Source organism: Chaetodon auriga, chromosome 23 (assembly GCF_051107435.1).
Source record: "Chaetodon auriga isolate fChaAug3 chromosome 23, fChaAug3.hap1, whole genome shotgun sequence".
NCBI lineage: Eukaryota > Metazoa > Chordata > Actinopteri > Chaetodontiformes > Chaetodontidae > Chaetodon > Chaetodon auriga.
The window spans coordinates 11737456-11867895 of NC_135096.1; the positions used below are offsets into that span (position 1 = coordinate 11737456).

General features: G+C 43.2%; 3 protein-coding genes and 1 long non-coding RNA gene across 8 annotated transcripts; 2 read left to right on the forward strand and 2 right to left on the reverse strand.

Annotated features, from left to right (window-relative positions):
• Positions 1-17867: 17867 nt before the first annotated feature.
• LOC143315877 (rho GTPase-activating protein 6-like) lies at positions 17868-86191 on the reverse strand. 2 transcript variants are annotated; one of them, XM_076723402.1, is made up of 14 exons: positions 85697-86191; positions 33982-34141; positions 30370-30441; positions 27600-27748; positions 27349-27477; positions 27054-27249; positions 26882-26937; positions 24956-25106; positions 24685-24833; positions 23085-23264; positions 21767-21858; positions 21426-21676; positions 21148-21231; positions 17868-20706 (listed from the first exon to the last, which is right to left on the reverse strand). In XM_076723402.1, exons 1-14 carry the CDS (start codon positions 86189-86191, stop codon positions 20114-20116), a joined length of 2757 nt encoding a protein of 918 aa, XP_076579517.1. In that variant the 3' UTR covers positions 17868-20113. The 2 variants fall into 2 exon arrangements, with proteins under 2 accessions (XP_076579517.1, XP_076579518.1); XM_076723403.1 differs by lacking the exon at positions 85697-86191 and adding an exon at positions 56515-56878.
• A 131-nt stretch (positions 86192-86322) lies between these two features.
• On the forward strand, positions 86323-94075 carry LOC143315878 (protein SSUH2 homolog). Of its 2 annotated transcripts, none has more exons than XM_076723404.1 (10): positions 86323-86423; positions 91271-91400; positions 91586-91646; positions 91749-91870; positions 91959-92021; positions 92107-92189; positions 92307-92399; positions 92517-92622; positions 92923-93030; positions 93417-94075. In XM_076723404.1, the coding sequence occupies exons 1-10, from the start codon at positions 86323-86325 to the stop codon at positions 93555-93557; spliced, it is 1008 nt and encodes a 335-aa protein (XP_076579519.1). In that variant the 3' UTR covers positions 93558-94075. The 2 variants fall into 2 exon arrangements, with proteins under 2 accessions (XP_076579519.1, XP_076579520.1); XM_076723405.1 differs by lacking the exon at positions 86323-86423 and adding an exon at positions 87435-89163.
• On the reverse strand, positions 93704-95497 carry LOC143315879 (uncharacterized). The gene is made up of 2 exons (XR_013076193.1): positions 95109-95497; positions 93704-94716 (listed from the first exon to the last, which is right to left on the reverse strand). It is a non-coding gene; the product is annotated as an uncharacterized LOC143315879 (long non-coding RNA).
• A 1768-nt stretch (positions 95498-97265) lies between these two features.
• On the forward strand, positions 97266-107717 carry LOC143315946 (MSL complex subunit 3-like). Of its 3 annotated transcripts, none has more exons than XM_076723555.1 (14): positions 97266-97489; positions 98879-98961; positions 99122-99217; positions 99555-99649; positions 99725-99822; positions 99926-100054; positions 100290-100447; positions 100643-100801; positions 100933-101168; positions 101333-101422; positions 102116-102225; positions 102744-102843; positions 102995-103079; positions 105735-107717. In XM_076723555.1, the coding sequence occupies exons 1-14, from the start codon at positions 97391-97393 to the stop codon at positions 105832-105834; spliced, it is 1638 nt and encodes a 545-aa protein (XP_076579670.1). In that variant the 5' UTR covers positions 97266-97390; the 3' UTR covers positions 105835-107717. The 3 variants fall into 3 exon arrangements, with proteins under 3 accessions (XP_076579670.1, XP_076579672.1, XP_076579671.1); XM_076723557.1 differs by lacking the exon at positions 97266-97489 and adding an exon at positions 97939-98619; XM_076723556.1 differs by lacking the exon at positions 97266-97489 and adding an exon at positions 97940-98241.
• Positions 107718-130440: the final 22723 nt, after the last annotated feature.

A 130440-nucleotide genomic window follows, 5' to 3' on the forward strand; every position in this document is an offset into this window, starting at 1 on the left:
ATCTGTCATCCCAGAGCATAACACGGTATATCTATATTTGCTTTATCATCTGCCTCTAAATTCCCGATTGAGATCATGTTGAGAGCTTTTCGAATAAAAAATAAAAGCAAACCACAGCATCCACTTCCCTTCATATATATTTCATGCTCTCTGATTCTTGTACTGTATTTCTACATCTGTAGAAGTCTATATTTTCACTTTTTACCAAGCAGGTCCTCTGAACAATGCAGCCTTTGGCTCTTAGGAAGCATTAAGGTCTGTCAGATGAATCGGAAAAATCACGCTTGGAGAGGGAATGAAAAGCTCTCAAAAGCCACATGAAATCTTAAACACTTTCTCAGCGCTTTTTTTTTTTCCTCTTCTTCTTTTCATTTGGCTAGGACTGAACTAACTTAAAGGTCTCACTCAGTGGGTGTACAGCAGCTTGGGTTCTGTTTGTAGCTTGTTTGACTTGTTTTCTGATCGGGTGAGAAATGGTTACTGTCAACAGGGCAAAACTCCAAAGTGTGAACACAGTTTAGAAAGTGTTGAATGGAGTTGTTTTTTGTCACTTGGAAAGGGTGGAACCAGTGACTGTGCACGCTTTGTGAATAAATAGCAGATCATAGTGCACTCAGTCACACTGATGCCTCAGAGAAGTGTAATTTCAAGTCTTTCCTTCAAAAGGCACTTCAAGCATACTGAGGGCCAAGTCTGGTAATGTGCACGTCTTGCACTTACAGAGATAAAATCCCACTTCCCTGTCACATTATCCTCGACCAAATTTTCCACCTATCTTCACTCCAGGTGCTTGAAAAATTAATTTGGGTTGAATAGTGTCTAACCTACTTTGATTCGGTGGACTTCGAGCACATTTATGAGATGCTTAATTTTCTTTGGCCTTACCCTAAAGTTAAGATCTGAACATCGCAATTCGGTATTCGGCCAGTTAAAGTTTGGGCTGCCTAATTTCAAAGGAACCAGAACTTGTAAAAAGAGAGAGATATACAGCAACAATAGCAGCAACAGGAATAATAATAAGAGAAACATGCCCAATGATGATAATAGTATGTGATGGTATATGCATATAACATATGGATAATAGTATACGTGTATGTGCATGTCATATGACTCTGTCTGCTGTTTGGTGCCAGGCAGGAAGCTTTCAGTGTTGCCTGTTTCAGACGGAAACAAGGTTGGCGAGAGCTTCATGGCCTCGATGATGAGGCTTGGAAAACCAAATCATTTAGCTAAAAGAATCTCCGTAGAGCAAAGAGAAACTGCAGCGTCAGTCGGTCACTGTCTGTGAATTTGTGACAAAGAGTCATCTGACTCCTAAATATAAACATTTGATTGGTGCAGCTTTAAAGCAGCTAATTACTGCCACCAATCTGCCAAAGAAGCTAGCCTGAGGAGGTATAGTGAAACTGCTCCAAACACACTCTTGCTTGAACTCACCATCAGCTTTGAGCAGTTGAATACTAAATCCTTTGAAATACCTAAAAATATCTTTAAAACATGCCTGTTGGGTCATTGAAAGGGCAATTTATGCAAACCTGTCCTAAAATTAGTTCCACCACAAAGTTTGCTGAAAATCCTCTTGCAAGTGTTGATTTAATGAGCTTATATTTTGTGCTTTTTGCCCCTGATATGGAAATGTCTTTGGCAGATGATGCACTAAAACACATTGCACTTTCTCAGGGCATGCAGGTCCTATGAGGCCCCCCCGATGAAGAAGACAAGCACATTCAAACAAGGGCACGTTTGCATGTGTACATGCCACAGGACAGAAGGGGCAGATGCGGCCTGTTTGAAGTAAATGCACAACTGAAGTAAATGTGGAATTGATGTTCAGATCTGTTTGAAAAGAGGCAAAACATCTGCTGGTGACACTAACCAGCAAAAAAAAAAAAAACCCACGGTCCTCTGCCGCTCTGAGGCACATGGACCCACAGCGCCGAGGATGTCATGCGAAGCTTTTTCTCTCAAACACTGCGGTGGAAAAGCAGCCTGTGAAAGATGAAGAAAAACAAACAAATTAAACAACAGCTGAAAGGTAGAATCCAATAATGAAGCCTTTTATCAGTTAGCAGGCCAGATTTTTATGCTTTGAGGACATAATCCTTTCTTGGGACTGATCCTAATGTGGGATTGAGATCTTTGTTTGTGTGGACACACACCACGACACAGACACACAACTGTGTTTTTATCACTTATTTCTAACGCTATTTCTTGGAGACTAACCCGAACCCCAGTCTTCACCTTAAAATGTAATGATTTACATTATGCGGACTTGTGTTTTGTCCCCATAAGGACAGCGAGTCTCCACAGTGTAGCAGTGTAAACACATTTATCTCCCCACAACAATACAGGTCCACACACACACACACACACACACACACACACACACACACACACACACACATACACACACACCACAGTAGTCACTTTTTCCACTGTATTTCCAGGAGCCTGTGGCTATCTTCAGCAGCTCTCCAGCAAGTCTAAAGCCAAACAATCTTTATGTGCTCCAACTTTCCAGTAGCCATCTTCGGTCTCTGCATGTAGAGTCTGAAACATGAGGGGAATATCACAGCATTTCAGATGTCAGCCTCTGTATCTCTGTCTCATTAAACTCGTGAATCCAGAACAGATATTTACCTGCAGATCTGGTTGAGGTGCCACAAAAGTTAATAGCATGGCGTGACCAGCATGATAAGTGTGAAAGGATTTTTTTTTACATTTTGCAACGGGACTGCCTTGAGACTGGCGAGAGCAGAGTGTTCCTGTGTGAGAGAGTGATTCACACAGTGAGAGGTGGATACAGTGTGTTTTCAGCCATGCTCGTGGCATGGCTCGAGGGATGCCAATGTTGGATGGATGCCTCTTCCATTCTTGGAGTGTTTGTTGCTCCCTTCTGGTTCCACACTGGTAACACTTTGAGTTTAGTGTAAATGTTAGCATGCTACACCCTGACAAAAGATGGTGAAAATGATTAACATAGTACCTGCTAAACTGAAGCATGTTAGCTTCATCAGTGTCAGCATGTTGCATTCACCTCAGAGCTGGACCTACAGCATAGACTCGTTTCCTCAAGGCTGGAAAAAAAAAAACGTGTTTATTCCATCATAATTCTAATGAATTCAGTAGTGGCACCTAATTATGGTCTGATGTATTGCATCAGAACTCAAAGGAAGCAGCAAAAAATATGTTGTCTGTAAATATGTCTCAGCTTCATGAAGCTGTGGAAAACAGGACTTTCACTGTAATTCTATCCAAGATGGTTTTTCTCAGCATGTATAATTTGGTTGAGTAAAAGCTTGAACTATCACAGAAAAATGCCAATTTGCATGGAATAGCACACTCTGTGGGAGTCCACAAAGACAGAACCTCATTCATTGTTTGTACTTTTAACGATACAGAATGACACGGCAAACTGAGGTCCTGGGAAAATGCATGCTGGACATAGATTGTTGACAGATGTGTCTTAAAATTGGTAGGTCTGGCATCTCCAACTGCGACCAAATGATCACTTTGGATTTCCATCAGCAATTGACAAACTGAATGTTTGACATATTCAAAGCTACAGCATCACATGAGCGCGGTCAGGGTGAAAACAATAAGGCAGTTGCTCTCTGTCAGGGAAACAGAAAGGACTGGATGCTGATGCAGTCATTTCTGACTTGGTGAACGACCACAGATGTGGGCCGACACACCCTGTTCAAACCACACGGTGGATATTTCCCCTCACTGAGGACATGAAGAATTTGAACAGGACTACAGGCAAAATTGAAAAAGTAAGGGAGTATGATTTTATTTAACATTGATCATCCAGCTTTTGCTTTGATGCATGAGGGGAATAAATAATGCAGCAGTGTTCTTGTAATGCTCTTAAGGTATTACAAGCAAGGTTTTTCTAAAAGCAACTTGGTGCAAAGAGAAAAGTATTTCGACTGAATCTGAGTCTTTACAACATACTTTGGTTCTGCTTTTCAGTCATTGATCCTTCAAGGATGAAATGCTGACGAAGAACGCAAAAAATATTTCAAAGGCCTTTGTAATGATAAACATTCAGTGACTCTTCTCCGGCCTTGACTACACCTTTCATTCCTTATAAGCTGCATAATTCATGTACGATTGCTGTCAACACTTTGTCCAGCAGGTTCTTTTGAGACTTACTATCCAAGGCCATGCTGGTCCTTTTTTATAAAGCTGTAAAAGAGAATATAAGAAAATAAAATAACATGTTAGATGAAGCCACAGGCTATACCGATGGTGAGTTTTTACGTCTTTTTACATGAACTTGGAGTAGATTTGTTCTGCTGTTGAGATGCACAAGCTGTCAGCTCCTTCTCACTCCTGCTCCAATCATGTTTCATCGACGCAGAGAGAGCTGGCCACATGAATTGTAACTGTTATGGTGCTGCATGGAATTTTAATGTCAAGACATTAATTCAGAGACATTTGTAAAATTGCTGTAAACAAATAAGGTCCTGGCCTGGAGGATCACCAGCCATTAGTCATCTCGCAGACATCTGCAGAGCTCATTTATTGCTTAAAAGAAGATTGCTATTTTACAATGCAGGTAATAAACAGCTTGATTTCAGTTGCACTTCTCTCACTGCGGAGTTTCAGCTTCACATTAGCTGACCTTGTCTTTGCAATTCTATTGCCAAAGGCTCTTGTCATTAATAGTCCTTGTTCTTGCTCTTTAAACCAAAAGCAGGACATGGTGCTTGCATCTCACTCTTTGTGCACAATAAGCGCATTTATGGGAAATGCAGTCTTATTTTTATGAGAAGCATAAACCAAAACCCTTTCATCTTGTTAGCTTGTTCTTTTTGCAGAGTATTTGGAATCCAGCAGGGTAAGACTTGCTTGCCAGAGCTAACTACACGCAGTTGGTAATGTGCAGTGTGCAAGGCACCGATGAAAATGAAAGGCACAGGTGTATTCTGCACATCATATTTCATATTTTAATCATATTTTAAGACAAGGCCAAAATACTGCTGTCACGCAAGGATCCCCGTGAGGCTGTAATGCTCAACACAACAGAGAATAAGACTGCTGGATGGATGAAAAGTGAGGCAAAACTTCTTGTCTTAGATCTTTACCAAAAAGTGGTCAAGTCTGGTAAGAAGGTGACATCAGAGAATAATACATTTAAACAGCTTGATTTAAATCAGATGGGTTTGTTCTCTGCGCAGTGGCCATTTAGGACGGCTAAGACAACAAATAACCACAAAGCTAACATGGTGATTGTTACAGTAACACTCCGCAGCACGTAGGGTATGTTAGCAACTGTGATGTAGTGGCTGGGCAGAGTTAGCTTGTTTCCGATGCTAAGGCTAGTTACTGGTTGTCATGGCAGCTGGGCAGATGCCACAGGGAGGAGGGGCTTGGAGGCAGGGCATGAGTGCAGCGGAGAGGGAGGGGGAGTGACGTGGAACTTGTGTTGGTTCAAATTTTCAGGCTAAGTCTGCTCTTTTCTCGACCTTACGCGCTGCAGCTTTAAAGAACAGGACCAGAAAAAAGCAAGAATATTGGACAGTTTTGCAAAACCTCAGATTTTGTTTGTTTTTTGATGTCCAAAACCAGGCGCTGGTTGTGTTTCTGGCACATAAAGTATTGTTAAGATGTGATTATGGTGAGGTAATTAAAGCACTTGGCGGGGAGATAAATCATGCCCTGCAGATTCACCCAGTAAGTTCGTTGGTGGCGCTAGCTGCAAAATCAGAGGTTCAAGATGAATGTCTGCAGGAATACATCCGATAGCCTGTAATGTGTTGGACTGACCGACTGGCTCTGCTGTCTCTGTAGCCACAAAACTATCCCGGCTAAAAATAAGGATCATATAAGAGATCATATCCCAGAGGGGAAAACCCCATGTAAAGTTAGATGCGCCATAACCAAAAAGCTCTATTATAGATTACAAGCTTCTGTGGCTTCCATGCCTTCCAGTTAAGTAATTCATGAGGAATCCTGAATCCTTTTCTTCTCTGGAGCGAGAAGGTCGACGAAGACTCCTGCAGAAAAAGGGAAAATTAAAGGAAAAGTGCAGGTCGGAAAAGATGGAGAAAAGAAGCTGGAAAAAGTCGACGGCACACAGCCCGGCAATGAAACATTAATATGCCCGCTGTGTATGGCATGAGCATCTCTGTGCTTTTCTGTCAGACTCATTTCCTGTTGTAAAAAATGGAACCAGGCCTCTAATACGCTGTGCATATGATCAGTTAAATACATTCTCACAGGCCCAAATTTTTTACTGCAGGAATGCACATTTTTGCGCAATTTCCTCAGGCTTCATAAACACATGGGCGGCTGGCTATGGGACAATGAAAATGTCAGTAAGTTTCCCCTCTGAAGAAAAGCAAAACACTTCCCCTGGAAACCGGCGGTGAATTCAGCAGCTTGTGCTGGAATGTTAATTGTGAATGTTTCGTGGCCAACGATTTTTCTGATATGCCAGGCACAGAGAGTGGGAGGATTTGGCAGACATGCAGGAGGATGACACGGAGGAGGAAGGTACTGAGGTGCAGAAATAGAGGCGTACAGCAGCTATAATCGCGAGCCGTACATCAAGCTGGGCTTTGTTCTTCGTTCGCCGGCTCTTTTTGCTTGTCAGAGTTGTGGAATCTGTATTTCTGGACAATTTTACAGTGCCATAATGGCGGAATGTGTTTCCAACGTTGGAGGCTCAGAACATGAAGGGAAAGGAAAAGCAACAGAAAGTGTACAATGTGCAAGACTGTCTTCAGAAAATGACTGTAGGAAGGATAGTGAAAAGCATTTTAAGAGAAAGGAACAGGCTGTAGAGGAGGACAGAGGAGCAGAAGTGACAGCCAGGTTCTCATATCCTATAATTACAGCCCCAGCATCACTTCTCCTCTCTTCACCTCCTGTCCTGTCATTCCTCCTTTTTTAACCCCCCACCTCTCACTTCCTCTCCACAGTCACCGTCGCTCCTCTTCCCTCCACTCTGGCCTTGTCGTCTGTCATTTCCATACCACTCTTCCTTTTGCCTTCCTCCTCTCCTCCTGGAGAGATCTGGGCCACTTGACGTTTGGGCTCACCCATGGGAATGGCTCGGCTTTTAGCTCACCCAGCAGGCCGAGTCCACCTCCAGACTGCAAGAGGGACGCTGTTTTGTCACACACAACTGCTCTAGCAAGGAAAAAATCGAACTGAATTCAGGCTGAAAGGTGCTTCACTCTGGCCGCATAGCTTCTCCACTGGGACATTTTCTTGAACAGTTTTCAAGGTGCTACGTGTCACAGTTTGATGCAGATATATAATATTACATTGGCAGCTTATTATTAATGACAATTAATAAAACTATACATGAACAGACCTCATAAAACATACATTAACATGAATGTAAGACAATACAATAAAAAATGATAGACTTTGATATGCATACGAGCTCAAAACTATGAAATCTAACTGAATAAATCCCACAGTCATTTAGGTTATAATGTTCATTTTTGTTCAAACTGTTTTAGAGAGGTGTTGGTTCTCAACCCAAACTCCACTTTCAAATTTCACATGGACTTTGAGATGGAATTTATTTTCAAGCTCAAGTCTCTGGCCGCTTGTCTCACTCTTGAATTGTGTTGCATTAAACAGTGTCTTTCGTATGTTGTCCACCCAATTTATACACAATATTTGAAATACATATTTGCACATATGATATGCACAATCATCTACTTTTCCATTGACTTGCTCAATGTCATGGAGACGAATATCCTTGCATCTTGCCTCCTTCCGATGCCCATTGATATGCAACTAAGTTCTAAAAACCAGTCTTGGAGTAAAGCACAGCTTGTGACTTGACTGTGTCCTAAAATACCAACATAGTGTTGCAATGAATCACATCTGAATCACCATCTCTCTGGAGTCAAATCAAGTCTGTGCAACTTGAGACAAAAAACTTCTCACTGTAAGATCCATTTAGTAGCTGCTCCGGAGCTTTCAGTCCTATCACATGGTTTTCAAAAGAATATTTTCCTCATTTGTCAGTTGCGATCATTGTTAGCGTCAACAGTGGTTCTGCTAGCATGGTTCTCAATGATTTCCTTTACATGCAGGCTTTTGTGCTAGAAACAGATCCACCAAATCTGATCCAATGTTCCTCCAGCACAGGCTGAACGTGCTGATTACTGTTTCATTTGTAACATTTAACTCTTCCAAAAGTCTCCGTCCAGACTGAGGCGGTCCTTGTGTTGAAGTGTTGAGGAACCTTGGGCCAAATTCAGACGTGAGGTTTTCTTAAACCTGAATTGTGTGTCTTGTGTACTGGGGATTGGAGAGAAGAAAACTCTCCATTCACGTCCTACAAGGCAGGCAGCGTCCACACAACAACTTTTAAGAGGCGAATCAATATTTCACAAAGTCTCCTGTGCTGCGCCCTGGGCTGCAATGGGCCTTCACCAAACAATAGGATCCTGACCTGCATTATTCATCCCTCACTCATTCACTCCTCTCTGACTCAGACACACAGGGGAATTCAACTTTCCCAAACTAAACTTCAGATAAGAAAACCTTTCAAAACATCTGCCCTTCCATCCTCGAATCTCTGTGGTACTTTGAGTCGCCTCGTACCACCCTTAATAATGTTAACCTTGCTGAATAATGCATCGCTGACTCATATCTCACAGTCCGGCCATGCCACAAACCCCTCGGTTCGACCGAATGTCAATGAGTAAAGCCAATAAAATCTGTTGGGATTTTTCACCATCTAAAGTGACTTCACCTCCAGATGGTGAAAAACAACCACATGAGCCCATGTTCCATCACAGATTAGCCAGTTGTCTCAGAAATGTGGAAAAATCATCCATCTAACATCCGTGATCTATATTTAGAAGTACTCCAATTATCATTAAATTTAACTTTGGGGATCCAATATGTGTAACTCCGTTATTACAAAACGGCTCAAATACTGGCAGCGGATTTTTAATGAACTTGACATTTAATGCTTCATGGCTTTTAGAAGGTTTCCCCTAATGTCTTTTCATAATGTGTAATTTGGCACGGACTTTAAATTATGTGTGCGTGCAAAGGTTCCTAACAGAGGAGATGAAGATAACTCAGCCTCAATCAGTGTATTATCTCTGCTCCAGACCATTACTGAAGCTGGCTCCTTAATAGCCTCTGAATTAGATGTGGAGCTGATTGCACATTGATTATAAGTGAATGAGGGCAGGGGACGTCAGTCGCAACATCCAAAGTGACTTTAAGGAGCAGAAAGAGAGACACCAGAGGAGGATGCTGTAAATGCAAATATGTGCCAGGATGTGTTTTACTCCATAAGGTGGTCACTAAACTTAACCCTATCTTACAAAGCGTCTTGTAAAAGTGAGGCCCAGCCGGAATTACAGGAGCTCACATCTCTCCAAAGGTCTCGCTGTCAAATTGGCTCAGACAAAGATAGAAGTGCAGGGACACGCACGGTCCCCCAGCAGTGCCGAAATCTTTCCACTGATCACCTTTTCTAATAACTATAATAGAGCTATTTGCATTTTAGGGGTTCGGGTTAATGTGCTGAGGCTGTTCTTGTTCAAAAAAGAACAGCAAGTCACACACTGAAACCAGAATATTTGTACGTTTACCTGACAAGACGGTTGTTGTGGTTGTGTGAATAATGGCTGTAAGTAATGAGACCTGGGAGCTATAAATCTTTAATGGAAAGCCTCTTTTGCAAAATGTGAGCAATGTTGTCCACTTTGGTCCAGGCTGAAATATCTCAACAGCTACTGGAATAATTACCACAAAACTTTGTACAGACGCTCATGGTCCTCAGAGGACGAATCATGCTGACTTTGGTGAGCATCGTCATGATTTTCTTGTCTAGTGCTGCCAGCAGAGCAAAGATTTCAAGATCATCGGGTGAAACATCTCAACATCTGCTGGATGGGTGGCACAAAATGTAGACATTCATGATCGCTGGACATTAGCGGTACTGGCTAAAATCTCTCAAAATCTGCAGAATGCATTGTTATGACATTTAGTTAAGACACTGATGTCCCACTAAGTGTGAATCATTATGCCTTTGGTAAAAAATGGTAACTTTTCTAATGCTTTGATGGACATATACCTGCAAAACTGACATAGCACAACACCCTGATGGGTTGTTTTGGAAGGTGCTGACAAAGCCAGGCTCCTTTTTTTACTTGCCCTCCGTCTCTGTCTTACTCAAATGAAATTCAAAAAGGAGATTACAGTTTAAGATAGTTCCCAAACCCATTAGAAGAGCAAGACCTGAGAAGTAACCCAGTTGCTGCTGAATGTTCTCTACAGTTTCCAGGGCTATGAACAGGTGTCACCCAGGAGGACTGAAACTCTTCCAGTGCCAAACAGCCAAAGGGAAACCAAGAGGAAGCAGTGAGACTGTTCCATCAACATGGGAGCAGCCCCCGCTTCCTCTTAGGATGACTGCCCCGCTTTAAAAGCCAGCAGGTGAAAGCGAGGTCACCTCAGCGGAGATGTGTTTGGACGGCGTGTATCTTGGGACACGGTGCGAAATCAAAGCCAGATGGTCAGCTGTGATGATGTGCCAGAGTCTAACTACAGACAGGATCTTCTCACTATCACAGCTCTGCACACAGCGCGGCAGAGGATACAACAGAAACCGGCTGGCAACCACGCTCACACGCTCATCCCTTAAAAGCGCGCTTGGATGCTCAGTTCATAGAGATTTTCGAAAGGTCCTTTTGGAGATTGTGTCCTCAAAAAAGCATCTGTCCGGCAACATTTTTGCAACAAAAAAAAAAAAAGGGGATAAAAGAAATGGAGGAGTGGATGTGATCACATGCACACACCTCATTTTGATTTATCTGGTCGTTCTATAAATAGCATCACTGCAAGCAGTGTCGCTTTTGCTAACATCAGCGTGCAGCAGCACAACATTGCATCTTGTCGCCGTCAAGTGCTGAGGGGAAATTGTGACGGCGCACACGAGTGACTCAAGAGAAACTGACTAAATCACGAGCTCACACCTAAATTGCGTTCAGAGGAATGTTGATGCGCTGATCGCACAAAATGCAGCTCTCCCAGACACGCAAACAGCAGCTGAAGCCGGGATTGTAAAGTCAAATTTAAGGCTCATAAACGCTGATATTTCCGCTCGTTTGTGCCACTACACACTTTAAACTGTGCTGACTTAGCCGACTAATTTAACAGCCCCACAAGTCAAGTCTTCATCTGCAATTTATTATTCAAATGTTTTATTCAGCTGCTATGATTTATTCACGTAAATTTATGAATGACTAACAACGATGTCTCACTTCTCTCCCACACACACACCTACGGGATGAATCACCAGGCGCACAGATTCAGAGGATACGCAGGGAAAGTGCTGCGTTCAAGGACAGCGAAGCTTCAGCATGATGGCCTCCACATCTGGCTTGAAGTATTCTCTGTGTTCTGATGTTCTGCGAAGAGGCAGAGCATGTACGTCGGAAGGCCACTCTGCACTGCACACACTTAGATCCGTGCAGTATTTCACCCTTAAAGGAACAGTACACCCCAAAATCTTACCTGTAGTGCTTTTTATTTGTTCTGATTAAATGTTTTTCTAATCTTAATCTCACTATCCGCGCTGCAGTAAGAAGAAACTTTAAAAACATCCGCATCAGACTTTGAAACGCTACGTGTTTTGCAGAATCAGCCAGTATCAGCGTCTGGCTGGCGATTTGATTGATGTTTTTTTTTTTCTGGACACCACGATTCACCAGGCATTCATCACTCACTCTGACATGCCTTAAAACTATCGAGCAATCAAGATATTGTCAGACCCACTGGCAAAGTGCCTTTATCTGATGTTTTTAGAATTAATCTGATAACTATCTGCCAACTACTTCTTATTCTACTGGTGTTCAACATTTAGAGGGTATAAATCACCAAATTCTTGAATTATTTCTGTTTTTTTGTTGCAGGTACATCATTATTTTTAAATAATAACTTGTTAACTCTGATCACGCTGAGCTGTTTCAGTTTGTAGCTGCACGTGTGTTGGAGTCAGTCAGCCATTCTGTGTCCATTTACTTCAGCTATAGATACAAAAACAACTCTCTGAAGACAGATTGTCCTCACAGTTGTCCACACTGTACCATACCGTAAGTAAAATGGCGCAAAGCCATTCACCAATCTGTGTTTTGAGATTAAAAAACTTCCATTGCACATTTTAAAACCCTTAATTGGCCCAAATGCTTTAATTGACCAACACTTAACCAGTTTGACTAATTGCGTAAAATGTGTCCGTCCTAACAGGCTGACAGCCGGTTTGAGCTATGAATCATCTTTCCTCTGCACTTCAGGGAGGGAGTGGAAATGAAAGCAACAATTAAAGCGAGTTCATTAGGCTCTGAGCACATCTCTGCTTTGCATTTCCCTGAAGTGCTCAGATCGCTGTTGGGTAAAATCCTCCTAAAGGCGCGGTCGCACCACCGTTTAAAATGGCAGTAAAATGAATTCTTTCCAGTGGAAGAGCCTGAAGGAGTGGACTCTCTCTCGTGTGGAGTTAAAATTTGGTGAATTTGTGCCATCAATCAGTCGTTAACAGTCTTGACAGGGCTGATTTTTGAGGGAATGACCAGCCAGAAAGTCAGAAAGCTGTCATATCTTATCAGCTGTGTTGCACCATCCACATGTTGACTATTAACTCAAAAGAGCACTGGTTTGCAGACACTTAAGAGAAAGGAGTGTATGGTACAAATACGCCTTTTGAATAAACTGCATTCATGGAAATTAGACTTTCCTAAAGTCTTGACAAACAGTGTTTTTAAATTTCTTCCAACAACAGTGCAATTAAGGAGAAAAGCAAAGGTATTGATGCACTTTTAATGTAACTTTCAAACTTCCCTGTGACCTTGTCCAAATGCCAGCGCTGTCGCATGTGGCAGCTCAGTAACATTCATTTCATCTCCTTTTTTGTTTTTATCCTCTTTTTCTCCTTTGTTCCACTTGCATTCACTTCAATCTGCAGCGCTTCCTCTTTCCACTGACGGCTCGTTGATCTCACCTGTGCCCGGTTTACTTAAATGACGTGGAACCATGAATCTGTAAGCACTGAGGGTCTGAGGGCTGCTTTTCAAGTCTTCTTCTCGTTCGCTCATAGACCGGATGAAACAACTCCTGATATGTTTTTCCGACTCAGATGCAGAATGGTCTAGTTAGACTCTAACACATGCGGTGAAATGAGACCACTGCTTTCCAGCACAGAAAACAATAAAGCGTGACCTTGATGGGAATCAAGTGGAATTAACTGTGACAATTTGTCTATCTGCATTCTGTTATGGAACAGGGCCATGTGGTTGATAGATTGGCCAATTACTTCCTATAAGTCCAAGCTGCTGACAAAGGCTGCGTGTTTCAGTGTTTACGTGTGTGTGTGTGTGTGTGTGTGTGTGTGTGTGTGTGAACATGTGTACAGCATGCCTGTGCGTTTCTGCTCCTGAGGGCAGATTAGAATATGTCACGGTTGAATGGACAGTGTCCTCCTGTCACATGGCTGCAGGAGTCACACTCATGAACGAACACACACTGAGGATAAAGCATCTCCTGGCTCCTTACAGTAGCTTTCTACAGTCACCTTAAGTCCAACAACACACACACACACACACACACACACACACACACACACACACACGCTCACACACACTTTGTGTGAAGTTGAGCCAAAGTGCATTTTGAACAGGCCGTTTTTGTTGATAATTTTTCAAGTTGGGCTGACATTAGTGTCGCATTTGACACTCAGTCATCTTGACTCATCTGCACTTTGGAATAACATTTGAGTGTTATCATCGTTACACACAGACTGTAATCTGTAGGTGACACTTATTACATCCTCCAGTGAAGTCATAGGTCAGGACCCATTTGCTGTTTTTTTTAAGTTTTTAATCTCAAAGCTTCTGTAGAGTACAGATTTTCATGGAATTTGGTTTAAAGTCAGGCTGCCGGCTGAGGACAAGGTGATGAGTATTTGTGCAGATCAAGCACTTTAATTGGTTTAAAGGGATTCTGCAGGATTGGCAACATTCTATGTTTCTTAATACCAAAAATCCCATGAATAGACTAACAAGGATTTTCAGCCTTCAGTGCAGAACTTTTGTCTCAACCTAATTCTACATTTTAGAATATCACCAATCTTGACCTTTAACATCGTGATAGGGCGCTCTTGAATATTTTCATCACGTTCTCATGAAAGACAGTTCAAGTGCATTTTGATGCCGATACAGGTATTCAAGGGAAGCCTTGGTGGGGGTGTGTGATCAAGGATTACATTTAAGGTGAAATATGTGGTTGAACATCATTTGTTGAGCCCCTCTCTGGACAGTCACCTGTCTATGCATGAGAGGATGCGCTGTAGTTATGCGACGGTCTTTGTGTTTCGTTGTTTTCTCAGGCGGTGATGTGATTTATTCAACAATGATTTACAGATGGGTTAATTCAGGTCAGGAACCTTTTCTGCATTCTCCGTCCTCAGGCCAGTTTGTGGACTGCATGGAGCAACACGTGATGAGAATGAACCGACTGCGCCTGCTAATGAGGACCTTGTGGGTACAAATTCCTTTCAGGATGTGTGTGTGTGTGTGTGACCGTGTGCTTTGGCATGTGCAGGCCTCAGAAAAAGCATTGTAGCTGGTTGCGCTCATGAAAAACATGCACCACCCCACACGGCCCTCCAAATTGCGATAAAATAAACTGAAATCCACATTTTTGTTTACTAATGCATGAATCCTTAACTCCCTCCAGGAGCGGGGCTGAACTCTTGTACCAGCAATTACAAGTGTCTCCGTGTGGATGAGTTCATGCATACCTATTTGTGCATGTGTATTTTTCTGGCAAATTGTCTTTTAGCTTGGCCAACTGGATAACGTTACTCCAGGCCAAGTCATTAGCCACTGAAATAAAGCAGCTTTGTTTTGTTGTCATGGTCCACAAAATTCTATTTAAAACCAGGCTCCCTTCCAGAAACCGACAAAAAGGGGACAAAAGAAAATAGAAGAAGCGCACTCAGAGAGCAGTTTCTGAAACAAACTGCCTCTACGCCTTCACTGATCGCAATTAATCAGTACCTCCTTGAGCAGAACATGACACGCTCGTTTCAGACATCACTGGCACACAGCACATGGCAAAAGCTTTAATTGGTCATGAGAAGGACGGACGCCGGAATGAGAGTGCATTTCCTCAGACTAATGGTGGCTGACAGTAAAATCCAAGGAATAAAAAGGTCCTCGGGATGCTCTTGTGGATCGAAAGATGCGAGAAAAAGATTCTAATTGCCTTCCAGAGTTTCCAGAGTTGATCAGAGCTCTGATAAACCGTGAGTCAGAGAATGGTTAAATCGACTTTATTCTCATTATTCCCCAAGTCCATTACCAGGCATAAAAGAAAGAAAGTGTTCATACGCATTATCTCTATTTCAATTATTAGCTCGCTGCCATCTGTCAGTCACACTCTCTCTCAGTCTTAAACACCCAAATGCTCATCCATTACCTTTTCCAATGTGTCTAATGGTCTGCTAGCAGTTAATTTCACTTCTCTGGGGTCCATAAGGTGATTGACTCAGCTATCAGGCAGGGCTGTATTGAAACCAAAAGCCATGATGTCTTTTTAATCTTTTTATCTCCTTTCCCCTTTCCTTTCTCTCGTCATTACAAAACCATAACATGACCACATTTATTCCTTTTTAACTTAGTTTTTTTTTTTTTTTTTTTGGTTTTTCCTTTCATGTAAGTTCATCGTTTCATGTGATTCACTCATTATCAGTTGGGGTTTGGGTGATGAGCAGTGAAGAAAGAGGAAAATTAGCTCATTTGGCCTTGAGAGATAAAGTGTCTCAAACTTTGTACCGGCTTCAAAAAGCCATTCAAGGCTCTTGACTGACCTCTAGTGGTATAATGAGGACATTACACCCTTGAAAATCAAGCAACCTCAGTTTTCTGAGGAATATAATGTTCCAGATGTTTTTTGTTTTTTTTTCCAGCGTTACAGACATGTTTAATTATGGACGGCTGCTCAAGGAATGAAAAACGCTGCTTAGCTGCCAAGAACAATCAAGGAAACACAAACATTAATAGAGTTAATAGTGGATCGTGAACCACAGAGACCACCAAAGCAGCTACATGAGGCCTTTCTGGAGTTCCCCTCCAGGACTTTGACATCATTTTTCCACCAGAAGGTATTATTTGGTGTTTTGATATCCATGGAAAATGCCAGATCAGGAATATCCCATGAACGCTGAGCTGCCTTAAAATCTGCTGACTCATGGTCGTATTTGCATCAGCTCATCAAACCATTCAGCCGTCCGGTGAAGAGCAGCATTTCCATTCTGGGTGATCCCGACAAGTGCGGCACATTTGCACCAGAGCAGCTTCGTGTTTATTAGCATGCGTATTTAGTGTTCAGAGGTTGAACAGAGCAGTCGGACGTCATCTTCTCTGCAGGAAACAAGCTCCCAGACTTGTTGACTGGCTCCGGCCTGAGCCCTGCATTTATTTCTCTGCCTTTCCAAGAGATGACTCATCTGACCGTCTGACATTTCCCCGTTGCTTATGAAACCAATGCCTCTATTCTTTGCACCACTTCCCCCGAACTCATGTATTTTTCAGGCGTAATAAGGGGTTTACGCACCACAGATCTGCACCCCTCTCCATCAAGTTTTCGAAGGTGAGACTTTGAAACCGGCTGCTCGCGCCTCGCTCTGACATTTACAGTCGAGCAACTCGGAGCTGCCTGTTCTTTTCTGTTTGTCCTTGCATCTCAACCCAGAGGCACAGCTGTCAGGGCGAAGGGGTGAGAATGACACCTTTCTCTCAGACTTCCAGGCTCAAGTTGCTTTTGTCACTCTTCTGCTGGCTGGTGGAGGAGCCTCCATGATCCAGTCTCACTTTCTACCTCCTGCCTCCAAACTATCAGTTGCTATATCTCACTTTGATCTCTTGTTGAAGCCAAAAGCTTGAAAAATAATGGAGACAAAAAAATAAATGGAGTGTGCGGTAGAGCCCTGCGAATCCTTGCATGGACCACTTCAGGAAAAGTGTAACTACTACTTTGAGGCTCTTTAGGGATCTTCAAAAGTACCTCACTGGCAACCTTTCGACTTCAAAACCAATGGTGTTGTTTGCCTTATATCTACAATTACAGGACTCAGAGAATTCAACACACTGCTCATTTACAAATTAGAAAGCTCCTCTAGAAACGATGATTGGCATTTCCTCTGCCAGCTGAAGATAACTGACACTGACACTTGCTTTATTAGATAAAAAGCATCATTAACACAGCCAGCTGACACAGCTGTGATGTCTTTTTTTGAGTACGGTGGGGCGGCACGGGACAGTAGACAGTTATTAAATGCACGTCCACATCAACACATACGTCTGTGAGGGAATATATACATAATGCAGTGAGTTTGCTTTGAGGTGTGACAGAGATGTGAGTGCATTTGAACACCGTGTGATCGATGATGGACAGGTTACTGGAAACACATCATGACTACATACAGGACAGTATGACTGATATATTACTTTCCTGCACGTGTGTCATCCTGCAGCATGTGACCGGAATATATCAGGAAAAGCACAGGTGTCATTATTACCATTAACAACTGCTGCATCCCATTGAGTTCAGCCATTTTTAATGCCCTTGCACTCAATCTCCCTGACTGATTAGACCTCTGCAGTGGGACTAAAATGTGTGAGGACTGTAAGCATGAGCTGCAGAGCAAGCATGCTTTAGAGTCCACAAAGCGTGTGAACTCGGGGTGACTGTATCTGCAGTAAACTGGAATTACTGCCTTGAGTTTGTGTGCCTTTGCCAGCCCATCAAGACACCAGTTGAGGTCACATACTATGTTAAATGTGCAATGATGTATTATAAAGACACCAAGTGACAGGTGTAAACTTTATCATATTTAATTCCATTGTAGCATATTGATGATGACACGCAGTACAAAAGAAATTACCAGACATTCCATTACAACTTGGACCCAGTAAACCCCACCAGAAATATCAACAATAAACACCATGACACTAAGTTTCTCGTGAAGTCAAGAAGACAAACATGATGTTGGTTTGGGGAGACAAAGCTATGACCATTAAGATTATTCTGTGTTTTTTTTTTCTTTTTCCCCCTTGAATAAAAATTGTTATATTGTATTTATATATTACAACACTCAACAGAAAAAAGTAAAAAATAAAATAAAATAAAATAATAAAATGTGAACCTTGAGCCGACAGCTTTTAAGAGCGACACCTATGGCACGTTTATTTCCTCACGCAGATTTTCACAAAAGGTGCTTATAATCGCAAGCGAGTTGACTCTAAGCTGAGCGCGGATGGATCTGTGGAAACTGAACCGTGGGAAGCAGCACCATGCTGATGCACGCGGTCTGACAATAGATGGCGCCATCACCCTTATCACCAGCCTCTGCTTCTTGCACTTATGAGACTCTCTTCCCCTGACTTCTCAAAGTCAAGAAAGCAAGAAAAAGAAGATGGAAATTGTACAAAATGTGTCTCAGGTGGCTTCAGATGAGCAAGTATTACACCGTAACTTGAGAAAATGTGAAATATTTGCCAGCAAATACCCACTTGACTGTGACATTTTGGACCGGTTGGCTGTGGCTGGATTTGCAATTGAAGAGAAAAAAAATGTACAAAGCAAACTCTTTTGTTTCCAGCACCTCAGTTTGGAGCACTGCAGACTCGTTAAATTCTTGTGAGTTTTAATGATTCCTAGAAAAATTAATCAAGACAGGCATTGAGTCTGCATGCAGGTGGAATATTCAGCCGAGCGCGAGAGGCGTATTAAAATGGATCAGTCAAAGAGTCACAGGTGAATGTGTTCCTGTTGACACACTGTATTGTTATGCACCGCGGCCAGAGACTGCAGAGCTGGTTATGATCCTCACTCAATGCTTACTTTTAGTGGAAATTCGTACCAGGATTTACACTGAACTTGAACGTTGCACATAACTATTTTCAACAGGTATTACATGGGCTGCTACGGCTTCGCCTTTCTTAATTTCTTCGGTTTGTGCATCATGATTAAGTCACTGTGAGTAGTCGGAAATATGCTCCTCACACCATCCTGACGATGAAATCATGTTTGTGTCTTAAAATGGGCCCCCTCACTCTTCAACTGCCGTGCTGAAATTCCTGTTGGTGTCAGCAAACAAGCGAACAACCGGATGAAACGAACACAACTGCACGATAAATAACTCGAAGTAAAAAGGAGACTTTGGCACATTGTTCCTGCAGGGCAGCAGGTGGCAGGAGCATATATAAGCAAACTGACAGCTGAGTGCTTTATAATAGGTCTAAGCATGTTGCCGTAAGTATATTACATTCAGTATTAGAGACAAAAACAGCAGTCTGAAAAACACCAACATTTAGACTGCCAGTTAAAGGGCTGACTTTTAGTAGACTGGCAAATTATATATTTTACATGTCAATTTACATACATATGGTTTGTCAAAAGTTTGTTTATATACAGCCGAACATGGTTTGCCTCTGAAAAGTGATTCAACGTTTGATCTTTTCAGACAGATGTGGCTGCACTACATTACCAGTACGCACACACAAATTCTACATTTAGCAGCAATTCCTAATACGTACATCTTAGTGTCTGTATGCTGGAAAAGATGAAAAAAACAATAAAGTAAAATGATGAAATGAAAATATAGCAAACGAAAGAAACAAACGTTTTCCTATTATCCATTGAGATATGAGGACTGAACTCATTCTGAATAGAAAATTAGACATGATAACATTCTGAAGAGTTGTGAAATGATCGTTTTTTGAGGTATTTCTTGTGGACATCTTTAAATGGACAAAACATACGGGCCAGAAACAGAAGCAACATCCTTACTAAACAATTCTAGTGGCTCTTGGATGTAAAAGTCTGTATAAGGCAGCAGCTGCGCACGTAAACAACAACGCCGATGGCGCTAAAGATGCAGGAAAAGCACAAAAGGTTCAGAGAAAGGATGAAATCCGTGGATGAAAGGCAAGCTGGGAGAAAACATGAAGGTAGGGATAAGGGTTGATTGTCATTGGAGGGGTCTGATCTTGCCATTGGTTGGCGAGCAGAGCAGAATCTCTACAGAGATTAAGCTGGAGTTCGTGGTCTGAGATCACACCAGCGTTTCAGGCAGTGCGTCAGCGTTGTCCGAGGACAGCAGCTGCCAGATCTGCCACCGGTCTCTCTGCCAGTCCTGCCACTCCGGGCTGTGCGGCGCCATCTGGGCCTCTGTCGTTGAGGCCGAGTTACTCTGTGTCGCACTCAGCCTCCCGTGCTGCAGAGGGGGCCGCTGAGCTGTTGCGAGCTGAGGTGAACTTTGCGAACCAGCCAGTCGATGGTGGGCGTTATAAGGGGGAGGGCAGTGGCCGTCGTTGAGCATAGCAGGGCCACCGTCGCCCGTGTTGGTCCCGCCTTGAGGTCTGGAGGTCGGGTTGAGTCCGTGCCCACCTGCCCGATGTGGACCGTGCGTGCTGTTGAGGTGTGACTTCACAGAGGGGTTGACGCTGAGCTGCAGGCGTGGTTGTCCCGCATCCACGTGGGGGCTGGTACACACCCTGGTGACCGGGGGGTGGGGCCTGCACTCGGCGATGCCAGGCGTCGCCTGAGTCCGTTGTAGCATTGCCGGCTGCCTGCCATCGCCATGAAATCCGTCGAGACCTTCCTGTGAGCTGCGCGAGCTTCCCTCTGACATGTTGCCATGGGAACCTAGAAACAGAGTCAGATTAATTAGAGTTTAATGAATAACGAGGGACACACACAGCACAAGTAGGTGTTTGGCATAAAAAATGTACGAAGAAATGAACAAAAAACTAAATTCTTCTTCTTTTCTGCAAAGTAAATCAAAGTGCAACCTCCTCAGATTTATCTCTGATTTGATTATTAGCTGTTTAACGAGTTGAGTGCTCTCACATGGATAATTTAGTTGCGAAGAAGATGACTAAAAATTAATAAAACCAGCCAGACTGTAGTTTCTGATGACCAGCAACAGAAATCACAGAAACTGCAGTGCAGTTCTTGGTGCTCAGCGCTGGTCCCCCGGGTTTCTGCTCCTCCCTCATAGCTAATGACCAGCACCATGTCGAGCACTTGCGGCTCTGGCTCATTAACCACTCGGAACACGATCTGCAGACATGCTGGATTGTTTACCTGTGTACGGTTGGTCCTTGAGTATTGGTTTCAGAGTCGTGTGCCACGTCCCCCAAATGCTAGCATGCTCCTCTGATATGGCGTCTGGAGGAAGGAAAAGAGAGGTCAAATATCTCTCCACAGTCAGAGTATGAACAGACATCATATTTCTTCTGTGTCCCAAGCAAAAAACCTTTAAATGCACCAAAATAAAAGGCCAAAACTGGAACTGACCAGAACCGAAAAACAGTATAAATCTGATCTTAAAATCAAAGTATCATTGAAAGTCCTAAATCCACCTTTGGTACCCCAAGTGTCAGCTCCAGGCTCTCTGCTCCAGCCGGCCACCTGCCCCACCAGACTGTACTGCTCTGGGACACGGAAGAGCTGCTCGCTGCTGGGGCTCCCTGGTTCTCCTCTCCGCTCGCTCAGGACCGGGGAGTTGTTGTCGTAAGGGGACAGCTCGCCGCTGGAGGCCTTGTTGGAGTCGCTGGAGGACCGGCGCTCGCTCAGGGTGAAGGGCTCCTCTGTCTGCAACAGGTCGGGGCTCCTGTGGTTGATTGCAGGCAAAAACAAGGATGACGGGGAATGGCAGGCAGAGAGTGTGCATGTGAACGCCTCACGTTTATGTGTCACTCACTGTGATGCTTTTCTTCTCAGGAGGTAGTCCACCACATCTGGATCAGTCTCCAATAGACTCATCAAAACCTCATTCTGCAGATCAGGAGGCACCTAAAAAACATTATTCAAAATCATTTGAATGAAATCAATGAAAGCTTTATTTTTTAGATGCCTGTACCAAAGGCATTCACAATTACAACACATTTAATGTCTAAACGGAGCTCAGGCACCTGTTCTTTTTTTTATTAATAGTAAGTGCATCAGCCTGAAAGTGTGCTTGATTTCTAGTCAATAAAGATCCACCTGTTCCATGTGATGAAGCAGGAAAAACAGGTATCCAAACTCATCAAACATAAGCATTTCCTTGCGATTCAGTACGAGTTTATTAAAAGTTTTTAAGCCTATTTTTTTTTCTAAAAAACACAAGAGAGGTAGTTTACTGCTTAAGGGCCCAATGTGAACACAGAGGGAGCGTCTTGTTTGCCTTTTCACCTTCATTTCCAGTGCACTTCGAACTATGATCTTCAGGTATTCATCTGAATTTTATGCTCATCAAAGATGCCCAAACGCTCCCTGTCCACAAAAGATTCTCACCCTCAAACACTTTGAAAGTTGCCAGATGCAGATTTAAGCAGGTTACGAAACAACTTTCAGATGTCATTCACAGAACTTGAGCTCCCTACAAATCTGTTTTTACTCACTAAGACTGAGTGAGTCAGTACCAATTCACTATGTGCGATTAATAGCTCCTCATTGGCTTACTGCTGGAATGTAAGCCTCAGTGGAACGGCAGTGGCAGATTACAAAACATTACGGTTGAAGGTTTTGGACCCAAGATGACCCGAACTGCCTGTCTGCACTGTTTGTGAAGCCCAGAGAACAGAAAGGAACAAAAGTAACTGATGAGGCGGTAATCCGTGCAAAATCCTGACCTCTTCTGACACCACATGAAGGATTTCATGCCTGAGTTTTTTTCTGCTTTTATTTTGGAAAGAACAAGTTGAAGTAGCTCAATGAAAAGTCCTTGATGTTATTGTCAGCTAACTGGCAAGATTTGAGATTCTTGTTATATCTACTCACAAGAATCCAGGTAGAATTTTGACCTAAAACACATTCATCTGTCATCTTGCGCGGTCTGTTTGTTCACACTTTCCTCTGTTTGAAAGGAACTAAGACACAACCATTGTCCGCTAAGCCCGGAGGGATTGTCTTACTTAAAGCCTACGCAAGAATGTGAGAGGGAAAGTGTGCATGAGTGAATGCGAGCCTGGAGGAGCGGAAGAAAGAAAGGCGGAAACGAGGGTGAAACTGAAAAACACACACGCTGAATGACTGACCATGAAGAGGGTTTGGTAGCTGGCGATCATCCTCTGCAGCACGGCGATGACGGCCGTGCTCTCCTCGGCCCTGGCCGAGCTCTGGACGCTGAACTCCTTGTCTGAGCTCTTCTGCTTGTGGAGGAGGTTGGGGCCGAAGATGGTGGCCAAGTTCAAAGACGTCATCTTGTTCCCCGTGATCTGCATTTGGGGGAACAAGCAGAATTAATATGCAGCAGGATTCATCGTGTGGGGACTTTGAGTGTCTGTACAACATTTCATAGCAATATAGTAGCTGTTGAGATAAAGTCCTATAGAGACATCAGTGATTTGCTGCAGCTAAACAGTCCTTACAGTCCTGACTCTTCTCTCCTCCAGCTCCCATTTCCATCTCCATCCGTCCTTTCACGTTGATTTTCTCTCCTCGCCCTCCAACATTCTGTGTCGCTTGTCACGCACTCCCTCTCTGTTTTTGCCACTTTGTCACATGGGGTTTGTTAACACTAAGAGTGTTAGAGCGTAGGACAGCTGAATCTGTTTCTACTACGGTTGGGTGACGGTGGACATCCTGTGACACAATTAGCATCTTAAGTTCCAAGCCCTTCAGAACTTGGACGACTTTTAAGGCATAAATTTTCTGCTTCTTTCCCAGTTTCCTCCCTTCTCACTCCCAAAGGAGAGATGGGAGCCACAAGCGGCCAAAAGTACTGATGTGTTGCTCTCGGCCGAGTGTGAAATGCTCTGACTTCCTGTCATGATGCAGATACTGGAGCCGTGGAGTCGTGAAGGGAAAAAATGTTCTGAGTCCATTCTCATGCATACTCACAGAGACAATAAAACACGCTTCCGTCTGCATGCGAACATGCCAAAACACACTTTCTGCTTCTCTCTCACGCAACAAACCCTGCACAAAGTGATGACATCACACACCTTCAGAGACACGAAAACAATCTTTCTCTCCTGATGCACACACATGCATGAGTCCCTGGTCTGCGAATCAAAGGCTGAAGCGAGTGTGGGACTGGTAAAGAACAGGGGAGAATATCATTTATAACACACAGCGTCCTGATCACCAATCATGATGTCACTTCCTCTATTCCAACCTCCCCATCAGGTCTACTATCATGTGCTATGCTAGTAGCAGCTGCTGTTGCTCACCTCAAGCAGAGATGAAGACCAGCCTATGGCAGCAGCAGGACTCCTTCTTTCAAACTTCACGCCCTTTACGTTGAACCTATTATCAAACTTCTTCAACACTGACTCAAGTGACATCACTTGAGGCAATTTATTGGCTCCCTCTGAAGCCACAATAGATTCCATGCAACTTTTTTTTACATGTGCAGTAGCACTCCCCAAACCGGGCCACTCGTGCCGTTTCATGCCTGACAGGCACAGAAAATGTGTTTACTTACCACCCACACAAACTGATTCCTATCACTTCTTTGGTAATTTCCACCCAATGAGGTGGAAAAACCAAGGGAAACAAAATGCTAGTGTTTGCACGTGACAAAAAGCAACTGCGTCTCGGTGTTTGGGATCTTTCTGGTCGTATTTTTTGCTACATTTTGCTATTTATGGATTTGAGGCAGGACTTTTCCTGTTAATAAAAACTGGCGCTCACCTCCTGCCCGTCTTTGTCCTGCCGGTCATGGGCGTGATCGGTCACAGTGGAAAGAAACTCCAGGAGACGGTGGAGAGTATCACTGTTGCATGCTGGGAGCAGATAGACCAGTAGCTGAGTGACATTCTGCTGCTCATCTGGATCCAGCACTGCAACACAGGTTAAGATGGATTGGGTGAAAAACAAAAAAAGGAGGAAGAAACAGAAGCAGTAAGGATCATCGTCAGGCAGATGGATGGAAGATGGAGAAAAAAGGGAAGATCAAGCCTACATGTGGTGTTGATGAAGGCCGTGTAGAGCTCCTTGGTGAGAAGAGGGTCAGGCATGTCCCTGAGGAACTCCTTCAGCAAAGCAGCCACATCATGAATGCTGTGCTCCTCATCCAGCAGGACGTCAACGCCGCGATCAAACTCCTCACGTAGCTGAAGGAGGGACAAAACCAAGAGAGACAGCAAAGGAGAAAGAGAGGAAGAGGGGGATTCAGAAACATCCTCTGCACATAACAATGGACACTATATTCTACACAGCACACACACACTCACTTCCTGTTGGTCCTCCATGTGATGTGGTAGACTCTGCATCCAAACTAGTTTTACCAGTATGCATCTTAATCTCTACCATCTGACCCTTGAGTGACTTCCAGAGAATCGCACAGTTCATTGTCGGCCATGATAATGGGCACGCAGCGGTCGTCTGAGCAGCATGTTCACTTATACCTCAGTTCTCACATTACAAATAAGGGCAAATGCATAAATGTTGACATTGGATTGTATCAACACAGACCTGCAGAGAATGCAAAATGGATATTTACACTTGTCACATATGATACACAGATGTGTGAATACAAACCATTTGATAGAGCGGGTTTATAATAAAAAGGAGGTGTTCTAAACATTAACCCATTACTGTTTGATAATTATATTTACTGAAGCCAATTTTTACAAGCAATTTGATCTATTTCATTCTCCTCTATTTGCCTCCTTCTCTTTCTTAAATGTTCAAGTTCCAACATAGTGACACAGTCTGGAAGCGTGACTGTGTTTTACAGGAAGAATAGAGTCTATTAACTGTCTTAAACTGACGTGAGTGTGAGTGAGCAGAAGTGTCCAATTTATCTGATGATTCATCAAAACGCTGCCTTTCAGAGCCAGAATAACACTTTGCGAATGCTGTCGCAGAGTTAGTGACAGCTGAGAAGTTCAAATGGGAAAAAAAAGGAAAGAGCAAAACTGTTTAAACTCTATGATGCTTGCTACGAAAGTGTTATTTAATTCATTTCATCATACAAACATTTCTTAACAGTAACACCAGCTTAACTGTCCGAAACGCCCCAAAAACATGCCATCTGTCTAAAAAAAAAACCCTTCTTCTTTCCTGACTTTGCAAAATGCTGCTCTGATTAATTACTAACGTAACGTAAACGTCACCTGAGGAACTGAATCAGTCCTCGTGCAGCTCATCTCATGATCTACTGAGTTCCTACAGTAGATGACGGTCTAAAAATAGGTGGCTGTGTGATACAGCACCTCTGCTCTTTTTACCTCAAGGTCAGTCTTATGTTTCAGTCAAGGGGGATAGTTTCTTATAACCTAAATCAAATAAGTGTGCTTGTGCCTGCTCATGAATGAATAACCTCACTTCCCTCAACAGCTAATAACTGTCTCCCTCTAACTGCTACAAGTGGAACATGCAACAGAAAAGATTACATAAAAACTAAACGCTGCCCACACCAATTGACCCACGAAGCTTAACCCTGATTTCTGTATTCTTTTGCTGTGTATTCACTGGAGTCAAAGGTCATGGATAATGAAAGGTGTAGGAGTGAGCAGAATTACTTAATGCAGGCTGTTGTGTACTGAGCATCAGCATCAGGACCAGCTCTGTTGTCTTTGAACATGTATATGGCTCTTGAGTCTTTGGTGCACTGTGTTGGTTATCACGCTGTCTATTCTTAGCCAGGAGGTTTTGTTTGTTGCTGTCGACGTTCAGGGGATGGAAAAGAACGTGTGAACAGCATTTCACAGGGAAAAGCAATTTCACTCCGCAAAATTAGCTGTTGATTTGTTGTTAGGACACGCGGTATGGGGCTGCGTGTCTTATCTGTGTGCACGAATGAGATGAGATGATGCTTCCATACAGAGCACAGGAGGCGAATGGCGTCACATTAGGCGTCAGTGAAACACTGAAGACCACTCACCTGCCTGACCCTCTTCTTGGAGCTTCCCACCCTAAAGATCCCCACAGTCTGCAAACCTGAGCGGAGCAGGGGAGGAGAAGAGCTGTTTAGCACCTGTCATTGTACTAACAGAGGAGGAATGAAAGAATGGACGAACACTTCTGTTGGCGACACTGAGAAAGGAGCTGCTCACCGTATTTCTCGATGTGCTGGCAGCAGCTGTCGACCACCCGGGGCACCTGTCGGTAGATGGGGTTGAGGCTCAGCCTTTTGTCCCGGTGCTTCTCCTTCTTGCTCGGCGTCTCGGCCGGCAGGGAGAGCTGCAGGGCCTCGAGCAGGCGGGACTGGTTGTCGTCCAGGTCTGTGATGGAGTCCACTGACATGCCTCCCTGGAGGTTAATCATGCACTTCATTCAGACTGAGTGAAACACTAACATCTGGTCCTCGGTCTGCAGCGCAGACTGGGATCAATTATGCCATTTGCTCACCCTCCTGCGCGCTCGCGGTGCCGCCTCGGGCGTGTTGGGTGACGTTGACTCATTGGCGGTCTCCGACGTGGAGCTCAAAGAGGAGTTACTGCTGGATAACTCCTTGTTGGACGGCCTCTTGGTGGCGAACTGCAGGGGAGATGATCCATGAGTTAGATTTGGCTTTTCCTTCATACAATGCAAATGAGATTATTTATATTGTTAAAGATTATAAACCCAGGGAGAGGCGTCCAGTTGAAAAATTGATAAACCTGTAAAATGGACGAGACAAGATCGGAGGAGTCCTTGTGTTCCTCGCGCTGTGGATGATCCTGACGATAGCTGTCCTGACGCTGCCTGTGCGTCCTGTCATTAGCGATGACCTGGGAGAGCGGTATACTGAAGGCCTGGGGTACGCATTCTGGAAAAAAAACAAGAGATCAAGGCAGGAAATTCTGGATGAAAAATGAGCAAAACCACAAAGTTAACTGCGAAAGGAAGAAAAAAATAAAACCTTTATTAGCAACTTCCAAAAACAGACTCTTTCATCAGGAACATCAAACACGTCTCCAATGAAACTCTTGATTACTTCTGTTGGAGCTCGCCTTTTTACATGCCATAAAAGCCTCACAACACGTTTACTATGTCAGTTGAAACTCTCCACTACAGCGCTCCATCTGTTTTCCAAAATAAGACATCACAGGGAGAAAGTTGGCAGAGATCTGGCTCTGACAGACCACTAATTCCAGTGCCTCTGACCATAATAACACAACTTTGATGACTCTCACCCACAAGCAATGTCATGTAGGTCATTTTTAGATGCCGCTCAGCACTGACACATGTGTTTATAACAGCTAGCACGTTGTCTTGCTAGCTCTAAATCCTTTGTTCCATTTTCAGTCATGTGTCCTAAAGAAGTATGACGAAAGGCAGAATGGAGTTTGCTTTGGCAAGAAGTTGCAAGAGGCTGAGCAAAAAAGTTTGTCCAAAAATATTGTGAAGTAAACCGTAGCATTGACTGTTTCACGATATGCTCGGGGTTCGTTTCAGAGAGAAATGATGTCATCCTGAACCACCACAGGCTATATATTCCACTATACAGAATCCCAAAGCCTGAGCCAACAGCTGAGGAAAAAAATAGTCCAGCTGTTCAGTGGATGTGTGTGTGTGTGTGTGTGTGTGTGTGTGTGTGTGTGTGTGTGGGAAGGAGGCAAAGAAAAACAGAGGGAGAGAAAGCAAAATGCATTCCACAACCACAAGTGGAGGGCTGTGGTTCGTGAACAACATGACCGCTAACACTGTGACACAACGGATTTGCTCTGCAGCCTCGCAGCGTTACAGGGCTTATGTAACACGCATATACACACATACACACACACACACACACACACACACACACACACACACACGGACATGTACACAGTCTGGATCGTATAACGTACAGTGCTTTGGCAACGTAATGCACAAGACTTTACAGCACATCCGCGGCCAGACCGCATTTATCAAGCCATGTCAGATTTTCATAAATCTATATTTTCCACGCCGTAGGAACAACAGTCTTGGTTTTCAGCCCGTTTTTTACTATTTCTATTCATGACCGTGCAGTGTGTTTATACAAGCAGGATGTTTCAGAGAGTCTCTCCCAGCCTCAGGAAAGTTATAAATAACATGAAACATTTGTTTTAATGTGCGCAAAGTGCCAGATGGGCAGAGTTTACCACACAGGAAAATACAGTGAACGAGCCAAAAAGCGAGAGAGCAATTAATAGTTCGTTGCTTTGACTGACAGCTTGCTTGATACTATCTGAGGTAAAATGTCACCCAGGAGGTACTCAAAGCAGATTATAACAGCTATTAAACCTTATTTGCAAATAGTTTGACTGAGGTTTGGTCCCAACAGTTCAGAGTACTGTGGCTGCATCAAAGACTTGTTCTCTCTTGCAGAGAAAAGGCTGAGCCCGCCTCAATGTGAAGAGCAGTGCCGCTATTCAAGGACCCCGGGAGAAAATTCAACTTGGCTGGTTAGACCACGGTTACATCTGAGCCATCTGCTCCGGAGGGGTAGAGCCAGGCATGTAGCGGAGGTGAAAACTCACCTACACCTCAACTCTAAGCTGTAGATCTTAAGAAATGAAAGTATTTGTTCTACAATTAATTTTGCTCTGGGAATAACATTGGTTGTTTGGCTCGTGATAATCATCTGGAGGTCTCATATAACTTGACACAATAAACAGTTGCCTCTGATCAGGTTCTGACTCGCCAAAGCACGCACACTATTTTCTGAGAACGCAGCTGTGACGTACTGTGGAAGCCTCATCATCATTCCAATATAAAACTCCTGGCAGCTGTTTCTGGTTCTTACTGGAGTCACAACTTCGCCCAATTGCTTAAGACCCCATCTAACCTATGCGGAACGCTCCACATCACTCAGTGTTTGAATGATAAAGTTCTCATCAGCGGATCATCTGACTTGCAGGTTCTGCCTTTGTGTTCTTCTTACAAGTGTGCAGTTGCTAAATCCCCCTAAACCAAATTACCATTGCTTAGTCATTTGTGCCACATTAGTCAGTGACTTGAGAACACTGCAGACTGAGCAAAATTCAGCACTGGTGTGTGTATTTTTAACGTTCCCATGCATATTTATCATAAACGAGACCTGGGATCAGCACCCACACTCTGACAAATTTGACAAGAAAAGCCCAACACAGTTTATCTGCGGCCTCTCTCTGCAACTGAGCTCCTCTGACTCAGATCCTTCTCTCTTTCTGCCAAATATGCTTCGCTTCATGCAGCAGAGTGGCTGCTTCTCAGAGCCTGTCCCCTTACAAGGACTCCCTTCACTTACGCTAAATATAAACTGTCAAAGCCCAGTAAACAGAAACTGTGCTTTTGTAACCTCGCCGTTCACCTGCCCGAGGGGCGGAGACCACAGCCTGGCCCTCCGTCTCACTGGCAGGAGAGTCGTGACAAAGAGAGAGCCAGAGAAGAAGCGACAGAGAGAGAAAACCCTGAGAAGCGGAGTGTTCGAAGAAGCCGACATACCTTTGTCTTTACTCTTCTCTTTTGCTAGAGAGTCCAGCTTCCTCCGCAGCGACTTTTTCCTCTTCTGTCCATCTGCGCCGGAAAAAAAACAAGAAAGTAAATCATCTGAAGCAAATGGTTTCCATATCTGCGGTATCTTATCTCGCTGATTATATCTAATACGCTTATGTCAGGAATGCAGACATAAATTAACCACAGCGGGAAAGCTGCCCGTGAACTCAAATCCATTTCGCTGAAACGTCACACGGGGTCAGCCATGCTATTAGTCATCAGAAAAAATACCAATCAAAGCATGTTAAATTGCCTTTGTTGTTTATCTACACTGCCTAATATGTGCTATGGGTTTTTTTTTACTTGGGTATTGGGAAATTTTGTTCTGTGCTGCACTAGAACATCCAGGCTGTCTTGGCCAGGTTTAGCATGAAAAATCTATTTTGGATTTTAACGTTTTAGCACTGCCCTGATTAATTACAGATGACTGAAACATGCAGAAATCCCCTGTCAGTATGCAGGGCTTAGTATGAAAAGAATTAGCATAAGCATCCACTGCGAGACTGGCGCATAGAACAAATAGACAAATTTAATGTGCAGCAACTGCCAAAAATGCAACAAAGTCAATCACATCAATTGCTCTGAAAAAACGATGTCTGTGGGCGTGTACGTGACTGCTTCAGGTCCAGGTTTTGGACTGGGGTGCTCTGAGAGGAGGAAAGCCATTTTGTCAGCTGTCAACATGATGAATGACTCCTGAATTTGCTGATTAATGATCAGGAAAATCTGGAAATCGTGCCACATGCAGCCTCAGCGTCTTGTGGGCCGGGATGTCAGTTTTTGAAACCTCAGCAACTTTCTATGCTATCACTCGGTCACGCTGATCTTTTACACATCAGATCACTTGAGATTTGGACCCATTCGGAGAGTCTTTGCCTTGATCTGTTGGTTGAGCAACCTCAGTTTGAACCCCCAGATGTTCCCTTCTGCTGGGCCCGATGAGTCACTGGCGGAGCTGAGGAAATTTCATCCAGCTCCCAAAACACACTTGATGGTAGCGTTAGCCTGTTACGTCAGGGAGCAGCTTCAGTTTCACTACATGTCCATCCATCTCTGACAAATCTGAACAAGTGCAACTTTTGTTGCCGTTCTTTGATTATCAACTTATTACCGGTGCGGTGATATATGAGAAACTTGTCCTTTTAAGACCCCAAGCAAGGACTAGAAGTGAAACATTCTGGTAAATGGGAGAAAAATAGGTGGGAAACAGTGAGGACGAGGTGTGGCGTGGGAGAAAGAAAGCAGATGTTATGATGGAGAGTGAGGGCAGGGAGAGAGAGAGAGAGAGAGAGAGAGAGAGAGAGAGAGAGAGAGAGAGAGTGGAGAAGCAGAGATAGGAAATGGTTTGGATTTTTGACAGATGGCTCCAAAAGCCAGTACGGAAATCCCCCGAACCTCCAGTCCTCCCCAATCCAACCTTCAAGCAGTTGGGAAACCGTCCGATGAACCTCAGCTTCTGCTCTGTCTCATCACACCCTCACCCCATCTCCCTTTGTCTCTCTCCGTTCCATCTCTCTTTAATCTGCTTTTTCGGTATTGAAGAAACACCAGAAACATGAACCCCGGCGCTCGGATAAATATGAGAAACAGCAGGGCTTTAAAGCCCACATTAGCGGTGCTGAAATAGCACTCACAACACACACACACACACACACACACTCTTACACACAAGTTGAAATATTTCCCTAGCAAGCACATGGCGGCCGTTAGGGGCTCTGGAATTCATAAGCAACACAGACAAGTACGTATTAAATCATGGTGGGGAGAGGTTTAACCTTCAGCTGGAATGCGAGGCCCTGGATAATCCACTGGCTGCACTATACTGTCGTTATTTCGGCCACTCCACTCGAATACAATGCAGTGCGAATCTGCATGTGCATCTGTGCGAACACAGGCAGACCATTCCAAGAACAGTTTTTGCAGTTTTGCTGATCATTTCTATCGATTGCGATGACACTGAACTGAACATAAGTAATTGCTGAGGTCTGGAAAAACAGCCAGAGCACTATAACTAAGTCTGGTGGTGCGAGAAACGTGTCCTGGCTCGATGGTTGGCTTGTTTACAACCCATCTGATGAGGGTTTCTTTTGAACCCTTGGGGGGGTCCCAAAGGGCCAGAAGACAGATCTGGGGGGCCATGAGATGATTTACAGGACAGGAATGTAGGAAAAGTAGATTTCTGCCAAACCAAATTGTTTTCAAATTCTTCCAAGAGACATTTGTTTGTTTTGTGGACCAAAAGGTTGAGAACCACTGATATCGAGATGTTATTTGAAGGTAAAGTGAGCACATCCAAAGTGTGTGCACAGGCAAACTGTGGGCACACACATATGACACGAGAATGGCAGATCAAAGTTGAACCAGGAAAGCGGTCAACATGCTATTCAGGCTGTTTACAACGGGCAGCTTGGGTGATAATTTTACCGTTTGGGTTTCTTTTACAGTTCTGTCTTGTTTTCTCCTCTAAATAAGTCTGGTTGACTTTGGCCTATTATGATTTTTATGAACTCCATGGGCAAGAATACTCACCCTGTGTCTTCTGTGGATCTGGAGGGACTTTTTATAGTCTGTTTTGGCTTAAGATTTTAATTATGAGCTTACAAGGGAGTAAAAGTCATGACAATTCACCCTCTGCTTCTTCCAATACTACTAGTCCAGTACTAAATCACTGGAGTACTGCCTGATAGTCTGACTGCTTAAATCATGCCCTGCAGGAGTACAAAAATAAGACCTGAGTTGTATGAAACCAGAAATTTCCTTTAAAATATATATATATTTGCAGTATTAGTATTCAAATAACAGATTTGTGAAGGTTATTGATTTGATCTCGCCCACTTGTTTGCCTTAAATGGAGTGGGATTATGTATATTTGTCTTCTCTATGTATAAACTGTGATGCATGCAGACATTTTTAGCATGGGTGGGCCCACTGGCAAGCAAACCACCACGTCTACCATTTTCAGTGCAGTGCTCTGCCCATTTCTGCTATATCTGGATAAATTTGTTGAATTTTGTCATTTTCCAAACCCGTATTCACTTAATGGTTTGGGTTTACAAGACCAAAATACAGTTGTTTAGCCTCCTTTTAGAGTCTGCATGGTGACGAGTGGGGTGGCTGCACTCAGCCTCAGCTACAGCGGAAAGGGAGTCGCGTGTCTTAAGAGGAGGGGGTTCAACAGATACGCCGTCAAACAGGAAGCACCCGAATCCAGTGAGAAGTATGGTTTACATCTAAATTCATGTGTTGTCACAACTTCCCCAAACATAGACCACGCATGAACTTCCCTAAAATACACTTGAGGGATGAGGAGAGGATGTAGCCGTTGGCTTTACTTTATGGGACACTTGAATGTGGCTGCACAAGCTTACACAGCAAACCTGGGTTCAGGATATCAAATGAGTTGCCTCTGCAATCACAGTTAACAGTCATATAAATGTCAGGATCCTGAAGGCACGCTGAAGCAGTAAATCTCACCCATCCTGAACTAACAAGTGTAAAAAACGTATGTAACACCATTTAACTCAGGTATGCGATGTGTGTAAAGACCGCACACGCTCCCACCTTTTGGCACGGTTATCTGACATCCCAGGTCGTAGTCCTGGTGTAAACGGGTGTAGGCCACTTCCTGCAGCCTGGCCCTCTCCAGCTCCGAGAGGCTCTGGATGGCCACTGGTGTCAGACGTACGCTCCGCCCCGACAGGCTGCTCCAGGTGAAATCACCCTGCGGCAGACAAAAGAATCGTGAAAAATGACTGTTAAGGAAGGGCAGTTATCTTCAGCAAAACCTGTAAATGGTTAGTTCAGTTTAGAATTGATATCTACCTTATGTTCCCTAATCTTTATTAACAGAAAGTTGAAGCTGCACATTCTTTTTTTTGGCCACTTGGGGGCAGCAGATACAAGCTGAAAACACATCACTTACATATTAACACCTTTTAAGGTCATAGAGTGATATTTAGATGACACTTATTTGGCATTGTTAAACCTATTTCAAGCACCAAAACAGTCTGTCAGCCTTCTTTATCCTCATTGTCACATTGAGGTTCCCTGGACTTTGGCCTCTGCATTGTTTGATCAATAGTCCTTTTTTTAGTGATTGTTACTGATGATAAGCCTGAGAGTACATTATATTAGATCAGAAGTAGTACAACCAAGAATTGAACTCCTAAAAAGTACAAAACAAAGGAGAAAGTCTGACAGCATGTGCAGGATGTTACTTTTACCGCAGAAGCCAAACTAAATGGATAAAACTGAAGTAGCGTACGCAGACAGATAAACACAGAGACAGTATGTGCCTTGGAAAAAAGTCCTGTCTTTCTCAAAGGAGCAAGTGGGGACATGAAGTGGCCTTGCACTAATGGATTTGCAATGTGTTCGATGTGTGTTCTCTGCACACGCAACTTCGGCTCCATCGCCGATCAAGGTGGAATTAGAACTGCAAGAGACCGCTTTGGCTTTGATGAACATTTGAGTCATCTGAATCTCGGGTCACGCATTCCTCTGCGTCTACTGAGAGAAGAGGTCAGGAAGAGGGAGAGGTTAAGAAACAGGGGAAGGGGGAAGAGAGAGAGGAGACGCTGCAGCAATTTATCTAATGCCTCATCCAGACAGAGGGCTTACAAGTGTGCTCTAATGTGTCTGTGTTTACATGCTCTTGATTTTTGTTCTACTGCGAGAAGAGAGCTGCTTCACATCACAGCTTATATCTTGAGAAAATTTAATTCCGTCATGTCGCCCCTTGAACGCGTCCTCTTCAAGTCTTCTGGAAAAGTGAGACCTTCCGTCAAGAGCCTCTTTGCTTTTCACGATCGGGCCTCTATCAACAACATTTTCTCGAAGTCGCTCCTCCCGCTGTCAGCTCTCTTGTTATTTGACCCCACTTAGTGCAGTGAAGCAACAGAGCCGTCACTCAGTCGGGGCAGGAAAACAAGATGTAGACAGGGGCAACCTGGAGAGCCACCTGAGTGTGTGTGCATGTGTGTGTGAAACGAGCCCAGCGCAGAGGAGGTCGCACGCTGCCCCCTTTAATAGAGCATTTTATCCAGCGCAGCTGTTACATGTGTGTTTTTTTTATGTGTGCGCGCCAGTGTGTGCCATTCCTTATCGCTGGCTGAGGAAACCCTTTTCCCTCCCGCTTGACCTCACACACAGCTTGAAGGGGTGCACACATGCACATGGCTGGACATACCCCATACGCACACACACACAATGCGAAAGAAAAGACAAACAGTTGGAAAAGTTAAATAAGCCTCTCCTCGCTCGAGCTGGTTCTGCCCAGCAGGGTTTCTGAAGGGGATGGATGAGCTTCGCTTCTTAAGTGTCAGCCTATGCAACCTGTGGAATGCTGACAGAAGAGCGAAGGGGCCAGACTAAACCCTGGTGTCACCGCTGGACTCTGGCAACAATGAGCTGAAAGCCTGCGTGACGTGCAGAGACGCCCAGCGTTCGGCTTCACAAACCGAGGCATTCTGAGGCCGACCAGCACGGTTTCACTTGTGATGGATTCTTGTTAAATGATGTTTTATGCACGATTTGTATTATTGAAGGGGTCAGAAAAGGACACAGCACACCTGCAACCACCGTGTTATCCCTCTGATACACTTCTTGGTTAAATGTTCATTTTAGAAGAAGATCTTAGACTGTACGTTTTTTTTTTTTTGTCATCTGCAGTTTTGACTGCAGTTAGATACATGCTTGAACATTTATCGTGGTTGGACTGGTCCACATGCTCCACAGTGCAGTCTAAGTGCTGCGGATAATGGCCTGGACCTCTCTGACTGACAATGTATGATCAATTCTGTGAAAACCAGAGCTGGCACACGTGTCAATTTAGTAGTTTTTGCCATAATAGTATTTCGGTATCTGCTGCATATCCTCAATGTAATTGTTGAGTCACATTAATTGTTCATTGAGACCTTTTTTACACAAAAAACAGTTAAGTCGTCAACTTTCTTGTGTCAAAAAAAAAGACACTGCCATCAGCCTTTTAGTTGGAGAATGAATAGGACCTTCCCATAGGTTACTAAAACCCCAGACCCCTAGAAAATAAATATCAAGGCTGTGACCTGAGCGTCCAGTGCACTATCTACAGATACTGACTGTGTTGAAAGTTACAGATTTCAGCTTTAAATAACCCCCTTCTCCACATCAGCACTCCACTTAATGGAGCAAAGAAACGCCGCTTTGGGATCCATTTTGGCCTTCAAGCATTTAGAAGCAACTGCCAAGTTTACCTCGTCAGATATCCAAGCCTGGCCTTAACAGCAGCACACGCAAGCACAGGAGCTGACTGCCACGCTGAAAAGTCATTCTGAGTTCACGATTACATCTTTCAGTCGAGATTTGTGTTTTTTTTTTTAATCCTCCCCAGTTAGAAAACTCACATTCAGTCACAATCATCTAATCAAGAGCTTATTTTCTTACTCTCAAGATGGTCAGCTACTATGACGCAGCAAATGCTTGTTTGTTTTGCTGCATCAGTGGAGATAATGAGCGCACATGACATCATAACCCATGTTATAGTCACGCCCATTCAAGCTAAAGGCATCACATACTAGTGGACCAACCATAACTGCTCACGAATGTCAAGCCGCTGTGCATCGTAACACTGCATGCCTTCGGAACATACACACAACATCGTGGATCTCGGAGTGACGTGGCTGCTTCGTGAGATGTAACACTGTTTGCATAGCTTGTATGGAGACAAATGTGCCATGCAGCGACCGCTACAATCCTTTAACGCTTAATGTTTGTCTCCAAAATATACCCGGTTGCTAAGTCTTTACACAACTGCCATCATCTGTTTTCCGTTTTACCAAACCCCCCACAGATGATGTTTGCTGGAATGGCTGCGCAGATCTAATCAGATGATCCCAAGTTTAACAAATGATATTTTCTGCTAGTTTGCTACACTTAATCCAATTTTGCACTGGCAGAAATAAACCAGTAAAAGAGGCCGATGGGCGTTGCAAGAAAGAAGGAAAGAAAAGGACTGGACACATGGTAAAAGAATGCAAAGAGTGATTTGAGAGTGCAGTTCATCAAAGCCAAACAACAAATCTAAATATGACACATAATAATATAGTTGTGAGTAGTTCACAATCATACCTGCAAACTTTCTAATATGCTAACATGTGTTCTACTGTGTTATTCATCATAAGGAGTTGTAGTTCTTGACAAATACATGACTGAACACACATTATAGTGTCTTAAACCATTTATCCAATGATTATCTTGCTTCTAAAAACGTTAAATTGAAGTGCTACCATTGCATTTAACCAGTGGATGTTATGTAGATTAAATGTTATGTAAAGCCTTTGTGCACAGCTTCTATTAAGCATGAGACTCATCCTTTGTTGTGTTGCTGTTGCCGTGTGACAGATGTTACCCCGGAAAGATTAATGACTTTGCTGAGTGGACTGGCACCATGCAGTTAGATGACGAATGCCATTTTGCCGTACAGTGAGCTGCAGTATGTGGTTTCTGTTCTGTTTCACACAAAAGGACGAATGGCGCAAAAAGCCACGGGCAAAAAAAAAAAAAAAAGAGTGTGTCAGTTTCCGTGGCAACGCATATGCAGAAAATCAAAAGGGCTGTGAAGTCAGACAAACATTACTATGGTAACGCACCTGGAACACACACACACACACACACACACACACACACACACAGGCTGTGGGACACTTGTTGCTCTGATGCACTGTGGAAATCGTTTCAGATTCGGGCAAATAGCACGACAGAAAGCCTCTTCATGCTTTACATCAATAAGAAAAGCAATCAACATCTTTGCATGTGTGCTCTAACAAGACAACCATCATTGTTAATAGCACGCATCTGACAACACGTGCATGTACATGTGCGCGACAGAAAATAGTCCTTGATGGTTATTGACGGCACCATTCGATACTGAAGCCAATAATAAACAGCACAGCTAATCCTTTCACACTCAATATTCCATATATTGGACAGACATCAGTGTGACTGTTATTGACCTGAAGCAACATTGACAAAACTGTTATTACTGCTCCCCATTTGGTCATACACATGTGACTGTACTGTATGTATGTGTGTGACATGGAGGAGAGAGCCAAAGCAATCCCCACACAGAAATATACACACACACGCTTCAAGTGCTGCTAGGAATATTCTTTGCACAACAGTAAACAATAGTAAACAGTGAAGTAAATCCTCTTTTCATGAAAAAATCTGCCTTTAATCCCCTGGCTTCAGCAACAAACAGGGTAGAAATTAAGCGAGACTGCAATGACTTTTGACCTGAAATAAAGGCATGGCTCTAAGGATGGCAATGTTGGTCTGTGCAGACATGCGTGGTCCCCAGATGATTAATGCTAACAACCCTGGTGATCTGCTGATGTTTCATCTTGTGCCAAACAGTCAAAGTTTGCGCTGTTCCATTGAAATATTTCAACATCTACTTGATGGGTTGCCATAAAACTGTGTGCAAAGTTTCATAGTCCCCAGAGGATGAATCCTGATGACTTTGGTCATCTTTTCACTCTTCCTCTACTGCTAGCATGAGGCTGAACTTTGTGGCTCTGAGTGAAATGCCTCATCAACTATGGGATGGATTGATGGATTGTATTGACGTGATGCACATGATGAAGTCCTTAACTTTAATCTGAGCCCCATCTTGGGATCAAGACTCCAAACTCTCTGATATTTTGGTTTATGAAATACCTGCAAAACTACTAACGTTCCGCCTCAGCTGAAGCTCTGTGTATAGTGCTAATTAGTAAAATTAGCACGCTAACACCCTAAACTCAGACTGTGAACATTTTACAGTATCTGCAGAACTTCTGAACTTGGTATCATGAACACGTTAGCGTTTAGCACAAAGCTCAACTGTGCCAACAGCATCACAGAGCCACTAAAATGTTTGTGGACTCTGTCTTGTTTACCAAGAGGGCCTGACAAGTTATACAGCACTTAAAACTTTTTTACTTCCTTATTAAGATGTGTGGTTCACTGCAATGCATGCAACACGTAACTTATGTATTTATTTCCTGTAAAACTGCATGTACACATTGACAACAAGCTATACAACTGCAGTCTCTTACAATTGTGTTCTTCATGCTTGTGCACACACGCACATCTCTAATGACAAAATCATGCTGGCTGGCTTTGTATAAACTACAATCAACAATGGGAATGTGCAGTGATATTGCAGGAAGGTATCGGAGGCCCAGGAAGAGATCACTTATGGTGAATAAAGACACTGAGGGAACATTCCAGAATTCCTCATGTTGTACTTCTGGTTTGCTTTCTTTCCCCTTTGTGTTGCAGCTGGCGTTAAATGACCCTTGAGCAGAGTGTCTGTGCCACAACACTGATCCAGAGGAATGTACAAGTATTTTTCAACACTTCTTTTCTCCCCCCCCCCCCTTTTTTTTTTTTTTTTTGTCTTTTACAGGTTGGCTTCACGCATGCATGTAATAGATTGCCTTTGCTGACCTGAAACCTCCTCAAGGTTCACATCTGCTTGTAATTACTGGCCACCCTCGCTTGTCAGCCTGTGCTATTGTGTGTGTGTGTGTGTTTGTGTGTGTGTGTGTGCGCGCGTGCATGCTTGTACAAGTATCTGTCACACACTAACGATTAATTGGCCTCTCCACCTGTTTTGGGTTGTCCCTGACACCGCCCGAGGGGAAGATAACCACCAAATTATGGATCCCTGTTATCCACACACGAGTTACATAACCCACTTCCAAAGTAATTCATTGGCATCGGGCTTATCATTGGTCGTAAAATGTGAGGTTAACAACCTCCAGTGTGGCAGGTCATGCAGATGGAGTGAAGAAAATGGTTGTAAATGCAATTATCATACCATCCATTCCAACCCAAAGAAAGTGACTCTTGTGATTCAGACATACCTGGCTGTGTCAATCTAATATATTCTGCTATTACAGAAGTGGTTTATGTTAGAGCTAAAAACAATTAGTCTGAATATTGATTAATTGTTTAATATAAAAATAGTAGGTTGTGACAGCAGCTTGAATCATTTCTGTGGACATCTGAAGGCAGAACATTGCGATCTGGGCTTTTTCCACTAGTTGCTGACATTCTGAAATCACATGATGGCTCCTGATTCAAACTTGACGCAGAATGTGCAGAGAGTTCAGCTTTAAACAAGCCTCTTTTCCACATTTGTGTTAAATTTAACCGAGAAATAAACACTGGTTTGGGATCAGTTGCGGTCTTCAAGCCATGGTACTCGATGGCAAAGTGTACTGCAATAAAATCAAGAGTCGAGGACACGACTTCGAGCCAGCTTTGTCCTTTCCAGCTTGTTACACAGAGGAGGGAAATCTGTCCAGTGCTTTCGTCTGAGACTTTTTTTTCTGGTGTTTACTTCAGCATATTGTGGTGATCATTTATTTTATTTTCTAAAAGGAACCAAAATGCAAAACTTGGCAGAGCTCAACTGTCAAAACAGCTTTGGTGTTGACTTCTACACTTGATGCTCTTGAGTCACTGAACAGTTACGCAACTTACCCCAAAAATGCATACTGTGTATGAGTCCTTGCTGAATTTCATAGCTTTATATGCACTTTATGGAAGTATTTTGTCATGTGTTTGTCATTCTTGTCGGTACAGTGATGCAAAATCACCTGCAAAAATCAGATGCTTTTGGCTGCTGTTGCAAGAAATGACATCTCCTCGCTCCAGGATTTGAGAATTACCACAAACGCACTAACGTGTGGGTATCAGCTTTCACTGCATATTGTTTTTCGTCTGCCTTTGCATTTAATGAGGCCTCCCTGGCTCAGTCGCAAGAATGAGCAACTGCGAGTGTGTGTGCTCCAAATATTACCCCCAATCATTGGCAGGCACATCTAAGGCCTCGGGCGAACTTCAAACATTTTAAAGACAGATTAATATGAAGGGACTGCAGCAATAATGAGGCCCAACCTCGAAGACTTAGAATCTTGCATAATGGTTACACAAGCTGCACAAGCAAAGAAACTTAGGTATTATATCAGCACCACAGTTGATAGTAGAAAGAGAAGCTGAGGTAATGTGTGGGTTGTGTGTGTGTGTGTGTGTGTGTGTGTGTGTGGTAATTTGTGAATGGCAAGCCAAACACAAATTACATCCAAAAATCTGTAAGGGTATTTCAAGGTAAGCTGTCATTGGAAGACTGGGTTTATGTCAGACATTGTGCTCCAGTTTGCAACACTGAACTTTATGCACCATAACCTCAAGTGTTTTGACTGTGTCTTTGTGTGTATTAGTGCTGGAGAACAAACTTGACACATCTGAAGTCTGTGCACAGGCCACCAACATCTTCCCCACTTCTGGCCAAAATTCTAACCCTATTGTTCTGAGAAGTGAATTTATGCTTTATTGATCCCTGTTGGGTAATTTGTCTTTAGGCCTTTAGCAGAGCTGCATGAACATTAGCAATTGCTCCTCGCCCCTGCTTTGCCTTGCAAACCATTGCTTTGCTTCAGAATGCTTCAAAATGTACACTAAAGGAACAAATACAACCAATGCCTTGTGCCCCCCCCCCCCCCCCCCCCCGCTTCAGCATCCATATCTATTACCCACTGACGTCTCTCCTCAGTCAATCGGTTGTCCTCTGGCATTTCATCTTTTTTTTCTTGCACACACACAAGCCAAGACCTATCCAAGCCCTACTCAGCTGTAAGCAAGTCAGTAAATTCTCCGCTCTCTGTGACCAGACTATCCGGCTGACCTAATGAAGCTGGTTAATCATTACAAATCTTGTATGGAGGGTAGATTTCTTTTTGTGATTGTTGTGTGTGTGAGTGTGTGTGCAGATTGGAAGGTGTTGTGCATAAGTAAGGGGAAAAAATGCGTTTCTTACCCCACTTGAACTGACACAAGCTGATGGTGGCCTGACTGATGGCAACAGTGGATACTGAGACCGTCTGCGCAACCAGCACTTAGTCCTTGACCTGCATGTGTTTGTGTGTGTGTTTATGTGAGTTCCTCCAGGCCTTTGTGTGTGTTATGGAGTGATTTGAAATCCAAATTAAGGTCACAACTCAGCAGTAGCCTCACCGCTGCCAAGCAGAACTCAGCAGATGACAATTGCGGTCGTTCAGCCACCAGAGGTGAGCATGATTTTGGTCAACAGACACTTAACTGTGCAGCGGAGGAAATGGAAGGATTATTGGCCAGAAAAAAAAAGTGCCTGGGTGTTTTTTGTTATGCTGATGGTGATAGATGGGGTTTATTCGTCTTTTTCATCAATCAGTAACTGATTTTACTTTAACAAATTGCAGACTACAAGCTTCTTGGCACCAACTTCAGTCAATCAGGAAATAGCAACCCCCCCAAAAAATGCCTGAAACTCATTATGTAGTGATGTAATGACTGTGGATCATGCGTTCATTTTTCTCATGCAATATAAAATTCCAGAATTGACTGGATGTAGAGACTCAAGCTGCCCCACCCTCGCTCCACTGACTTCCCAACTATGTCTATTGTCCTTAGGTGTGGTTGCTGCGTGCCAGATGCAAACAGTAAATGTTACCAAATCATAAACAATCATAGAAGTTCTCAGGGCCTTTAGTACAGAGTAACTTTAGTGCCAAAATGTAACAGTTACACAGATTTCTAATGCAGATTTAAAGAAAGCATAGCTAAGTGGCACAAAAATGGATCAAATCTGTGGCAAAATAGTCTCCAATAATTCACAATCATCATTATTTTTAACATGAATTCAACTGTTTTTTTCCTGAATTCATTGATGAAAAGAAAGTCAGAAAAGGGTGAAAAAGATTGAAATCGCTTCTTTTGTCAGACCAACAGTCCAAAACCCAAAGTTAACTATCATAGAGCACAAAGAAAGTAGGAAATATCCACATTGGAGAAGCTGGAAAAGGTGAATTTTGGGGACTGTTCGCTTCAGTTTATTGAGAAATCAAGAATCATTTCAGCTCCTTTACTGCTCACAGAAGGATCTATATCTCATAGCCTTGCTGTAATAAAAAGTGTTCAGTTCCAACTTCCTCATTCAGAGCTAAATTCATACCATTGAATCACAGTTTGTGACCTTGTGATGGGTTTGCTCAATCACTTATCTCTCATTCATGTCGCCTTTTCCCCGAATTAATACCAAAAACGTCTGCATTTACGTGAAAATAGCTGCAGAGTTTTCATCTGCTCGCAATGAATCAACCAATTCATGCAGTGGGGACTGAACTGGATATGAATCAGGATACAGTTACAGATCAGAGTAGTTGAATTGAGTGTATCTTTATTAACCCAGATGGACATTCAATACAAAATGCATTGTGTGTGTGTGTGTGTGTGTGCGTGTGTGTGCGTCTGTGCACTTTATCTGTCAATCATTCAGAATGGTTGTGTAAGTAGCCCCGTGGGCATTACTTTCCCATCAAGCATTTTGCAGTCTGAGCACTCTCCTATGTCAGCACCGTGAGAACTGGATCACACACACACACACACACACACACACACACACACACACACACACACACACAGGCTTCGCAGGAACAACTCCCTGAGAAATGCTGTGCCACTCCATCAATCCTGGAATGTTAAATAGATAGATGCGGAGATTAGGATTGGCATCTGTGCCAAAGAAACCGTGACGCATCGGGCCTCAGATGTAAAGGGGAATGCGACTTGCGCGGCCTCCACTCGCCTCCTCTCATTCGCCACAAGTGTGAAAAGCAAAATCCAGCATACCGAGATGCTTGCAATTGCTGCCATGGTTCCTTAAGCTTCCTCCTCATATCAACAATGCACACACACCTCCTAGACAGCATCAAAATATGTCAGTGACACACACCCATGTACACAAGTCACACATCAACCATAGCAGAGACTGAGACAACTTTGTCCTACTTCCTGTCGTCCAGACAGACACATGACAGCTACAACGCTGGAAGACAGGAAGCCTTTATTTAAAAAAAAAAAAAGAAAAAGAAAAGTGCGACTTCAGAGTGGTTCCAGAGGCTGTAGGAGACGTCCTAAAGCGCATCATAAATTCAAGAATTTCTGGCGATTCATTTCTAATTCCAAGCATCCAGTGTCATTTATCTGTCATTCCTGAAACAGCTGCTGTCTTCTGAAGGCTTTTTTTTTTTCTTTTTGACGTCCTTCAGAGCTCCACATTTTTGTCCAATTTCACGACAAATTTGATTTCGCACAGTTTGGCTGCTGCCGTTTCAGCTGAAGGCCGGTTGCGCAACGGTGGACTCGGCCTCCTCCTTGCCCAAGAAGATTTCCTCCATGAAAACATCCAAGTGCATAAACGTTGCATGTGGGACGTGCTGGCTTTTTTTTTTTTTTTTTTTGAAGGAAGTGGGGTCACAACTGTCATTTAAGATAAGACTGACTGAATTTCAAAAGCACAGTCTTGAAGCGGAGTTTGAATGGATGCATTCTTGAGCTCTTCTTCTCGCATTTTCTGCATCTCCTCTCTGTAGATCCGCACGCCTTCCATTATAACAGATCAGAGCGCGTTTACTTAACACCTCGGCCTCTACTTTTCATGGATGTGGGCGTGTGCAAGATTATACGCTGATCCTATTAGGGAATAGTTAGTTTATTTTTCGCACCAGTGGCGAGAACATGAGCTGACGAAAGTACAGCACATTCCCTCGGTTTTCCCCTCTCTGTGCTTCTTCCACCGTGTCCATTTAACACAGCGGGATCAGAGTAAAGTCCCCATAAGACTCTTTATTTTCCACATGGGTGCCAGACACCCCCCTCCCAGTTAATCCTGCAAGGTAGTTAAAGAGCGGGGGATTATGACCTGCTACTCACAATCCGGATGATGCTGATGATGAAGATGACAGAGCGGCGAAGGCAGAGCTGCGGTCCCTTTTACGAGACACATGGCAGCGTTTTTACACACAACTTAAATGCAACATGCACGCACAAGCCACGCAAGCAGAGGATCTTGCACAGAAGACAGCATGTAGTTGTAGTTTGATGTATTCTGCTAAAAATATAGTGCTCATGTTTTCAGAGTGTGGAAGCCTTTGAAAGTCTTCAAATCTTGTGAGCTTAACTGTGCTGCTTCATCATGTCTGGGCAAAGCTAGGAAAGCTGTGTCCTTGTTGTTGCTGTTTTCCAGTCTATACCTCTGTATTTTCACGTGACCGATGCGCCGATATGTTCCACTTGATTTTTGACCCCAAACAACTTAAGGGCCCCTTTTCTTGCCCAGGGCTCGTCCTGCAGGAGGAGGTGGGGTCTGCATTGCCTCTGCAGCTTCCGATGGAGATTGAGAGTCTGCCGTGTCTGGACTGGAATGTATGACCGGGCGGAGGCGCAGCAGATTTCAGCCCCTGGGGCCACTGATGGTTGAGCAGCTTGTGAGCTTTCTTCATGCGTGATACTTGGAAATGCATCATTTCTGCATTGGTTTATCTGTTTATTTTTCTATGAAACTAAAAAAATGAGCCTTAAATATAAATGACCCAATATGACCTGGAACTACTCTCAGTTGAATTTTATCAATAACAATGTGATGTAAACTATTCACAAACGACGAACCGCTGCATGTAAGAGAAAACATTTCAGATTTCATTAAATCAACGTTTGGAACCATCGGCCTTGTTTCAGTCCAGGAAGTTTTAGCCAAGTGTAACTTCCTGGACACCCACTCCACACCCCGTCACTGCCCAGCGATGCTTTGTTCTCTCCGGACAGTGGATGTAACACTGCATGTGTGTGCATGTGCGTGAATTTGTGCACGTGTAACACAGGTCAGAGTGGGGTCAGCTGGCCTATTATTGATTTCCTCGTGGAAAGAGAACGAACACAGCACTCCAGTGCCGCTGTCCTGCCAAGCGCACCAGCCTCCCTTCAACTGACCGAAACGTGTGTGTGAATGTGTGCCAGTAAAGAATGCTATAAAGCGCTAACAATAATGACTAGGTGTGGAACACTTTAAGCAGCGGCTGATAAGTGCTAATGGGGTGTTTAATTAATATGGTAAACTACTTATCACCTTCCCACTGGCACTGTTCCGTGAAAGCAATCAGAACTCTAACAAAGTCTGTTAAGTGCAGTTTGATTACTGCTGAGAGTTGAGAAACTAAACTAAACAAAGTACCACAAGGTTTAAATAGGATCCAGCACTGAAACATGATGACAACAAAATCACGCAAAATTTCCTCCAGTCATTTGTTGACACTCGAAACAAATGTTTGGAATTATTCCACAAAGTGAGCATGTTTGTAACAGCTGGAGCTGGATGAAAATTATTTTGGTGGGGGGAGGGGAGTGAATTTTGTCTTGGGCTAAACCGTCCCCAGAATTATTTATGTTTGACTTGGAAAAGCTCTTCTACACTGATACCTCAACTCAGCCCCAATCCCAAGCTAACATTGCTCATGGAACAGTCACATTAGCACATTAGCATGTTGCAAAAACGAGGGCATTCCAGCTGCTCTCTGTTTTTGAACCAAGAGCTACTAAATGAAGAGTATTTACCACTGTTCCTGAACAGAGCTTAGCTTTCAGCTTTGAGGCAGAGCAAGTTGAGTTGAGCTGAACATGCAATATGTAATAGATTAACTCTATGTGATATATTTAACTTTGCCGTAGCTCTGCTGTAATGCAGAAGGAAGTCAAGGCAGCTGCCTGTGAGGAAATCTTTGAGAGATACTGATTAATGACTATAAAGATCCACGTCTACTCTGTCATGAAGTTGCTATCTCCTAGAAATTAAAGCCCGGATTGCAAGAAAATCATGAAATTAAATCATCACCCTCCCCATTTTCCAACCTCACCTATCAGACTATTTGAAAAACCATGAAAGGAAAGGAAAACGTTCTAGCATGACTGTGAAGCTGAACTGAAAAGGATTTCTTAACTTTGCAAGATTTTTAATCATGTTGCTGTTTTCCCTTCCCTCCAATCAATTAAATCTGGCACAGAGGAAAATGAAATTTACACAAAACATCTCTCCAGGGACGACTTTCACTGCCTTCACTGTACGAAGCCTCACTTTGAACAATGCGACATGTAGATGCCAACTATCAGTCAACAGAGTGTTTATGAGTAACCGCGCAGCGTAGATGATTTTCCGCTCCCTTCCACTTGTTTATGAAGTGAATAAATACAGCCTCACTGCAGCTACTTAGATAAAACTAAAAACACATTTCAAAATGTGAAAGATTTTTCAATTGTGGGAAATTTGGCACAAATAAAGGCAGAGACTGGTAACTGGAACATACGCTGCCGACTTTGTTTCCGAGCCCTGCAGAGCTATAACCTTGACAAACTCCAAGATTGTGAGGAGATAATGAAGAAATCGAAAACCTCTCTTCTCCTTTAAGAGTTTGTTTGCTTCTTTTCTTCTCCACAAACACGAGAGTCTGGTTTGTCTGGAACGCCATCGTACCACCTTCAGGTAGGTATCGCCACATTGAAATTCTAGCAAAAGCAACAAAAGGTGCAAAAACACACAATTTCATCTCCAGACAATAACGAGCGCATAAATAGGTGGAGATGCAGCCTTGCGGGAGTCAAACACTGCAAACACAAAGGCCGCTTGATGGATGGAATTATTCACCCACTCATCCATCACTCAGCCCGTGCAGGTCGTCACTCATCTATCCGTGGTCAGTGTGTCAGCACACACACAGGGACGTTTCCTGTTTACATATTCTCGTGATTTTACTATAAACAAGCGTCTACCGTGGCAATGACATACCCTGAGGATTCTCCATCGGTTTAGCTCTTTCATTTCACCTTCCTTTATTGCCTGTTTCTGTTCTACTTTCATATTTTTGTGGTGCGAGAAGCAAAATGCAATGCCACCGCCTGCTTTTTTTCCACAATTTTTAGCCAAGACGTCTGGAAAAAGCACACATTTGATTCCAAAAAGTGATGAATAAATGTGAATTGACGACATTTTTGAGAGTATTGCTGTCCATCTGCAACTTCCAATTCAATAAGTTGGTTGTAAATTGGTGTAAATGATAAAAATGGCCACTTATTGCCCGTATCAGCAGTGCTGATTTTCATGAAATCCAATTCTGTCTATAATTGCGGAGAGAAAGCAGCAGAATGGCGGGACGGGAGGAGTGGAGGAATATTAATAGACTCTAATAGACCAGAAGGTAAACAGCGTGTGCCGTGATGAAATGGCCGTGAGTGTGCTTGCGTGTGCACACGCTACCACAACACGCTTGTTGATCCTTGCATTCCAGTGGCAGCCTCGAGAGCAGCTAATCCAGTCTTAGTCAAAGGCTCCTTGATCTCCTGGGGTCACACTTCTACGCACATACTCACAAGTTGCAAATTATCTGCATGGGCACACACATTAAATGGGTTTGTCCTGTGTGCAAACATGTGCATACCAGGCGCATGAATGCACACACCCACTGCAAGTATAAACTGCACATGGTATCCCCAAGTGCACCAAATGTGTGTTATTCCTGGCATCATCTGTGTTATTCCTTGCCTGACGCTGAATATGTCTTTCACCAAGGCTCTCAGAGATGTCACCAGAGTGGAAATCTGACTTCCACCTTCATGTGTGTCGTCATCTGTCTCTATCTGCCTGGCCTTAATTCAATCACCCCATCTGTATCCACATGTCTGTCTGTCTTTCGGAGTTTTTTTCTTGCTCTCCATGCTTTGCAAACAAAATAATTTCTGGTAAACAGCAGGCAGGTCACGTACACACGCAGCCCAGTGACTATCAGCTAATCTCTCACAGGCAGCTAACTGAGAATGATACAGTTTAAGGCAGCTACTTTTCACCTTGTGGCTACTTGTTCACACACATTCGAAAAAGCAAGTGGACGAGTTGGCTTGAAAACCTTGAAACAGCACTCGTTTGCCACATTTTCGGATTAACAGGGATTGCAAGTCATTAATTCCACTGGAGGGCGAATGCTGCCGCTGGATCTGCCATCAGATCACGGATACGTTGGATTTTTCCAAACTTTCAGTTCAAACATATGTCGGAGGTGGAGCGCATTGTAAACAAAATGTGTGTATACGGTAATGATTCCAATGTAACTGAGAGGTTTTTTTAAACTTGTTTCATCCAAAAATTATCATTATCGGGATGCTCATCATGACTCATACAAATAATTGATATCTGCCCTGAATCACTTCACTATTCATGAGAACCAAGACACGCAAACCAAGTTCCACATGTTGGTCATGCTAACTGTTCTAGGCTTTCTTCCATGTTGTTTCAGTGGTTTTCATCCAATTCCCTAAAGCAAAGAGCTCCGCTGTGCTGTTCCAGCAGTGAGCATTGCCTCAACAAAAGCTGTTCACCAAAAGAACAGGATAAGTTGTGCACGCAGAGTTAGTGTCGTACACGATTTTCATGAAAAGGCACGTGCATGCTTTCCGACGGATGAGCATGGTTTTTTCCAGTCCAGCAGAGACATTGCTGGACTGGGAAAACTTGATGAAAGTTTTTAGAATGCAAAGACCAATAAAGGTGACCCTTAATGGGAAGCTGCACTGAGTTACTGGCTCTCATCAGTAACTGTGCTCCTAAACTGGACCTCAATCATGTGAACGATAATGAGATCATCTTCCATCGGTCTACTGTATGCTCGTCTCATGAATCCTTCATATTTGACACACAACACCCACAGTGAGGCCTCGCAGTATGTGCCACAGACATACATGAGCACACACAAACACATGCACCTTGTTAGAGAAAAGCACTCCCAGACACACTTTGCCCCATGCTCTTTGACCTTCACAGACACACTGAAGCAGCAAAACAGATGACATGATGCCTGATGCAAACCTGACATTTTTGACTTGTCGACCTTTTGGTAAAGTTTTCCTTGAAATTCCTTGCCCATGGTGAAGGGGACGGGTAATTGTTTTTTTTGAGCCTCAAGTCCATACGCATTACTTAAGACTGCTGTGAAATGCAAATCTGCTGTTCTTGATAGAAAAATGTTCAAGGCTGTGAAAAGTATTCTGCTGAGATTTATCAAATTGGCTACTTTTGGCATAGCTGTGTTGCTGAGGTCAGCCGGGGAGCCACAGCTGTCTGAGGTGTTGAAAATATGAGCAGAGATTTCTCCACCGGACAGCACAGTCTGTTCTTACTATTTAGCATCTAGTTCTGCTTTGTGTGCATGACTCACGTGTATGTGTGCATCCATGTGTGGCTCTGAGTTGAGTGCAAACACTGGCGCGTGCGAAGTAGTTGATTACACAACCTCTGATACCCTGGTTGGTAAAACTTGATTAGTTCTGTCTTGATTCCAGTTCATTGTGTTGTTCTGCAGCGCAGACAAATCAGGGAGAACAAGCTGTTGTGGTCCTTTAAAATTCCCAACCTGTGATGCAATACTTCTGCACTTCACACAGCAACATGGTGATTGACATAGAATCTCATTGCTTCTATGCAAGCAGCAAAGAAACATGTCTAACCTCTTCTTGAACCTACTGACCAACTCCCAAAACTTGCATCGAGGAAAAGGAACACCTCTGGGTGAAGTCATGAAGAAACCAGGGCAAGAGCTTCAGCTGCAAATCAAACTCCTTAAAACTTCTAGAGCACATACTTTATTCAGAAAGACTCCTGCCTCTGGTAGCACATCTCCCCCGTCAAACAGTAGATCAGATCTTGCCAGAACTTTCTCTTCTGCGTTTCCTCCGCTGTGTTTTCCCCCTCAGCCTTCGACCATCTCCATAAAAAGACAAGTCTTGGGGAGGGCGGACTTCTCTTTCGCTGTTGTTAATAAAACAAGTGCCTTTCCCTGACAGGGTCTAGAAAGAAAAACGAGGGACGGACGGTGTTGTCATGACGAGCCAGAAGTGACGGCCGTGGAACTCAAACAGGCCATTTTTGACTTTGCCGGTTCCCTTTTCCTGCCACGGTGGAGTGGTGCTCCACATGCAATAGCAGGGCAGGGATCATTCAAGTGCAACGTTAATGAATGTAGAGGAATGCGTGTCAGGACACATCACGTACAGGACAAGAGGTCACAAGGCCGGAGCAAAGCTATGACAAGACAGCTGACCTGAATGAAGGCTTTTGCTCAATCCGAAAATAGGATCATTTTCCCCCTTGATTTGGATCGGCAGGCTTTGGTAATGAAACCAAAAGCTTCGAGATTCATCCGGTATCTGTGTGCTGCACTCCTGCGAACAAAATGTCCACTCCTTCTGGGTCAGAGTGTGCTTAGGAAAACTTGTGATCAATGTAAACAAACGCGCCGTGCTGATGACTAAGACGCTGCATGGATGGTTGATGCCACCCTCCCACCCACACACACACAAACACACACGCATGCATGAGCACAGCTGTTCATTACAGTCACAAGAGCACCAAGGATGAGCATTGATGAATATTCTCCTTTGGGTAACACTTCAAATCAATCTTTATTCATTGATCCAGTCTGTCAAACCTGTTCAATGCATCTTTCAATTTGCCAGGTGACTGAAGGCTTTGTGGCTTTTTCTGCCAGAGCTGTTTGTATTGGGAGTGGCACGGGAGTAAAGCAAACACACCTACCGCGATAGAACAAGGTCACACATCAGCGGGTAAGGAGGCGACGGCGTGTTATAGAATGTTTGCTCTCTGCATTATGGAGTTAGAGGGGGAGAAGAAGGGGAGGAAAAAGGAGAAATCTGACGTTGCTGAAAACAATGGGGCGCAGCAAAGTCAAATGTCAAGAGAAATGGCAAAAAGGAGACAAAAGGGGGGAGTCTGGTGCTTGTTTAAACAGGTAGCTGCACTCTGTCTTCCTCAAGCCATCAAGGGACACCTGTCAGAGTATTTTCTATTTGGTCAGCGATGAGGGACAGACTCAGACAGACAGAGAGAGACAGCCGAAGATGAAACAAACGATCGCGATAGATAGGAGGGTAAGCCATCATTTCATCAATACTTCCTTTGTGTTGTTCTCTGTCTGCCCCTTTCCTCCTGTGTCAACAACAGCGAGGCCAGCTCTGTCAATCCACCATAGCCCAAGCTGATTAAAATATCAACTGCAAATCGTTTTCACACCCCAATCCTCTTCAGAATGAACTTTCAGTTGTTTCAGCTGTAAAAGCACATTCTGCAAAAGAACGCAGCGTTGGGCTCTCAAATAAATCGTGCAACTTGACTGATAGCCTTCTCTAACATGCACAAGTCGGAGCACTTGTACACAAAACGAGGTTTTTCAAGACAAAGATGATCATTATTTGACCGTTGGCAAAAGCCTCGGCGCCGGTTGGCTCCTCTCCAGGATTGGCTCACTCGCATCAAGCCCATGTATTCTGAAACATCCTTGTTCATTCATTTCCCCGTTGTCATGATGTGACATCCAGACATTGTGTTACTTCACGGTGCACATGACCCACGACTCAATGCCAGTCAAGGACACCAATCAGGAAATAAAAAAAAAAACCATTATAACGGCTATAAAGTTACTCTTCCCGGTGCAAATCAGGCGGCTCAAAGCTAATATTTTGAGTGCAAATTTATAATAGGTCCTCCAGAAAGAACAGAGCACATGAGCCTTACAACACTCGAATCAAATATGATTAGCGTCCGCTTGGATCAACTGATAATCTCCTCACGTAGCGTACATGACTTACATTTCCTGCCTGACCTGATCTGATCCACAATAAGTTGCTAAATAAATGAGTTAACAGCTGAAGCTAACTCACTTCACTGGGCTGAACAAACAGTTTAGTTGTTCAAATGATGCACAAAAGATCGGTTCATTTGTTCAATTGGTTCAATTGCACGTCACAGTGGCCATAAAAAAGCAGTTAAGTGCACGCTGGTCTGCAAGGAGATATGTGGAGTATGGAACTAATTTGTTAGATACTGCCGTGAAAATACGAAATCCAAAAAAAATCTTTGTGTCTGTTAATTAAATTCCAGAGTTACAGAACTAATTAGTTGAGCTGAGCGATCAGCTGACTGCTACGTGTTGTCCCTGACGGTATTCCATTCGTACAATGCCTTGAAGCCATAAGCACAATACATCAGACATCCCTACAAGTGGAACAAATGCACCGCTGCCTTGAGGGGGGATTAAACGTTTACGCACAGGCAACCACGAGGTCCCGTCTCTCCATCTTCTGTGTGTGTCTCCAGTCTGGTAACCTAGAATCTGAAATATTTATCTGGCCTGACAGGAGTGATGAAATCCTGCATTTGTTTATCACTGGCTGATGAAGAGCGGCTCGAAGGGGCATAATCCCCTGTTGACACAATGCATTTTGCTTTGGAACTTCGTCTTTGTCAAATTTAAACTGCGTTCTTGTACCAAGTTCAGCTCAGTGTTGTTGATTTATGAGACGGCAGTGAGCAGCCTGGCCTGGTTCACGAGTATTTGATTATGATGCACTGTCAGGACGTAACTCTTTTTGCTTTACCTACTGCTTTTTTCCATAAAGATGTGGTTTAAAGATTTGCGAGGAAAGAGTTCATGTATTTATAATCAATTGATGCTGTCTGAATGAATTTCTTACCTTATAAAGCCTCCGTGAAGCAGATTACCATCCCTGACTTCTGTGCAGACACATTTTCCAGTGCAAACTATAGTTTCTTTCGCATCTTGGCAAAGTTACAGCGCATGCTCCGCACTCACTATGCTAGATTACTCGATTTTTAGTGCTTGCTCATTAAATGTAGAGCATCAACAGAAACTTTGCAGACGTGTTACATATTCCTGCAGCACACCCACATACTCATAATGTGTCCTGAAGCACGGGGCGGACTGGGAAACCAAGGAACAATGTGATAAATCAAAGAGCATCGGCACGGTCTCAAGGCCAAAGAGGAAAAATATATTAAAATGAAGAGAAGGCATGACGTTTGATCAGCGATCAAACCAAGCAAAAGTGACACTTTGCTGCTGCAGCTTTCAACGTATTGCATCGGCTCAAATGTTCCAAACAGATCTTATTCTCCTTCAAAGCCTATTTAGAGGTGCCATTCAACAGTTTGGATTCAAAGCTTAACCATTTTATCCAAGTACTTTGAGCTGTTTCCTACAATAATTACCAGAATGCCAACTTGCTGTAACACAAACTTGGCTAACTGTTATAAAGCTCAAATGATTAGCCAATAAATCAATTAATCCATCAACAGAAAATGAATCAGCGACTATTTACACGATTCATTTGTCATCATCTCAGCTCTGCACTTTTATCTAGTTAATTGAAACATCTCTCAAAAATATTTCTATGACCAGAAAGCATTAATTGCATGTCATATTTTTCCATCCATACATTTTTTGCTGCTTATCTGGATCTGGAGCTCGGTGGTAGCTGGTTTGGCAAAGTAGCCCACATGTCCTTTAACCTCCTCACTTCCCCCAGCTCTTCTTGGGGGATCTTGGGGCATTTCCAAGCCAAGCAGGATATATAATCCCCCTATTGTTTTCTTGGTCTGCCCCAGGTATCCTCACAATTTTCTTAACTGGCACACCTCCATCAGCTGGCATCCAGCAGGAACCACAACCTAGTGGATTCCACTACCTCAACTGACTCTACTCCTTCTGAATGCCTGAACTCTTCATCCTGACCCTCAGGATGAGCCCAGACATCCAGCAAAGGATTCCATACTTGCTTTGCACTTGCAATCTCATTCTTTCAGGCACTAGCAAAAGTACAGGTGAGCGTTGGATGTCTGGGAAATCAATTTTTATTCAGCCATCTGAATTATTTGAAAGATGATATTGCAGCTTTTTGCGTTGTTTCAAAAGTGCTCTTGCCTTAAATGCTTTAATTTTTGCTCTTCAGTCCAATCAGATGCAAATTCCAAAGACCGTTATGAAGGATTTTCTATCATGTATTTTTACTGGAGTCGCAAAAGGAGACCAGAATTTGAATCAACAAATACCAGCCCAAATTCATCATATTTCATTTCTCCACCTGCACTGTCATGGAGAAGTGCATCAAGAACAATTTGGCCAGTGCACCGAACCCTCATCAGCCTGTGTTGGATGGATTTTAGACACCATTACCGTGGGCCATGTGGCGGCTGCTTTCACACCACATAGCCATGCTACAAAGCACAAATCCAGACCACAACGTGCTGCCAGCCGAGCCAAAGAAAATTGTATTGTTTTCCAATCAATGCTCGCAGCTTTACGAGGGCTTCCAGCCACAGGAACATTGCTCATAAAGAGGAGACAGACCGCTGGAGCAGTCGGCAGAGGATTCCTCACCACTGGAGAGGAGGAGAAGGGGGGGGGGGGGGGGACAGATGGAAACAGAAGGAGGGGATGGAGGAGAGAGGGCCGATGATAAAATACTAGCATGTGTGCATGCTGAAATCTGTGTCCGATGCACAAACCAACTCCATTCCCACAACTGAATGAACCTGTTCTGCGGGCAACCTCTCGCCTCTCCAGCCTGTCTAATCTGCGTCAAAACTATGCAAGACAGCCAAATATGAACTGCAAAATGCTGAGGGTTTCATTTTGAAGGCACAGTTCCCACCAGAGCCATCATCACTCCTCACGGCCTTGACCCATATATGTGTGTTTTGCCCTCATGTGCCCACTGAGCTCTGAGTGTCAAACGTACCACCTGTGGCTCTCAAACAGAAGCCTGCTGCAGGTGTCTGTGTCTTTGCCGTGCAGCCATCAGAACTGAACTCTACCCTTCAAACCAGGAAACATGTGTGGTCTTGTGTGCCTGCTCTATACACCACATGTCACTTAAAACGTTCCATCACAGGAAGTTTTTGCATGTTGAGGCCCCTTTGCTCTGCTCAGTTTCAAATTTCAGTTTCGCTCACTGACATTTTACAAGGAAAGACTTTTATTTTGTAGAAAACATAAAGTCATGTGTATTTATTAAATATGTTTAAAATCGTGCAAGATTGGAACATAAACTGGGTCAATAACACAAACAGAGAGAAACAGAAATTCTGCACTGGCACCTTGTATGCATAACATCAGTCATACAGAGAGACACAGAGGTTTCAGATTCTACATGCAAACCTGTCTTAAAAGTCGTCCCCATGCTGAAAATAAACATCTGTCTCGCTCTGACCCTCACACATCCGCCCACCCACGCGCCCAGGCTCTCTCAGACATCAGCAGATAAAAGCGATCAAGCCTTATCAGTAAACGTCTGAGTCATTATAATTCATTTATGGCCAATAAACCGAGTACTTACAAGATAGGAATTGTGCCTGTCCAGGAACACGGAGTCTCCCATGGTCCCGAATAAGTATCCACATATAGCAAACACTCACAGATGTAGATGTTATCCCGTTAGAAAATAATACGTCCAAAAAAAAAAGTGCGCGTTGGAGCGGAGCGTAAAAAAAAAAGAAAGTCTCCACAGACCACTCGTGTCCCCCTCTTTTACATTAAAGACAAACAGAGACCTCCGACTTTCTTTTTTACTGCAAGTCACCGCGGCGCCTGTTTTTCAGAGCTGATGTCTTTACAGCGGTCAGAAAACCATCTGTGCCAGACAGGACGCCACAGTGCGTAATGCGTAACGGATCCATACTGCGCGCTCCGCGGACTCTGGTGAAGACAGATGCTGAACCGAGCGAGTAGTAGAGGGAGAGAGGCGACTGTCAAGTCAGCTGCGATGCACGGCTTCCGGTGGAGTTTTTCAAAATAGAATCATCTTTGGTCAGGGTTGTATTTCAACACAAATATCAGGAAGTCGGCAGGCAACAACGAGAATAACTGAAATAAAAATACTGAATTAGGAAATAATTGTAATAATAGAAGTGTATCTCCTTGCGAAAATAATATAATAATAATACTATTATATAATAATAATAAAATAATGATAATAGAAGAAGAATGTGTTTTATTTGTATGACAAATGAACTAAACTAAAATCCCACTAAAAGCACAAAGTGACACAGGACATTAAATCAGACATTAAAAGCAGCTCTAAAAAGGTGACTTTTGACACTCTTAAAACTGCTCGCAAATACCTAGAAACCACATCCTCAACCGTGCATCACAAGAATCCAAATGCATGCTTTGCTTTCTGCTTCAAGGCAAAATAAAATGTGGGCATCATTAGCCATGAGATACACACCTTTACACCCAGCCACACATTTATGCATACATTGTGCATTTAGTGCATTTTAGCCACGCAGATCAGCATGTGGAGCTTGAAACTGAAAAACTGAGCCAGGCACAGGGGGAGGGGCGGGGAGGCTGAAGCAGCAGGAAGACGCTTTTGATTATCAACAGCAGGGCTGCTGAAATGTTTTCATGTCAGTGACCCACAAATGGAGCGCCACAGTAGATAAGGTTTGACTCGGGAAACTCCATATAGGGAGATTTTAGTTTTTGGATAGTTTATAGTACAGAACTGTAAATTCTTTTGCAGTAGGTGAGGAGGAAGCAGTGTGGGGGCTGAAAAATTTGTATTATTTTGCCAGTCATAACTTAGATGAATGACAAATAAATACATTAAAGCACTCTTTCTTTCATTCAGGGCTTATTTCATGTGTTAAGACAAAAAAACAAGTCCAATCTGATTGTAGAAATTATGAGGATTTCAAGTCTTTTTAAAAAACTGGATCTCCTGAGAGCCGTTGCTGCTAGCCTCACTGGAAATATCCAGAAATACATCACAGAAAAGCTAAAAACAAAGCTCTTTATCTCAGCCTCTGGGAAGTTGATATTTCAGAGATATAAGGTTTCTTGTAGCACATAGCTCGCTGTAGGCCTGATTACTAGCAAATAAATGACAATGGAGATAATTTACTGGCCAAACTGCAGAGCCAAAAGTGTGATCGCTTGCTTCCACTGTAAAAAGCAGTGGTACTTTCTATTTATGAGCGTTCTGCTTCTCAAATATGCCGTTAAGGGCAACCATGAAAGGCCAGTCCACCACTGGAAGGAGCAGGAGTGGGAGGCTTGTCTGGGTTTGTGTAATACGTGATGTGGAACCAGAATTGGGCAATCTGTGTCAAAAGACTCCACTTGCATCCAACCTCATAAAAAACAGAAGTCTGCAAAACAAACGGAGCACAACCCAGTTTTATCAAGAACACGGTGGTCAATTGCTTTGCTCTGCAGGTTTATTGAGAAAGACACTAACTAATGAGACAGTCTTCTTTCTAATTTTACATGCAGTGTGCATCAATGAGTGAGTTAATAAGTGAGAGACACTGGATTCCTCTCTGCTTATCAGATCGTGCCGTAGCCATTCAAAGAATGCTGAGGATTTGAGAGGAACACTTACTTTGCTCAGAAATCTGGAGATAACAGACTGAAGACTGACTCAGCCGTAAACCAAGTGTTGTACTGGACTGTGGTGTGTGTCATCGTCAAAACCCTGCAGCGTTATAGAGTTACGGGTGGCAGAAAACCTGTTCTTGCTGAGAATAGCTCTTTGATAGGAATGCTGCTTATCAGATCTCGTCTAAATGAGGTTCGCTCAAGTATTTGAGGTGTTGTATAAAGGTGCCCGATATAGAAGAAAAATCGTCTTTGGATCGAATGAAATTGGGGCAGAAGGTGGGGTTTATTTTGAACATTCATGCATTGTATTTGGCAGCTTATTCAAAGTCACAGAAGAGCTGGAGCAAGCCCGCAAAGCACACTGCTGTCTCATATCTCCATACAAATCACCGACATGACTTTATGTGTAGATTGGGGGAGAAGATGAAGACAGGAGGAATGTGCAAACACCGTGAGTCATTATTTGAATATGCACAAGAAACCTGAACACAAACAGGTTAATCCTCAGTTATGAACCCTGTTTTATTATCTCATCGGCTGTGTGGGACCTGAGGACACGCACAAATAAATGATGCATGTGACTGATGAATAAAAGTCCCGTCCAAAGTCCCAAACATCTCCACAGTTAAAAGTTTCTGTAAAGTCCTGTTAACATTGTGACTAAGATAAAGAATCCAAAAGCATCAGATCCAGTCATGTTTTCAGGTGTGCTTCATTCAGTCACAGTACAATGATCCTGCACATGTAATGTAAAGAATATGAGAACATTGAAAACAGTGGATCATACCCAGTTTGCATGTGTTAGCATGAAAAAGCTCAGTCTCTAGTCAATGGACCTTAACTGCTATTTCCAAGCTCTTCCATGCTCCACAATATAAATGTGCTTTGAATAAAAATACAAATACAATCGAGATCAATATCTGAGTGCTTTGGATTTGCAGGTTGGATCATACTCTTGCTATTTAGAAGCAATGTCGTTCTTCAGAGTGTCACAAGAAATATATCCAGAGAGAAAAAAAAAAAAAAAATGAGCCACATTCTTAAGGATGATGCAGAGGGAGAATAGAAAAGAGGCCAAATACGCAAAGGCAGATTTTTGTCCCTGAAAAACACTGACTCACCCTCGGTTGTAAGGTTAGAAAGCTGTATTTATGGCCCTGTAGGAGGAGCCCATTGTCTCCTAAAATGGTCTTTCACTGACCATTGCCGACACACACACACACACACACACAAAACACAGAGCCTGTGGGAGAGGGAGGCAAGCCTGCAGGAGAGAGAGCACAAGACGAAAAAAGAAGGCAGGAGGGGAGAAGACGTGAATGTGTGGATGGGCGGCTTTACATGCACGTTGCCATTGGCACGACTCCGCCGCTGCTGCGCGTTAGAACACGATCAAATTGTTCGCGAAGGCCGCCGCAAGGCAAAGGTCTGAATCTGCACGTCCCTTTCAGCTGGCCATCACTTCTCGTATCATCTTGAAATTGTTAAAAAACGACGCCGAAACCAGGCCGCGCCGCGATCATACATCACTTTCAAAGCACACTCAGGACTTTCCACAGCTGAATTTGGCACGGCCCGTTGGTGTTGATATATCACATCGCTGCTGTTAAGCGTCGATCTGGAGAAGAAACAGCTTGGAATTTCGGCAAAAGAAGTGACAGTGAGGAGTATTTACAGCTATTTAAATCTGCATTGTGGTTTCTTTTTTCTCATTAAAATCCTAAATCACCAAAATATGAATACTTTAAAACAACACTTCTTAAATTGCCCCCTGTGAATGCACATCTTGAGCTTTCCAATATTATTTTACAGGGTGTATATGAGGCCTGCCTAGAACTCCAGTGCAAAACGCTAATGTTTACATCCTACAGCCGGGAGGTGCGGCAACCCTCCTTCCAAAGGCTGAATGCCTGAGTTGTGAAATCACTCCATCGAGTGGAAAGTATTCCACTATAAAGCGCTTTAAGACGATCCAGTAAATGACAGAGAAAAACCCTGCGAGGCCTTCGATCTGTTTAATAAACACGCACAGAATAGATGTCGCAAGGCCCAGATCAAAGTATTCGCATGTGTTGCATCACACACACAACCTCGCCTCCCCCGACGCAGGACGCTGGAGGAAAACGGAGCTGAGAGTCAGATTCATACCTCCATGTAGTTCATAACTCATAATGACAGCTGGGAAAGCTATTCTCAATATGTACTCTGCTATATGTTTCCAAATAGAAAAGATGAACTGGCAGTGTGGCGCGTGAGTCGTCCAATTTCGTCATCCATCATTCACTTCCATATATTTTTGTATTACTTGGCATTCGTTTGGAATGCTGGCAGCATGGCTCAATGGATGGCAAGTCTGTCCACCACTTTAGTCCAGACTGAAATATTTCAACTATTGGATGGATTACACAAATTCATGACCTCCAGAGGATCAGTCCTACTGATGCTGGTTACTCCCTGGCTTCTCTTCTTGCAGCACCACGAGGTTGGCATTTTTATTTTTGAGTGCAAACAAGGCCTATGGGAAGGATTGCCATGATTTTCGGTACAGGCATTTATTTTCCCCAGAGGATTAATCGTGTTGCCGATCCTCAGTTCTCCCTCTCACGCCACTGCCAGGTCCAAGTTTTGGCTTGTCCAATGAAGTGTGCAGACAGGCGTTCGTGGCCCCCACAGCATGGATGTTAATGGCTTCGGTGGTCCCTTGCAGTTTCCTGTGCGCCATTTGTGAAATGCCTCAACATTTAGGTGGAATTCCATGGATGAAATGAAGCATGCTAACATGCAGAACTAAGATGGCGACCGTGGGAAATATTACCTGTAACATCAGCATGCTAACATTGTCAACGTCAAGCTTTTAGCCCACTGACTGCTAGCACGGTTTGCGACTCTTAAGGACTGGTCACACCAGCATTGAAAAAGACAAAATTCGGCTTCACTGGCCGGGAGAGAAGTAAATCCACACTTGCTAATTAGCAAGAAGTTAGCAAGCAATGAAATGAAGGACTATCCTGAGAACAAAATATCAGGAGAGAACAGAGAGAAGCTCGGGGACATCAGCGAGATTCTAGAGCCAAATATTTTGCAAAGCTGCTCTGCACAGTTGGTCTGGTTTCCACAATATTCATTATTATTGAAAGTAATTCACAAGATATTTCACTGATCTTGTTGTACGTGATTGAATGCCAGTTTTCCCACTATTGCTTAATCAGACACGGCTGATGAAATTCAACAAAAACTCAAGCTAAATAAGAAAATAAACATTTATGCATGACAGTCATGCAGCTGATAAAAAGGACTAAAGAGGAAAACTATGGCGCTTAGCCTCATGTTTTCCTACTTATTAGCTTGTGCTCTTTGTGTTTATCTCTCTTTCTTTCACACCATGAACTTTGACCTCAGTTTCACAAGACAGCTCAAAGGTGTATGAGAAAGAAAATGAGAGAGAGGGGAGAGGGTGGGGGCCAATGGTAAAAACTGGGCACACATAAACGAATTTACAGCAGGAGCTGCACAAAGCAGCTCTGGGGAATGACCTCAGAACTGGGGAATGTGTGTGTGTGTGTGTGTGTGTGTGTGTGTGTGTGTGTGTGTGTGTGTGTGTGTGTGTGTGATAGAGAGAGAGAGAGAGAGAGAGCAAAAGAGAAAAGACAATGTGGGTTAACTCCTTCGATTGGGGGGTAAACAAAGAAGACACACACACAAATATTCACAAATTACATCTTGTCGAGGGTCCAGAGGCGACCCTCATCCAGTGGGAAAGATGTTTTTTTAAAGAACTGATCACTCAACATACACCAAACACGACACACACACACACACACACACACACACACACACACACAACGTGACGACAGCGTGGGTCTGGATTCAATCTGGACGCTTCTATCAACAGGCCTGCCCATTTGTCCTTAATCTCCATACTCTGTCCTGAGGGCCAATGGGCAGGGAGGAGGGGAGAGAGGGGCGGGGGGGGGACGTAAGTAAGGAATTTTGAGCACTAGCCCAGCGTGGCTATACGGCTTTCATCTCCATACCATCACCATTAGACCATGCTTAAAGCAGCGAGGCAGGTCAGGACTGTTCTGCAGTGGAAATGCTTGACCCTGACTCGAGGACTGCTCGGTTTCACAAGCTGGAAAGTGTGTTTTGCAAGAGGAAATTTAGACATTTAGAATGTGATAATATGGAGGCAAGATGTTAACCTGACTAACAGCCAGAAAAGATACTATGTCCTATATTACTCTATTGCCCCTCAGCCTGTTTGATACCTCTGCTTGACCAAGAGCCAGTTTGAAATGTTCTAACTGTCTTCATTTAAAGTCCAAAACATCTTAAAGGGAGCAGATGACAGTGTTTTTTATCTTTCGCTATCTGGGCAAGATCAGTACAAATGTTTTCCCTCTGATTGTATGTAATGTATTCTATCTCAGTCTCTGGAGCTTGCTTGTTTGCATTGTTTGCGTGGTTGCGAGGGAATAATTGATTGTGATCGTTTGTCCATTTTGTTGCATGACGCTCTCCAAACATCAGGAACCACTTGCTGTAGTTGCATTACAAGTCAGCATTGATTTTCTTGTTGAAATATGTGGGTCATTTCCTGAAGCTGGGCGAACATTTGTTTGCCCAAATGAGTAAAACTAATGGGAAGTGCACAGGCTTCGTTATTAGAATGTCAACTTTTAAAAAAAGGCAAATAAATGTGCCCCAGTTTAAACATCTAAAACCAGTAATGTGGATTCTATTGCCAATGAATTGCTGTATAGAAAGCAGAATTAGGAGGTGAATTGCAGAATTAGAACTGGTCATGTATCTTTTCAAAATGGATAAAAATGCCCCAAAAACATCCGTGGTCAGTCACAACTTTCCAGCATGATATAAAAGTAGAAACTTTGGATCACTAAAAGTGCAACTGGGAACAGTTTCTCAATGGTTGTGCATGTGCACACATGTGTTATTCATGCCAGCGTGCACGCGTGTGTTTTCATCGCAGGACTTTTAGCGACGTCATCTCCAGGGAAGAGAAGAAATCAGGTGTTTGTTAGTGTCAGTCTGGCCGCCTGTCAGTCTTTCCACTCATGCATTGATATGTTTACCTGTGTCTGGTCTCGTCCGTCTGTCTCTTTGCTCGTGTGTATATCTGCTGATCTGACCTTCCACCCCTCTGCCCATCTACGCATCCATCTTCCTGCCTGCTGTTCTGTCGGCTTCTTTGCCTCACCGGTTGGCTGGCTGGCAGCTTTCTCCCTGAAAATCTCTGCTTAATGCTGGGTTGGTTAAATTCCCAACATTATCAGGTACTATAATACAGGAGAGTTTAAATTCATGAGAAAAATATATGTATATAGTTATATATATGTTAAGAAATGCATAACATTCACTGACAATCTGCTAATTTGCTAACTAATGCTTTCACAATGGTGGACTGAGTTCCCAAATTATTTGAAGCATGGCATTAATTGTTATAATATCAAAGGAAAACCATAGGAAATGTACAAATGTGACAAATCCATGTGCATTTAATCAACATTTTTCATTTTTCAAAAGAAATTTAAAGGGAAATAATCTGATTCTGGATATACAGACTTTATATTATATATAAGTATGCATGTGTGTAAATGATGGCTCGGCATTGTGTCTGTTAGTTCTTCATTGGGGGAAACGTTTTCTTTTAAAAAGGGGCTAAAAATATCAAATGCATCTTTCCGTAAGTTTCGTTTTCAAACCTCAGTATGTGGTTGAGGTTTCATAATACTCGCTGCAGCCTGGACCAGCATCACACACACGCAAAATGTAATGCCTTTTGCTGTCGCTGCATTTGTCTGACAGTTGCCGCAGACACAAAAGGAATTTCCAAAGAGATAATAAACAAAACTAAGTCCAAAAGGCTGTGTTTTTGCAATAGGGCTGCTGATCCTCATGCAGCTAATCATTTGATTTATGTTGAACAATTAGCACACAAAGCAGACAGACACACAGTGTGAAAGACAAAAGTTGGCTCTTCAGACAAGCTGAGGATCGTTCTTATTCTCATGGTGATGCTTGTTTTTATTTTTCCTAAAATGCATCTCGAAATGAATACGTGATGAGGAACAGCAGCGCTCATGTGGAGCTCATGCGTGCGACAAACACAACCTGTTTGTTCCTCTAGTGCGACTCAATGGCCTCCTTGTCTGTATGATAAAAGCTGTTTTTCACATCCAGATACCTCATCTTTCAGCGCCAGCTCCTCCACCTTAATGCACACGTCACACACACACACACACACACACACACACACACACACACACACACACACACACACACACACAGTGTCCTCCACCTCCCACGCCTCCTTAATGTTTTCTGCCACAACAGTTACCATGGTGTCTCAGCTCGCCAGCTGTGCCGTACAGCACAACAGCAAGGACGTGTGGACCTCTGTAATAGCATGTGCATGCATGTGTTTGTATATCCACATGTCAGCATGTAACAAGATGAATTAATGTTCCCTAAAAGTGCATTTTAAACCTGCTAATGTGCAATGATCCCCCAGAAATCATCAATTATGTATTTCACATGTGGTCAAATATTTGCGTAAGGTCAAGTCTGACAAAATAATTGCTGTATTTCGATGCCCTGTGATGCATTTGCTGGCAGCAAGAAAGCAGAAAATAGCCTTTACTTGTTGCCATAGCACCACAGTAAAAGCGTCTGGGTCATTATGGGAAACAGGGAGAGCGATGTGAGAGCAACACGCTCGCATGAGCTCAGATTTTGCATCCTAAGTCACAGCCAGAAATGTGTGGGGCTCTTAAATATTTCTTAAAAATAACCCTCAGTCTAGACATGAAAGGAGACATAAAAATCGAAGAAACAACAGATGAAAAAATAAGCTGAAGAGGAAAAATGTTTGCTCTTGTGTCTTGTTCATTTGGTGTCTGATCCACAGTGAACCACCTGTAACTCATGCTCATTCTCTCTGTCTTGCAATCTCAAACGAACGTGCAGACTTTCTCACAAATTCAGACGTTTTTCGTTCACCGAAAGCGGCAGCAAGTCAGAAAACGCCAACTCCGCACCTGCGACACGCCGCCAAGCGACCCCCCCCCCCCCCCCCCCCCCCCCCCTTTGAAAAACAACAACAAAACTTCCCTTCTGGCTTTGTCTCCTCTCTTTTGTCACTGACACAGTTCTGCCTGACGTCGAGGGTTGAGACCAGCTCCTGAATAAACCAAAGGAGCAGCCGTTGAGGAGTCTCTCTCTGTTGAGTAAATCTCCAGAGACGTCTGAGTGGAGGCTTTGGAATCGCTTGAATAATAGAATAAAATGTCCACTGAGTGATGATGACGTGCGTGTGTCGGCTTAGCCTCCTTCAGCTGAAGGATAGCATCTCTCTGGGCACATTCATCCAAACACCTTGTGTGTCTGTGTGTGTGTACTTGCACGCCGGCTTGAATCTGCCATCATGGTTCTCAGAGATCTATTAGCGAGCATTTTGAAGGACTCCTATTATGCTCCGTGTTTCGCTCTTCTGCTGTATCCCAACTTCAAGGCGTTGACCTGGGCCACGTTAACAAAGCAGGCAACTGTCCAAGACCCCCAACAATCCACTGTGTGTCAATTATTTTGGGGTTATTTGCAAAATTTGTTTGGAAGTTGGCATTAAAGCACACTGAGACGTGATTGCTTACACTCTTGAGCTCTCTGGGCTAAAATCTCACTTTAACACCGTTATGATTTCAGTTTATTTGCCAGAACATTTCTTGGCCGGGTGCAGTAACTTCCTGGAGTCTCTGGATGACTGGCAACTGCCAAGAAACAGTTTGGCACATATCACGCCATAAAACCAACCATCATCTTCAGACTTCAGAAATTGTACAGATTCAATTAAACTCAATAGTTTCGTCCTGCCTCGACGTTGACCCTCAGGGTTTAAGGACACGATCTAATCAGATACTTTGACATCAACGCAGACGTTCTCTGTCTTCTTACTGTCTGCTGAGATTATTTGCTGTGTTTCCTCAGTCTTAGCTGAGATTTATGCTTATCAAACCGGCGACATGATGACTGGAGAGGGAACTTATTTCCACCTCAACACAGTTAGAGGCCATAAGTGTCCCCCTGACCTCGTGCACACCGGGGATTTGAAATACAGGGGGGTACAAGGATGAAAGACACTTTAGGTGTCCATGTCCACTTTTGAAGGATTTCTACATAATTAATCTGATAATTTACTGTCTAAATTGAGTGACAGTGGCTGATCCCCGTGCACTGGGTGTGTGGTGAGGACCCATCCAATCGCCTGCTCGCATGCAAATTAGTTTGCTTCGTGTTGCCAGGACTTAAACATGCAAATCCAGCGTAGATAGTATCACACAAACACCACATGCAGAGCGTGTAGTCAATATGGAGTATAACATGTTATTCTGCTTGTTCTCTATGACAATCAGCTCAATCTGGCGATCACTCCGTCTTGTCTGGTGATCTTTCAGGTGTCAGGTGTTCCTCTACACGACAGTACACAGGTTTCTGTCCTTAAAATGATGCAGTCTAAAATAAGGCAAAACATCTTTGAAAATCTGGAATTATTCTGAAGTACAAGCGCTGAGGACTTGCACAGGATGGACATACTTTCCTCAACCTCTGCCCTTCTCCTCCTCTTTCTCCCTGGAGTTGTATCTCTTTCGCTGCCACACCTTCCTTTTTTCATTTCTCGGTATTTCAACTCATCTCTCTTTCTTCTGTCTTTTCTTTCTTTCATGGTTGTATTTCTGATCCTCCCTTTACCCCATTTCACCCCATCTCCTCTGACAGCTGTGTCTTTTATTTAGAGAACAGATGCTAATAAATATCATATATGTCAGTGTTAAACTGATGTATAACAGTGTCCAGTGTCATTGTTCAAGCCTCCTATGAACTCATTTGAACCCTTCAAGCCCAAAACAAGCAAGCACAAGTGACATTGCTTGGACATACCCTTCATCTGTATTTGGATTCCCAAGATTCTTCCACTATCCATTTTTTTACCAGCATGCATGTGTGCATGCGATCAGTACATGCCTACCTGTGCTTGTGCATTCACACAGGCACACTCGGCACATTTGTTTGCGTAGCTGTACACACAGTCTGTGAATGTGGCCATGTGTGATCTCTCTGCTGCACGTAAGTCATCTGGCCAAACACGTATCAAACCTTTATCGAAGTCAAACTACGCAGCCTCAGTTCTTCTCAGTTCAGGGTATAAATATTTAAGCTGCGGGATAAACACAGCAGCCGTCTGTCGTTCAGGAACGACAGCCACGCTTTTATCCCCCCGCTGATAATATGGGTGACAGACGAAACTGTTGGTTCATCCGAGCGCGCAACATGTGAAGCTGTGCTGCTCTGCTGAACTGTCGGGCTGAAGAAGTCCTTTGAAATAATCTGATTTCATCAGAGATAAAATATTTTTGAACTGACAGAAAATAACAGTACTAACAGACTCACATTAAGAAACACTCACAGAAGCATCCACATATCCTCACTATCATCATTTCCCACATATGATTCATAAAAAATGGCTGATATATGATACAGGGTAATAGTTGCGGATTACTATTATCTTTAAAGTAATAAAATGTGAATTTGTAGCAGCTCTAAAGCTTAACGGTCGGTATTCATAAATAACGTGCGGCTGATGTGTGCAAAGTCAATTGGTGGATCCCGTCTGAGCTCAAAGGAACTTCTTGCCTATTTCCACTGGAGATGTGGACAGACGCAGACCCTTTGCAGCAGTGAGTGGGTGCACACTCCCCTGAAACCGTTCCAAAAGCACATCTCGCTCCATCAGCTGTAACAAATGAATGATGTTTTCAATTCCAAACATCTGCGACACAAAAGCTATAATTAGAATTTCACTTGCTGCAGTGTCAGACTTTGCGCTATGCTAGTTTGTGGCATTATTTTATGTCATGTGTTAGCATTAGCTCACCGCTCCTGGAAGTATTTATGGCAGATCCATGTGGCCCATGCTTGTAGTAACAGCAGAACATGTTGCAACTTTTCAGAGATTTGCTGACAGTAAGAAAAACATCTAATATCGACGTCAAAGGCTTTATATTCTGTGGAGGCTTTAATTTCCCAGACAGTATTATCATGTGGTGTTGGTGTGTATGTGTGTGTGTTTGGGTGGAAAGCATAGTCTGAGAAGAATAAGAAAGAAGTTGAAAGAGGTGGAGGTGGGGGCTGACAGATCCATCCCATCTCTTTTTCTTTCTCTGGAATGCAGCTGGAATCCAAGCTTGACTCCCCTGTTGGCTCCACCCACACTCCCACCACCTCATATCATACCACACACACACATGCGCGCACACACAACACAAGCTGTTTTTGTGCTTGTTATTCCCTCTGTTAGGTCATTTTAACCATGAAATAAGTGGTTGCCTGTTCTAACCTGTCCAGCTGATGTGTAGCGATGCACACTCCTTCTGTTGTGTGTGTGTGTGTGTGTGTGTGTGTGTGTGTGTGTGTGTGTGTGTGTGTGTGAGTGTGTGTGTGTGTGTGTGCATGTGCGAGTTAGAGGGGGAGCACGAAAGAAGATCACAAACTCACCGTTATGCACACCCTTACTTTGGAGCATAGCGTGCAAAATGTCAAAGTATTTTCGTGCTTTTTGATGTCACACATGTGCGAGATGACAATGATAGATGAACATCTGCAATGTGCACATTTTAATGTGTTTATGGTAAATGGCTGAATAATGAGGCCCACCTCCTGCAGGCCTGAACACATCTGTAGTTTGTAAATGAGGTCTGTTTGGAGCCACTCTGAATGTGGAGATGCACTGATGGTTAGAACATAAAGGAGCCCTGAAATTTTCAGGTTGTATTTCAGATCATTTCACTTGAATGATCAGATTTTTTTGTGATTGTTTAACCATGCAACCTGCCAGTTATGCATACATACATCAACTTCTTAGGCTCAGTGTTTTTGTCCTAGTCAGCATTTTCCCTTTGCTGCTTTGCTTCAATCAATAACTCCATGATGTCACAGTGTCACAGCGTTAAACTTTGAAATGACAATGCTGCTCCGTCCACACAGGGTTTGAGGTCTTTGAGTTCCTCCACACTCTCAGCATGACTCATTCTTAATTTCTGCACTTTCTCTCTGGAGCTCCACACTTTGGAGCTTTCATATTTAACATCTCTGCTGCACTCGTTGCTTTCACCCCGCCGCATTCTCCACAGCCAGTTGCACGCTGTTAAATAAAAAGGGAGGAAAGTAACGATGTTCAGGTGATTTAGCTTTTTTCCCCATAAACTGTGACACACTTTCCACGGTTTGTTAGGAGTTACAAGGATATGTACTCAGACCTATAGAGGGAACAGATTTTGCACAGAAATCATTGCTAAAGTTGCTGCTGAATTCCTCAAAAATGTAAATGTTCCCTGTAAATGCCACTCTCAATCACTCCTGTACGTAGCATTATGCAGCCATAATGTCAGTTAAAGGTATGAGGGATTAAGGTAAATGACGTTTTGCACCTCCCAACGCTATTTTCAGCTCGATTTATAATTACAGTCAATGTTCCTCACGTCTGATTTCTTTCCATTGCCGAGAACTCGCACAAACTGCGTCAGAGCCTTTGAACATATAAACTATCTCTTAATGCTTACGTTCAAGGAGGATGCTTTCTTTGTTCTCACTCCTGCTGCCGGGGTCAACGCGTGTGTTTACATCGCTGAGTTGTTGCCACGGCAACAGACAGAACCTCACAGTCAGAGAGAGTCTGCAGAGTCGGATTTGGAAATCCTTGAAAGTCGTGCGAAATGAAGCAAAGCGGGAGCGTTTTCGGCGCGAGCCGCCTCTCCTCTCTCAGCTGCATTCACATCCCCCATGAAGAACACAGTCACTCACAGTCGACGTGATGCAATCAGGCAATGCAGCTTGACAGACAAATGCTTTCTTTTGATTTAAAAACAATCCTTCTATCATAAGAGAAAAATAAAGTAGCTTTGTACCAGTGCACCTTCCACACAACACACGGCAATGGCTGAGGACATGCACAGCCAGGACGGTGTCAGCAATGAGCAATGAACGTTTAACCTGCACACATGGCCAAGAAGGTCACAACACTACCGCGCAGTGCAAGCAATGCAAATTGGATAACCCGCATCCTTGAGTCCAGTGTGGCCTCCCAGCTGAATGCTGCAAACAAACCCAATGAACCAAATCTAAACATCTGCTTTGTACTGTTGTACAGTCCTCGGCATGATGGCTGCTCTGTCAACAGAGAGAGACGTGGAAAGATTTAATAACTTCATCAAGGACATGCAACTAAACATACAAAATACACACACAGTGCACATCTACACACACCCATGCACACGCGCACACAGACACACTGTATGACTGCAGTAAGTCATTTCAGAGCCTATTAAATCTCCATTAACACACAGCCTCCCTGCTAGCCCGAGCTAATCCAACCCAGGTGTGTGTCTGTGTGTGTTTGTGAGTGTTTTTACCCCCGGCCCTCCGCTGCTCCCTCCTTCTCTTGGCCTTTCTCTTTCTTTCCCTCCACTTTCTCGCTATCTCTCCCCCTCTTTACACCTCCCCATTCCATATCTCAGCTCCGACAAGCGTCTCCGTTTCCCACGCTGTCCCTTAAAGCTGGCAGCTCTGCAACGGCAAAAAAGAAAAAAAACCCTCTTCCTATTAAGTCAAATTAGGACAAATTGCAGCTCTCAGCGGGAAACCAGACTGACACACCTCATTGTTAATCTCATTAAGCGCAGTCATCTCGATAGTCACAAACAGTCCAGCAGAGACAGCCGTAGATTTCTCCTCTTTGAGTCGATTCGTCGCTCTTCACCAGCAGGTTAAGGGCTTTTATTGATTATTTAAGCGTGCATCCCGTATGCTAATTAACACCTGGGCTGCTGCATCCATCCCTGAGCTATTTTGAGCCCTTTATCTTCATTTAAAGTGTGCAAGAGTGAAAGACAAAAACAGGACGAAATGAGATACTCAAAAAGACAGAGCATCTGCTTTCTATTCAGCGGAGTGCCTCAATAATGAGGGAGTAAGATGATGCACAGTGACAGCAGGGTTATAAAATGGGCCGAGCAATGAACCGAACAGAGGTAAGAGGGATAGAAAGATGAAGAGATCAATGATGCCTTTAGCTTGGGAATGAAACAGTGGCACACATTTGTACGCTTGCTCTTGGTTTTCTTTAGCCACGCTGCTCGTGTCAAGCACCCGCTTCTTCTTCTTCTTCTTCTTCTGTTTATTGCAAACAAACCTCTGTTGCTGCTGCTGCTGCTGGAAATGTAAAGCGCATCACGTCCTGCACCGGTGGAACTTTTCCAGGAAACGGCAATTTGACGCCAGGTGTGCAGAGAGGTAAAACCCTTCCTGAGCTGGAATTAGCCTGATTTGCCCTTGTGTTATAGCAATCATCCATATAGTGAAGCCAAACTAACACTTATCCACTAGAAAAGCTCATATAAAGAGCTTTTAGATACTTTATGTGCGTGCTTAAACTTCATTTTACTTGAATCTCAGCTAAAAGTCAAACTCCTCTTACTCTCTTAAAGAGAAAAGATCTTTTTTTTTTTCCCCCTACAAAAAGCAGGCCAACAATCCTGTTTTTCTTTTTTTTTTTGCTTGTAGGGACTACTGGATCTCAAAAACTAATATCTTATACACACAAACTCACTTTCTAACACACACACATTAATGTTCTGGGAAGGTACTCTGCAGGAGAGAATATGATCTTTTGCTTGGAAGTGACGCTGCTCCCAACTAAAGCAGTACAAACACACATTGTTATGTTATGTGTGTGTGCGCGCTTGTGTGTGCCTGTGCGTGTGTGTGTGTGTGGACATGTGGGTGTTGGTGACAGTACAAACAACTCCACTCCACTGGAGACCTCTTATGAGAATACTTTGCAAGTGCGTAATAATAACAATACAGGCCCACATTTACCAGAAGGTTTTATTGGTTAAATGGTTTAAACAGCAGAGGGGGGGGGCTATTTATAGGAAAATCTATGCAGTTTGATTGTTTAAGTGCTTTGCAGCCCACAACATGTCTTGTAAGGTTTAAATGTAACTGTTTTTTTGCAGTCAGACATATCGTCAACCTGTAAAATATCCTTTTAAAGTTAACACATTTCAGGAACTAGGAGCAAATAGTTGGGCTTTCTCCCCGTCCAATGCATTTTAAACAGTTTTACTTGGCTCCAGCGCTGTGAAATGTGTTCTGACTGCAGCTGGTATCAGCTATTGTAATGTTTTTGTAAGATACTTATGACACAGAGAGGCTGAGGAGACAGATGTGCGCAGCTGTGACTGGCCTCAACGCAGCCCACCCACACTTTTACTGTGATTCATCATTTGTGTCCGCCGGAGTGTTTGCGTGTCCAGATACTGCTGAATGCTCCCCAAAGTCTGTCCAAAGCAAGGCAGATTTATTAGAGGCTGACTGGCACCCTCTAGTGGCCAAAATAACTCTTTACATTTAATTTTAATCTGCATTTTTACCACAAAATGACATACAATTTACATAAATGTCCACTGGATCCTAATATCAATAGGAATTGTGGTCAAACAGGTGGCATATCTGCTTCTGCTGAAACCTCACAGACTAAATTTGCAGCTTGGGAATCATAATGGAGGGAATTTGTATTGCAGATTGATGGGAAGCTTGAGTGAAATGAAGACAATAAACACCAGAGCAACTGGAATTTAGTTAGAGAGGCTTCAATGTAACTCACTGATGCGCACTTACATAACTCCTGTCTAACTAAATCCATAACAGCTCTGATACTAGTGTTGGTTTTAATGTAATAAGTCTCAATGAACTCGTGCTATTTGTAACTGGAGGTGTGTTAAAGGTGGGGTGAGGTTTGTTTGGAAGGTGTTTTTCCTTTCATTCACACCCTCCAGATCTTAATATGAGAGCGTAGGGATTGTTTGATATGTGCATATGAGAAGCAAATGTACTTACTGCCCTGAACTGGGAAATACTGTGTCAAATTGAAAAAAATAACATCGACTCAAGGGAACATCTGCAAATTGTTGCAGATGTTGTCTTCATTTGCTTTTATCTGTCTGTCTGCATGTGTTTTCTGAAGTTGCGAGGCCACCATAGACAGAGGGTGGTATGGATGTATGAAGCAATGACTGCTCATGAAGGGAGTCTTTTAAAAAAATGTCCACTAGATGGCACTCTGACACCAACTCCCACTCAGCGGCCTCACTGCGACACCTTTCTGACAAACTGATGCTTCACAACTGGAAGTGGTTTCCTCACACTGTTCCCACAAACTTTACACTGACTTTAATGAAGCATCTCATTTTTACTGGAGCTATATGCATTAGCTCCTCCACACACACATACACACACACACACACACACACACACACACACCTGCAACCAATACACTCTCCCTGCCTCCCTTCTGGAACTTGAGCGTTCCTCCGCTGAGCTGTTTTTCTATTTATAGCCGCGGAGCTCCGGCTGTGTCTAAAATGCCTGCTGTCTCATTCTGTTTTGCTTCCTTACTGTCTGACAGATTCGGGAGGAGGGGTGGTGAGAGGTCCTCCGGTTTAAATCACTTTGCTTTTCAGGGTCCGGACTCATGTTTATACATCTGCTTGGATGACGGGGATTTGCTTTCACAGAGGCCGGCGCGACAGGCCGTCACAAATGAGAGGCCTTTGACGAGAATTAGAGGAGTTCGTCATTTGTCCGATTTTATGCCAAACAGATGTTTAAATCAGTGTAGAGCCATTAGAAAGTCCAGCGTATCTGCATCAGCGTCACTCGAGTATCTGCTTTAACATGACTTCACTTCTAATCCTCTCGCCCTACTGACCCGTTGACCCTTAAAAGAAACTTGCAGCAGATGTGTGCAGCTCACCGACGCCTCACCTTGTCACTTTCACCGATGTGCAGCAGGATGGATGTTTCTCCTGGTTATATCATGGCCGGACAAAGTTTATGTTGCGCTTCGTGACACACTGACAACTGACAAACCAGTTTTTGCTTTGGAAACAATCCCAAAGACAAGACCAGCTGAATGGCAAGTTGTTGGACCCCTGGTTTGCTCCCAGAAGATAACAGTGACTCCTACGAACTTAGCCAAGAGGAGCAAGAAGGGAGCCGGGGAGATAAGACGCTGGGAAGACGATGGCTCTCTTTGAAGTGGATGCTGTGTGCTGTGTGTGTGTCATTGTGGGAAAATCAAAGGAGATTCTTGCACTTGGTTCATCGGTCTGGTTGTCTCCGGGGTGGAATCTGTTTATTCTTTGTACTACATCACCTTGAGTGTCAAATATTCTCGTGGATAGTTTCACATCAGAGTTGGCTGAAATCCCGGTGCGTCTCATACAGATGTTAACGGGGACCCTGTAAGAGACGCCGCAGTGACAAAGTGTCTGTATTTAACACACCAGGCTCGCATTTACTGTCCTCCTCTGTCCTGGAATACAAAAAAAATATTAATAATATAATTAATAATAATAAATCTGCAGCTATTTTGATCTGGGAAATTACTGAAGTAATTTTTCAAGCAAAAAATGCCAAACAATTGGTGGTTACAGCTTCCCAGATTAGCAGATTAGCTGCTTTTCCTTGTTTTACATTACAGTAAACTCATTATTTTTGGGATTTGAACTGAACCTGAGCTGAACTGCTTACGGTCACAATTCATCATGAGCATAATAATACGATTAATCAGTAACAAACATAATTCTGAAACATAGCCCGAAAGATCATTCCAAGGGGCCGTCAGGTACAGCAAATGAAAAGCTAAGGCATAAAAATCAAGCAGATTTATGCACTATGGAACGGAAATGTGCTGAGCAAATTTCATTTCACTCTGCCGAATGGTTGATGCGATACCTTACTTGCAGTGCTGGCACTGAAATAAACTCATTTAGATTATTAGATCTTGATATTATGTATTGTCTGCAAGCAGAACTTTGGCCTGAGAGGTCGAAGATTCATCCTATGGGGACCTTGAATATATCTAAACACTAATTCATGGCAATCTGGCTACTTCAGTTAAGGGAAAGATAATAAGGGGAAGCTACATAAACACAACGTCTCTAAAAAAGGGAGTTTTATGAAGCAGTGTGAAATACGACTCTGATTTAACCACCCTCAGCTCCTCGGGCAGGTCACTTCAAAGGACGCTGCACGTCAGAGCGCACACTGCTGCTTGCTTTCAGCGTCGTCCTTGAAAAGGCGAAGCTGGACCCGTGCGACGAACTGATCCCAGCTTGGTTCGTGTTCCCTCAAAAGTAAAAATCAAGCCGGTGTGATCTCATGTTTTTTGCTTCAGTTGCTGCATTTAGTGTAAGCTGGAGATTAGAAGAGGGTTTGGCAGCCCAAATGAGAAGGAGAATATCACCATTGTGCCTCAAAAAGTGAGGCAATAAAAGTGAAGAATGGACGGGAGGAAGTTTCAGTGTGGAAAAATGGAACCAGGCAGAGAAAGGATGGGTGGGTGAAGAGGAGAGGAAGTGTGTGTGTGTGTGTGTGTGTGTGTGTGTGTGTGTGTGTGTGTGTGTGTGTGTGTGTGTGTGTGTGTGTGTGTGTGTAAAGGGGGGTACTCAGTCAGTAGCCACCCCTCTTGCCCCGGGGCCTCGCCAAGCTCTGACCTGGAATTCCAAATAAATAATTCCCTAAACCTCCCCACCGAAGACACTCACTCACACACACACACACACACACACACACACACACACATAAAGGAAGGGGGTGCAGCGAGCAAAATGCCCAATTCCTCCAAAAACCGTGGCTTATTTAAACGAGTTTTCCAAGTATTTGAGGGTATATTTGATCAACACACGCTTCGTAATTCTCCCAGGCAAAATCGCACACTCATGCATGCACGAAAGTGTACACCCTCACAGGTATTAATTCTCAAAGCTTAGCTCTCAGAGCAGCCTAAATCCTGCATGTGTGAGCAGGAACATTCAGTTAATCCTTCCTAAATACAGCATGAAACAGTTTTATTCAGTAATAAATATCTATGCAAAGGGAGGCATGACATTAAGGTCAAATGCTCCGCAGTTTATAAAAGTAATTAATATACACAGAACAGAGAGGGACAGAGCTTCCATCATGGGTGAAAGAGCCAAGACTTCGTCATGTATTGTGGAACCGAGCAGAACAATAAATACAGCAAAGAACATTTATAGTACTGTCTGTCTGTCTGTAAACAAGCTTTGATTCCCTGACCTCAATGCACTGAGTTCACAAAGCAAGATTCAGAGAAAAACCAGAGCTTGATAAAAATCAAAAACAAAATTGGATTTTATTCCTTTGGGCTCATTTTTCTGCAGCGGGACAGGATATGAACATGCAGTGTCCTCTTGATATTCCTCGTGAAGACTGCATGCATGCACACACACTCGCTGAAACACAGAGGACGGACCTTCTGACCATTGTTTTTATTGATCACGATGCAGCTGTGCTCACCAAATGGCTGAGATCCATAAACATGGTGACACTGTGGCCTTCCTGGATGGTATTTCATCTTCTCACTGGTGCATGAGATACGCCCCCAGCAATGCAGACCTTTGCATTTTTAAATGCAAATCTATTTTCGGTCTGAACACCCATCAAAGTTTGGCCGTCTGATCGTCTTACCGCTTATGTTCCTCACTCCACGTGACTGCTTTTGCAGTATTTCCAGATCTCTTAACTTCATGGGCACAATGTTATAATGAGTGGAGGAAAAGATGGCTGAAACTACTACAAAAGGACCGAAGTTGGGGCAAACCAGAATGTGTCCTTGGTTATTTATCGTGTGCTTGCAGGGCTAGCTGGTGAACTACTGTAGCTGGTGAGCTAACGGCTAACACATTAGCAAGCCTGGATAAATGCTAATACTAACACTTTCTGTTTTCTCAATGCTGTCAAGAAGGTCCATTGCCTATTTGATGCTAAAAGTGAGCTGTTGCTGCTCTTCTTATTGCACGTTTCTTGCAAAAATCTATGGGAAGGAATTTAGAACCACAACATTAAAGCCTTAAAGTAATTCCGGGTCGCTAAATACACTCAACCTTTTTTTTTTCCCCTCAATTTTTCTGTTTCTGTTCCAAGATTAGACAAAGAGCGGTTGTGTTTGAGATGTTATGAAATGTTTTCACCCACTGTGAGTATCAAATCGCCAGAGTTTACACTGATTGAGACAAATACAGAAATGGGAAGTTGTAAACTTAACACAGCACAGCGTATGTGAGAGGATCCATGCTTTCCCTCTGGCCCATGACAAACCACATTAGAGAGAACATTAGTGGACACTGGGGTCACTAGAATGCACTCGCACACACACACAAATACACAAGGGGATGGGCATTTTGGCCTGCAAGAATGAGAAGTGTACAATTAGATCATCCACCCACTGCCTTTTCGGATTCTCTCCCACACACGAAAACATGTCCATGCACACTAAAAGTAACTCAACACTGCTGCTTTCTCACTGGTGCAGAGGTTTAATCTGCACCAGACAGAGAGATTCTGGCTGCGGAAATTAATGTTTACTTTTCAGCCGTCTCTATTTCAAACTCCTCTCTTTTCCGTCATTGTTGAGAAAACATCCCGAAGGAGATGTGAGATTGCTCAACCAAAAGGCCGCCAAACAAGCCCCGCTGTTTCATATGGTTCTTTTCAAACCTGTCAAAAAAAAAATCGCCCCGTCAGGTGTCGTGTTTCTGTGGACAAATGAGAACGAGCTTCACACATTATTCAGTACGTCGGGATCTCTCTCATTTGCTAGTTCAATCTCTTTGGAATCAGATGATGATGATGTCACATCCTCTTGGCCTCTGAACTGCATCGCATCCTGTGCGCTCTGCTTTGTCTGATTGCTTCATGGCAAAAAACAAATATAGGCTTCTTTCCAGCACAAAACATGAAAAGGGCACTGACCTTTGGAGAAATCTAGGATTTGTGAAAGCCAAGAAGTGTCTCAACTGCACAGGAACGTTGTTTTGAGTGTGTAGCACATTCACTCTGGCATAGAAGTGCTTGAACGAAGTGTACTTGGACCAAAATAGCACAGAAAATGCCGCGCTTGGGCGGCATTTTCATTCAATTCCTCAGTGAGGTGCTGATGGACGCTTTTCACAAGTGACAAGCAACAAAGATAGAGCTGCTCACAGTTGGTCTGGAATACGTTAGATTAATGTTGCTGGCACACATCTTGTGTAATTTCCTGTTTGTAAGAAGTGGTACGATATATTCAATCATTTTATACTGACTGACAAAATAGTGCACCGTTACCACAAAAGGATTTAAAGAGGTCTTTTATGAGGGGGCAGTGTGCTTAATGAGGATCTACTATTACAGCATAGCTTAGCATAACTGCTACAGCTACACCAGAGCTCATGTGCGCTTCCTCTAAAATGCAACTACACACGGCACTGTGGCATCTAGGGACACCATGTGCATGCAGAGGCTACTACTGCTATAACCCCGGGCATAACCCCTTATAAGGAATAAATCCACCTGAACACTGCAGTGTTACTCCTCTGGTGTCTCATTTGTTTAGTGTAATCATACCAAGCTACCACAACTAACAGGCAGTAAAATCAGAAATCCACCTTGAAACCTTGTGTCACTTCCACTTTGAGTCTCCATCGTGCCGTTATATGGACAGCAATGCAATATTGAATAATGTGATGTTAAGATGCATTTATTTCAACTATACGAGCCCGTTTGACATGACTCTGGGTGTTTCAGTCCCCCCCCCTTGAAAACACACATCAGTCCGGTCTGTCAGTGGGTTGTACCTCTTAACAACCAGGCCCATTAAAACTTAATAAGGGCCATAATCAAACTACAGCCTGTGCAGACGTGCATTTATAACCCCAGAGCTTCTCCCTTGGGGGGAACTGTACTAGAACATGCTGCAGAGGTCATCTATAGCATAACAAGGGATGTTTAGCATGAAGAAACAACAGGCTCAGCGTTTTTTCCTTGGAGGATATCTTAGTTCTTTCTGCTGAAACTTGCACCAGGTTTTATAATTCAGCATATTCAACAAGCTATCTACATGTAGTAAATATTGTCAGTAGATCTCTAATCTCTTAACACATGCACATCGCAATCTCACTAAACAGACAAGAGTAGCTGACGCAGAGGTCCTTTGAAACATGGCAGCTCGGGTTCCCGATGCCGTGAGATCAGACTACGACTTTAAGACAACTGTGAACAGATCCAAATCAGAAACCGCTGCTGCGCGCCAAGAAAATCAATCTGTGCTCCATCACAGTTTCAGTGTTTGGAATGGGGCTCTTGCAACAGCGTGATGACATCCTGTATTCGACTCCTTGATTGCGGTCCAGTAGTTCTGCACTCGCTTGCTGCAGTGATACGGTTTGGTTCGAACCAAAAAACTGGACTCGCTAGATTTTCAACACTTTGCATGTGTTTGGCTGAACTGTAGCAGGCGAATTTGAGTGTCTTTTTTTTTTTTTTTTTTTTGGTTCGAGCATTCCAAAGATGTCCAACCATCAAGGTCTGTTCCTCCAACGCAGCCTCCTCACTTTGAGGGAACTTAGGGAGGAAATCGGGGAGGAAAGGCAAAATGGATAGCCGTCAGGTTCACAAGTTCAAACCTCTCTGTTTCCTTGAGCATGTCCAAGAGAAAACGGATTCAAGCAGGGAACTGTGCATATCCAGTTTTCACATATGCACTATCAACTGCTAATAAATGGATTTTTGTGCTGCTTTCCTTGTTTAGTTTTCAGTTTTGTTTTTCATTGGCACCATTGAACCAGTTCAGGAGTGAGTTTTGCCTCATTCCTGAGAGTTTGGGAGTGATGATGCAGCAAATCATCGCAGAAGCCAGAGACAGAACGTGTTTATCAAGAACTCTAAACAGCACTGAGAACAGAGAGTCTCTGGTTATGAATGATAAACTGTGTATGTGCGGCTGGTTTTGTGTTAATGAAGGGAATGAATAATAACCTTTACATTGAGAAAAGCTCAATCCATTAGTTGATTAACTGATCAGTCAATTGGCAGAAAACTTGTTATTAAAGTTATTTTTCAAGTGAAATTGACAATAATCACCCGATTCCAGCTTCTGGTGACGCTAATCCAGCGGTGGCATGAGTACATTTCAAAATAAAGCTACAACATGCCGTAAAGATCTATATACGTAACCAGCGAGAAGATGCTCCGCCTCTCCTCCTGCTTCTGATTTGAAGGCTTTCTGCTGAATTTATTTCCAGTGCTCGGACCATGTGACATTGTTGTTGTTATTAACGCTTTAATGTGGACCACTTAAAAAAAACAAGACAGCTGTTGGCTCCTGGCGGACAGCCATGACCTGTGTCAATGCCCCAGCTTGCATGGTTCATAGCATAAGCAAACACGTGCTGCAGTTCATACTGAAATGTTTCAGAAAGCATGCAGGCGGAATCAGAAGGCATTATTTCTGATAAACCAAACACGACGCCAGCTGCTCGAGCGTTTTTATAGATGAGTAAGATTGCAACACAAATGCTTTTGAAATTAGATATTTCACATACCTTGTAGGGGATTCTATCAAAATATATCAGAGTAATGTTACGCAGGAAATTCTGCCCAATAGCCAACAAACTGTCTCAAATGGATTTGGACTCCGAGGGATGCCTGTGTTTAATTATGAAGGCTGGAGAATGCTGTAAATGTTACCTTTAAAGGAAACTCACTTTTTCCTCACCACTTGTCTTTTGCTTTAAGCGCGGATGAATTCAGCTCAGCATCTTTGCACAGTGTTAACTAAGAGAGCATTCCATCCAACACACACAGTGACAATGCTCGCATGCTGGTGTTTAGCGGGTATAATGTTTTCCATGTTCACCATCTGTCTGTTAGCATGCTGACATTTGCTAATTATCTCGACAATGTACAGATGAGGCCAATGGGAATGTCTGTAGTTTTGCAGGTATAAGGGGTTGGGGTTCATCCTCTGGGAACCATGAATGTTGTACCAATCCACCAGACAGATGCTGAGATATTCAGTCTGTCAGTGGTGGACTGTTTGACTAGTGAATAGCTAAAAGAGTCACAGAGTTAGCATAGCTAAAAAAAACAAACGTAGCAATCCAAGAAAGCAAACAACAGACGTTCTCAAAGTGTGTTTCACCACTTCTTCTCTGGGCGCTGACTGCTCGAACATAGCTCAGCAATGATGCATCAACACAAATCAACGAGGGGGCATTTAGACAATGTCAAGAATGTAACAACGACATGTAAGCAACTGTAATTCGAAATGCTAGCTATCCAAATAAAGTCAATCTGAAGTCGGATCACAGAAGATTCCTCGTGGTAATCTTCCACATGCCCAGCTGTCGTGACCATGGTTCAGCTCCAAACTCAAAGAGGGATTTGCTTTGTGTATTTAGAGGCATTTTTTGTTGTATTTGTTGAAATTCTATTGATATCTGTGGCTTGTGGAGGCCTGCATTAAGCCCATCCATGTTTGGTTGAACTACCTGCAAGTCTACCTACATACCTGCCAGATATATTGCTAAACCAACAGCACAATGAGCCACAGCTGCTCTATTTCTGTTGGACAGGTAGTGTTTTGGAGGGAATTTGCCATTTTCCTCGTTTTACATTCATCACAATCATGTTAGATGCTTTCTTGCATGTGAATGAGACATGAGATACTTGGATACGGTTAGCGAGGCAGTGCGTGTTCATGTGTTTTGGCAGTGCAGCTTCCGAGGAAGGCCTGTTGGGCATGTGTGCAAGGCAGCTGGATGCTTTCAAAAATGTAGTTCACTCACTCTGGTTTCTCTAACATGACCAACCCCGGCTTTAAAGTTCAGGATCAGCAGTTTTTGCACCGCACCTTTACAACTAGCATGACCTTACTTGACCTCAAAGAATCAACGCTAAACTGCTTCAAATCTTCTGTAATCTATCATTTTATAGCAAAAGTTGTAGTTTTTTTTAATGGTGGCAATTTCATTTTGGAATTCTTTTCTTCACCTTGTCTCTCCTCTAAAGCATTAGGGTAAGTGGCTCTAAAAATAGACTGTGCAATGTCAACATTCTGGCGCACCATAAACAACCTGGATTAAATTATCCGACCGCTGTTTCCTCTCCGAGCCTGTGTGCATGTGCGTCTGCGTGCGCCCGTATGAGCAAGGGATTGTCGGAAAGACTGTTCAGTGTATGTTTCGCACGCCTCAGTTGCAAATTCCAGTGTGTCGACGCTCCTGTAAAAACCTACGTCGTTGTTATACTTGTGCTATTTTGCAAGAACGTGTGTTGATAAGGTGCCCAACTCCAGACTCAGTCAATCCACAAGAAGAACTACTTCCAGTCACTGACCCTCCTACTGTAATAACACAGAGGGTACTTTCTGATGATTTTTTTTTGCGTCATTGTTCTTTCAACATCAACAACCTGACCATGGAAACAGCTATTAAGCAATCATGGCCAATAAAACTGTCAGACGTTGCTTTTTGTGTAAACCATTACATCTCCGCTTTTGTCTCTGCTTCTCCCTTCCATGCTTCCCCCCCCTCGCCTCTCTGTCCACATCTCCCTCCTTAAAAAGGCATAGCGCAAGACTCATCTGCGCAGGTTGCCCTACACACACTCACACACACACACACACACACACACACACGCCTCCAGTGGCACACATGCAAATCATTAAAGTGAAATCTCAGTTTGAGCAAAGGCGAGGTTATTCAAAGGGCCGCTTCGCTGATTTTACACATTAATTTCAGAGCACGAGATTTGTCGTTCAGAGTTTGCTCAGCTTGGGAAAACAGTTCATTTTTGAAGTTATTTTATCATCATGCAGTAATGGAGCTGAAAGCTGGGACCGATTTTGATCATGACACAATGAGCATTATGCAAGAAGGGACAATTTGTACTGGGCATGTGCCCGGGCCTCTGGAGTCAGCCGAGAATCTTTCAAACGGGTTGAAAAATGACTTGAAGCACTCGTTTACATGGGGTTTGCCTACATGTAAATACAAGTGTCACACAATCAAGCTTGTTTGGGTGTTCTGTAAAGTAAATCAAATCACATGCTGGATGGAAATGAAGTAATACAAATATGAAGCGTAACCCGCACTTTCGACATGGAAAGCACACTCCCAGCGGCTTGGCAGTGTGTAAACTTCACAGGAGACACAGTCAATGGTGTTGTAATTGACAGCGAGCGCTTGTTCCTCTGCGATCACCTTGTCATTACCCAATCAACAGAGCGCACCTCCAACAGAACGACCAAAAACATGCAGGAATCAGGAATGTATCTGTCAGAACGCTCTTTTTCACAAATGTTAAGGATTAAAAACTACTCAACTTCTGACTTAAAGTAGGAACAAGGATGGCACGGACACATCTGAATATGCACACTTCCTGTAAAGATCCTGTAAATCTCCTTAATTTAAGAGATCTGGATAAAATGTGGCATGCTTGTTCGGTTTGCATTTAAAATCCACTGCATCTGAAATCAGCTACATTCAGTACATTCCCAACATACAGTCTTTGTTTACACTTCATTTCAGGATTTTACTTCACACCCAGCGGTGTGTGAAACCTCCCAGCAGACCAGCAACACTTCTTGGCTCACTATTTTTACAAACACTCTGAGGCGCAATAACTTCATGGTCCAGATTGTGCTAATGACTCCAAACTGATGGCCTCATGTTATCCTCAGTGGGCCGTGGCAGGGGAGGAAAACAGCATGGAAAATAGAGTTACAGCGGTGGGAAACTCTGCTGAGTGAGAGCTTCTCCACATCTCAGAGAGGAGGAGAGGGAGGAGAAGTGTGTGTGTGTGTGTGTGTGTGTGTGTGTGTGTGTGTGTGTGTGTGAGAGAGCACGCTGCAAGAAACGGAGAGAGTGAAGCCGGGGCTGTTCTTTGTAATCGGAAATGATGGGAGAGCTGTTTAAGGGCCGCACGGTCTTGACCCTGTGACTGCTTGCAGTCGTGAGAACCGAGTCCCGGGCCATGTGTCCTGAAGGCCCTCACATCAGCACACACGCGCTGCAGCACGTACACACACACACTGACACTCAGCGCGGCAAAAATACATATAAGCTCAGACAGAGGAAGAGACAGTCAGTCCACAAAGAAGCAGGGAAATTATCATACCTTTTCACCAGTGTACATGGACTTGTGCCAACTATGCAGCCTATAAAGCCCCCCCCCCCCCCCACCCCCCACCCCACCCCAACCCCTGCTGAAAATAAGTCGCTCAAGTATGTTTTGTTAAGGATTTCATACGCTGCTCCTTCCTCTTATTCACACTCAATTTCTCAATTTGAAGCCTATATGAAGACAAAAGCCCAACCAGCCCAGCGATGATGACAGCAGGAGAAAAAAAAAAACAGGATTTTTAGAGAAAAAACTATCCGTGCACTTCATTGCACATTTTTTGGGAATTACTTTAATCCTTAGAAGAGTTTCTTTAGCTTTCCCAGAGGTGCTTTTTGGAAGGTGTGACTCTCACAAGCACTAAAAACAAAGAAAACGTCCAGGTGGGAGAAGCCTGATCCCCCCCTTCCCCCTGTTAATTACCCACGTGCCCTTGGGCAAGACTGAGGTAGCTTCTCCAGTTGTGGCGTACGGGTTTGATACTGGACAGCTTCCAGGTGTAGATGTCACTGCTGGGTCAACATTCCCTCTTCATAAATCTTCCAGTTGGGCTTCACCATCTCCACACGCACATCAAAGCATCACATGGCTGCATTTCAGGTGGTCAGGTAACTTTTTTGGGTTCAAAACGCAAAACGTGGGCAGTTTTTACAATCTGGCTGTACTGAAAGGAGACTTTCAGCACATGTGTCTCCTGCCATGCAATGGATTTGCTTCTAGCAGAAATAAACAGTGTGTAACGTTAGATGATGCCTTTTTGCTGTTGTTCCAGGAGCTGTCATTTGGACTTGATAGTATGTAGGTCAAACGAAAGGATGGAGTTAGATGGCACCTAAATCTTGTTTAATAACTTTCCTGCACCCATGAGAGAGATGAACTTTTGTAGACATATGTTAGCAAACATAAATGAGTTGTGGCTGTTTGCTCAAACTCTTCACTCCACAAACTGTCACCCATCTGCCTTCAGGATGACTGAATTAAAACCACAGAAGAAGACAGGTATGCACTGCTCTGGAAGAAAAGTTGACAAAGTTTACCTCTGATTTCCACACAACGTAAGCTTGAGAGCTGGACGGCTGCACTTTCCTCTGAAGCCACCTCCGCGGGGAGAAGAGCGTGCCGGTGCTCCCGGACGGCGCTGCGCCGGGTCCCCTCACCAGAAACGGTAAATCCCCGGCGGTATTCCTTTTGGCACGCTTCACTGTGTCATAGTCAAAGTGGAAGTTGGAGGATGGAGAAACATCCAAAGGTATGGAAGGAGAGGAAACGGACGGGGTTATGGGCTCCTTTAATGTCGGAATCTTGGTGCGTAAAGCCGGTTTCACAGCCAAGCGCTCCGGGGACGCACCTGCGTCCGCAACCGCCGCTCCGGAAAACGATGCGCCACTTACTCCCTCGGTCCGGGTGTCACAGTGTCTGATGATAGCGGGGTCCAGGCTGCGGGTTTGGCGTAGCCTCCGTTTGTTTATGGCTTTGGACGCAGGAGAGGAGCAGGAGAAGACGCTGTTGAGAAGACCCTGAGCGGCAGACATGGCTCCTTATTCTGGATCTCACATCAGCGCAGGTCAAGGCGTCTCTCTGAAACTCCCCTTCACCGTAAGACACGAGTTCAGCGCTTCCCCATTAACTGGAAGGTCCAAGCGCAAGCTGGTGAGGAGCTGGAATGCATTTGGCTGCAGACGCTGCGCAAAGTGGACGAAGAGCAAGTCTTCCTCTCCTCTGCTGCGTTCCTCTGCACGCTGGTCATTCCCAAACTGGATTGGAGTGAGGAGACAATTTGAGAGGGTGTGTGTGTGTGTGTGTGTGTGTGTGTGTGTGTGTGTGTGTGTGTGTGTGTGTGGGAGGGGGGTTCAGAAAACCCAAGATCTGTGCTTGCTTACTGTATGTTTTGCTTAATGCCAAAATATTGTATTATAGAGCACTTGGATTTTTGTTTTTCAGCTCTCCAGGTGAGTTCTCCATGGCTCACCATGGCATTTGTAAATGACCCCCAGATGATTGTCAGTGGGTCATCGCTCATTTCATCCGCCGAAATCCATTCAGAAAACCACCATTTTATCCTCAGTGGCCAGAATTTACACCTGTCTGACACTTTCAACTTTGTTTTCTGTTGCCCTTTTCATAAAGATGTGGGGTGAGTGTGAGTTTCTGTCATTAATAAGTTCATTTTCATAGAGGTAATTAGGCACGTAGATTAATCAGACAGGCAGAAGGTCATGCACGCAGACAGACCTGATTTACCCAGGGATGAAAATAGACATATTAATCCTTGTCTCTCATTAATCCACCTCGCTGTCTGGGAATAATAGGCCTATCAGTGAAGCCTGCTGTGTGCTATAATTAGCTAAACAATAAGTGAGCCATAGGATTAAGAGCCAATAGCTTTCTTTATACACCGGTGCAAGAGGCTATAGTCCAGACATTTGTTTACACAGATGCTTGTGCAGGAGCTCAGTAATTTCAGTGTGTTAAAATGGTTGTGTGCATTTGTTTAAAGTGGAGAGGGTAAGTTTGAGAGAGACCGAGAGGGCAGGATGCATGTGTGGCCCAGAGTGTGAAAGTATGGGAAAAATGAAAAGAGACAGCAGGAGTCTGGAGAGGAGGGTGCCGGACAGCTGATAAAGGAGCTTATGAAGCTGCGCCGCATGACACACTCACACACATGCACACAACACAGCACGACATGACACTGATAACAGCTGAGATAGATCTGACCCTTCTAAAAACAGTCTGCAGGGTAAAAGAATGAGACGCGGACTGAGCAAATAGAGACAAGCAGGAGTAAGTGAGGGGAAAACATGATGCTTCGCTTTAGTTTGTAAAAGGCTTATGGAAAGATGCCAGCACTTGAGGCATTATTGCCCTGAAATGTGGCCATGCTACTCCACTGTTTGGAGACAAAGCCAGAACAGTAATATAGAATAATAGTGTAGAATTGAGAACACATTATACAAACATACATCAAACTTTGCAGTAAACCCTCGCAGCACCCTTCACTTTTTGCTACCTTTAAGCTCTTCATCCTGTGTTAAAGACAATTTGTGCATTCCAGGACTCGTGTTACTAATCTGTAACCATGGAAAACATTTAATGTGAAACTGCAATCATTTGACATGATATATGATAATATATAAGATGGAACAAAAGAAATCAAATCACTTGAAAGCCTAGATTTTAAGTGTGAAACAATAAACAAATGATACAGGGTTTATTTTTATCCGTTCAAGACAATATCATTATGTGTGATGGAAGGAGGAGGGAACAATATTACCAACATGTAAATAATCAGATGACTCAACTCAGAGATTGGAGAAGTAGTTGAATATGTTTGCAAAGCCACGCACAGTCTGGACCCTGGAGCGATGGAACCAGCCGAGATTTCACGTGTTCCTGGCTTCACATGTAAACATCCCCGTGCTGTATATATTTAAGAGCAACCATATTTTTCCAATAGAGGAAGATTAGATTATTGAGACATGGTGAATTTTCTTTACTGTATTTTGCCTCAAGGAAAAGGATCTTTTCCTAAACTATGTTAACTGATTCCCAAAAAAAAAAAACATGTTTCGCTTCCCGAGGTATAGGGTGCATGACACCCAGGTTGCTGAATTTGTACAGAGTGGTTTAGATTAGATATTTAATCTTAGAATAAGATCAGCAGAGTTATTATTGAGGCCATTTGCAATCATGCCCGCAGGTTCTTCATAATTTTCATGTCATGGATCCCTAAACAGACACAGATGTCTTTCCTCACTGGTGAGAGCCCATGCAGGACATATTTTTTCACAGGGATGTGGAGATTCTAAAAATGGTATTAAAATATCTAATTAAAAGTGTGATAGCCACTGGTGAATTACACTGGAAATCTATTTCACGTTTGTAAGGTGATACATGGAGTCCTGTCAAGGGCTGGAGGCCTGTGAACATTAGTTTGGAAACCTAATCTTCATTATGTCCCTCATACACGTGTTCAACACAAACATACTGGTTTTGGTCATATACTTACATCTTGTGGCTATTTCCTGAAATTGCACTACTGCTATTTCCTGAAATTGCACTACTACCGGGAGAGAAATTCAAATTATTTTTTCCATGACAATATGCTTGATAATATGCTTAAAGGAGGCGGACGTTGGAGAAGGAGAGAGATCGAGACGGATCTTCCGACAGATGGTCCCTGCTGTCTGTGTGTGTGCTGTACCGCGCCGTGTTTTTGCCCTCCGTGTGACTCGCTGCTGTGTACCATCGCCACTTGTTGTGACTGAACTGTGACTGCCACCGTCATTACCATTTCCCGTGAGAGTTTCATCATCCCTCTTACCCTTACCCTATGGATTTGTGAGTACTAACAGAACAAAACCAAAGTGCACGTGCTTTTATTTTAAGCTCAGTTGAGTGAAACGGCCATTGTTGTTTTGGGCCTCACCGCACCCGAGCGTCGTCCACAGGCCTGCAACGGGTTGAACTTGTGAAGTGTATTTCAAATGAGTGCGTGGACCCACAGGTATAATACCGAGTTTGAGTTTATTGTGTATTAAAATTGTTGTATTTTTGTATAACTGAAATAAGTGTAAAGGTATCAAATTAAGGGTTCTAAGAAAGAAAAAAGTTTTGTGTGAAACAGAGAAATTAAAGGGTAACTGTTAACTAAAATCTCTAACAAAAGAAAGGTTAACTTGTCATTTTGAGTTGAGATCAAGGTGAAACCAGAACAAGAACTTGTGAATTTTTATTTTTCATACTTCTCTATGGAAGCTCTGAAACACGGAAGCTCTGAAAGGCAAGGTGGAAAAAAAAAATAAAACGGCCAATGTTTAAGTTTATCTCATACGTACGAGATACTATCTCGTACGTACGAGATAACTCGCAATTATTTTTTTTTTTTCACTTTTCCTTTCAGGGGCACTGGCCAAGCTATTTTGGAAGAAAAAAAAAATCTGAAACGAGAGGTTTTACCTTCTCAGTTACTTTAACTACAAATATCTGCTGTAAACCACAATGGGACTGAGAGATTTCTCCATAAAATATTTCTTTCACATAATTTTATATAGAATTATGAATGAAAGCTCCATGTGACCACATGTAGCTGTTCCGCCACTGACAGTATGGCACGTCATCCAGACTGACCCGCCATGCAAACATATTTGTAATCATTTTTATCAGGTGTTTGTCTTTTTCAATCGATGCGTTAAAGTAGTGGGCTAATGCACGTCATGTAGCCTACTGACCAAACTTTTCGTTTCAGATTTTTTTTTTCCCTCCAAAATAACTGAGCCAGTGGCCCTGAGATAAACTTAAACATTGGCCGTTTTATTTTTTTTTTCCACCTTGCCTTTCAGTACGGAAGCTCTGAAAGGCAAGGTGGAAAAAAAAACTTAAACATTGGCCGTTTAATTTTTTTTTTCCACCTTGCCTTTCAGAGCTTCCGTACTGAAAGACTTTTTTTTTTCCACCTTGCCTTTCAGAGCTTCCGTACTGAAAGGCAAGGTGGAAAAAAAAAATAAAACGGCCAATGTTTAAGTTTATCTCAGGGCCACTGGCTCAGTTATTTTGGAGGGAAAAAATAAGTACGGAAGCTCTGAAAGGCAAGGTGGAAAAAAAAAATAAAACGGCCAATGTTTAAGTTTATCTCAGGGCCACTGGCTCAGTTATGGCTCACGTCATGTAGCCTACTGACTCTTGCGACAACAGATTTTAGATTCAGATCGTGGTCGATATGTTTTTTTTTTGTTGTTGTTTGTTTTTTTTACTGTGGTAACTAAGTGCCGTGCTCTGATTGAGTGGACGTGCATTAGCCCACTACTTTAAAGCATCGATTGAAAAAGACAAACACCTGATAAAAATGATTACAAATATGTTTGAGCCGCTTGCCGCTCACTTTTGCATGGCAGGTCAGTCTGTATGACGTGGCATACTGTCAGTGGCGGAACAGCTACGTGTGGTCACATGGAGCTTTCATTCATAATTCTATATAAAATTATGTGATATAAATATTTTATGGAGAAATCTCTCAGTCCCATTGTGGTTTACAGCAGATATTTGTAGTTAAAGTAACTGAGAAGGTTAAACCTCTCGTTTCAGATTTTTTTTTTTCCTCCAAAATAACTGAGCCAGTGGCCCTGAGAGGCAAGGTGAAAAAAAAAATAAATTGCGAGTTATCTCGTACGTACGAGATAGTATCTCGTACGTACAAGATAAACTTAAACATTGGCCGTTTTATTATTTTTTTTCCACCTTGCCTTTCAGAGCTTCCGTACTTTTCATAGTGCAAAAGGCATATATTTCTTTTATTTCAGTCAAGATATTTTATTTGAATTTATTTAACTTCTGTTAATAAATACCTGAGAAAGGATATGTTTGCATTTAAAATACAGTTGTGGCGGTCATCATTTTTTCAAGTACATTATTAGAGTTAAATAAAAAAAGTTGTATTTCCCTACAACGAGCCCAGGCCCAGTCTCATTGTATTGCCCACTCTAGTTTTATTTTCAACTACATGTGACCTGGGTTACACACATTACAAAGCACTTTATACACTATGACATCTTGCTCTTCCTCTTAAAAGAATAGACTACATGACAAACTGTGTCTCATTGCCTCGCCTCTTTCAGTATCCTATCTATAAATGAAGATACAGCCCGGGAGGCGTTTGCTCTGTTTGCCTCCAGCAAGTCCTGCTACAGCTCAGCACCAGCAAAGCATGGTGTGATCACCAGCATGGAGGCATTCAATACCTACAGGGTGAGAGGATGTCTGTGCATGTGTGTGTGTTTGGAAAACGTGCTTGAAAAGCATGTAAATGAGTAAAAATGATAGCTTGTATAATAGTTTTAGATGTTCACTGAATAAGCAAAGTAAATGCCTCTAGATCATTTAATATAACCAGAGAGAAAAAGGAACTGACTCCCACCTCTGCTTTTTTTAAGTACCGCCTGGAAACCTTCACTGAATCAAGATCTATGGAGTGGAGTCAGGAGCCATACCGCGGTACAGTGCTGTTCCTCTGCATCGGTTACATGAGTTGAATTCTCTGTCTGTTGCTGTCAGTCAGCGGTTTAGTGAAACTGATAATTGATTTATTTGGATCAGGCCAGTCAGTGGATGCCCGCACCCAACCACCTCCAGGGCGTTGGGATATTCCTGCTCGAACCCCCAGCTTTTTCGTGGATGACAGACAGATTATCAAGGTTCCCCACACATCATCTGTGAAGGTAAATTATATAACACGTGTCTGGAGAACAAAAAACTTTTCTAATTGCTTTTATAGATTTTCCCTGACAAGAAACATTTCTTATACAGTCCTGTCACATTTGTGTGGGAGTGGGAAGAAAACCTTGCACAACCTGTGCTGGTGCTGGCAATGTAAGTACTTTCCACAGACTTCACTGAAACGGTTACCTTTATCAGGATCATGTGATCACATGATTTCTTTTCTTGCTGCTGTCAGAAAGTTTGCAGGTTCTGCAATGGATTTGGTTACTGCCCCGGAAGAGTTCCATGCCACTACTGCAATGGCGGAGGGAGGCAAAAGTAAGCGTTATCCATTGCATCTCATAGATTTCTAATGAAGTAAAAGTGACAGTGAGTTCAGTACTAGTGTTTGTGCTTCTCCTAAAAGATAGCTTCTGAATATTGCTCTGTTTATAGTTGCAGCCACTGTTACGGACAAGGATCGAACCTATGTGGCACATGTGGTGGACAACGGTGGCTTCTGGTCTACATCATCGTCATTGTGAAATGGTGCCACTTCCTCATCTGTCAAGCATGTCTGAAATCTTCAATACTTCTTATTATTTTTAGCATGTAACAGCTGTAAAAACAAACTGGATTTCTCCTGTTCTCTCTGTACATTTTCAGGACTAACAACATTGATCACTATGTTATGGAACAGTCAAGTGGACTGCAGAAGGACAAGCTCCGCAAGGTTTCTGGCAAGAAGCTTTTCAGAGACTCTAAGCACATGGTAAGTTTCTCACTTTCTTAGGGGGCACGAGATAAAGGTTTGGGACGATTATGGTTTCTTAATATCTAAAACATGCAGGTTGCTTAGATTTAGTTGAAAAAAAAAAAAAATGCGTGGGGGTGTTTGTATGTGTGTGTAGTTCATGCCACCATTGCATAAATCAGTGCCCCACTCGGGCCATCCTGATCCAAAAAGTCTGGAAACGCTACAGGTGTATAACTACAGTTATTGTGTTCTGGGCTCTGATTGTGTGTGTAAAGATCCCTCTTTGCGTAATATTTTTCCGATTACTCTGTGCAGGTGGACCCAGTGGTGGGCTTCCCTGTCCCATCAGTGGTGAGGGCCTCAAAGTGCCTGGTCAATGAACACAAGAGCGAATTCTCCCAGACATCACGCATTCTACAACAGGTACTATTTTGATGTGAAATAATATTTTGTTAATGGCAGTGGTGGAAGAAGTAGTGATATGTTTTACTGAAGTAAAAGTAGTAATACCACAGTGTAAAAATACTTGTGTTAGAGTAAAATGTCCTGCATTTCAAATCTTACTGAACTATTTCAAAATATACAGTACTTAAAGTGCCAAAAGTAAAAGAACTCATAATGCAAAATGTCTCATTTCAGAAAAAAATATATTAATAGATTACAATTATTGACGGGTTAATGTCTACTGTACAGTACTAAGACAAATGTACATAGTTGTATTCCACTGCTTGTTAATGCATTAGATCAAAGCCTAACTCTGTGTTAATGTGTTTTTGTAATGTGCTCATATTTGCTTTCTCTCTCTGCAGCGTCAAACCATAGAGCTGATCCCTGTCACCAAGGTGACCTACTCATGGAAAGGGAAATCACACCTTTACTTTGTTTATGGGAATGAATCCAAAGTTAGTGCAGATAACTATCCTGCCACCTGCTGCTGCACTGTAATGTAATTACAATGGTTGTGTATGAAGGATTTTCCTGACCAGATCATTGGATATCTAAACAATTCAGTTTTACTCACAAGTCAGTTCTTCTGATGGGGATTTCTCTGACGTGTGGCCAGTTTTGACCTCATTAAAATTAAACAGAGGCTAACTACTGGTTAGAAAGTCATTTTTATTGTTGCTTTCCATTTGTATGCATGTACCTCAGAAACAAATTACTTATTGATACAATATAAACCATGATCATGCAATATTCCCTGAATCATAACCTTTTTGCTCTCATGTGGCAGCAGATATTTTTTAATTATCACTGAATCCAAATATTTGATACTGAATATTATTTTTGCAGAAGTTACATTTTTTATATACTAAGTATGTTAACCTAAACCGTTTGCTCTCACGGCAAAACTAATAGTTTTTTATGTAACTGTAAATCTGTAATTGTGTGTGATCTCGCAGGATAAAAATGTGTAATACTGCCTTTGTATTAATTCAGCAATTTGAATAAAGGATATTTCGCAATGTTTTGCTGTTGAGTCGTTTCGTCATAAAAAGTGGACTGTTGCTTGTGAAATGACGTAAGGAACGTGTTCGCCATAATGATAATAAACCGTGAACACAAAGCTACAATAAAGCAAATTAAGCCTCGGCTTTATCAAAGTGTTTATTAACTTGGGTAAAACAAATGTAGTTTCCTTATCATTATCCAAACCTGCACATACTTTGTATTTTTTCTTTAAGTTGTCCCATTTTTTTTTGGCCTGTTGGGGCTCCACCTTTCCCTCCAGGCCCATTTTTTGCAGGATTGTTCTAAACATGAGAGAAGCATGACAAAAGGTAAACACACAAGATCACATTATCACAGATATGTACAGATTCACAAAAAGTGACATCAGGACGGACATAAAATTCCTACCCCCACCCAAAAACAACATTCATTTAATGTGATCCGAAGATTGTATTTGTACTTTGGTCTTTGTACAAGATTTGGGTTCATTTATGTAACTTTTCCATAAAAATACAGTATGTACAGAGAACAAATGGCCTGCTTATTTATGCCTCAACAGTTACCTCCATCCGAGTGTGGCCGTGTTTTTGGCCCCTGTAAACAGATAGTCGTTTTGACCACGGAGTTTAATAAACTCCTCCGTCTGCTCCTTGCTCCCTACAACAAAATGACATATAAAGCATATTTTCCGTTATGTCAACAGACAGAATTATCGTGTGATATAATAACGACAATAACAATAATAATGCTCCTCAAGTTAACTCTATAACTATATTAACTGTAGTCAATCCAAACGTTTACAGTATTAACAGCCTAGAAATACTGCTGGGCTCACAACCCATCGTTAACGTTATTTGTTCATCTGCATTCAGCTTTGGGGGCACAGATGCGCCCGGACAGCTCCTGTCGCTTGTAAGAGGAGCGACATGTAGCCTATTATACAACTTACGAGAACAAATTCACCTGATGTGAATAGCTTCACAGTTACAATAAGATATTAGTTGACATCCATTTGAGCTCCTGGCGTTAAGCAAAAACCTGTTACTTACATTTAAATGTGTATTCTGCACCGCTGCTGGTGCCGGTGCCGGTGTCGGTGCTACCGCTGCTGTTGGTCGCCATTGTTAAAAACAAACAGAAAGAAAGTCGGTGTGCAAAGCATCTTGGGATATTGGAGGCCGAGAAGGATAGTAGCGACGCATCCTCCGAATACAGGGAAAAGGAGGACGCATTTGTCGGCTGCATTTGGAGGATCCTTCGAATTTGGACGAATTGGGACAGCCTTCGCGCAACGTTATGACGTAATCGGCCTTCAAATCCATCCTCCGAAGGATGCAGCCCCTGAATTGGGACACACCTACTGTTTTTGGTCATATAAACTGTGTCCCAATTCAGCGGCTGCATCCTTCGGAGGACCCAGCCTACCCGGTCTCCGGAGGCTGGGTCCTTCGGAGGATCCTCCGTCGGCCGCATCAACTATCGTTAAATGGGACGGTCCAGCCTTCGGAGCATTTCGTGATTGCGTCACGACGTCATAACTTCTTCCCTCCTAACCCGGGAAAAACACACGTACGGGGTGCAGAGATGCGCCCGTACAGCTCCCATCGCTTGTAAGAGGCGCGAAATGTAGCCTGTTATACAACTTACAAATTCACCTGATGTGAATATCTTCACAGCTTCGCGTCGGACGGTTCACGCCTCCGCGTCGTCCATTCATTTCTGATAATGGACACCTCGAAGGGCGTTATCCCGCTTATACCATGGTCACTTACGAAAGAAATAATATTAAGTCAATTATCAATACGTTAATGTTTTTTTTTTTGTTTGTTTGTTTGTTTGTTTTTTACCGTTAAAATCGACTGAGTGGGCTATTTAATATCGCTCGTTGTGACGCGTTGCCAAGGTAACCGGCTCTGGCCACAGAACCTGCAGCTCGGTCGGCGCAACTGTTATATTAGACCTAATCAGTGGAGGGAAGTGACATGATTGCTTAACGTTATGTTACATGATACAAAGTATCATTTCAGAGGGCAAGTGCACCTCTTACCGCTTGTGCGTGTCCAGAGGATGATGCCAAATTTTGTTTCAAAGACTCAAAGTCCACAGATAGTTTCCTAAATCATTTTTATTGCAATAAATATTATCCACCATTCACTCTGATCATAAAATCACTCATGTTGTCTCCTGTCTTGCCGTTGTGTTAAATAAACTGTGAAATAACGTATGTTGTGAGTTTCTGTTGCCACGGTTACCAACTAGCGTTTGAGCCAGCGCAATAATTTAGAACAATCAGGCGTAACTTGACCGGAACTTTTTTATAGTTGTGCTAGAACACTTTTTAACGGACACCCTGCAGGCAATCAGAATCGAGTATTCACCCAAAATAAGATATTAGTTGACATGCGAGCTTGTAACATTTGTAAGTGGACAGTTTTGATAAGGCTAACTTTTAACTGAGCTCCTCATATCAACAGTTCGCCATTATTAAAAAAAAAAAAAATCGGTGCGCAAAGCATATTGGGATATGGGCGGCCGTGAAGGATAGTAGCGACGCATCCTCCAAATACAGGGAAAAGGAGGACGCATTTGTCGGCTGCATTTGGAGGATCCTTCGAATTTGGACGAATTGGGACAGCCTTCGCGCAGCGTTATGACGTAATCGGCCTTCAAATCCATCCTCCGAAGGATGCAGCCCCTGAATTGGGACACAACTATACTGACATCTTGTGGCTATTTCCTGAAATTGCACTACTAGTACGGTGTCCGCGAGAGAAATTCAAATTATTTTTTCCATGCTGCCTTCACAGTTATAGGTAATGTACCCCTAAAGTTGTACATCCATAAGTGGCTCAAAAAAGCAACGAAATGGCACACTATGAATGATAATGGTAGGATAGATGTACATCGGTGTCTTTCTCTGGCAGAGTGCAGCAAAATATCCTCACACACGAACATCATGGAAATAAGCAGTTAATGAACTCTTGAAATCTTGGTGGCTTTTCATAAATGTTGACCCTAATCTGTAAATTGTCACAGACTTAATGTCCATGCGTCTGACATGCATTCTCAAGCTTGGTTTTGAAATGAATGTGTTTCGACTGTGCACAACCACAGCCTGGTTTATGCGCATTCCCTGAATGGGAAAATTACAACGACCTGTGAAGGCAGCAAGACAATGGTTGCATTTGCCCTCAACAGCGCCATCCCTCCATCGTCTGTTTTTTTTGGTGGAAGAGAAGACACTTTACAGGGAAGTGTTCGGCAATGAAAGGGTTAAGGAGGTTGTAGGGTCCAGATCGATGCCCCCTCTCCCACACGTCGCCATGAACAAATGAATTCGCGGGGAATTAAATATCAATTTCACCAAGGAGAAAGAGTCCTGTGCTTTGAACCCGACCCCACCAAGGCTAAAGTGTTGTATGACGCTAAGGTAATGTTTTACGCAAGTAATTTAGCTCTTCGGTATTTCGACTCTGTAACGTTACAAGGAATAATTTATACTGGAAAAGCAAGGTTGTTTCAGTAAAGTTTGGGATATAGGAATCGACCATGAAGACCACTTAGGCCTCCGAAAAATAACGTTAACGAAACGTTTTCATGTCACGCTGACTGATTTGTTGAATTGTTTCCGGGTGCGTTTGATTTGACGTTTCTTGTGCAAGCTTGATATAAGGAAAATTGGCGTTAACTAACAAAGACAATTTGTTTATTTGTAGCTGTTAGTTAATCTCATCGGAGCCTGCAAGGTGACGCATTTCAGCCAGAAGTAATACTAATGCATTCAGTAACGTTAACGCATTTTAATTAACGTTGGCGCTATTTAAGAAGACAGTGAAACAGTTAACGTTGTAGCTGTGTGGCTATCACCCAAAACAGTTCAATTCCAACACCCAATGTTAATAAACAAACGCACCACCGTATCTCCCCCGTTAGCTTGACCAGTACTAGCTTTTGTAATGTTAATGCATTAGTTAACGGTATTGCTGGATAGCTATTTTAATGCCATTGAATTCTATTCAAGGAGATAATGTGCTCCAAGCAGACAAAATGTGGCAGCTGAGTTTGAGTGTTATTTCTTGTGTGCAGTGTCGTTTTTCCTAGCTGGCTAGTTAGCTAGCTAATGCTAGTAAAGGGCATTTGAGAGTACCAGTACGCTTTCTAGCTTGGCGTGTGCTAGCAGATGTAAGCTAACAATGAACTGTTTATTTGAATGTTGCAGTGATACAAGAAGCGACAAGGACTTTATTTAAGTAGCAGTAGCTGAGCTAGAAGAATGTAAAATACCAATGTAACGTTACGAGTATAAGTAGCATTCTGCTTGCAGTATGTTTGCAGCAAAACGTAACGCTAGCTTTTTCGATTGGGGATATGTTAGCATCATTTTAGTGTCATAGCTGGTCAATTTGATGCTAAGCTAACGTTAAATGAGTGACATCGTGTTGTGTATTTAGTCCAGATTCTTCCGATGTCCCCAACTAACCTTGCAGCATGAAGACAGCTTAGGCTTCCAGTTACGAGCTAAACTACAAGTTAAACGTATTTTACATCATATTTCATAAGGTTAGCATCATAATTCATGTGTTATTTTGTTCCACCTAATGTATAATCTAGAACCAGGACCATACTGCATTCACTAAAATCATGATTTGCGAAGGGTTACTAGTGACTGCAGCTGACAGAAAGTCTCAAACCATGGAAATACTCAGAGAACGTGCTGAAGAACAGTCCTTGCTGCTGAGTTGTTTTTGAGTGGAAGCGCGGGTCATCAAACCACATGAGCCTTCAGCAAGACTGTACTTATTTTGTGTCCACGTTGCAGGTCATTGATGTCTTGATAGGTACAGATGAACATGGAAGAAGAATCCCAAAATACCTGATTCACTTCAACGGTTGGAACAGGAGGTAATGTTGATATTATCTAACAATAGATTTACTGCCACTTAGTGTTTATTGTTGTAAGATCTTGCATTCATCAACTCGTAGAATGATGTAGCAATGAAACGCTGCTGTCAAACCACACAGATGTTTGTATTTTAGTTTTAAATGTGTGTTTTTTGTGTAGCTGGGATCGTTGGGCTGCAGAAGATCATGTCCTAAGGGACACAGAGGAAAACCGTAGATTGCAACATAAACTGGCTCGCAAAGCTCTAGGTCGCATGTAAGTTCATATTACGGTCATTCATTCATTCATAGAGGTAAATGTCATCAAAATTGAGCGTATTTTCTTGTATCACTTAGGCTTCTCCGAGCAAGAATTTAGAGTAGAATCATTGAATACGCTTTGTTACCTGATTATCAGGTTATGGAAAAGTTTTATTGGTGATTTCAAACAGGCACAATGCTGTTAGTGAACATACTGGCACCTGTAACGAAAACCTCAGGTCCAGTGAACTGCAGGTCATTGTCCGCTTTGGATCCACGTGTTTTGTATTTGACCTTTCTATTGTGTTGTTCTATCTTTCCATGTCTGTTTTGTTTTTTTTGCCTGGCGGTAGGAAGAGAAAGGGATGGGCGAAGAGGCGTCGTCGTCAGTCTGGTACTAAATCTTCTCTGAAGACTCTCCCTAAGGAGGACGACAGTGATGACGCATGTGAGAAATCTTCCTCCGTCTTTGTGTTTCGCTCCCAGTCTCCCATAGCAATCAACCACATTTTTCCGTCTCTAGGTTTGATTTCGTCTTCAGAGAGCAGTGACGGCGACGATTCTGACCCTGAATCTTCAAATAGCGGGGACAGCACCTTCTCTGAGGACATCAACAAAATGGTGAAGTGGATCAGTTCAGTTTCGCTCTCAGACAGACGGCAAACATGAGTTTTATGACTTCTGCAGAGCATGTACCTGAAATTCCATATCATGTTTGTTCCAGAGGGTTGAGCCGGACATTAATGTGAAGAGGGAAAACGAGGAGAAGATTGTGCATGTTGACATCAGCATCCCCGATGTTCTGAAGAAGAAACTGGAGGATGACTGCTTTTACATCAATAAAAGGAAAAAGGTACATGGAGCAGAATTTAAGCAGTTTCATGTTGATTTTAGCAACTTCAGAAATGTACTGTAAGGACTTTCACTGAGTGCGTGCATCACATTTGCTTTAAGAATAATTCTAAGTGGACAAACATAGGTCTGATTAGCTTCAAACTGGGATTTCTGGAAAGCATGGTAAGATATGGGTGCCGGAATTGAATTGACTTGAGGCTCAACTGTGATTGACCATGTTTTCCCTCTCCTAGCTGGTGATGGTTCCCTGTCAGACGAACGTGGTGCACATCTTGGAGTCCTACGTGAAACACTTTGCCATCAACAAGGCATTCATGGCCAATGAGAGGTACCGGCGACAGCAAATCAGCACACAGAACAGCAGCCCACAGCCAGTCCCTCCGGAGAAGAGGTGAGTCTGCACACACTGTGAACAGAGTCTAAATACATGTTAGGTCAGACAGTAATTGAATATTATTTGTCATCCTTTCTGCTCATATTCACAGTCTGGTTATTCATGTATTTACAGTATAATATGATTCACTGTTCCATGTCTAAATTATATTAAAACTAAATTGAATTATTTCTGATTTCCTTTGTTTTTCAGTGAGGAGTTGTGTAAGGAGATGGTCGACGGCCTGAGGATCACATTTGACTTCACCTTACCCATGATCCTCCTCTACCCATGTGAGCAAGCTCAGTTCAAAAAAGTCAGCTCCTCCAGACTCTTCCTGACGATCAATGAAAGCTCCCCCTGCTCCAGCAAGTAAGTGTGCCATGGTAAATCAAGTCCCGCTTGTTGTTTGAGAAACCACTGCATGGCTGTTATTTTTTTGCATTGGACTGTTCTGCTCCATCATCATGCTGTAAGCCTTTTCCCTCAATTTCTGTTTGAAGCGCCCAACGAGAGCGCAGCCCGAGCCCGCTGGGCCACAATCCACCCACCCCCCAGTCCACAGACAGTCAGCCAGCGCTGAGCGACATTTCTGCCACCACGCCTACCGCCCCAGCCCCCACCCCAAAGCGCCGGCGTCACCCTGACATGGACTGCATCTCATATCAGTCGCAGTCACTCAGACGCTCCACCAGGAACACGTCTGGAGGAGAACGGCCAGCTGAAGGAAGCAGTGGAGGTAATCAATTTTTACCGGAATCATACAACAATGCATCGCATGTACACGGCCTGCATCTGTTCTGTGTTTAATCAGCCATTTGTGTGACAGCTTATGTTTTGGGATGCATATTGTAACAATGGTTACACTCGTTGAGTTTCAAATGCCGTGTTTGTAATGATCAGGTGGAGGCAGTGCCACAGCGTCCCCGCAGCTCAAACGCCGTTCGGTCGACACCTCGTCCCAGCCCAAGTTCTTCCTCAATCTTGACAGAAGTAAGCCGATACTCCATTCAAAGTTATTACTGTAACTGTACCACTGGTTCCACTCTTTTTTTGGCCATTACTTAAAATTGTGAACAAGTTGCATTCCTTTCTGTTTAGGACAGTTAATATCTGAAAAATCAGTGACTGTTCTCATCCAACCATCCAACCTTATTCTTTTCTAAATAACAGTTTAGTCAAGTCTTTTCAAGGGCAGATCATAAAGTGGTTCCATTTTTTGTCCTCTTTACGGTCTGTGAAGCTCGTGCTCAGCGACTCATTTGATTTGTCATCGCAGGAAAAGCGCAGGTACTATTAATAACAAATGACGGCTCTGTTCCATTGTTAATATCATTAGTTAAACCAGTATTGGGCAAATCAAGATGTACGCAGTGAGACAGGTCTATTGTCCTAATCACATTAATACCAGAATAATGCATTTCATGAGAAATTAAATATAATCATTGTCAGTGTTGTGGCAACTTATTGTTCTGTAATAACCATTTTGGCCCAGTAGATGGCGTTATCTCCTTTCTTCTCTTCCACATTGTTATCCTCTCCAGTGCTCAGCAGCTCCACTTTCAGAAGAATGACTTGGCTCTCTGAAAACTTTGTTGCATGCACGTCATTCTTACTGTCAGTGGTGTATATATCAGCAGTGACAAGCCACACAGCAACACGTGATTCTTCTCTGTCCTTACCCAGAAACCCCAGTGCACAGTGGCTCATCTTCCCCGTTGCCCTTGACGCCAAGCAAAGAGCGAAGTGGGCCTTTCTATGGTCTGGAGAGCCGGAGAAACAATGAGCTCAATGAGGTGATGCAATGATGTGTGATGAACGTGCTGTTAGCTGGAAGGGTCTGACTCAAGGACACTAGTGCCTCATCCACATGTACACAGATATCTCTTAAAACAGAGTTTTTGCTCCTTCATCCTTCAAAGGTGAGAAGGTCACACACCAAAAACTCAGTTTTTTCCCATCTGCACATCAACACTGGAAATGAAAAGGTCCATTTTCAGTGACCTAAAACCACGTTTGTGTGTGGACGAAAGGCCAAAATGCATAGAAAAAGCTGCCTGTGGACTTGGCACAGGAGATATGCAGAAAGAAGTAGAAAGTAACTGAACAGGAATAGTCAGACCAAGCAAAACACAGAGTGTAGATGAGTGTTTGGTCCTTGCTTGCGTTTGATCATTCATTTCTATGGTATTGCCAAATTCACAGTGACCAATCAGTGGAAATGCTGCAATCATTGATCATAACCCTCACATGTCGTCAGTTGTTCACCTGTCACCTCAAAGTTTCTGTGAAATGTTTTTGCTTCACTCTTCAGGTCCTGAGCTGGAAGCTGACTCCCGATAACTACCCTCTGAACGACCAGCTTCCTCCACCCTCCTACCTGTATGGAGCACAGCATCTCTTGCGGCTTTTTGGTAGGTGTCTCGGACCATTTGACTCTCGTTGGTTCGCTTTTCACAGGTGGTTTCAGGGATTGGATAGTGGTTTAGGGGGAAAGGCCCCTCTTATTTTGTGATTTTGATCACATTCCTGTCAGTCTCGCTCAGTGCCTTGTTTTTCTTCCAGTGAAGCTTCCTGAGATCCTGGGAAAGATGCAGATCCCTGAGAGGAATCTCCGCGCCCTGGTCAAGCATTTGGAACTCTTTCTAAGGTAAATGCTCGTTGTGTTCAAATTAAATAGCATTAGAGGTCACAAAGGTGGGGCAATAAGGGACAGAAACTGCTTAATTAAAATTGATTGAAGAGTACAGGTTTCATGTTTCTTCAGGCTGTGCAGATGGCAGAGTAGCAATCTTTAGCTCACTCAGGCCTGAAGGCTTATCTTTCCCTCACTAAAACATTCAGGCATCGTACTGAAACCTCACACACTTCTTGAAAAATGGATTGTGCTGTCAGGTGGACAGAAGCTGTGTGAAATCATGTGTCATTTCCTCGGATAAGTCATTAAAAAGGTGATGCGCTGCATTCAATAGATGGGACATTAACTGTGAACATTCTGCTTTAAAATGCACTTTGCTAATAACCTGCGCGGTTCATTAACCAACGTTTGACCTGGCTATAAGCATTAAAGCTCAATAGCTTGTCAGTGTTGAGCTGTAAGAAGTTCTCATTTCACAAAGACACCTGGAAGCTATTGTTACTGTCTCTCAAACACCCTTGACAAATATACACTTCATGCCTTATGCACAAGTAGCACAGTGAAAGCAAAAGATTAAAAGATGGACCACAACGACAAAATTCATAGAAACACAAAAATTGTGATTGTCAGGAAATTACCAATACACCAAAGTGACCCAAAAACATCAAAACAAAAAGGCAAGAGTAAGTAAATGAGAACATGGAGGGGAGGGAGAGATGGAGTGAGAAAGAGCATGTGTTGGAGGGAGGGAGATGAGTGGGCGTTACACAAGCGCGGGAGTCTAATCTTTAAATCCTCCCGAGCGATCTTCGGTTCAGCCGGTCCCAAACCTGGGGGATTTAGGTCCTCTCATTCTCTAATCAAATGCACGCAGTACCGCCTTCTGCCACCAAGTAGTGCTGTGGAGCAGCACCTGAACTCACCATGGAGTGGGCGCAGGGGTAAACCTGAGTGAAGAGCCAGAGTGACTTCCAGTCCACTCACTCCACCAAAAAATGTATTAAATATAGACACTGGAGCTCAGAACTTGCTGCCACAGAGATCACCAGGCGGTCGTCTGAAAATAGTCCGCATGTGACAGTTTTGTGCAGCCTGAAAGGATCTCAACGTTCAGCTACGTGTGTGATGCTTCACCACGGTGGGAATGAATGGCTCTTATACAGCATGGCCAAAACCTGATGATAACACTCCATGAAAACGCAGTGTCACCAAGAGTATGATGACACCGGTACAACATCTTTGAAGTCAGTCCTGTGGCGCTCGACTGCAAACCTCTGGTGCATCTCTTTCTCTTTGAGCATCGCTCTGCTAAATGACAAAGACAATAACTTGGATGCAAAGAGTGAACTGCTTCAACGTAAATTACTTCTGCAGGTTCCACTTCCTCTGCAGCTGACTAACTACAAGTCGTTAAGACTTGACGTTGATGATATTTAATGCAGAAAACGCAGACATTTCTCCTCAGTAATTAATGAATGTATTCTCCGTGCTGGAGACTCTGCAGGACACTGGATGCAAACTGAAATCGTGGTGTCTTTTGGGAAAGCCTTCATGCCTTTTGCTGTGAAATCAGCCTTGTGGCAGATTGTGCCGAGCAGGGGAAAAAAAAAAAATCTGATTGATGTCGCAGAGACTGAAGTGCAATGCATTCTGGGATTTGGCCACAGTTGATCTCTCACTCTCCCTTTCTGCGCAAGAATGATTATGATTAAGTGCGGGTGTGTGTGTGTGTGTGTGTGTCTGTGTGTGTGTGTGTGTGTGTACACATGTGTACGCACACGTTATGCTGATTTACAATGTGTATGCCGAAAGCGGCTTGCCTTGTGTTATAACTGATCTTACAGCTATGAAGATTAACACAAACTGGAATTTTTGGCACCAAACAGCCCAAAAAATAATTTTCCAATTAAATAATATACGTTGAAACCTGTTCAGTGCCTTTCAGTGAATCAGCTTTTTTTATTTCACAGCGAAGAACTGGGCTTAAATAAAGTTAGTGTCTTTAAAAAGAGTCTTGCTTAACTTTGATTTGTTAGTCATGGGGTTCTCACACGTTCCCCTCATTGTCCCATGAGGTTGTCTTGTTTGTTAGCCGTTGTCAAAGCGTTCTTAAGTTCTCCTCTGATGAGGATAATTTGTTTGCATTGAGATTAGGAAGGCCGGTAGAGCTAAGATGAGATGGCAAGATTTAGAGGATTTGGCCGAGTAGCGGATACTAAGAAGATTCCGGATTAGTTTTCCCCGCTACTGATTAGATGGGAGGGTGGGGGGGATTTTTCACTCTTTCCCTCTCTGACTGTTGGTCGGTCATTCTCATGTTCTCTGTTTGTCTGCAATAGTGATTGGTTCTCTGGTGGTGGTATAGGGATGGATGAGGGGACTTTGTCTCTGGCATATATACCCCGGGCAGAGGTCAGGGGGTCCGGGATTTGTGTGGAATGAGCCACGGATATCTAGGAAAACCAGAAGTGGACGTGACATTTGAGACGCGTTCCTTTCATTGCGTTGTGCTTCACGTGAGCCTATCAGGTCCGCGCCGTTTGTCATGTGACAAACGGCTTATGCTGCATGTTTAATGCGAGGACTGCTGAACATTGTTGGAATCAAAATATCTCACCAGATTTCCCTCTCTCGCACTTCCCACCCTCTTCCCGCCCTCTCTCTTAGGTTCATGGCAGAGTTCCATGAGGATTTTTTCCCTGAGTCTGCATATGTGTCAGCATCGGAGGCCCACTACAGCATGAAACAACCGAGGCCAGTGTATTGAAGGAGATGTCGGCCATTGTGTTTCCTTCCCTTTCTTGTCTCTACCCTGACTGACCCCTAAGCTTGTCTAGACTGACCTGTCTGGGCTTGTGTCCAGAGGACTAAATAGCAGCTCTATTGTTTTCCTGGATCAACCTTTCTTCTTCTCTGGCCTAACATTAGTTTTCCTGCTGTCGCCATGTGCGACCGGTTGCATCGACCATGCCACTAACCCTCACCCATGCTCTGTTTGTGGGACTGTCCTGCATGTCACGCCACCCTGGGCTGCTTTGCTTCAATGCCTTTCTCTGAGGCATGTCGAGTGCTGTGTGTTGGCATGCGGTAACTTTTTGGAGCTGTAAGATTTAATTCGTAGGAGAGGGCAGCTCGTCTGCTTGTCTTGTAACCTGGCCTGCCCTTTTTTAATGTAAGCCGAGGCTGGAACGTTCTCCAGGCTCTCAGGTTTTCAAGGCTGGTCAAAACAAAACCGTTTTGAATCACTCAGCCATAGAATTCGACACAGTCAGCGCTTTCTGACTTAGCCACTCTTCATAGCCACAGTTTTTGAATCAAATGAAATGAAATCAAACTTTAGGTATATAGCACGTTTCATACAAGATAAAATCCAACACAATGTGCTTTATAACAGTTAAAAACAGTATAAAGAAAAACATGAAATTAAAGAAAACCCATCCCTCCCACCCTCCGTATGTCCGTATGCACACCCACAACTACACACACACACACACACACACACACACACACACACACACACACAGTAGTGAGACATGGCAAGGCACAGAGGATCGTGGAAAATGCCACCTTTGGGGCCGTCCACACTTGAGAGGAGGAGTCGTCACAGACTATGACCACAGGGGGTGCCGGCACCTGGGCCCCCCCGACTCCGACAGACAGGTGGACCCCTACACCGAGGTGGGGGAGCCCCCCGCCCAGCCATGCTGAAGGGACCCGGGAACAGCACCCCCAGCAAACATTGTGGCATAGAAGGGAAAGAGACACAGATTGAAAAGCCCTGCGTTCCTGTTCTGCCCGCTTTACTAATTTTGGATACCTTTTTGGGCATTATGTGCTTGTTTGCGTGTTTGGTTGTTTGGTCCCTTTATGTAGTGACTTCCTGTAAGCCCCTCCCACGCAGTGCTGCCAGTGATGCTCATCCGGATCTGATTCCTCTGAAGCTACAGCCAGACTTTCTCTTCTTATCCTGGAGATGCTTCACTGCTTTCGCTGAGCAATCCTAACTTACTGACTCTGACTCAGGAATGTTGTTTTTCCTGTGGATTTAGCAGTTTTTCAAAGTGTTAGGTCCACTCAGAGTCCAGAATTTCACATTTCTCGCTTTGCTTTTCATGTTGTCCTGTGCATGTCTGATAAATGTCTAACCTTTTTTTTTTTCTGTCCTGCCTGTCGCGCTCACTGTGGCCACCTTCGAACAGAAAGGATAAGGCACAATTGCAAATGTGCTGTCTGCAACGTGTCCAAGAGCAAACCATGTGTTATTCCTTCATTTTCACACACAGCAGTGTCGTAATGTCTCGTTCTGATGCTAATCTTTATCAACAGGGAATCTTGAAAAGCAGTTAGAGGCTGCTAGTATTTGCAAATATTAAAGATTGTTTGATACCAACTGGGTTCATCGAGCACCGGAAAGATTAGACAATCACTTGAATGTCTCAAAAGCAAATTTAGCAAGCATTTATGTGATTCACAGCATAACCACTGATGCCAACATTATTTTTGCTGTGGTTTCCCGTCATGACATTGTGAAAATGTAACTGCAAAAAAATACCTGTTGATCAGTGTTTTTTTATGTTTCTTTGCACACCACTGCATCACTCTGTTCATGTTTTTTTGTTGAATTGGTAATAAAATACTTGACAAAGCGCATTCCAGACTTGTTAATACAGAGTTTGCCTCAGCTGTTACATCTGTCAATGCAGTGTCCCATGAATTGCTGTATTGTAACACACTTGTATGTATTATATAATGTATAATAATCTGTTTCTTGTGTAAAGAGTCATGGTTAGTAAATCTGTCTATTTTGTTTAGTTGCAGTACTGTCTGTTTCCCTTAAGTCCTGTTTTCTTCATAGAGTTTAAATAAAGAGTTTTTTAGTTTTATCAGATATACATAAAGCACCATGATTGGTCGAGGAGTTTTTATGCATCTGAGTTCTTTCAATATGTTGTACTACCTTGATTGGTTCCTGCACCTTTTCCTACTTTTGTATCTTTTTACTGGACCGATGAATCAGCAGGGAACAGGCAAATGGATTTGAATCGCCAGAAACCTCACAAAGCACTCCTCTATTAAAAGTTAAAAGCAGACAAGAGACTTTTATCAGCTACCTTGACCTTCCATGTCCCCGGACTATAGCTGATTAAAACTTATACCCGGAAAAAGCTGTCACTACAGCTTGACATTTTGATTCTGCTGTCCTTGGCTCATGTCTGTGGCTCTTCTGTTTGTCTTAAAGCAATCGCCCGCTGAGTCGAGTGGTGCTCATTTGTATGAGAACTTGACACGACTATTTAATCAAGTGTGGTAAAGGAAGAACTGCCAGAGTTAAAGCCAAACCAGCAGGACTGCTATTGATGTGAGAAGATTCGGTCATTCCTTCCCTGGTGAGCGTTGGAGAAGAAGTCTTTTGGTTAAATCAATGTGCCCTTGTTTGCTGAAGATGGGCGGTGTCTTCCAGTGCTTGTTCTCGGCAGAGGTGGACATGTTTTGGACAGAGATGAAAGTTCAATTTGTTGTTGAAATCAGGTAATTACAGTCAGACCATTTTGCACCAGGCTGTCCCGACACACCACTGTGTTGAGTATCAAAAGTATTTTAATACGTCATTGGATGTCATTAGATGTGGTCAGACAGCACTGGTTCATTTTGCTGAACCCTTAAGGCTCTCATACTGCTGAGGATGTATCACATCTGTCTTGGGTGAAATCGATATTTTGGTAAATGTGCTTTTTTTGCTTTCCTGCCAAGAGTTAGGAGAGAAGATTATACTAGTATCATGTCTGTGCATTAAGTCTGGAGCTCATGGTCTCGATTAGCCACCAATACCTTTAAATCTCACGATACATCACCCCTTCAAATCCACAGTAAACAAATGAGATGCAATGTAGCGTTAGCTTCTCTCCACTAGGCTTTATGCAAAGCTAAGCTAATTGACTCCTGGCTCTAACTTCATAGTTAATTTGCACACATGGAAGTGAATCTTCTCATCTGACTCTCAGAAAAAAAGTGAATCAGCCGATTCCTAGAATGTCTCACGTCATGATTTGCCTCTGTCATTTGGCTACCGTTAAATATACATACATATAGGAAATATACATTAGAGTGCAGAAGATTTGCTGTCATTTTCATTTATTTGAACAAGTTAGATGGGGGTAAACAGAACCTCCTAAGCTTAAGTCTTCTAAAGCTCCCACGTAGATTCTGTTCTTTTTGTCAGATCAGCATGTTTTCTGCATTTTAAGTGCAGTAATTGTCTTGCACTCTGTTCTGGTGCACCCTTGAACACCTTGGTGAAGGTGTCTTCTCTTCTTTAACTGTGTATTGTAACTTTCTGCAGAACTGTGCTCTCCGTCTACTCCCAATGTACCTATGGGAGACTGGTTAGCCTGGCCTCCCCATATCAGGGTCCTAATGGGTTTCAGTGGTAAGCCCTAATTGTATTTGGATTGGGTCAGAATTCTTGTAATGAACCGCTTATCACTGCAACCCAAGACAGCACTCTGCCTGCTGCTATCATGTAGCCACCAGTTCAAGCCTCTCCATGCATCTCAAATCGATTTCCCGTCCGGCACCGTCTCTCTCCACTTACCACATGATTCAATTGTTGGGGGGAAAAATGGGATGTAATGAGATGTGAGCTATCACCTCATAAGTGCTGCTGCCCGCACCTTTCACCTGATTCCGTCTCTCCTTTTGTTTGTGTTCACCCCCTTCCATCTGCAGCAGCCGGGACCTGTCTTTCCATCCCACTCTGGTCTCTGTGTCTGGCTTCTTCCTTAGTCCCTGAGTGGTTTTCTTTTCCTGCCCTCACATCCATATCGCCATCTCTACTGTCTAATGTTTCCTGTGATTGGTCTTTTGTCTTTTCCTTTCCTCTCCTGATTCTCTTCAGTCCTTTACTGAGACAGAAGAGAAGAGGCTGAGAAGCTTTTGGCCAGTCGGAGTACGCAGTCATATCTCTTTCCATTCGTTTATCTAATTTGGAAGTGTTTCCTGCTTCCCTTCTTGTCGTCCACTCCAAGCTTTTGCTTTATTAAGACATCCTTTGACGCCTTCATCTCCTTACCAGTCTTCATCCAAGTCTTTTCCATCACACTCATCCTCATTCCCCAGTTTACTAACCCCATCATCCCATTCTCTTCATTCTTGAACCATGAACCTAGGAGGCGGATTGCGAGAGGAGACGGTGGACACCAGCCCTTCTACCTCCTCTGACTCTTCTTGGACATCATTTGACCTTAGCACTGACCTCACATCAGTCAGCTCCGACCATGTCTTGACTCCTGTGACAGCTCCCAGTGGCTGTAATCCGTTCAGTGACCAGAAGCCGAAGAAGTCTCCATCAGTCAAGGCAACCAGGGAGGTCGCATGGAGGGAGACGTCTTTTCTTGGAAATGATGAGTAAGTACATCTAGTGATAACTAGAGCATTCATCAGGGACAAGGTGAAAATAAGTGAGAGAAACACTTTCATGTCCAATCTACTGGTGAGAAATCGGAATTAACTTTTTCACAGTGTCGCGCAGATTCACGTTGCAATTAGTCCTTGTCTACTTATGTTGCATATGTCACAGGAAGATGGACTTTTCTTGGTCATTTTTATAATGGTAATCTGCTAAAGAGAAAAGAGTCTGCAGCCTTGCTAGTGGCTCTTCGAGGCTGCACTCAGGCACAGCATTGCCAAAGTCAGCATAGCGAGCATGATAATATCAACATGCAGATGTTTAGCAGGTGTTTACCGTATTCACCAATTTATTTTAATGCATGCTAACATTTGCTGATTTGCACAAAACATGAAGTACAGATGAGACTAATGGGAATGTCATTAATTTAGCAGGTGTTTGATCTTTGGTCCAATACCAAAGGATTAGACAAATGAAAATTTGCCAATAAACAATACCATCTTCAGGGTCGCACCACTAGCATGGCGAAAGACAGGCACAAAAAAAAGTCAACATGGCTGTGTGTCAAAGTGACCTTGAAAAGAAGGTACATCATTCATGTTAATGTCATGTGATTCCTGTGGTAAAATGCCTGAATGATTGTCTGTGTTAGGTTCAAATTTAATCAAGGCAACAGTAAACATGCAATTCTCCACGCTACAGTCAATTTTAAATATGCCACCTTGGTTTGACCTGTAATTGTAATAACGCTCTTCAGGCTTTTCAATGTGTGTTAGTCTGTGCCTAAATGCAGCATGACATACATTATTTCCCACATTTTCATCAAAGTTCAATCAGTGAGGCGAATCTGTTCTCATACTTCATTTCACTCATGTAGACTTCAACATAACACAAACAGTTCACTTGATTGATCGACAGAAACAAGGTCTAATCATGTTTTCATTAAGCCCCCCAATGTCAATATGTGGTGCTACCTGCTTTTTGAGCTCGTGATGGCATCACATTGATATTTTGGTGAAGGTGTGGGAGTCATTAAAAAAGGTTTCATTCAGTGAAAGCAACCTTTGTTCTTCCCCCGTTCCAGCTGAGACTTTAGCAGCGGGAAAATAACACTACCCTCTCTAGAAGGGGTAGGAGAAGAGGATAAAAGATTTGTACCAGTGGCGCATGAATACAAGTGTTCTCACTGAGACTTAGCTTTCAGCCCACAGTGGCGATGATTATCTGGTTTTAATCATGAGTGGTTCTGTAATGGGAGTGTGATTCCCAGTAGCAGGACTGTGAGAGCAGATAAAACAAGCCCTGCATTAGTTTCGATAGAGACCATAAATCACCTCTCCTTGAGTTCTTCAGAGAATCGTCGTCTCTGACACGTGGGAAAACCAGAGGTGTTGTTCATCAAGCCTTTCTTTTCTCTCTCCTTTCTTAGTCTCCATCACTCTGCTATGACCCGATATATATAGTTATTAGATTATTGAACACATTCACTGGCTGACTCTCACCATGTCTGTAAATCACCCCACACTCCCTGTGGGGTGTTCGGTATCTTTACACGGGGACTGATTAAACTTTGCTTGAGGAATATATGGGAGCCAGCTGAGGAGTATGAATGTGTTTTTGGCCTTTTCTCTATCTTTGTCAGTAGCTGGGTTTTCCATCTGTGAAATGGAATGTCTGAATATAAATGACAAAAGTCAGCTTGACTTTTTTGTATTTTTAAACATTTTCACATTCGGCTGTGAAAATGGGAATCTTGTTGATAATGCTAACTACTCTTGGGCTAGGCTTAAGGTATATGTACACCTGTATATCTAAAGGATATTCAGTATACAATATGTACAAAAATGCATGAACTTAGTATGTTATTTATTGTAACAAACTTTAAACTATCCATTAGAGAGTTAGATGAGAAGATTGATATCACTTCCATATCTGTGCTGTAGGTGTGAAGGTGGAGCAATTAGGCGACAAGTTATGTGGTGGAGCTATGGCTAACAACAGCCAGGCTTAGCAACGTCCTCGGCTCTGTTTGTCACTGAAGTATATTTGATGAACAGATAAACTGTTCATAAAGAAAGAGTCATACCATGGAACTTTCCCATAAATCCGCTGTGTATTTTCTATTAAATTAAATTCATTTTGTAATTTAAGCATGTTTAACTTTGGAGATAGCCAAGCTAGCTGTTTCCCCCTGCCTTCAGTCTTTTTGCTAAGCTAAGCTAATCGCTTCTTGGCTCCAGTGAAATTTGCTTGCCCGTTGGATGGAAGTGTTGCACTTGACCCTCCAATCGTATTTCCTTTTCTGCACTCTCTTCTCCTCCTGCTGATCTCTGACTCGGTGATGTGCAGGTTCTTCTGCGGTATTTAAAGTCTGAAAAGGCCACAGAGGTCAGTGTGCTTAAACCCCATGGGCGGGTGCATTTAGGGAAGCTTAGCGACGATTGGACCATCTGGAACAAGATGGGATGCCTCACGTGAGAATAATAATACAAATGTTATTAGCATTTCTGTTAATATAATTAGCAATTCTGAGCAGATATCCTGTGACTTACAAAACAGAAAAAAAACCATTCCCAGATGTAAAAGGGGAGGGTTGGGGAGAGGCAGCCTGAAGAGGATCATACCACAGAGGGAGAGAGCTAGAGATATAAAGAAACAGGGGGAAAAGCAGATAAAGAGATTGAGCGACTTTCTGCTTGCTGGTGAATCACCTGACCCCGATCATCACTCGTCTGGACCCTCTGCCCTTGATTCCCAGCTTTCTCCAACTCTCATCACTTCTCTCTCGTCTCATTTTGTCTTTTCTCCTCCACTTTCTGGTATCTGAACTGCTTCACAACCACTTTTCTTTTTGTTTTTTTTTCATTTGTCACCCCACCCTGGCTGACCCAAACATAAAGTAATTTCGCTGCACTTGCGGTTATTGTTTTTGTTGGAGCCTGCCGCTCTGCTGGTGGCAGCCTGAGGATTAGGATACAGTCGGGCAGAGACACGCAGCATGATGGCACACTGAGTCATGAGGTAAGATAAGATATAGTATTTACCCAGATCTCATCTTCCGTGACCATATGATGTGTTGATTTGTTTCCTCATACCTTAGCTATTTATTTCATACGTTTTACATTCTTTGTTGCGCTAGTTCAGACTTTTCTGCACAAAATGCTGGCTCCATTCATTGTCACCTACTTACAACACAGCACAGATAATTGAATAAAAGCGTGTTTCCATGTTCCAGTGCACTTAGTGCCTCGTTTCATTTGGGTCTTCTGGAGAACGTTGGAGAAAGTTGTATCTATCTCCTCGGGCGCGCTCGGTGTGTAGCACTCAGACATTTTCACAGCTGGGTGGAGGCACTCTGATCACAGCCCTCCCACTTATCTTACTGTAGTAACTGCATTCTGTACTGTACTTCTTTCAAGCTCTGTGGTTTTGACATAGAATTTGAGGGGATTTAAAGTCGGGCGTCGGCGTGAGACTCCGCAATGCACTGTTACTTCCCAGCCTAGATTTATAGAAGTCAACAATCTGAACACTTGTCGCACACTTTTTCATTTGAGGCATTAAAACATGATGGATTTCAATGACTGTATTAGAATCTTAATGAATCTTAACAATGGGTTCAGAATATGTTGAATTGTTTATTGTCCCCATCATCGTAGCAGTGTAGTATCAGTCATTTTTAGTGTCTTTCAACTCATTAGCCGTGTTTTTATCTAAAACTGGTTTCCAGTTAAGTAAACTGGGCTAGTTTTGTTAGAAGTTGGTGTTGTAAGACGTTATGCATGGCTGTAATAAACAGAGTAAAAGAAGAAGAATATTGAAAACTGGAAACAGCTCCAGCCACCTGAGAGAAAAATGGAGATTGGTCTGCAGGAATTTGCTGGTTTGGGTAAGTTGTAATTGTTCTGTCATGTCAGCTAGTGTTGGCCATATTTCATGCTGTGCGTAGATTCAGATTATTGTTATGGGAATATCAGTATCAAAAACAGCTTCTTCTTCTTTGGTTTTGTAGTGGAAACAGCTGATCTGGCGTGTGAGTTATGTCCGCTTCATCAATCTTTTCAAATGCAATATTTCAAAATGCACCTCGATGGAAACATGGCTATAGTTTTTGATTTTAGGGCCCCTTACATTTTGGTCATCAACCTCATGTCTACGTGTCCTGCACCAAACAACAGACAGACAAAGTTAACGACTAGCTGGTGAACACAGTGGAGGATTTAGTAGATAAAGAGCCAGATAATCCCCTCAGGAGTCGGTTGAGACCAAATCAAGGTTGCAAGGAGAGTGAATGTTGGACTTTTCTAACCCGATTACCATCCCTTCGTGCTAGTTGGCTCCTTTTTAAATGAGTCTATGGTTACACCATCGCTATGGTCGCACATGGTGATAAAGTAATACCAGAATGGCTTCTATGATCACACTAGATAACATTATATGGCAGGCCTTGATGCATGAAAGTCACATGTTGCTCCCACTGGATTTTCAATATGGACGTGATCAGACTGGAAGCAGTGCCGCCTCAATACAAAAGCAACGGGAGAAGTAATGAGATAGAAAAGGTTTTTGTCGAGACGACTAAATCAGCTTTGTCTGATGCATCACATTTACAATTTTGACCTTTAGTTGCCATGTTCTCATTGGACCACCAGTTGAATTTGTGAGCGTAGCTGGGCGCGTGTGGAATGCAGACTTGTGAGTTACGGCCTATCAAAGCGAGACATCTTGACATTTAATTAGAGTTGTTATTTTGGGATAATACATGCACGATTCATCAAAATCGAGAGCAGCGCTATCTGAGAGAACACATTTTGTCTTTTTGAGTAAATATTGACCTTTAAGCAGTGATTAGATGTGGAGAAAAGTTGTCGAGCTTACAGACAATTAGGGAGCTTACTGGTGCAAACAACGACAATATGGAAAAGCGAAGCACAGATTCTCTGTGCTGGTCAGCTGGTGGCTGGATCAGTGAATTCCTGGTGTATTATGGCTGATAGGAGAGATTGTAATGAAGGAGAGAATGAATCTATTCTCTTTTTAATGAAACGGTGAGGACCTTTGGTGCTCTGGAGTGAGCCGTCTGTTGCATCAAAACCACCAGATGAGACTCTTTCAGCTGGAACGGCATGTGAGTGACACAGATTATGAGAATTTATGACAGTTCGGCACAGAGACCGTGTTCTATTTTGACATTTAACAGTCCCTGCACTTTGAATTTCAAACCAGTCATCTTTTATTTTGCAAAATGAGTCATCACCAACATCCTCCCTCCCTCCCTTCACCTCGCCATTCATTTGTTCTCCCTTCTCTCCCTGATTTTACCCTCCTTTTTCTCTCCAAACTCCCGATCTATCCCTTGACAAACCACATAAGATTACATAAAATAGAGCTCATGATAGTAAGTGGATAAAAAAAAATTGCCTTTGCTTAGGAGACTCTTTTGCTTGCTTTTCCCAGAAAACAAACAGGGTTACATAAAGTCTACAAAGCCTCCTGATGGACTCGACCGGGGTCCAGTTATTTGGCGAGGAGTCATTTCCAGCGCAACATGCACACAAAACACACACCTGTATGTGTGTGCTCTTGGGCATTCAGGTGCTTATTCTCATTCCTTAATCCCATATTTGTTTTCTAAATACTCACCTTTCTAAATACTCACAGTGGGGTCGTGAGCATGTAGAAATCAGGAGTCACGTCCCTGTAGACATTGCTATAGATAGCAACTTGGCCATCAGTCACGGCCAGGTGGCATCTCAGAGGAAGCAAATGGAGCTGGCCTCCACTGAACTGGAATGTGCAGGACTAGCATTATATCTGCAAATAGACCAGAATAATCTGACGAGGTAGTATGTGGAATATTCCATAGAACAGTTATTAATCATTATCATATTACCTTTGCCAAACTGCCTTGTTATGTCTTTAAAAGCCAGCCGAAACTGCTAAATTTCCCTTGACAGTAATTTGGGTCAACATAAAATTCTTTGGAACATCCATTTGCATTTTGCAATACAAATAAGATGATATTTCCATATACAGAAGCCAGATTCAGCTGTCAAAAGAATGATGTACTCAGCCACAAAGGGTGACTGCGGAGGACATCAGACCATGCAGTCATAAATCAGAGGGATAATCAGACAGGCAACACTTTTCACCAGCCGTCTCGATGTTATAAACTCGAGTGTTTTGAGATTGGAGGTGCTGTGTATCACTTGGCTTATCAAAGCAGCGCTTGCCGTCACAGGTGTTTTATTGAATTAGGCCAGCAGACCTCCAGCGGGCTGATTTCTGGGGGCTCTGGACCATCCACATTGGCAGAAAATGCACCGAAAGCCACCTCCTCTATCTTCCTTTTACTCACTAACGAGAGCACACGCTGCTTGCATCAATTTAGAAAGAAATTTGTCAGAGGCAAACACAGCATTTTAGAAAGAAATACCGTGTTTCAGCAGCCACGCCCCTGGCAAACAATCAGAAGTTAAGATGCGAATGTGCAATGGTTTGATGATGTACTGCTTTCTGCTTCAGCTGCCTGAACGCTGGAAAGTCTTTCTCTTTGTGGCTTCTTTCTAGATCCTTTTGTAACGTTCTCTGAAGCCTTCTGCTAAATCCTGTGCAATATGTTTTGAACACATTTTGTTAAGCCGTTACAATACACCACTGGGGCCCGAGGCCGAGATTTTGCCAGCGTCACTATTTCTTGGCTTTACTTTTTAGAGCGCCTCATCTTGGTCTGCTTTCTCTGCAACCTGTATTCCATACCTGCAGTTCAGCAATTTGAGCCCTTCACTTGCAAGTTGTGATCAGTTTTCCAGACTCGATCCCATCTGATTTTGCCGAGATGCAGGTTGTCCAGTATTGTGGGAAGCTTTCTACTGCAAGGGCACACAGCAGGCACTGTGTAGCGTCGGTCAGCACCCTATCAGAGAACTGGTGAAATACATACTGTTTTTGAATCTAACACAGTTGTCCTCTGTCAGAGTAAAAGACAAGCCAAAACCAATCAGGAAGAGTTTGGGCACTGTCCATTGGTTTCTTAGAGGTAATCTTGCGAGCTGTCATCTCAACTGATCATCACCGGTTGAGCATTAAAAGCTAGGCAACAAGCAAGGTCAGCGGAATCGATTGAACTTTGTGTCCAGCAGTGAGGTGTAAAATCTGCACGGCACGCAATACTTAAGGTAGCGTTGTGGCGAGGTGTGGCGTCTTCGTGCTCTCCGTAGGAAAACAATGGATCATGGCGACACGAACAGACCTCACCTTGATGAGCTTTATCCCTCTTGTATTCCTGCAAAGGGCATCCACTTTATACCATCGAATTTATGTCGGGAGCTTCTTTTTGGAGGCGCTCTCTTTGTTCTCTTTGTCGAGATTTACACCTGATACTGCTGAGCCAAAGTAGGTCATGTCCTCGTGTTTTTAGTCTGTGAATTTGTCAGTTTTGGCAGTTGAAAAGTTCACAAAACACACATGGTGGTTAGTTTATGAGCTGATTTTCGATAATTAATGCACAAACCATGCAGACAGCTTCTAATGCACAGCATTGGTCTCATGCTGGTCAGCCATATTCATTTCCTATCTTATTTCATATATCTTTTAAAATCAATTTATTTTGTCATTTCATGTTCAAAGTATTCATTAAATATCTGGTTTTTGATTACCACATATTATTTTCTTTTTCTTGTTCTTACAAGAAAACATAGCATTTGTATTACTACATTAAATTTAAAATAAAAACTCAATCAGGTCACTTTTGACTGATATTGTGCATCAATGGGTTCATTTTGAAAAGGGCTGGGATCTGATATTGGTGCCCACATGACACCTTACTGTGGGGAATGTAATCATGTTTTGACCTGTGGTTTAGTCAAATAGTCTAAAGCTCGTAAGGTTTCATTTTAAATCAGGAATATCTGATGAAGTAATCAGTAAATGTGACCATTCATTTGATTCATCTGATACCTGACACTTTCTATACTTGACACTTGGTTGGTACTCAGAATATACTGAGGTCCAAAGGATTTATACTTTATGCATGTATAACAGTTGACTGAATATATAGAATATAAAAAGTCCAAATAATAAACAGGATGCGGTTTGGGGGTCCACTGGGGATCTCATTACAGCAGGATTTCTAAAATCTTGGCTTCAGGCTCATGTGCTGTCCTTTATTTGGTCTCATTTTACCCTTTGAGGTTTTTAAAGTCTGTGTAAACCCTGTCCTTGAGTTCTTATTAGTCCACATGTAAATGCAAAGGGAGTGAAGGTCCTCAGCAATGACCCTCCTCCTCTGCCTCCACGCCCCCACAGGGACCAGGATTTTACTGTGTGTTTAAGTAGTTTCATGTAGTTTGTGCTCACCCCCGACTTCACTGAGACAACAAGGAGGGTAAAAGTAGTTTATGTGACGCTGCGTGAATAAATTTTCTTTCTCGCTCTGCACAATCAGATTTTATTGTCGCCAGTCCTTGTTTATCTCCTCTACTGAGTCAGCAAGGACGACTGCACTAGTATGTGTCCTTCTCTTATTGTATATACATTATTGTTGTGTTAAGCTGCATGCCCGCAGGCACGGCTGACCTCTGTCTGCTCCAACCACAGAGAATCACAATCATTGATTCCCATACATTCACAGACATGCGCGCACATACTGTCCACTGTGCCACACACACACACACACACACGTTCTGGCTCGGTGGTATCGGGGTTTAAGAGTAGCCTCAGACATCTTTGTGTCTGAGATCCGCACACACATGCTCGCTGTAAGTACAGCTGCTGATGTCTGCGCTTAGTAGCAGCTCTAAAGTTGGCACACATCTGTTCATGCATTGATCCACCCGCTTTGTGTGGGGAAAGAGTGTGCGTTTGTGTGTGTGAGTTGTTCTGGACACGCTGTATATCACACATCTTGTCATCTCTCTGATGATGCCGTGTGGGGGGGAGGTTTTCCCAATATTGTCCGCTGCGATCTCAAACCGCATGACACTCCCTGCATCGCATGTGTGCACGCTGGTGTCCGTGCGTTTATGTGTGTGTGTGTGTGTGTGTGTGTGTGTGTGTGTGTGTGAGTGAATGGAGTTTATCCCTGCTGGCCCAGATGCCCCGGCTAAATCCATCACCAGCGGTGCTGCACAGCAGTGCTAAGCTGGAACATTTGGCACCAAGCTAGGAATGAAAAAAGAAAAAGAAAATCAGGAACACACTCAGACATACACATATGCGCACACACACGCACACACACACACACACACACACACACACACACACACACACACATAGAAAATTGAGTTTGGGGATTTTTTTTTTTTAAAGAGATTCAGAGGTGGATTTTTTAGTGGAGGAGTTGGAGTCAGGGAGCGGGACAGGAGCTCTTTCTCTGACGCTCTGAGCCTTTTGGCGGCGGTGGGGCCGGGGCGTCCATCCCACTCTCTCCACCCGTTCATTCCCTCATCTGTCCGGTCGGGCTGGCAGGATGGAGCCGTGCGACGACGATGATGAACTGGGGATGTTAACCGCTTTCCAGTAAGTTCTGGTGCCCCTTGATGCTTCTGGTTGCTACTTGTTGTGGTCACATGTCATCTCCATGGTGGCCTTATTTGGAAAGCAGAATTTCTTTGAGTTGACGATACATTTTTAGCCGTGGCCACCTCTTTCAGCACTCCCTAATCAGAGTGTTAAAGCTTTTTAGCGGGGGCTTTGTTGATTAAGCTCCTTGGGAGGTTTACATGGAGGTTGCTGCTGATTGTTGGAGCCTGTCATGGGCCTCTTGCCTCTTGCCACAGATTCTTTATGAATGCTGCTGTGCTGTTTCTCACCCATTTTTGGTGATGTATCTTTTGATGCCTTCTCTCTTTGCTCTTTTTGTTGTTATCTGAAACATGTAGTGCACACAGATGATGGGTTTTACACCTCTTCTTGTTGACAAGTTGTTATAATCAGAGGTGAAAGCAGTTTTCAAATCAGTTACTGACATAAAAGTAACAATAACAAGCCAAAAACAGTCTATTACAAGTACAGTTCCTACACTGAAAATGGTCTTTAAGTGGAAGTCTGACCAACAAAATATAGTATGTCCAATGTCTAATGTTCAATGTTTGACTTCATCAGCTTCATTGATTTTTATCTGCAGTTTTGATGCAGCAACATGTTTAAAACAAGTCGGGACAGGAGCAACTGAAACACCTGTTTGGAAAGTTCCACAGGTAAACACGTTCATTGGGAACAGGTGATAGTGTCATGATTGCATAAAGGATAGTACAGTTCTTAAGAGTGCTGTCAGCAAACAAAGTGTGTTTGCAAGTGGTTGCACTCCGTTTTCATTTACATTTTATACGGATTCAGGCTTGTGAAGGGCCGAGTAGATTATGAAGAATCATCCCTATCATTGTCATATTATTGGCTCCTTGTTACAGATGCATTAATAGGCAAGCGCCGATGTTGCTTTTGGTCAAGGTGAAGCAAATTTTATCCACTTCTAACACTGTTTGGTCGTTTAATCTGTACTAATGCGTCATATTTTATTGATGGATCACAAGTACACACAAATAACTGCGGTAGAGTGAATGTACTTACTTATTTACCATCTCTGGTTATAATTACACAAACATAATGCATGAGGTTAGTGTGGAAACCTGCTCTCACTCATAATTTACATGACCGAGCCACTCTATTTCTGGACTGTTTCTCTCTCCGCTGAGACCGCGTTGTTTTAAACCATTTTTATGATGCATGTTGAGTTACAGGGTGCTCTACTGCACCATTTTGCACCCACAATCAAGCTGAACTGAATGGGATGCGAAATGGCGATCGTATGTTGTCAGTCTTCTCTCTGATCCGTGACGTGAATGAGGTAATTGTTAACTGATGTGTCAAATACAGCAAGCTGTACCTGATGGACTGAGTGGCTGTTAGCATTATGGCTAGTGACCTCCTTGAGGTCAGGAGCACCACCATCTCTTTTTTTCCTCGTCATCTCTTGACCGTCATGATCTGAGCTGAGCAAGCTGATGGATTTAATGCCGGACTGTCTTGCCGCAGGCTTTAAAGCAGCCATATTGTAATCTTGCTCACTGAACTATCAGCACGTGAGTCGTCCGTTACATAAGGCTGAGGTGGCTCCAAGCAGCAGAGGAATCCAGGACCTTGTAATTACTGAACACATTAGAGATTACATCATGGATTGAAGGGGTTTAGCCCGCTGGCTGCTGAGAAGTATGGCCATGTGTGTGTGGTGTGGTCTCAGAAATGTTATTATTTTGCATATACATTTGTATGCATGTTGCATCCTGTACTGTGCATATTCAGTATGTAAATATACGTAGTATGTACAGTATACTGTATGTGTGTTGCAGGCTATAAAGTTCAGGCGTTGGCCTCCCTACCACACTGAGTAACAAAGGCTCAGGAGGGGATTTAATTGTTTTAATATCGTCCGTTCAACAGCCGGATGGTGCGTTTACTGATTGTCAGTTGGAGTGATAATCCACGTATAAACCCACAGGCACAGTGAAATCATGTGAGTGATGAACTGTCAGCAAAACAAATATATTTTCCTGCTTTTGTTATAAGACATCATAGCTTAGCCATGATAGTATTGTGTCACAGTTTTTTTGGATGGTGTAGAGGCGTTATCAATCCTTAAACATATATCTTCATGGTATGAAGGCAGGAAAAGCAGAGAAGAAGTGAGTTTGCCCTTCTGTCTCCTTTTTTTCTTCCTACCTAAACATAAACCCATACAGCTGCTGGTCAGCAGTGGACTGAGAGATTGAGGAAGCGCCAGATCGCAGCATCATTGTCAAAGGATTACAGCAACGAGGTGATAGGTCATTGGCCAGGAAACATGTGGCCCAGAAAGCAGACAAATGAAATTTGATTCAGATTCTGCCCTGCTGTGTCAGTCAGACAGGCAGGCGTGGACTGATTTTTTTTTTTTTCTTTTTCTTTTTTTCAATCTCTCCACCTGCTGTTTCTGGTTTTCAAACCACTGATATTCCAAATATTTGAATGTTGACTCAGCAGCTGCAGAATGAGTGACACACATTGTGGGACAGGTGAAAGCAAGCGAACCTGCTGTGCTGCTTTTCTCATGCCTCTTGTACTACAGAAGGCTGGCAGCTAAACTAAAATCGGTAGCTCTGGTTTACAGTCTGGAAAACAAGAAAACCAACCGATGAGCACGTCACATAAACCAAAGTCACACTGATCTGTCCATCAACCTGTTTATTTGTCTATGATCATTCCAGAGAACTTGACTTGAAACATTTCATGATACATTTGATACATTTTTGCAGGATCTTTTTCCTCTATGTATTCTTTTTGGATAATTAAATTCATTTTTTTTAGATATATTCAGTGTTATTTTGTTTGCTCTGAACAATTTTGCACAAGCAAGTAGACCAGAATTACTTTTTTTAATCAATGGCCAGCACTAATGTTGTGTCATCTGCAGATATTTTGGGAGAAACTGTGTTTTAATCATTTATATAAACGATGAATAATAGTGGCCTAAGAATGGAACCCTGAGGCACACCACATCGTAATAATTGTATAGAATTTGTGTAATGCATTGTCATGACTCAGTGTAGTAAAAACAACAGTTTCATCTTTCTGTGCTATTGTGCACACTATTGCTAAAGGAAGAGGTCGTATATTTGGTAACACAAAAGATGTTAGACTAAGGTAAAATCAATACTCAGCATTTGACCACATCAGCCAATTAAAGAAATCAATTAAAGGGAGCTAAGAGACTGTCTTTGATTGTGCATCTGATGTTGAAAGTGCACCTGCATCAGCCATTTTCACCCAGTTTCATTCTCATTGTCCATAACAAACTAAATTGAATGTGATGTAATTCAATAGTTTCCTGTAGACACTGTGGCTTTTCAGTGCAAGTGAAATAAGACACCTTGGCTGCTTTGTGAAAGCCCAAATCCAATTCTCATATTCTCCAAAAAAGTGCAGAGAAGTGGTTTGCCTAATGAAAGTGCTCTTCCTTTGATTATAATCTGCTGTCGCTCCACCTCTGTGCCCTGCTGCGCTGCAGGATGTTTGTGTTTGGATTGGTTTGGTCGGGCTGGAGGGGCCTTGAGGCCAAATCGGTCATAGGCCGATTAGTTTGCTGGCAGGCGCCGAAAGTCTAGTCCTCCTCCTCCTCTTCTTCTTCCTCTCCCGCCTGTCACATGGAAATTCATGTAAATTCGTGTTGGCGGCAGGAAGCAAACTGAAATGATTTGGAATGCATCGCGGCAACAGTCACTCACTCGGCTCTTCCAATTCAGATTTTGAAAATCCAGCATTTCTTGAAGGGATTGCACAAAACACACACAATAGCAAAGTTTTAAATGTTGCAGATACTTTTTGAGTTTTATTTATTCCCGCTTCTGAAAATTACACAACGGAGCTGCAAACATGCCAACAGGGATGTCAGCTCCACTGTCGCTTTGATCTGACAGCACATGTCTCGTAAACTACCTGCTGCTGTTTGCACGTACAGTCCATGACTGCTAAAACTTTATCCATTTAGAAAAGTGCTGACAACCTGCCAAAGTCAAGCTCTAATTATATTGTAGATTCTTGTCCAAAATAGAAATATTGCATGAGTGAAAAATCAAAACTTATGCTGTTAAAGTTTTCATAAAATCAAATGTGATGCACCAGGTGACATATCTGGTGAATCGAACCAGCGTGTGTACACGTAAATGCATCGTATAGTGCAGTATTTTCCTGCTGTTTTCCAAGTTGCTAGTGATCCACTAAGACAGCCACATGGGGGGGGGGGGGGGGGGTAATTAATACTTTTCAATCTGTCCTCTTTCATGTGACTATGGAGGAGGCGGTGATGACATAGGCCGGGTAGTAGGGTGTCTTCTAGTTGTGGTGTTGGTGGTGGTGAATGTTCCTTGTTCCTGAGCAGGCTTGCAATCTTCTCATCAGGCGAGTAGCCCTAAAATTGCTGTGCCACATTATGACACACGATCAGAATTAAAAGCAAATTACTGCCATGCACCAAACTGTATTTAATGAACTCTCAACACTAATGCAGTGGCGCTGACACTGGACACGCTGTCACCAGAAAAGCTGATCACATCATTGACCAGCAGGACTGAACCAATCGATAGCACCTCGCCAGCTGATGCTCATGAGTGTCTCTGGCTACCTGCGCTGGCAGATAGTCACAATGCATTGTTGTTCATGCAGAAGCTAATGGAAGCAGATGATGATAATCTCACTGGGGGTGCCACTCATCTCTCTCTCTCTCTCTCTCACACACACACACACACACACACACACACACACACACACACTCACACTGTATCCATCGTCTGAGTTTGTGTGTGGACCAGACGTGTGGCCACGCGTCGCACTAAGTGGGGATTTGCAGCGCAAATCCGTTGCCTGTTTCCAAACAGTGAGAGATCTTTCATAAACGTCAGACGAGCTAATGTGCAAAGCCGCAATCCTTTAATGACTAAATGCAGAAATGGCAGCCGCAGCCGGGTTATCACACGACGCTTATCTTTGCATGTCTACCTTAGGAACGGTAACAGAGATTTAAAACAACAGCACTTAGTTGCATATGTTCAGAGCTGCGTTCCCTCGCATGTTCGGACTAGAACAGATGGTTAAGATTTGGGTTGGCAAGTTTTCCATCATCCATGATATTTGCAGCAGCAATATCGTTTAAGGCCTTTTAACGCCAATAGTCAGAATCTGTATTTGTGAACAGGCAACGTGATTTAATAAAACTTCCTGCGAAGCAGACTTGCGCCACGCTTGTACTGCGTGTGAAATATGCTGTGCCTCGGCCAAAGCTGCAGATGACAAGTCCATTAATTTTCAACTAAAAGCTGAATTCAGGGTAGGAAAATGGTTTTGTTCTGTCGAGGCAACTCATTTATTTTGCAGAACAGTGCATCATAACTACTCTACATAAGATACTGTGAGCTTGAATGAGGTGGTCCAACTGCCCAGCAGCTGGTTGCATAAAGATCTGTTGACTGTTACAATGGGCCAAGGTGTATATATTTGCATCTGTTTGCCTCCAAATGCCTCTGAAACCATTTAGAGGTATTCACTCTCTTTCTAAAATGCATTTTCAGGCTCATTTGAAGGTGAAGTCCCACTATTCATCTAAATATGAAACAGTATTACATGTGAAATAGGATAAATGACATGCTATGGCGTGTATTGATTGGCTCATCATGGTTGTGATTTCCAGTGTGTTATCACCACCTCTACATGTTTGTACATTTGTGATGGTGGCGTATTTCACACCGGGCCACTCTGTGAAAGTTTCCATCCTTCATATTGTCACGCTGTAGCACGCCGGTCCAAACGCACTTCAGAACATAAAACTGCTTTAAAAGCACAACACAGAAAAGGCGCCACGGCGCGGCTCCTCAGCTTCTGTTCCAGGAAAAACGGTTATTTATTGCTTCCCCTTGCTGCCCAGAACACTTCCACCATTACTCTGACTCTCCCTTGTTTTCTCTCATCACTGGAAATGCTGCCCGCTTACGTGCAGCAACACTGGGACTGTTGCCCAAACAAGAAGCCCGCGGCCCCTTTGTCATCACACATTATTGCTCCATAGCCTGGTGCTCGCACTGTTGGTCCCTACGTTCACTGAGCAGTTTATGTTCACAAATAAACAGTTTCTACTCAATTGAGAACGACTGAAATGACTTCATTCGAATTGTATTTCACAATTTCTCTATTCCCGTTTGTTTAAGCTGTATTGTTTCGCTTTATGTTGTCATGGAGTTTTAATTTTTGCAACAAATTACTGGACTATTATGCAGTTGGCCCACTATAATGAGTTCCTTAATAAAAAGTGAGCAATTTTTACTGAGACAGACTTGAGTGCATGTCTCTCTATAACTGCGTGTTTGTTTATTTGTGTGTGTGTGTGTGTGTGTGTGTGTGTGTGTGTGTGTGAGAGAGAGAGAGAGCGGATTTGGCAGCCAGACTATTGGCTTTGCTGGTCGCCTCAAGAGATGTGGTTCAGAAAAAAAAAAAAAAAATCCCACATCTCTCGTCAGCATTCAAGCTTGGTGAGTGAGTGCATGTGTGCGTAATTAAATGTCACGCTGGGCTTGAAGAATAGCTAATAGCATTTGATCAATTTGCTCAGTCTACGCGTGGGTCTCCGTCTCTGCATTTGTGATGTGTGTGCACGCCAAGCATGATTAGAATGTGTGCAGCCGGTGAGTGAATATAGAGATATCCAGAGGTGCCATTTTTTTCCCCCTGGAAATGAGGGTGTTTATGGGGGGTGTTTGCAGCCACTTTGTGGAAGAGACCCCCACAAAAAGCTCAGGGTTCCCAGGCAGGCGGCACCTTGCTTATGCGTCGCGAGGTGACAAATAGCTCCCGTCATTTCCCACTCTTCCTTATCTCCTAAGTGTCTCTGACAAGCTCCATTATTGAAGAAAGGCATTTAGTAGGCTGACGACAGCAGGCATGAAGAAAGAGGGAGAGACAGAAAGGCAGATACAAAGAGGACCTGAGCCAAACGTATTACTTGTTTAAACCCATATGGAGCACTCAACGGGTTTAATGTGTTTGCTAGCTGCCAGGTACGGCAGGTATGCCAGGTAGATAAAAACTCTGGGCGAACATTAGACAAAGTTTTGATATAAAAACAGGATTCTCATGGGTCTGTGGGAAGGTTTTGCGGGATGTTTAATTGAGGAACGTCAAAAGTTTAGAACGTTTTGGAAAATGAATGCATGGAAGGAGAGCGCGCGATATTTTTAATCCAGCTGGAGGACCGAAATACATCAGTGATCGGAAAGCTGCTGAAAGGTCGTTTATGTTGAACTATGCTTGCAGCAAGTGTTGTTCAGAGATGAACTTTAACCTACCCGATCCATGTGTGGCACGGTGGATCTGATATTATCTAGAAACAAAGTATGTGTTTGGTGTAGCTGCCTTTGTTTGATGGTGGTGACAGTAACAAGCAGAGACAAGAGGACGAGAGCGAGAGGGGGGTTGACATGCAACACAGGCCCCCAGTTGGAAGTGAATTGGGGAAGTTGCAATCGCAGTTTGCATTTTAACTGCGGGGCCACCACACACTATGCTTTTAATAAAGAGGGCTAATGAAACCCCATGAAGGAAAACAGTGCAGGAGCTCATTTTACTTGCCACTGAGGTCCCTGAATTATACACTTCTTCAACAGCAGTTATCAAACATAAGAATTAGCTGAGTTAGTTAGCTAATGGATGATCCAGTAGGTTGTTTGTCAGCATTATGTAGCTAACTTGTTCGCTAATGCTGGTGTTAAATGCCAGATCACCAACTTGGCAAGCTTTCCCACGTATTTCATCATGCACGACAAGAGATTCATCATTTACCAGTGGAGAGCAGCTTCCAGATGGCGGGCAGCTGCTTTAGGTTCCTGCTCTCCTCGTGGTCTGATTTATAACTACGTGATTGGCTGAAGCGGAAGGAGCCATCTGATTGGCGACAGATATTTCCCCGTTGGAAAAAAAGTTGCATTTGTGAATCGAGCCACATCAGGGGAGAGTCAAAAAGCCCACACACAAATGCAAAGCGAACAAACTAAGTTTGCTACATCATATTTATGATTATGGTGGAAGAATATTGTACCATATACATGGAGCAGTTTAGTTTGACCACTGGTCAGTTATATGTAGAAGCTGCATAATGATGGAACTTTGACCAAAGTGAGAAAGTTGAAATGTGCACAAGGCAGCTGATTAGCTAACAACCCTGCTGACGTAATGTGGACACGTAGGCTCCGGTACGACGGCAACATGAGGCTAGATATTAAATTATATTGTATAGATAAAGTATAAGCCATCTTCTCCTCTTGTCGTGTAATCCCTTCCCCTCTTGCCCCTTTTCTCATCTCTCTCGTTCATTCACTCTCCTTCACTCTCGATTCATCCACTCCCACATCACACCTTCATTTTACAACCCCTCACTTTCAAATACCCATCTCTCGCTCCATCCATTTATCCTCCCTGACCTTTCTCTTACTTTCCCCCTCACACACACACACACACACACACACACACACAGACAGTACATACACCTCCCTCGTTCCCCCTCGCTGTATTGCTCTGGTCCACCTCTCCTCTTTGTCATGCCCTCCCTCTGTCTATCCCTTCCCTCCCTCGCTTTTCACGTCGTCTGCCCCATCAGATTAGGCCCGTGTCATAAGGAAAAGAGAGAAAGAGAGATTGTCAGTTGGATTAGAGTGCATGCAGGAATGAAATTCTATGATCTCATTGTTTAGACGCGTCACATGAAGTTGGTGTGTGTGTGTGTGTGTGTGTGTGTGTGTGTGTGTGTGTGTGTGCATGCAACGGGTGACATTCGCTTTATCCCATGTAATGACAGGGAGCTGGCCAGGAGTGCCTGGCCCTGCCCTGTTGCATGCTGGGAAATCACACATGTGGCTTTAGTGTCATGACATGACGAGTTTGATGAATGTCTGATTTGCACTTTTATTATATTCATGTATCATTATGATACATTGTAGACCGGACAGCATGTTTAATCACTGTGTGGAAATAGATCGGTCGACACAAACTGGAAGTTAAACAGCAATCAGGTATGCAATCTCATCACAAAAAAAGCAAAGGATGAGGTCGCTTTCGCTGCTTGATTAAACGCCTCACACTGTGCTGTGACCCAGTAAAGCATGACATGATTTATTCATTTCAAACAAGACACCACCTGTAAAAATGAAAACACTGATAACGAAACAGTGCAGTATTTCTCCACGAAAGCATTGGTGCACCCTTGACGAACAGATATCCTTATTTATTATTTTAATGTTTTCAAGTTTACTATCCTTGCATGACTTGTAATCTTCTTCTCCTTTATTAACTATAGCATTGCTTTTACAACGCATATCCCCCATCAGTGTGTATCACTCCATGTGAACACAAAGCACAAACAATCCAAGGGTCTGCTTGTCAGAATAGGGCTCTGCAGCACCCCTAGTGGTCAAAAACTCCACCAAGAAGCTTTAAATTCGATGTTTTGGACTTGTAACACTTTTTTTACTTTGGACTTTGGGTCAGTATCGTATTATTATATATATATTATTATAGTATAAAGTCGTATAAAATGTATTGCGTGTAAGGCCAGAACTTTAATGTGTGCTGTCGGCGTATTGCACTTGCATTTGTTACTATATGTGCTTGAGGTAGCTAAAGCATGATATTGTTCCAAAACTCAAGACAGTAAAGGTTAGAGGAAGGTTGTGATCTTGGTTAAACCTTTCAAAAGTAATCATGTGTTTGTCTGAACTTAACCACCCGTGGGCTGCAGGATGCTGATCCCGGTCTGCAGGCTCCTGTGCTTTGCATGCTGCGCCATCCACACTGACCTCCTCCCCCCGTGACTCCTTAAAGATGTCACATTTCATGCACTGAAACGAAGCATTGCCAGGTAGCATTAGCGCTTCCATCTCAACATAATTTTCAAAGCAAATAAGGAGAACATTTTGGAGCAGATAGAGCCGGCTCTGGATGCGGACAGAATACAGAATGCAGGGCTGTTGCAAAGGTGAAAGTGATTTATGTGTGAACACCAGCACTCAGAGACTCATGGGAATGTCAAAGACATCAAGGTTCAAATTTTATTGGTTGAAAAAGAAAAGAGTCAAAGCTCTATCATCCCGTTATCCGTCATCAGCTGTTTCGCCAGATGTTTAATGCATGACGATATGCTTCAGTACAGAGCATTTCGTCCACCTTACTCTCCTCTGTGCTGAAAATGTCATTACAGGATGCTGTTGTGATGCTCATTTTGTTGGGCATGCTACATCCTGCTATTTTAAAGGAGACAGATGTCGAGGTACAGATACACCACCAACACACACACACAGGTTGATGATTAACTTTACATGTGTCAACCAGCATGGACGACAAGGTGAAGGCGCGTTGAATGCCAGCGTGGTGCGTAACAATGCATCACACGCGCTCCGG

Coding starts and splice junctions, on each gene's coding strand:
- LOC143315877 (XM_076723402.1), bottom strand. CDS start 86,191: ATGTCTGCCGCTCAGGGTCTTCTCAACAGCGTCTTCTCCTGCTCCTCT. Junction 27,749..30,369: donor AGAGAAGAGTAAAGACAAAG/GTATGTCGGCTT, acceptor TTTTTTTTCCAG/AATGCGTACCCCAGGCCTTC. Junction 20,707..21,147: donor CAAGGACCAACCGTACACAG/GTAAACAATCCA, acceptor CTCTGTTTCTAG/GTTCCCATGGCAACATGTCA.
- LOC143315878 (XM_076723404.1), top strand. CDS start 86,323: ATGCATTTGGCTGCAGACGCTGCGCAAAGTGGACGAAGAGCAAGTCTT. Junction 86,424..91,270: donor CATTCCCAAACTGGATTGGA/GTGAGGAGACAA, acceptor CGCCTCTTTCAG/TATCCTATCTATAAATGAAG. Junction 91,401..91,585: donor AGGCATTCAATACCTACAGG/GTGAGAGGATGT, acceptor GCTTTTTTTAAG/TACCGCCTGGAAACCTTCAC.
- LOC143315946 (XM_076723555.1), top strand. CDS start 97,391: ATGAATTCGCGGGGAATTAAATATCAATTTCACCAAGGAGAAAGAGTC. Junction 99,823..99,925: donor CTGAGGACATCAACAAAATG/GTGAAGTGGATC, acceptor TGTTTGTTCCAG/AGGGTTGAGCCGGACATTAA. Junction 100,802..100,932: donor AGCTCCCCCTGCTCCAGCAA/GTAAGTGTGCCA, acceptor TTCTGTTTGAAG/CGCCCAACGAGAGCGCAGCC.